Source organism: Helicoverpa zea, chromosome 22, assembly GCF_022581195.2.
Source record: "Helicoverpa zea isolate HzStark_Cry1AcR chromosome 22, ilHelZeax1.1, whole genome shotgun sequence".
In the NCBI taxonomy this organism is placed as follows: domain Eukaryota; kingdom Metazoa; phylum Arthropoda; class Insecta; order Lepidoptera; family Noctuidae; genus Helicoverpa; species Helicoverpa zea.
The window spans coordinates 4,145,755-4,263,209 of record NC_061473.1 but is presented as its reverse complement, the minus strand read 5'-3'; the positions used below and the strand labels follow the sequence as shown (position 1 = coordinate 4,263,209).

The following is a 117,455-nucleotide window of genomic DNA, read 5'->3' as shown; positions in this document are numbered from 1 at the left end:
TGCAAGCTTTTGGAGTCTAGTTACTCGATCGGTATCTACTCGTGCGACAATTAGCATAGTTGAGAGTTAGAGTTGGGTATACGGTTTGCTTCCATTTCTTTAAGCAATAGAAAGCATTTTAAGACATGTAGGTACAGACAGTAGGTATATTAAAGATTTCGTGTTTTTTTTTTCATTTCGTTCATTCACCATTCTTACACTACTTTTTTTGCAAATATACATACTCCATGTTCTTCACATGCAGACGCCACAGCCGCCAGGGATCGCACGCGCCGCTCTAATATCTATAACTGAGGCATTACGAGCACACGATCGATGTACACCGTTACTCGATCGGTATCTACTCGTGCGACAATTAGCATAGTTGAGAGTTAGAGTTGGGTACACGGTTCGCTTCGATTTATTTTCTAAATAGATAAAAAGAACGGAAAGTTTTTTGTGCCCCGCAAACTCTGAAAATATTGGGCCAATTTGAAAAATTATTTCAGTATTTGAAAGATTCGTTTCTCCGGGTGCTTAACTTTTTATCCGGTTAACTAGTAAAAAAAAATACCAGTAACGTTTACAAAAACTTCATTGTCTTACTTAGGTCGCTTAGCTACTACATTCTTTTGCCCAACTGATTCATTGTCAGCCTGCATTACACAAAAATATCTGTCAGTCCGAAAACCTGCATATAAAACAAAGAACACTATATAAAATATGAATTTGGCCCCTATTTTTATAAATTTCTTTTTTAACATTTTACCTGTAACAGAAGCGTTTAATCCGAAGCTATCCGTGGATGCAGGCACTAACAGTGCGTTAAATCTCATAGCTATGTTATTAGGGCTCGCTTATCGCTGCCACTACGGGAAGACATCACTTCCCGATACCATTATGCCATTTTGCGACGTCTTATTTCTATGCTATCTCAGATCAGAACCTAGCTGTGTTCAACGGTTACACCCGTGTCTAGAGGGAACAACTTCTTGCAACTGGATAAAAAGTTACCTTTGTCCTTTCTCAGGCTCTAGAATATCTTGAACGGCAGAAAGGAGTTTCACTTTAAAATATTGGCAAGGACAACGTATTTTTCAAAACAAGTGTTTATTCTAAATAAATAATTTTATATCCAAAATGCTAGCTAACAATTTCATTCAGAAAACGAGTATTTAACTTTCTGATGGTTATTTATGTACCCAAATTAGTGTTGGTCCATGAAGCCTTCTTGACATTTACATAAACTTGTCTTTAGTTAGGTAGCTCTTAATGAGATCTTATTTTCTTAAAGTAGGTACTGTACCTACGACTCCCTTCAATGCCTGACCAACATATGTTATCTCTCATGAATAAACTAAGAAGATAATATACACCACACATAATTACACATTTCACAGAACAAGTACTACCCATAATAACAAACCGTACTAAATTCGCGCCAAAATTACACTTAACCACAGACAACCGCGTCAAACGTCATATTATTTTGATATGCACGTCAAAGGCATTGGCAATTGTCTTTTATTCCTATGCATATTTAATATGTGATTAGATAATTAGATAACTGGCCTTTGATTTGCAATAAATTACTAGTTTATGATCAGGTTGTGTTGCGCGCCATTATAGAAGGACATCATTGCCTTACATTACGTTAAATGCGTCGAGTTATTAAGCCTGTTTTGATGTTAATGCATGAGAATCTGATGTAAGGTGACAAGGAAATTATTAGTTCAGTGTTACGAGTAATTTGAGGATATTAATTTTACATGGTTATTAGGTAAAACCACTTCTTGAAGCTTAATTGGCTCTGTATTAATAGTAAACCCAGTTTACACCGGTAGATAAGTCAGTCGGTTTTACTTAACCCTTTAGAGTTAAAATACACAATATCGAAACACCTGAAAAAGGAGTTTTTCAGGGTTTTTCCCAGAACATTTTTGAAACCCTGTCTCAAACGACCCTAGACCCTTTTAAACAAAATGGAAGAACTAATTATGAGCGTTCTCTTATTGAACTTTACCCTTGTAAGCTTCTTGCAGTCTAATACAAGAAGCTCTGTCGTCACAGGTCGTGGCGTAACATCAACATGCAAGCTACTAAGGTCAATGATTATGACCCCTCATTAGAGCATTACCACGTGGGCGGGGCGGGGGTCAAACGATGACAAATTACCCGCGCAATTTACCCGACACGCACAGATTATACAATTTGCATAGATTATTACAAGCCGCGTCTTGTTATCCAAGGAGGTTGTTTAATGTTAGTCTATGATCATTTGAAGCTGTTTTTCAATTAGAATCAATTATTAGTAAGCTTTAGTTATAGGATAACCGTTATTTTGCAATTTACAAGGGTTATAATTTTTTTACATTACTTATAGGAATTTATTAGTATAGGAATCGCACAGGTGACCATCAGGGCCGCAGTCTTATGTTTAGTTTTGTGAAAAACTTTAAACTACAATGCATTTTGTAGAGTTTGTCCATCTTTTATTATAGAAAATCTTTATGAAACTGGACACAACAGAGCAGCTATACTTCGGCCGTTCAGAGAATGCGTTCCTGACACCTATCAGTTAGTCACGACTAGTGATGGGCACAACATAACACTGAGTTCGTTACCGTTCCTTCAAAATGAACCGCCGCATTATTTTAAGATTATTTTCGTTTTAAATTGGCGGAATCATTTGTTTTATATTTTAGTTATTTAAGTGGAAACCAAAAAAAGGTAATATTCATATAATAAAATTGTTTTATTTATTCTTTGTTACAAGTACATTGAATTGAATGTGCGAACAGAATATTAATCAGACTCCGATTTGCTTGAGGAGGTGGTGTCTTCATCATCATCTTCGCCTACATGTATAATTATATTATTATCAATAACAGAATCAATCCTGATATCTCGGTCTAACAAAAGCCGGGTAATCAAATAAAAACAGATCGAAAACACTTGAAAAACGTGGTCTATGCGCACGAAACGACAACGGACGACTGTTTTAGCGTCACAAAATGGCGGCCCATAACGCCATTTGGGGTTACCATTTTTAATCTAAGTATAAAAATGCGGTTTGGTCATAGTTTTATTTTTATTTTTCATAAAAGTTATAATTAAGTCTTATAGTCCATTATTTTCCAATTCTTAAAAAGAAAATCAAAACGTATTATTTTATATTATAACTGTATAAGAACAGATTACGATACTTGCCTGTTATTTTTAGCACAGCACTACAAAATATAAACCGCTGACATAACCTTGTAATAGCGCAGTATAGATTTAGAAAAATATTGTTTACCAAGTTATTTGACATTCAGTTTGGCACAAAATTATAACATTCATTGATTATTGATATAATAATGTTGTTTTAATGCTCCTCAATTGTTAAAACGGTAAACAACCAGCAAAAATATTTTTATCGTAACTGCAACGCCATTGCAAAGTTACGTCGTCAGTTCAATCGCGACGTGTCAGGAACGCATTCTCTGAATGGCCGAACTATACGATATTTAAATCTATTCGGTTTATTTTATTATCTTTAAAAACAAACGCATATAAAACCTCACGTACACCGCTACGCACAAAGAATCTAGAGTAGAGGTCACATCTATGACTATAATAACACCCTCCTAATGGCTATTACAACGCCCACAAGAGAAAGCAGCCTCATTAAACAATAAAAATATTATTACTCGCTCGTGGCGCCGATTAAATCGATGACTGGCATTATTCCACAACGCAACAACGTTCGCAACTCGACACTAAAAAAAAAACTTTAAAAAATAAAATTTTGGCGCCATGACACTCACGAGTCAAAGAGGCCGCGGTGCCACAACCGTTCTGAAACGCACTCAATAAATTACGACGCCTAATCACCCCTAATTGGGATGTGTCGTGACCCAACTTAACCTCAGGTCGACAAATAAGAATAAAATAATGCAAACATAATAATATACGTGCTGCACCAACGTTAAAACTTTTAATTTCCGAACGTTAAGGCCGACGTTCGTGAACTGTAATTATCGTCGTTTCCGAACTTAAGTATAAGGATAGAGATATTAATAGTCTGTGGTGTTTGCTTTTTTCTTTGATTTATATATTTTTATAGATTCGGTGAAATTAGTGGTTTGTTAAGGTTTTTGTTGTGCCGCTAATGGTTATAAATGTGTGACCGTAATAAAATATTGTTTAAGGACGAGCTTTTAATGTATGATGTCTTAAATGCGTGTGGTCATGTTACTCATGAGTATGGCCCAGCCAGCATATCACGGTATAGTAGACGCAATTGCATAAAAAAGAACCAGAAATTAACAGACCTTTCAATATAACAAAAGCAATCAATAACTCACATCAATTGATGAAAACTAACCAAATAGTCCTTAACCACAGACCCATAGACAAATAAATCACCAAATTATACACCAACCAGAGACAATAAATCATTTAACATATTCCATAGAGAAGATAATGTCGCGATTTGCATGCTCCGTCTCGCTAATTGAGCAATTCCATAGATAAATAGATAAAACACGGGTACACCCTAAATTATGCGTATTATTTGCATATTATAACTGTAGGGCGACATATTAATATGCGCGAGTGTACGAAAGAAGATTCAGTTGTAACCATGAAGAAAAGAAAGCTATTTTCGCATTTATTTATTTTTGTAGTTTAATTTTTAATGTTTGAAAACTACATAATTTAATTACAAGCTTAATCAAAGACTACCCCAATCTAATAGATATAGTGAAATATGGTTCATTAAAAACAATAGAGCTGCCTATATCCACGTACCTAAACCATTGTCTTTTGAATTGCACTTCTGTATTTCAACTGCCCAATAGACTAAAACCACAACTGAAAACCAACCTTGACACTACCACTTAAAGCAGAATTTCCCCTATCTTCCACTTCTCTTGATTCTTCTGGCTCCCTAGAGAGCCAGTCACACGGGGACATTTATGCAGATCTCGTTAATGACGTCATAGTGACGCGATCGCATGCGCAGATAAACCGATAGATATTAGTTATGCATAAAGTTATACAACCTCTTTTTAGGGATTAGAAGGGTACGCCGTGGTTATGGTTATCGTTATGGTAATGCAAGTTAAAGTACTTGCTTGGGTCTTTTGAATGACTATCAATGTTTGAGATAGTACTTTTTATGCAATTTTCCCAGCATAAGAAGAATTAGAAATTGAAGTTATGTATCGTGAATTCTCGAACTGACACATTGAAAACATTTACAAATTCTCCCGAATTTCGCTATACATATTTTATTTAAAAAACAACATAATGTGCTTTCTTTCAGATTTTAATCTGAGAATTTTCAAATAAGTTGGTGTCTAAATATAGAAAACATAACAAACGTAGGAGAAGCATACAGTGTACACTTATATCTTCAGAATTCTTGGATACAAACAGACACTCATCACTAGGGCATGCAATATCGATAAAACAAAAATTACCGGTAAAAATTCGGTAATAAAAATATTTTTACCGGTAAACCGGTAAAACGGTAATTTTTGTATTTTTTTTTAAATGTGATATTATAACAATAAGATTGGGTAGTCTTAAAGCAAAAACTAAATAAATATGCAAAGTATAAGGTGGTAAACGTTTTTTGTGTCGTGGGCCGTAACAAAAAACATGTCAGTACCATCCGTACGCGATGTCGCCGACAAAATGCAAGAGAAACGGCTGCGATGGTACGGACATGTAAAAAGGAGTGACACCTGAGGACATCGGCAGTGTGAATGTGATACTCAATCTCAATATACCCGGTCAAAGGGGCAAAGGCAGGCCGAAACCGTGGTGGTTGAGTGTCGTAATGAATGACATGAAAATCTGCGAACTCGAAGAGGAAGATGTCTATTCAGGAGGATAGAGCGAAGTGGAAGAAGGAAGATACGGAAAGCCGACCCCGTCACAAGACGGGATAAACGCTAAGAATTACCGTAAAATATATATTTTTCATTGAAGGGAAAGCCCTTTTTTATGGTAAATCATCAAATAACAGACTCTTTCTATCTAAAACCCATGTTTTTTAGTAGGCGTTTTATGGACCAGGGTAGCGGTAACTCTTTCGAACAATCCCGCGGCCCCGGCAGGCCTTGGCCCTGCTGGGCCAAGGCTGGGTTTGCTGACATCTCCCTGAGAAGCCCGTGGAACAACGCGCGCCGCTGACACGGGTCTGTTGTCTATGCAGACGGTGGAACGATGAGCCACCCGAACTCACCGCCCACAGACCGACGCCTACGGTGGCCGGGAGTCGTCTCTCGACCCTTGGCGCCCGTGGTGTCTTCCTGGTCCACTACAGCGGCTGGGATGAGAGGTGCTACTCGCAGTCGCTCCGCCGTCTCCTTCTCGAGCATGACTGCTTCGCAGAAGGGGCGACGGCTTCCCATTCCCTCTAGCTCCGGACCATGGCTTGAACCAGGGAAGGACGCGAAAGGTCGCCACTGCCTATTGCCTCGACGACAACACGGCGGTACCCTTCCCAGGCAGTGCACACCTGGACTGTGTGCTCCACCGTGTCCTCAGAGCTGTCCGCATGGTGGTGAAGTAAAAGCCCTTGCTCAGTAAGGTCATAGAGTAGGTAAAATAAGCATTAGCTACATTTGTACCTAGTATGAGCTGGCAGCTATGAGGAAAAACAGAATAACCGAATGAATACAATTTGTTTAGATTTTATAAATTAAGATGAGAAAGAAGATTTGTATCTAACCTAGAGATAGTTAAGGACACACAAGTTTACTTTTCTAAAAAACAGCAACTTTAGCACTCTTACAATACGTAATGTATGCAACATTACATTATATTCAGGCTACATAACAAAGATTTGACGTTAAATGAACAATTGCTATATTTTATCAGAAAAACGTAAAAACCGGTACATTACCGGTTTCATATTATTTTTACCGGTAATTTAAAACTCGCAAAAATGGGCGATTTACCGGTAAAAACGAAACCGGTTAACCGGTATTGCATGCCCTACTCATCACATAGTGGTTTCAAGTTATTATAATCAGTCATTTAGACAATAGAATAGTCAGAATAGAAGTTGTAACTAATTTCCGAATATGCCTGACGCGACACCATCAAAATACATACAAAGTACACTGAAAAGCAAAATCAAATTTTTGCACTTCCACCATCACACACTTAGGTTCAACTCCAAATACCCACTTTTACTCCTAAAACCAATCGTCAACTCCTCACAGTAATTGCATAGAATCTCTCATACGTGTCGGTCCACTAACAGGCTTTATATCAGCAGAATTATGGCGCTCCCAGGAGAAGAAAAGAAGGAGTTGTCACTAAATTCCTCAAAAGTCCAACACCACAAAAATCGACATCTCCATGAAATTCCAAGCATAAAATATTTGCTCTTACACTATCATATCAACCTTCATGAACCTTCATGAGAAGAGTCGAAACCCACGTATACATTTCCACCCAAAAACCCATCGTCAATACTCACAGTACCTAACTTCATACAATCTATCGTACGTGTCAGGATACTAACAGGCTTATATCAGCAGAATTGTCTCGCTCCCAGGAGAGAGTCTTGGGAAGCGGCCGGAATAGCCGATTGGCTGATCGCCCTCTGAGAACTAAAATCAACAAGGGTTTTGTCGCGCGTGTTGTTCATTTTTGGGTGGCTGTGATGTGGGAAAAATGTCTATTGTTTGTGGATGTGGTATCGCTGTTGGCCGTTATTGTCTCTGCGCGAGTCGACTCTTGGACAGTCTGCACTGTCGGTTCACCATGCAGCAGAGTATATTTGCTTAGATGCGGTTTTCATTCTAAGACGTATTCTTCAGCAATGGAAGGCACTAGTCTGATAAAATGTTGGTTATGGTATCTCAGTGCACTTAACAGAAGTATTTAATAAAATCGATGTGATGATAATCGGAGAAAACCTAGGTATAGCATGTGCACAACATGCACAAAATTTTATATACACATATGTATATTGATGATTTAGTGACAAAAGCCATATTATCTCATTTACTTCCTACTACATCAATTTCTACGGAAGCCGTTTGGAAACATGAGCATGTCTATAAAATAATACCCCTGTGAAAGAGTATACTTATACACATTTTGCCTTTTATATTTTCAACTTTCTTTCTCACCCAAGGCACAAAACAGTACCCGTGTTCTCAACTTTAGTCCTTCCCAACTGTGCTCAAATAAACAGCCGTATCCACTACACCCTCGCTCCGCTAATCCGTGTGAGCGGCCGAATGTCAAGCGTCACTCAAGAGCTGTTGACGTACAGGATTATAGCCAAACGCTCTCTATATGAATATTTATATTTGTTATTGCTGGATATTACTGTTTCTGTTACTGTTTGGAGTTCAAAATCGATAGGTTGAAAGCAGATTTGAATTTTGAATTCGTATGTCGATGGAACTTGGCAGATTTTCTATCAATCAGTAGTAGCTGAATGGCTTATTTCGACGAAAATATTTCTGTAGTAAAGGCCCCATAGAGAAAGGCCCTCTAGAATAAACGTCGACAAAGTAAAGATGACTGATTTCGAACAAAATATAGGTACATAGGTGCATTATTGGTTTCCTTGTTTTTTAATTAGTAATTCTAATAGCTATAGTTAGAATTACTTACCTTCAGCCTTCAAACTTTCCTTTACCTACTATTTACTTACCTAACTATACTTTACTACCTAACTATTTACTTTCATGTACCTACCTACACTCTTCCGATACCTACTCGCACTACACTATCAAAAACGGAGAAAACTCCCCCAAACTGTCAAAATTTAATATACAACCGACCTTATTAGGGTTAGTACTTATTAGCTTACCACCCTTCCCTCAAGTGCGGGTTAATAAAGGGCGCATTACTGTGTAAACACGGTCACGTGGCCTCCCGCCGGCGGTCACGTGAACGACCATAGACTACATGCAGATATCATCTGTGGCTTCGCGCGCTTTTTTACGTCAAATTAGAAAGTTCTGTTTTTGATGGATTTTTGTAAGTTTTTAGTAACTTGTGGAGAGCAAACCCCGCTAGTTTAACTATTTGAATACATACATACTATTTGAATTATTTGAATACGTAAATACATGCATACTATTTGAATATACATATCCAATTAATCGAATAACGAAAGCAATTTCATGGCGCAGAGATTGACAACTGTGAAAATAAAATAATATGTTATATCCCAATCTAATATGCAACTATATAGCATGGTTATGAAGACAAATAACTGCTAATTAATTAAGCAATTAAAAAAGAAAATTTATAAGTACTCTTCACAAATTCGCTAATAACCCTCAAATTACACCAATTAATTGTTCAAAATAATGAGAGTAATTACAACAAAAACATTTAGATAAACTCGTTATCGCGTTAGGAACTTGATTGGAGCTTTTGACCGAATTTAAACCACCATTTAGTGTACGGCTTCAGGCGCCATCTTGTCATACGTGATAAAATGTAATCCGTAATGGTTTAGTTAAATGTTTAATTACAGTTGTTACGAACGATTAATCGCTCTATAGATTGAGTTTTCATAGAAAAGGTCAAGTGATTTGAAAGTAAATAATATGCCTATGTGTAGCCAAATATGAAGGCAGTAAATCTTTTTGAAAGTTAAATTTTTGTGTTGGTAGCGTATACGCAAGCCCATCTTCTTTAGCCATAAACTACCTATGTGATTCATTTTGGGAGAATACATTAATGTTAATGTTCAAATTGTAAGATAAATTCTCACCAACGTCGGAGATCATTTTGTGCGTGTAATTTTATCACACGTTTTTAGGATGCTTTTGAGAGTGATTCCTTATGAAAACCTCAATGATAGTACCACGATTACTTGTGGATATGGTAGTTAATTTCTCCAGTCTCGGGTACGTAAGTACCCCAAAGCACTTGTTTTAAGCCAAGTTTACACTATGTGCTAGAGGAAAGATCAGTTGCATTTCTATCCACAAACCTAAACATAACAAAGAACTTTTTGCTAATTAAAAAGTCGACTCTAGATTAAGACATAGGTAATAAGAACAAAATACTCAACAACCTCATTTCCTCATTTAAAAAAATATAATCCACTTTCCCGCCAATCGGCCATGTTGTCAGAGCTGTCAGTGTCAAATGCGCGCGCACTTGACTCGGCACCCGGCCGCCGCGGGCCAGGCATTTGAATAACACGGATAGCTATTAAACTATACTACAGGATTATAATGTGCATCCGTCAATCTGCTACGCTTGGTAGTGTTAAACTTTGCTTTCCTGTGTTATCATTTTAGCAACTAGTTTTGTTGGCTATGGAATTTGTATTCGAACTTCTTTCTGGTTTTGTGACAGATTAAAAATGTTTTTGTTCTATAAGAACTAAAATTCTTTTGACTTAATTCTTATTGATTCAACAACGCCATAGACATAAGTGGATTAAGTATATTTCGATACAAAAAAAAATAGAATGAATCCTATGTTAGATTTCTAAACGAGTTATAGTGCAATGACCATAATTACTATTCGAAATCGGACACCAATTTAATATTGAAGCTAATGCTTAGTTATATTACTGCATATCGTATGATTACCTACTTTATTCAAAGTAGATATTACTAGAGAATGACGATGACTCACATGCAAATTACATCTAATATAGCCCGTTTATCCTTTATCATTAGCATACTATGTGAAATAAAACTGAACTGCAATATTTCCCTAATCACAGTACTTATACGATAAACCCAATCATACAGAACGCGAGCATAAAATTATGGGACATATCTCACAAATAACAATAACGACTTAAAGACACGCACGTCCGTCCATCGCGGCGGGCGAGAGCATAATGCGCAATAATAATTCTAAATTCAAAACTGAAGAAGTTACGATGGCCGGTCGCGCACGGGCCGGTGTTGCCAGTTATATAATTAGAAAATGAAAGGGTGGCGCGCACGCAGCCCGGGGCCCGACCACTACTATCGCTCACCATCGAGCCCGCTCCCGATAGTGTTGTGACAACGATTTATTGTCGATTTTCTATAATCTCTAATCCCGATGAATTTAATGTTTTCCTTATTGTGGGCCGGTAAATGTGGTCATTCGATATAAGAAATTTATATCAGTCGTACTGCCTACTTCTCTAGAATAATAGAACCAGAGTTTTGTAAGGTATGATTTTACATTTCCCAACAAAAACGTACTATAGTTTATTCTGTCATTCATACAAGTGAGGCAGACTCGAGACTGTCATTCATGAAAGAACAAGACAAATCTCAAATTATTTAGAGTTTGAAATAGCGATTTATAAGCTCATACAGCAGATAGCTATAACTAGTGTACCTTTATCTATAATCTTCCATAATTGGAGATAGGTCACGATCCCTACAGTGAGTTATATTATTCTTAAACGCTAATCCAATTTATTAAGAAAACATCGATACTCTACAACAATAGTCATCACTAGCATAAAAATATACTCCCCACCCCGGAGGGCAAATGGCAACATTCTTTATTTTCGAATATTAATAAGGAGCGTGCAACATTACACCGTATTTCACGTTGGGTAACATCATTATATCCTTTCTCTCTTCATCTAACACAAAAACTATATCTCTTAACTCTTCTAATGCTCGAAAATCTTATAATGACGACCTTTTTGGTGCAAGATGGTAGATCAACGGAGATTTATCTAAGTTCTATAACGACTTATATATTATCTGTATACATATTTATAGGCTGTATGTAATTACTACCTTCGCCCGATAACTCATTCAGTGGGGGAAATATGTAATGAGTGTATCGTGGGTGTATCAAGAAATAAAGTTGCTTTAGTACATAAGTATGTAATTATGTACTTTAAGTATTTCGCGTTAAAATTATGGTCGACATTACATTTGATTAAAGATATCATGACTCCGCTTACCCGAAGGGTTCATCAGAAATAGCTCCTAGCTAGAGCATCGATTTTCGCTGGTTGTTTGCTTCTTGCTGAAGAAAATTTTGATCTTAGAAAAACGTGTCGGTATGTCTATCATCGAGAGCAAAGAATCACGAATGCACGGAGCACACATAGTCCAAGTGGTTTAGACGCCTCGATAATTATCTTAAACTAGCCGTTTTGCCGCGGTTTCACCCGCGTCCCGTGGGAGCTACTGCTCGCAACGGGATAAAATATAGCCTATGTTACTCGCAGATAATATAGCTTTCTAATGGTGAAAGAATATTTAAAATCGGTCCAGTAGTTTTTGAGTTTATCCATTACAACCAAACAAACAAAGTTTTCCTCTTTATAATATTAGTATAGATAAGAATGGCAGTTGGCAAAATAGGATAAGAAAATATAGGGAAAAATGCTACTGCTTATTGGCTTACTAATTATAACTAGGTATTTGCTACTAACCGCGATAATCCTCCTTTCTTCTGAACACCTTAAAACCAACACAATCAAGAAAAATAAATAAGTAGGTAATTATAATTAAAAAACAAACTGTTTCTAGCGAAGTGTTAAAGCATGAAGCTGTAAACGCGATTGCGTTTAACGAGGTGCAAAGCATACCAGCCGCCAATTTATATGATGCCTAATGTGCAGGCGCATGCGACTGTTATTGACGCAGTCGGTAATTGATCCAATTGAGTTATTTAACTAAATGTCAGAGAAAGCGATGTGGGATGATTTTACTGGGACAAGCAAATCTTTCTGATGGAAGAATATTCGCCGTGTTTGCCCGACTGCCAATAAGCCTACTTATTATTACTTATTATTCAAACATGTCTATAATTAGTTTGTGGCATAGTAAAAAGTAATCTCTGGATCAGCCAAATCAATTTCGAAAATTCTTTTCCTTAATCGAAAGCTACGCCATCCATGCAAGGAAAGCAGTTCTTTTTAGAAGTGAAGGTGAAACCGAGAGAAACTAAGTACTTACATACAATAAAGCTTTATTTTGTCTTAAAGTTTTATTAAATTCTCGTCGCTAAATAATATTTGGATATCTCCCAGAAGCAAATCTAGTCAAAAGTCCATTCCTCCTAAGCCCCAACTAGCTCCAATAGTTCGCCAATCTACAGTACATTAGTCCGGCATTCCTTGTAAAACGCTATAATTTCACGGGCCACTACAATCATATTGTCAAGTGATACTGATATCATTAAGATGCCTATGAATTTTGTAACATTACTGCTGGCCTCGGGGAGGACTCACAAATACTGGTGTTAGGAGCACTGTCATTTTGTGGGGTTTTGAGACAGACTACCTACCTATATACTTGAGACTTGGGGAATGTTAAATTTGAAATCCATTATAGCATAATAGTTAAAAGAATCGACGTCGAAATCATTAATTACCTACTTAATCATAATCATCTCAACTTAATGAACTCAAAATCTAAAATCGATTAGACGACAGGATTCGAAGACAAAATTAATAACAAACCTCAGATAAAGGTACGAAACTAATAAGTACGATTTTTACTAAGAGCGAAAGAAAATGTAGAAAACATCTACTCATTTCTTTACCACGTAAATCTAAAAGGTAGCTCCTTCTTAAGGTATCGGATCTAATTTATCTACCGCAGATCTCATGGTCACCACCATGGACTACCGAAAACCGTATCGTGTCGCGTGACACACGGCCGAGTCGCCGCCGTTTCCTATGGGAAACAAACTGCTCCTCCCCCCTCCCCCTCTCAGCCGACCTTCTGACGGCCTTAGGCACGAGAACTGACGAATTGCAACCATGCACCGCGGGAATGCGTTAATCAGTCCTAAAATGGGGTGTGTGTTACACCGAAATGTAAGCGGTGTATTTGTTCGCTGAAAACTTTGGCTCGCATCGCAAGAATGGAAGTGAATGACTTGAGTTTGACTATTTTTATTTATGTTAATTTTAGGCCTTAGACTAAGTATGAAGTTAGACACATCCTTACCTTATATGATGAAAGATACGTAGCATCTCAGGAAAAATAATATCAAATAGGTACCTTCCTAAATGAAAAGCTCTTGTCACTAACTTCAAAAGAAGGATCATCTCAGTGGATAAAAGAAAAGGTTTTACGATATACCTACTTGAGATTATCATACTAAGTAAACAGGCAGACTTACTAAACCTAGTAGAAAAACAACGAGCTAACACTTACTTTCAGTTTTTTTACCAAACTGCATCCTAATCGGTGTGCCAGTAATCCTCTAAATCTCACAATTTCAACTTTCGGGGCTATCATTTGTGCGCTAGGTGCGTACCCCAGTCGTGACTCTCCCGCGATACACAACACGATTTCTGAATTTATTTGACGCAAACCTTTTGATGTAGGTGATGTTGGCGCCACAAATTTCGACAAAACACATAATTTTCGGGATTTGAGATAAATGTACGTTTGTAAGATGTATTTTTTCTGTTAACGCCCTTTAAACTTGAAGGTTTAAAGTTCGAAACGTTTTAAATTATAGTCCTGGTCGTCTTTGCAGTTGGGTTAGTAAAGGAATGGTATCGTCGGATTATGAATAAGTTTGCAAACCAAATAAAAGACGGAAAAAACACATTGAACAAATGTATGTACAGATGCTGAATAAAACTAAATACAGATTTAGTTACATAACAAATAAAATTTAAAGGGCGTCGAAATATTGATCCAGATCGTTGGCAGCCGTTAGCGTAGGTATTCAATACACTGCAGGAATTGCCTACCTAATTTATGCGAATTTTACAGAAAACTATAGGTCTGGTCAACATAGAACCCAAACAGGGGATTTTCATTTCAGGAAATTTGCATATCAGTACTTAGGTCTGTATAGGCTATAGGTAAATAACATACAAGAAGCAGGTCATAAAACGCATGATAAACATTCCTCACAGCGCCACAATAACATCTTGATCGCTTTCCAAACTGACCAACAACTGACTAATATATAAATTATACAAACGCTATCTTATATCTTAGATATAATGACAGACTTTAAACTGAGGAGCTTCGAATAATATCGACAAGCTGATCCTATCGCTCTGACTCATAGCGTAATGATAGCTTTGCTAACTTCTACGCTATTTATTAGGCACAGTTCGTATTCGGTGAATTTTATAATGTTTTCGACTGAACGATTCTTTGAATTGGTTTATAACTGATAATTTTTGTGGACGAACTATTCATTAACGAATTATGCCATAGATTCGATTGTTGAGTTTCTTTATTGGTTGAAATTAAAGGTGTTGTTGGTCATTTTATGGTCTAGAAAAGGTTCAGGCTTGAGAAAATAAATAACATCTGAAGCACCATTCTGCTTACAATTATTTATCTACCTAAGTATTGTTTATTCTATTTCGAAACTTTTTTTCAGTTCCATACCTCAATTTCGATGAAGAACATTTTTGAATATTTTTTAAGCTGCTAGTGACATCTATTAGGGAGTAGCATTACTACTCCAATTTTCTAACTACACCTCGGTGACACTAGATGGCATTAAATAGACATGGCTACATACTGTTGCTCAATTTACAGTAAAAAACAAGCTCTACTTTATATAATTTTCTGTTAAACATTTTAGATTTATCTAATCAGAAAAAAAAAAAACAATTTTAGAATATCTTTATTTCATTAATTTCCTCATTTGTAGTGGCAATAGTTGTGGTATTTTTTTATGAATACAACACCAAACATCAAATGTCAAACTTGACAAATCGGCGTTTTTGAAGAAATCGCTTGTCATTCATCCAACACAGAAAAGTTTATTTGAATTCACAAAACAAAAATGGCTTTACTTGATTTCTGCCGTTTAGACGAGAAAATTAATTTGAAACCCGTCGATTCTCTCGCTTCTTTCCAAAATGACGTCGTTGGATACAGCGAAAACTTCTTAAACAGCACACAACTCGCAACGCCGCCGTTTGCAAACGTAAGTAGAAGGTTATGGGGCTCCAGAAACGTATTAATTTCCTTTGTTTTATGTATATTACCGTTGTCTTCTCGTATTTGCAGCCTGTAGAAACCCTTGCGCAGTTCAATCAGAAAGATGAGACTGGGAAAGCTATCAAAATCAACTTCGATCACGGTACCACTACTCTTGGCTTCCGCTACAAGGTAAACCTCTTAATTTCATTATTATTGAAAAGTAGAAAGACTACCCACTGACCGCAGATTGTTCTCAAATGTTCAGTATGTATATCAAAACTATTAACTAACGTGTATCAAAATCGAATATAGTTCTTTGTCAACACAATTATTGGTCTGCCACAAAAGTTGTTTTATGGATTTATCATATCATATTCTATCACTATTAAATCCTGCAGAATTAACATGTTCATATAATACATGACATGGCTAAAATTGCATCATCATCCAAGTCAATTCACAGGCTTTTTGAGTGTGAACTCATATCACTTCAATTTACAAAAGTGGTAGTTAGTATGTGTCATTACTATATGGGCGCAATTCATTGACAAAATCAGCAAATATAGGGCCCACCATTCTATAGGTCTATACATCAAATCAAGCTATATTTTTCCTAAGGGTGGAGTACTATTGGCTGTGGACTCCCGAGCCACTGGTGGCCAGTTCATCGGCTCACAGTCCATGAAAAAGATTGTGGAGATCAATGACTACTTGCTCGGTAAGTTTTTAGTTTCACTACAGATTAGTTAGAAACTTACATATTCAGTTACCACTGCAATTTCATGTGTTGTGATGTTGCATATTACATGAATGTTTGAATCTTTCACAGTTCATCAAATCTTTGCTATTCTATCAAATTATGTACAATTACACAAAAGCCGATTTTGTTTTAGTTGTGCACATAATTCTTATTTAATTATGAGATTTATTAGCATAAACAACAATAAATAATCAATTTAAACAAACTGAACCACCTTTTCAATTAAATCTTTGTCAATTCATTTCAAATTTTCAATTAAAAACTCCACCATTATCCTTATTGAAATAGTGGAAGTTAATTATGCTTTTGCACTAAAAGGGCTGAACTACTAAGAGTCCAAAATCAGCTCCACATTTCTCATCATGATCATCATCATCTCAGCCATAGGACGTCCACTGCTGAACATAGGCCTCTCCCTTAGATCTCCACAGATACCTGTTGGAGGCGACCTGCATCCGACATTTCTCATAATCATTATTAATCCACAGGTACTCTCGCCGGCGGTGCGGCTGACTGTGTCTACTGGGACCGCGTACTCGCAAAGCAATGTCGCCTCTACGAGCTTCGCAATAGGGAGCGCATCTCCGTGGCGGCGGCCAGCAAGCTGATGGCTAACATGGTGTATAACTACAAGGGCATGGGACTTAGCATGGGGATGATGCTCGCTGGTGTTGATAAGAGGGTGAGATTTCTTGTTGTTGTAAAATTTTAATTAAAAAAGATATCAATTAGTCACTATCAAGTAAACTCTTTTGATGTTTCGTCATTGCAATCCAAGGAGTGACTCATGACGCTGTTCGTCGACGCTGCGTATCTCCACCCTGTGTGTGATTGCCAATTTGCCACAAAATTTTCCTGATTTCAAGAGTTGATCTTTTTGAGGATCACCGCCCATGTAAAAAAAGTATATAAAAAAAAAGAATAATCCAACTTTAACTAGTTTTAGATTTTTCATAAGAGCTTACAAAGACCTTTTTGAAATAAAATCTTTTGACTTAGACTTTGAAGAACACAAAAATAATCCTTCAATTGATTTATATCGTATCAAATCCTTTCATATTGATTGATATCTTACCCCACAAAATTGGTATATATGTACTGTTACTAATCAAAACAATGAATTCCAGGGCGCTCAGCTGTACTACGTAGACTCGGAAGGCACCCGCACTCCCGGCAAGGTGTTCTCGGTGGGCTCGGGCTCCGTGTATGCGTTCGGTGTGCTCGACAGCGGATACAGCTGGGACTTGTCTGATAAGGATGCTCAAGGTAACTAGTAAAGCTATCTCCTTTATAAAGATATTTTTCATTGTGTTCAAGGGTCTTACATAATTACAACACATTTATTCAAGCCTAAGACATGAAAAAAACCTATTTTATTAGGGTTCTATTGCTAGGACAAAACAGTCCTTATTTAACTTTGCTGTCTCTCTGTACCCAGGACCTATCTTATGAACCGTGATAGTTAGACAATTGAAAATGTTCACAGATAATGTATTATAATTGCCATTATAACAAATTAACATTTAAACATAAAGTTCTATGCAGACGTTTCGGATTATTCAATACATTAGATGCTCGCACACGATTTGTGCGCCGTTTTATAAGATTTCATGAAAATAATAATGATGATGTCCTCCTAGCCGATTATCGGTTACGGCGGCTGTTCTCGTGTAAGGAGATTAGCCAACTACGCAGGACATATTATAGTGCACGAGCATTTGCGCAAACACAGGTGCACTCACTATTCCTTAACTCTCATAGCCCGATGGGACGGCAATCCGACACGACCGGAGAGAGATCAAGCGCAGGACCGACATTTACGTGCTCTCCGATGCACGGGTGTATCAATCACCAGCTTCCAGGCTCCGGGCTACTTTGTAAAAGTCTTCTAAAACCCACAAAGCGATTTCGGCTCGACTCGGGAATCGAACCCGAGACCTCGTGCTCAGCAGCCGCACTTGCGACAGCTAGACCAACGAGGCAGTGGAGGAATAATATTCATTCATTATAAACCCTATTTTTTTCTTCCAGAGCTCGGCCGCCGCGCTATCTACCACGCGACTCACCGCGACGCGTACTCGGGCGGTATCATCCGCGTCTACCACATCAGCGAGAAGGGATGGGTCAACATCTCCAACGAGGACTGCTCCGAGCTCCATTACAAATATGCCGCCGAAAAGGGCAATGAAGTTTAGGTTGTAATTTAAAATAATAAAAAACTGCTATTTGTAATTGTCTGTTTTATTTCTCCATTGGCAACTCGTGAATGTTTTACCTAACAAGTTGATTCGATATGCGGCTTGTCTGTTTCAGATATAATATACTTCCCGGGTTTTTTGATGTCTTTGTATAATTCCAAAAGTTCTTAGAATTAAAATGGGAAATCATGTATGTAAAATGCAAACATTTATACCTGAATGGGCCTCAGTTATTGTATGCCCAAATGGGCCGAGTTTATGTGCTGTACCCATGTATTTTATAATACCTACCTTTAATTACACAAAGCAATAACGATTAATTACGTGACTTCAACTAATCTTCTAGTCTGCATACTGAATGTGAGAAATGAAAACAAAAAGTCTGTTTTAGAACTTTGTGCTAACAGATTTTAATAAACAAGTGCAGTTAGTACATTTACATACTTAAAATCAACCATTAGAATGACTAGCTTAAAAATACAAATGCCTTTGGCTCAACTTTGGCCAAGCGGTTTACTATTGTCCATTTGTAAACAATCTTACTTATAAATCAAACAGTCTTATATTTACAACAATTGAACTTATTAGGATTTAATATTATCTTCTTTTTCTTTCTGCTTTATTTTGATGGTGACTTCATCTGAAGTTTCTTCGAGTTCCCAGTCTTTTAGCTCGACCTCTGTTAGCTTGTAGAATTTACCGTGTTTGCCTATACCTGGGAAAAATAAAGAATTTACATGAAGTATTTTATATACAACTAGCTGTTTCTACTTGTTTCCGGGCCCGGTCAAAATATGTGTTACTAGGGGTTAGTCTTAGCTGCCAAACAGTTTTTTTTTTATCGGTTCAGTAGTTTCGGAGCCTATACTTTATACGAAATGTTTCTAATATACACTCTCAGTCTCACAGGAGACGAGTTGTGAACGGCACTGCTAACTTTAAATTAGGTTTGTTGCAGTCCAAAGTATTGATACTCCTCTAAATAGCGTTTATTTATGAGAAAGGGATATTTTTTACCGCGTGGGGACAATATCTAAACAATAGAACGCTTCACATAAAAATACCGAAACTCTTAACATTGCCATCAATCATCATTACACACCATTTAAAGCAGGTGAAAATTTTATCAAAGACGCATAGTTCTTAAAGAATGTTTTGATGTAAAAGAAAGGTCCATTAATCATTATTTAAAACTGCATTATCCGTTTTCTGAAAATCACGTCAAAAACTTTTGAAAACGCCCACGAACTTTCTTCCAGGTATTAGTCCAAAGCAAGATTTAACCAGTTTCTTAGAAATTCTACAAAATTCAAATTTAGAATACACGCATGCTTGGCGAACCCTTTTCATGCTAGCAAACACAGGTACTACAGTTATTAAAACCCTTTGAAATACACGTAAAGTCCTTATAACCTAGATTTTGCATAGGTGTCCGCTTTTTTTGCAAAAGAGTTTATTTATTATATTAGTACTATATATACTATACCACCCAAAACAAAAATGTGAAAGGCTGCCAAGTTCGATAATATGGGAATGCTTCGCCTATAAAAGAAGTGAGATCTGAATAAGTACCAAGTTCCATACACATACCTCAGTTAAAAATAGTTACTTTATAATGATGGTTCTTGGCAAGTTTTCACATAACTTGTTATAAACCTACTAAACGCAATGAATCAAGTATTTAATTTTCTATTAAAACTTGCCAAGTAACATCATTAAAAAGTAACTATTTTTAACTGAGGTATGTGTATGGAACTTGGTACTTATTCAGATCTCACTTCTTTTATAGGCGAAGCATTCCCATATTATCGAACTTGGCAGCCTTTCACATTTTTGTTTTGGGTGGGATTTCATTTATTTTTGTAAGGTTGTTTATTTTATTTTTTTCTTATGATTAAGTTAGTTAAGGAAATGAGTCATTTATACTATCTTTCAGATTTTTGATTAGCACTATGCTTCTTACAAAGAAATGAACTAGATTAACTAAATGGACTAGATTTACCAACTGACTAACATGACATGTTATCATATATTATGTTCGTGGATCAAAGTTACACATTCGTTATTTTCGAAAGTGACTCACACTTGGCTGTTTTCACATTTTTACTTTACTTTGACTAAATACAAACCTTTGTATCGAATTTCCGATCGGTACGACCATTCGAAGATATATTATATAAATATAGATAAATTTAGTTCGTTTTAGTTCCTTAGGGGTATAAATTTACACCGGGTATAAATGTACACCTTCATTATTTTGAAACTGACTCACACTTGGCCATTTTCAGATTTTTCCCTTTACCTTGACATAAAGACCTACCTCCATGCCAAATTTCAAGTCAATACGACCATTGGAAGTGGTCTAGGTTTTTGATGAGTGAGTCAGTCAGTGAGTGTATAGTAAAAATAGCGATTTTCTGACGTCAATATCTCAAGACCTACAATAGGTATGATAATGAAATTTTGTATTTTAGATAAGTGAGAGGGTCTCAACAGATACTAGAAATTTGATATGCGTAAATAAAATAGATTTTGAGTTATAGGGGGGTCGAATTTGGCCCGAAATGGTTCGTGTAATATAACCCACGGCCGGTGTGTCGCTTTTTTTTGCTCGAACTTGGCGGACACACTGCCGTGTGTCTAGATATAGTTAACTAGGTACTATATTAAATAAATTTTAAATAGGTACTATATATAGTTTATTATATTAGTAATAACATTTAGATAGATAGTTATTTGTAAAGAGTATTGAAAACATTTCAACTTCAAGACCATAGACTACAGAATAAATACTACAAACCTGCTTGGAACTTCTTGACTCCTTCCTTCATATCTTCAATAGCATTGCCCAGTAAGCTGTTCATGATGGCCTCGTCCCTCATACTCTCCTCACTGTTGGGGTTCAGCTGAGAGTTGATGGCCGCCATCTTGTCCATGACCATCGCGTTTGAAGGGAACTTTACTAACGATTTGGCTAGCTTTATTGCTTCGCCTAGAGCTGAAAAAAATTTATTTAAAATTGGATTATTTTTTTTATGATCACCAGGTGTTTAGGATGTATAAATCAGATCACCTTTAGAGACTCTGACTGACCCTTTTCTAGGCAAAACTGAAAATGCACTATCCAGGCAAGTAGTATAGTCCATCTTTACCTTACCACCATTAGGTGAGTTATTGGTCAAATGTTAGCCTACTGAATAATAAAAGAGAGACCACTCTTTTTGAGACTGTTATGTTCTTTTTACTGTTAGTATTGAATGTGTTGATTTCAGCCTAGTTTTCTCGAAATGTTAATTAGTTTGCAAATTAGTGTTCCTCCATATCAAAAAACATATCACATAATTCTTACCTGTGCCAGTAGAAGTGAGTTTGCAAGCCAGTCCCAGCCGGTGAGCGTCTATTCCTGTGATTAACCTGCCGGTTATGAGCAGGTCCAGAGCCGGGGACAGCCCAATCAGAGACGTCAGCTTACGAGCGCCGAATAACGACTGGGGGACTCCTGGAATTTGTAGTAAATGGGTTAGGATGGAAGTGAAATAACGATACTAATTTCTTTTGCGCATTTCTGGCAATGTTAATAGTCGGGTATTACTTTTACAGTGGATGGCAGGATGATGTTACTTTTTAACACGCTTATATTAGCTTCACTTGTACCTATGTAAAAAAATCTTGGTATCTTAATTTTTTTTTACAGTTATATTTCGTCTTGAGTTATTTTTAGTCTGATTTTCTTGGATATTTATTGGTATGGCAGTTGTATCAACTGGCGATTCAGGCATTTACTAAGTTACTTTCGTTTTCTTATTATTGTAACTGTTCCTCCTCACCTACCTTTTGGCACTCAAAAAGGCAAAGATTTGAATTTATACTGCTTCATGTAGTATAATTTGGATATGTATGTTTTACCATACATCTGATACATCAAAAAACGTATGTAAAAAGACAAACATACATACCAAACCTCCTTCCGAGACATCCAAGTATAGCCGTATCCTCAATGACACGCAGATCACATGACAGGGCGAGCTCAAAGCCTTCAGCCACCGCGTACCCTGAGACCGCAGCTATTGTGATCTTGTCACATAGAGGACGACGTTCTAGGCGCATCTGGTGAACAAAGATTCAATTAAAATGTCTTTTAAGTGGAACATTTTATACCTAGAACTTTTAAGTTTACATGTACATACATATATTTAAAGTTGTTAGACATATGACCGAAGAAAAACAATGTTAAGGAAGTCTGAATTTGCCAGTCTGCTTTGAGCAAGGTTAGTGATTTACGGACATTCCTTCTCTGTGTGAGAAAAGGCCTGTTCCTCGCAGTGGGCAAGTAAAAAGTTGGATAATGAATCATCATCAATAAATATTTATAATATCATCGATTAATGAACTGTAAACATGGTTTGATTATTTGAAATTATTGATCATTAGTAATAAACTATGTAGAAAGGCATGTGTCAAAATTACCCTTGATCTTTGTATTCTTATGATGCACTCATCAAATATTCTTATCATTTATTATGATACATTTTTAAATAATTAATAATTACTAACGCTTTAAAAGAGATAAATAATGTTAATATATTTTTTATTTAAAAACTCCTTTAAACAGCCAAAAATGAATGTAAATCTACATAATTTAGTAATTATTATATTAATCATTATTGTAAGCAGTAGTTTATTTGTTTTATGTGAATTAGTGTTAAAAATTCTATTAAGATTATACACGTAGGAGTATAATTGGTTAACCTAGGAACCGGTAAATCGAATCAACTTTTGTAATGCATTCAGTCAAGAGCTAATAACCGAAACATTACAAAAACTCAGTTTAACACGTAGTAACTATTTAGTAATCTGTGGTTTAACTCTTATTAATTCACTTGCTCTAACAACTAATAGAAACATGGAATACAGTGTAAAATTCTTTGTCTATCCGTTGCTTACTTTATTGCAAAACTTTATCGCAAGCAGTGAAAACCAAATAACCAATATTTGTAAAAGTTTGCCAATTAGTGTTCGTGTTTTTCTATATGTAATTTTTCTAATAAATACCATTTATTATTACTGTGAAGCATTTGTGAGAGTGTTGTGTGGCTTATTTAAAAGGTCATAAAATGTATGGTGCTTTGTTTATGCGTAAAACACTAGTACTCAGCTGCATCCGGTTAGACTGAAAACCGACACCAACATAGTTGAGAAAAGGCTCAGGATGGTGCTTTGGACAGTTTTTTTGTTTACTTACCGCTGCATCTTTAAGGTTATGGTATCCGACTGTGCCAATATCGTTCATATTGAAGCCCGAACAAAAGGATCCACCTTCTCCGTTGAAGACCAAGACTTTTGCTTCCGGATCATTGTCGAAAGCATTAATTGCTTCTGTCATTTCGTGAAGAGTGGCTATATCTAGACTGTTACGTGTTGGCTGACGGTCTATGTTCAGTGTCGTGATCTGCCCAAATTTCTCAACGACAACGTCTGCAAGATATTTTAAATTTTTTATTAATTATAAATGAATGGCGATGTTAATTGTAGTTCAGCTTTAGCGTCTAGTGCCAGCAAGACTAGGGTTATAGCTTTAATGACTGTAAGTAAAATAAATGTGCATAATGTATAAAGTTTTAACATTAGAGAGTTAATCATGTTAATGTATTTTGTATAGAGTATTATGTAGTTAAATTATGAATTGAGATACAATACACAATTTAAATACTACTGTTACGACAATATTTTACGTAAGTTTAATATACTGTTACAAAAATATATAATTTTAACCTCACTTTTTTTTTGTACTTCAATTTTTTCCGATTCTTTTGGTTCATGCTCCTCCGGTTTGTCTTTTACAGCTGCTTTAGCTTGAGAATCACTGGAACATAATCGTACTGCATACCGTTGCATAGGTATGTTAGTTACAGAAATTAATCTTTTCAGAAGAACTCTCATTTTGTCGGTAATCAGCAATTCAATTTCAAAACAAAACAATAAAATTCCTCGCCGTTCGCTCGCAGCCGATTCGCCGATTCGAGCGAAAAGAAGTGCGAACAATTGTCAAATTTGTCAATGTCAAAATACAAAGTTGACACACCTATCGTCTGTTCTGAAACTTAAAAACTTATTTTGTTACGTTATTACAATAGTGTAAAAGTGAAACTATAAAATAATTAACTGCTTATTTATTGACTACTTTGAAAATAATATTCGCAATGTTTTAACATAACAAACAAGCCAGGTACAAAATCTTCAATGCAACCGCAACGTAGCAACACCGAAGCGAATTGTCAAAAACAACAAAATCATCCTCTTGTCTTGTTGGTTGAATTTTCTCGACAAATTCTCTAAGTACACGTGTACCTACAATTTAATGTTAATAATTTCATCATTAGTATCTATTTATGGTCAAAAGATCGCTGAGTGTTGTGGTCTAGAGTGTTGTGGAAACTGTTCGTAACCTTTTTCGTTTGTGACCCAATTGTTTGTGTTTACATACTATATAAAATGTCTGAATTTCGGGACTGGTACCTGAGTGTACCGTTCTTCACTCGTTACTGGCTAACTTTGACCATTGGACTGAGCTTATTGGGCCGCTTTGGACTATTAAACTATTACCACTTGGTACTCGACTTCTATGCCATAGTCAATAACTTCCAGGTAAGGAAAATGTTGAAATAATTAGCTTAATCTATCAAATTTATATACCTAACAATATCTTTAGGGTGTTTGTAAATTACACCATAAAAACAGCAATTACATTGTGACATGATCTCATCAAAATAAAAGAAGTTAAAAGTTTCACCAGTCATCTAGTCAATAAAAGCACAAATACTGTAAGAGAAACACCAAATACTTCAACAGTACTAAAAAGTAGTAGTTAATGTTCAAACAGTATACTAACAGAATTAATGCAATGGAATGTCACAAAAACATTGTAATTCTGACAATAAAATTTGCCTCACTTGCTTTTAAATGTACTGATAACTAGCAACTTTGAGTTTTATATCTTTCTTTAATCATTCCTTATTTGAAGTTATAACTTTCTTATTAACCTATATTTTTTCTATTTGCCTGTAGGCTAGGCTAAAGTGTTTCAAGCATGCTGCCTAGTCTTTCACAGTTTTTATTTCTTTGTTAAGTTTTTTCAAGTTTCCTCATATTTATTTAATTACTATCTTGTATTCATAACGTTTAATTGACTTCTTGAAGCCAAAAGGAATAACTTTAAAAAACTGACTTTCATTAAATTTCAATTATGGAACTTTTTTTCCACAGATATGGCGGCCGCTGACAGCATTGTTCTTCTACCCGATCAGTCCAGGCTCCGGATTCCACTTCCTGATCAACTGCTACTTCCTGTACAACTACTCGCAGAGACTTGAGATGGGAATGTTTGCCGGAAAACCTGCTGACTATTTCTACATGCTGCTGTTTAACTGGGCCTGCTGTGTGTTTGTCGGACTGCTTGTTGGCTTGCCGGTGAGTAATACAATATTCTAATTATGGTAAAATACTAATTTGTTTTGTTTCATTTTTTTTATTCATTGAAAGAACTACAATAAAAATGATGTACTATAATATTATAAAGCTGTAGAGTAAGTGTGTTTGCTTTATAATCATGTGCATTTCTAAATAATTGTAATATTCTCTACAAGTTAACATAAATAACATTAATTAAGTGAAAATTGAATTACTCATTAGCATTAAAGCTAGATACTCATAATAGAGCCTCATAGATCAAAGGTAATCTTTTATCTATGAGGTCACATCATATAAACAAAAAAAAGTTAACATAGTAACAAGCATATTCCATTAAGTATTTATTAGGAGGTCAAAGACAACACTCATATCTACAAAAAAAGCCTCAATTCGTTGACTATACATTAATCATCTTTTTCTTATTTTCAGATTCTCATGGACCCCATGGTCCTGTCCGTACTGTACGTCTGGTGCCAACTCAACAAAGATGTCATCGTCTCATTCTGGTTCGGTACCCGGTTCAAGGCAATGTACCTGCCATGGGTACTTCTTGCTTTCAACCTTATCATCAGCGGCGGGTGAGTTCAACCTCTTTAGCTGATCATGACAGTGAGGAAGGTTTTCGAAGAGTAAATAGCACTAACGTTTATGCAAGCAAAAAAAACTTTAACAAACTGATCCTAACCGCTTAATTCTGACAAATACTATGTTGAAAAACGCAACACAATCTGTGCAGCCCATCGCGCACATACAGGTCACGCTGAGAACCTCCTCTTTTTAAGTCAGTTAAAATAGATGTACTTTGCATATTGTTTGCAGTTTCGATACCAAATATCATTCAAATTGGTACAGCCATTGGTTGATGACTTGGATTTATGTAGGTATTAGTAAAGATGAGTTAACATAGAAGTTTGGAACAATGACTAGTGTAAAATATCGAGGTTATCGTGAACTATATCGTGGGCGATATTGTCGCTCACGATGACTGATTGTTACAGTAACACAGATACAAATACAATAATAAAATGAATAAGTTTAGTTTTAGTTTTTTTTTGACAAACTTCTTAACAGTAATAAATGATGCATCATCATTAAACAAAGGTCACACTTTCAAAAGACTTAACCAATTTTCATCATACATGTATGGACATGTATGATGAAACTTACTAAACTTATAACACCCCTCTTTTTTGCAACTCGGATTTATTAACCAACTAGCTTCTGCCAGCGATTTCACCCGCATCCCGTGGGAACCTCTGCACGAACCCGCATAAAAAGTAAATAAAAGCCTATAGCCTTCCTCGATAAATGGGCTATCTAACACGGGAAGAATAGGGTATTTTAGTCTAGATGAGAAAAAAATTAAAAGTGTATTACAATGATTGTTTAGAGGAAAAGCAATCGGGAAATGTTAGTTTCACTTCGTAATGTACATAAATATATTTTTTATTGCAGTTTAAAGTTTTTAGGTTTTTTTATCTGTCTTTGAACACTACGAAATGTCGCCGCCATGCTAATGACGTCATTACGGTAGGTACTCATTATTAAAATTTTCAATACATATCAAAAAATGTATTACTGACAGCTGTAGTACTAACGTAATGACGTCATGACCAAAAAACAATCATGGCGTCCGTTGTGTGCCGCGTTTTCGCGAAATACGCGGGAAATTTGAAATTATGATAAAACAATTAATTTATATTCGTACATAACGTGAGAAAAAAAAATATTTTTAATTTTTTAGAGATATATTAAGACTAAAGAATTTATTTAAGAAATATTTCAAAAATGCATGTAATACCCTATTGTTCAAATCGGACCAGTAGCTCCTGAGATTAGCGCGTTCAAACAAACAAACAAACTCTTCAGCTTTATAATATTAGTACATATAGATAGGTACTGAAACTGTGTTCTAAATCTTTGTATTGTTCCAGTGGTGTTATGGAACTGCTGGGTATCCTGATTGGTCACCTGTCATTCTTCCTGCTCTTCAAGTACCCCCAAGAGTTTGGCGGCCCAGCCCTCCTGACACCTCCTGCTTTCTTGTAAGTATTACATACTTGCATTTATTAATGGAAGAAAGAGGTTGTCATCATCTGCCTAGCCTTTTCCCTAAATTGGGGTTTGGCTTATAGTGTCACTAGATGAAGCAGAGTACCAGTGTTTTACATTGAGCGACTGCCTGTCTGATCTCTTTGAACCAGTAACTTTGGCAACCTTTGGATACTACTTGGTAAAACTGGTTGCCAGACATTGAAAATAGTGAAAAACCTTCTTTTGAAGAGTTTTTTGTCATTCTGAATAAACTATTTTTATATTTCGAAGATAGTATCAAGATTTATAATTATTTTATTAAGCTTTTTTTACTATGTAAAAAATAAGTAAGAAAATTAACGAGTCATTATTTCTCCAGAAAACAGATATTCCCCGATACAAGGTACGTGGGTGGTTTCGGCACCGCGCCCCAGGCTAGGGTGCCCGCGCGGCCGGGCGGGACTGTGTTCGGCGGACACAACTGGGGCAGAGGCCAGGCCCTCGGCGGGAACTGATTGAACAACGTCTAAGTCATATAGTGAGAGACATTCTTAGAGAATACCAAGTGTCCCGGTTTCAAGATGTGATTATGGTCGTACTACTGTCATTTTTAAAAGCTTGTATATGTATAATATAAATTAATTATTAATATGTTGCGTTTTTCGTTCTCTTTATTTTGTTAAGTAATGTTCATGATCACAACTTGAAAATTAGAGATACGAATATTTACTATAAAGTTAAAAATATCGATGTTTGGAAAACATATTGTTTTCTGAAAGCTTTATTTGATGGTGTTTTTTATTAACTTTATAGTGGAGTTCATTTTGTGGAATAGGGTTTGTGCTCATTGAAATGTGTTTGTATAAGTAGGTAAAGACTCAATGCTGTTTCTTCATGTCGATATTCTAATAAGAAATATATTAAAATGTGGATACAGACAGACCCGAGACCGTTATTTTATTCCCTATCACTTACCTATGTAATATATGGACTTCATACACCGCTTAAAGACATTTTTCTTTAATTATATTTAGTGCAATCTGGGTGAAGATTTTTTTATTAATTAAACTTTGTTAAAAAAATAATCGCATCGACTCAGTGCTGTCTGTCTGAATACACACAAATAAGATAAGGAAAATGCTATGTTTTGAGTCTGCTCAACGGTTTCTATGTTATTCAAAATCGAATTATTGTTCACTTTAATTGCATAATTTTTTGTTACTGATGCATAAGGCTATATTTAAATGAATTATTTACACGTGGCTCCAAAATGAAGCACACATTACTTTGTAATGAAAAACCTATTTAAAAAATATAAGTTGTATCTAAAGATAGCATTTTCAGTATACCTATGTATTACCAAATACCAACTATGTATTGTAAATATGCAATAATATAACACTTGTCATTTGAAAATATTGTGTGTGAAAAGTTTATTTTACTGAAATGTAATTATTTTTTTTTAATAAGGTAACGTACACACATCTGTGTATATATAAGTGTATAAAATCAACGAATGGGTTGAAAATGGGAATTTATAAAAGCTCCAGGTATTTGCGTGCGAATCTCGGGAACTCCTGAACCGATTTCGTAACAAAATTGCTATCTTATAGATTGTGTTTGGAAATTGAATAAATAATGTTAAATGTAAAAAATACCTTTTGCTTGTGTAAGACCTGTTTCCCATTTTCATAGTTTACGTTAGAATTAGATATTGTAATGATTTCATTTAGAGTAACATATTATCTCCACTGAGCCTTGCATTTATTTTTCAATCATCATCATCTCAGCCATAGGACGTCCACTGCTGAACATAGGCCTCCCCCTTAGATCTCCACAGATACCGGTATCTATTTTTCAATAAGTCTAATAAAATTGAAGAATTTGATACCTTTATTTGCTGTCGCACAGATTAACAACTCACCTAGTTTCATTGGAACTATACTGTTCCATAATTTCATGAATTGACTTTCAGCTCCTATTCTATTGACGAAGATTTGAAAATATTATTATCATAGATTAGATATATTTCTGTAACAAAATTGTCAACATTGTTTTAACAATAAAACACAAGAATTAAAGACTGGTTTTAATTATTTTTACTTCTGTACTAAAGATTTGATTAGGCTCAAGAACTGCTGAACAGTTAAACTACTTTTACGGATTTCATCCGTAAAAGTAGTTTTATTTAAATGTCTAATATTCGCGTAAGTGTCAGAAATCAATAAACTGCTGAACAGATTTGAATTTTTATTTTTCTGTTAGAAAGCTACATTCTCTGTGCTAAACCAGGGCTATGTTGTATGTATCCAAGTGCGAGAGAAATTGCGTGGCACATCTAGCAGTCCATAGGAAGAACACTTGAATTTAATATTAAGAATTTTAGCAGGCTGGTGAAGAAAGCAATAAAACTAAGCTTATAAATAAACGAAATTCACTATATTACACAACTATACAACATCGCATCAGTGCTTCTCATCCTTCTTGTCGGCGGGGCCATGTTCCTTCTCCCACATGGCAATGAATTCTTTCTTGCGTTCCTCACGGCGCTTGAAGTATTCCGGGTAGTGAGCCTTCTCGAGGGGGTGCCAGTAGTCAATGACCCAGTCGGGGGGAGTTACTACACGCTCGTGGGCGACACCACCGACGCTGGTGGCGACTGGGGATGATAGAAGCAGGATTAATATAATATAGAGGTGTGTTATGAAATGTGCATATGTTAATTGGCACGGAATATTTTAAAATCTATGGATGTATTCTGCACAAAATGTAATATTTTTTTAGAAACTCTTGTCCTCTTGATTTTGTAAAAAGTATGATGCATGAATGCTTTGCATTGCTTTGAATATTAACATTTAAGAGCAATATTTTTCTATACTCTATCCACGGAAGCAAGAGCTAAAAATCAGACAAAATCACAGATACTGCGAACATTTTACACAAAAATGTGACGTTTTGTTATCGGTCGGGTTATACCGCCATCTTGAAAAAGTGTCATTCTTTGTTTACCTTTTAGCTCTTGCTTCCGTGGATAGAGTATAGTCTATTCTATTCCAGTGTTGGGCAAAGGCAACCACATGCAGAATATTCAGTTATGAGCTAGGTTTAATTTTACAAATATACTTTTGTTAAATACATTACTATTACTTTTGTATTATTACTTTTGTTGCACATTTTCAATTGGTACACAATAACTGACATCAATTTTGAATTAAAAATAATGAGATGCTGTAGAATATTTTACACAAAAATACTGTCTGCCATCCCATGTTCCTGAAAGCAGTACTTCAGAATAAATATCAGTATTGTAGAAACACAAAAAAAAACTTTTCTTTATGGCAATCTGCCCCAATTAACGGCAATTTCTACCAGAGACATGACTGCAAAAAATAATCTTTAAAAACAAGCTTTTATTTAAATGCACTAAAAAGAAAAAAAAGACTTACTATACTTAACTTTTACTGTCAACTTATAATGACATTTTTTGTCAAATTTAACATAGGCATTTGACACAATTTATATGTTTTAAAAGCTTGTCGCGAGATTTAAGTACCTACTCGTAATTTAAAACTAAGAAAGTATTACAATTAAATAAAAGCTTGTAAAAAGGAGAATATCTTACAGTTTCTGGGAATAGGATGCTGCAACATGAACAATTCATTCTCGCCCTCCTTCAGCAGCTCAACGGCTTTCCTCATGTCGGTGACCTTGGCATTCTTGTTGAACCTGTCGCGGAGGAGCACCGCTTGGTAACGGTACACATTGCTGGAATAGCACAGACAATTTGTTATTATTTGGCAAATATTAGTAATACTCGTTAACCAGTGTTGCGACATCTTCTAGAGTTAAATCATTCCTGTGCCCAGATTAAAGTTATTAATCTATGTATCTACTGCTGTGTAAGTTATTTTCATTGGCTTCAGCCATTTTTGAGGATAAAAGAACAAAAATGTCAATGAAAACAGAAAAATTGAGTCGTGGCAGCTGGATTTATGTATCCAAATAGAAATTGAAGTTTTCAGAATAATAATTGCTACTATGTGATGTTCACACTACAATTTTAACAGTACATAATTGATTTCTTAATTCAGTTTGGATAATTTGGGTATGTTTGGTTTTGGAGGTAAATACCAAACGCATTACTGGCACAATAGTTACTGGTAAAGAATACGTAAACACATTTCATATGTTTAATACTTTAACCAACAACATTCTAAGAATTTACTGGTTAGTGTGTAGCAAAGGGTGTGCAAGGCTTTTGGGACTTAGAAAATTTTTCATAAAAAATGAAAATTTCTGAAAATGTCTAGTTTTTCATTTCTATCGTATAGAATACTTAAAAATAAGACGAAAACCATCTGGGCACCTTTTGCCTAGGACCAACGGTTCACCTGAAAATGAGCACTGAAGGTCATTGTAAACAAAGGCAAAGTCGACGGAGCCCCGCTACGCGGGGCTCCTACTTCTGGGTGGTTTAAAAAAAAATAACCACGAAGGGGATGGCGGGGTCTTGCAGACCCCGCCATCCCCTTCGAACCTAACCTGTCCGAGTCGGGGTTGCCCTAAGTCGGGGTGTCCATAGTCGACGGAGCCCCGTTACGCGGGGCTCCTTGGTCCTAGACAAAAAGTGCCCAGATGGTTTTCGTCTTATTTTTAGGTATTCTATACGATGGAAATGAAAAACTAGACATTTTCAGAAATTTTCATTTTTTATGAAAAATTTTCTAAGTCCCAAAAGCCTTGCACACCCTTTGCTACACTCCAACCAATTTACTTACTACTATTTACTACCTGCCTTTACAGTGAATTAAATAGATGATTAGAAACTGTTAAGCTACATTCTAACGACTTTAATGCAATTAAAAGTAAGGCAGTACACTGTTTTATTTTATCTAAACACTACTAGGGCTGTGTATTGAAAACAAGACTTTAGCAACCTTGCAGGTATTGGAACTTGAATAAGACTTCAGGCGGGCATGCTATTTGCCAATAAAATCTTTAAAAATTAAAAAGGTATCTGAAAAATAAAAGTTAAATTGGTTATGTTTGTAAGAATTACGTAACGGGGAAAACAAAGGAAAGAAAAGCACGTAGTTGAAAAAAGTATGTAGTAAACTTTACCGTCTATCATAGTACGCCTCCAAATTACGTAAAGCTCTTTTGTAAAGCGAACAAACTTTTTGAGAATGAGTTTTAACACCGAGCAGAGGTAGATGCGCCATCTTTGTTGTTTTACTGCAATGACAATTGAGTTGTCAAATCAATCAATGTCGCGGCACAGATCTTTTGTGATGACCATAGACCCTCAGAAACCAGAAAACCTAGTTTATGCTACTTACTTTCCTATTTGCTAGATAAAGATTTTTATACGTTTACATTTTTATGGAAAGAAATGCTTGCAAATCTCAAACTCAAGCCCGCCATGTCTAGGCATGCAAAGCGAGCACCGCACGCATGCTGTATTTGAACAGCTTTTATGTTGATTAAACTATCCATCTCTAACAAAACATGCTTCTTATTTCTAGGTGCAATATAAAAATTACATTCTCAGTTCGACGTTTCCATCTTCTCCTTTAGAATAATTAGCTTTTCCCAGCCCATCCTTCCGTAGATGGACACTGTATTTCATTTATTTATCATAATTACACAACAGTTAATATTCACGGACTCGTTGAGTTTACCTATTACTATTGGGTACTCGTACAGTTTGATTGCTCGCACTAATTTAATACATTATTTAGTGAACAATATCCGAAGAGCCTTGAACCGCGGGCGTCAAAGATTTGTTCACATCTGTTACAAGGTCGTCACGCACGCCACAATACATGCAACAACTATCTGCAGTAAAATAACGCATCCGTTCAATAATCTGTCATTTAAAAATTGCATGGTTATGCTCTGAAGCTACCAAAACACAATTTACGTTGAAGGTTTTTGCAATTTATGGGCTAGTATTACAACATCTCTCGTATTGTATGCATAGCCGTCGTCGTTGTGTCATTAGTCAAATTCGTATACCTACCTTAACCTAGTGCCTCTACCTATGCAATAGCGCATCCTCTGCACGTAATATGTAGTCACTGTAGATATTAATTGAGCATCATCAGCTGGCCATCTGGCCAGCTGGTCATCATATTTTCTGTTGACCCATCTCGCTACAGATAGCAATCCTGAGGAAACTATAACTCGCACCCGGATAATGGTACCTATAGTAGCTTACAGCTTAACTAAACCTAACGATTTCTTAAATTAGTCCAATAGTTACCGAGATAAGCGCTTACAATGGCTTGTGGTGGGCTATTTCATTTACTTACCCATAAACCTTAAGGAAAAATTGACAGAAGAAGTCGGAAATGTTTTTAATCCGACATTTTACGAACATTAATTTGGAGTTTTGTAAAATGCATAGTGCAATGTTTCCTAGCCCTGGCAATACAAAGGTAAGGAGGAAGAAGGCTCATTTGACCCCAAAGACATGCCTTACAACACTCTCTTAAATAGGTACTAAACCTACTCTATCATAATACATACGCAATAGTCAAAGTGAATTTATATTCAAAACGCTAAGTGCTTACCTACTTAGGTATTATAAGGTCGGGTCTAAAGAGGGGTGAGCATAGTGAATTAAGATTGGGGTTTTGATAGTCTGATTAACCAGGGGCCCGATTCTCCTAAGTTAATAATGTCAAAATCGAATAGAAACATGATCGCAATAGCAGTTTTAACCCAGAAAGGCTTAATGAAATTGAAATTGTTACTTTTAGAACTTTTGAGCGACTTTTGCTGTGATCAAAGTATGCTGCTGCAACATGATTGTTTTCCAAAGCATCTGATGATTTCAAGCCACATAAAAAAAAGTATCCTTAATAATCTTCCGATAGGTATCAGAGGTCTGTGCCCAGCAATGGGACAATAAAAAGTATTTCAAGTTAAACACGGAAAAAAGTTACGAATTTTGAGCGTTTTGAAATGTTCTTGTGAGGAAGTATCTGCATAATAAAATAAATGTTGGCCATTAAGTAAAGAGTTCTTACTACTGGATGGCCTCTGTTGACGTAGCCATTACAGTGGCCTTGAAGAAGATTTATACTGTGATAAATATGCAGGTCCAACCTCCAGACAGAGAAGTTTTCGAAAATTAAGTCTTCTTACGTATTCTCGCTACGTTTTTACATATTATTTCATTTGCCTAAGGCCTAAGGAATTTGTTTTATGGCAATAGGTCATAGCCACCTACTTGGTAGTTACGATACTCTATCATTAATATTAATCATCAAGTATGCCATAGGCTGCGTCGTCAAAACGAAAAATTATGAATGCTAATGAAACAACCAATCATTAACACAACCTTTTATTGCGACGTACCCTGCAATCACAAAAGCAACGCTTGAATTATATTGCATTAAAATTCTATCAAAATGCAATCACGAAAAAAAATTACCGACACGATATTATCGGGGTCAAAGAAAGTTAGGGAAACCGCGCGGTGAGATGACCAATCGATGAGAACCGGTCGCGACGCTCGACCAATCAGAGAAATCGCGCCATCTTTTTGAAAATAGGCCACTGATCCTAGATAGATTCCAAAAAGTTTTTAATGCATCAGCAGTTGCATATTTTTAGGAATTTTTATTATGATAGGTGTTGCGTTCATTTGGCGCAGCTGGATGTTTGGTCCGCACAAACACAGCGTACATTGTTGCTACCTATCTCAGTGTTGAAGCGACACTCGGTGCGGTGGGTACGGCCATCGCACGAATTTTAAATTTAGAATTTTATTTTTCAATATAAATACTTTTTTTGTGTTAACTTCAGTGATTAAATTACATAGATTTGTTAGTGTTAAATCCAGAGTGGGATATTAGAAAAGTTGCAGTTGGAATTTGCGTCGCTCTACAAACTTTCAGATAGGTAAGTAAGTCATTTTCTTCTTTGTCTTAAGATTTTCCAGGAGCAAGATATTTTTTTTATACTTACTACATACTTTTATATACTCTATCTTGTACAGTACAAGAGATCCGTAGACTGGAAGATGACCCCAACATGCTTAGTTAGGAAAAGGCTAGGCAGATGATGATGGCCGTGTTTCATTTTAATGGCTTAGATTTGGGTATCATTAAATCTAGGTATAGTTGTTTAGTTAATAACATGAAAAATATTTCCTTCAAGAAAATACGTAATATTTCCTCCGTCAAGGGTCCATTTCGATTGCTAATGTAACGTTTAAACAAAAACATGCCGTCGAGCTAATGTTAAAACATACTTACTGGTTGCTGTTTACCAAATATAATTTTTAACCGACTTTCCAAAAAGGAGGAGGTTTTTAATTCGTTGAAATTTTTTTAAAATCAAAATATCGTCAACAAAGCTCAAAAATTATGTAAATAAATAGTACCTAGGTACCTACTCGTGATTGCGATGATATTGAAGACAATAATGATACGTGTTGAAAAAAGATGTAGGTACCAGGCTCCATGCCTTCTGAAAATATTAGGTACCTTTACCTGATCCTAAAGGCTGTTGCGCCCATTTCCATCTAGGGCCCATTGTAAATCATAATATGGTTTCATGTCGTAACTGATTGCGCAGACCTTCGGAATAAAAGTAAGGCGACTTGTAAACTTGATGTAAAAGTGAACGATCAAGGTATTCAAGTTATCTCAAGTTAAGTTATTGAACACAAGCACAGAGCTGACCCTATAAAAGCTAGGGTTGGAACTTTTTGATTTTACTTCCTCTACCTACCATGATTGTTTTTAATTGGTGACCTTTTTAGGGTTCCGTATCCAAAGGGTAAACCTATTGTTTTCGCTCCTCTGTCCGTCCGTCCGTGCGTCCAGCTGTCCGTCCGTCCGTCTATCACCAGGCTGTATCTCATGAACCGTGATAGTTACCTATCTATTAGAGAGCTGAAATTTTCACAGATGATGTATTTTTGTTGCCGCTATGAGAACAAATAAACTCATAACTAGAATTAAATAAATATTTTGGGGGCTCCCATACAAGAAACGTGATGTTTTGTCCGTTTTATAAATAATGGTACGGGACCCTTCGTGCGCGAGTCCGACTCGCACTTGCCGTTTTTTTGGTAAAATGGTAGGTTCCCTTTAAATTTTATGACGATGGAAAGCTATCAAGGTAGTCCTGCGCATTGCACGCTACAGTGCCGGAATAATATGTAGCTCTGTGAGCTGCTTCACGTGCAGACCTTACTTCCTTAATCAAAAACTTCTTTTTTAACTTGTCTTTATTACTAGGTACCTACTTACTTTAATTGGTTGGAAAACGCATCTGATTGCATCCACCAATCATTCTTAAGTCGCCAAATACCTTAGTTATAACTTATACATCGGGAAATAAAAACCAGCAGCCAGGAAAGTATGAAACGTGACAAAAGACATAAAAGACTTTCGAACATCTCAATCTAGAACACGCTAAAAATATAATATATTTTCTCATAAACTATGCCTAAAACTTCTACAAAAATCTAAGCTAAGACCTAGATTTCAACAACAGCAAATTCAAAATGTGCGCCGAAGCATGTCTTCATCAAAAAAAGTGTTAAATAAAAATGACGTTTAACCGTTTCCGATATCTTATCTATCTACTCATTTGCTAACTAGAGATATAATTTTGACAATAGCCCGATACAATAAACGTGAAATTCTTATCTCTAGTTACCAAAACAACAGATAGATAGAGAATTGGAATGGCAGTAAGTATATCAGATGCAAACTCGGTCCAGATTCGTCTTATTGTTCAGAACTTGAGAGTGAAACCTCTTTCACTAGCTTACTTTCATTCGTGGGAGCAACTTAGATATCATTTTATTGTTTTTGGTTAACTGCGTTTGTAATTGTTGCCAGAGAAAAAAAAGATAAAGCTTCGTTCATGGTATCGTGGGGTGGCGGTCCTTATTATCGTCCGTCCTCTCGAATAAGTTTTTACGAAATTATTGTACCTAACTTTTTATAGAGGAATATAGCCTACTGCTATCACGCTGGCCAGACGGGTTGATAGAGGGTTTTTTTCCGAGTTTTCCTTCTCTCGCACTGGTGTTCGGTGCAATTTTCTCCATTAGTCGACTTCTACGACACCCACTGGAAGAAGGGGGTAGCGACATGTGTATTCTTAAGCCGTCGCTACACGGCTAGAAAATCCGAAAATCGATCTCAGTGGCGTGCACTTGGAGAGGCCTATGTCCAGCAGTGGACTGCGATAGGCTGATGATGATGATGAACTTTTTATATAGTTTTTATTTACAAAGAAAATATACCTAAACACATTTACTCGATTATAAAAAATATATACATTATATACTTATAAGAGGAATTTAGGTAAGTTATATAGCGGTATGAATTACTATCTGTTTTATATCTAAAACAATAACTGTTTACGACTTATAAATACTAGTGTATGAACAATACCAAGAAATAATGAAACTTTCATGAAAGAGGTAGTAAATAGTTATGAGTATTACCAATACTAACGTATTGATATATCTGCGTTTTTATTTATTTATTTAACCATTTATGTATACAGTAAACACATGAAAGAAGTAGAGGTAACAGTAGAGGTAAAATAGAACAAAGGTACTGCTCTTTTGCTTTTAAGTTTTTTTTTTCTGAACACTGCCTTTGTAAATATTCTGAAAAATGGTTCCATTGTGTCCAATACTCAATTCAATCTAATTTCGTGGTATTTCGAAATAAAGTAAAGAAGCTAATTAATAAGTACCGGCAATGACTAATCAGATTGAAAAACTACCTAAATAATTTAAAAGATTGCACAAAACAATACAAATCTAATTAACACCAATAAACCATTAAAATATAAATTAAACCAATTTGAACTATGTACCAATACAATTTGCCATTGGATGTTGCTTCATGTCGTTCGCATGCGCCTAAAGAGTAGAACTCAAGGTTCTGATGGAGACTCTTACTCAATGATTAGCGTAATACTGTTGATAGTTTGTGTCAATATGGCGTGGACGTACCATGACTTGAATATCTTGACACAAGGAGACTGAAGCGTTTTCTATTTGTTGTTTGTATTGTTTTCACTGGTTTCTCAAGCATCCTGGAAGAAATAGGTTTCTTCTTCATGTCGTCTAGCGTGACAGAGGAAACTAGCAGGACACCTAGCGACAATTAGCGTGGGTTTCTATACCCACGTTGTGTCCTGTAGCAGCATAGCAGAGTAGATGGTAGACTGGTGGTTTCCTTATGGTTCTATACCTAATTTCATCCAAACCGATTTGTTTGTACATATAACGGTAGTTTTGTTACCGACTTATTTAATAATACATATTATGTAAGGGTATTATTTTATAGTAATAAATTAAAAAAAAATAAGTAATAATACATTTGCATTTTCAAAGTGTTACCTAAACCTAAGTGACATTTCGGGCGTGGTGCATAAAAATCAAGTTTTATTGGAAATGTGAAGGACATTATAATAGAGTGCACTATAACACTTAAGTGTGTCCGTATGTCTGTGTGTTCGTTTGCATCATATCTCTTAACTCTTTTGTTCTACATGATTGGGAAACAGCGTTTTCATAAATCTATGTTTATCTACATAAGCTCTGTATCTAGGTTGGCATGTGGGTGAATGATTTATACTTAAACGTCAATCGGTAATTTAGTATTTCATTTAAATATAAAGCGTAATTAAGACTAAGAACTTAAGAACAAATTAAGCCCCAAGTGCTACTGGAATCGCATGGATGGTCGTTATACTTAAATTTATTACCAACTAGCTTTTGCCCGCGGCTTCGCTCCCGTCAACTGACTTCTACTTTACCCTATTTTTTTTTCATAAGTACCTTCTCCTGACAATAACAAACACAACAAAAAAGGAATTAGCCAAATTGGTCCAGGCATTCATTTTTATATTATAGATAAATAATTAAAACCAAAGGGCATGCATGATATTATACCAAACTTATTAAATAAAAAAAATATTTAATAAAATAGTTGTTTTAATTATTCATTTAAATTTTTGTAGTTTGGTGACTGTCAATTTTACAGTAGGGTAAAGTCGACTTATACCGTCCGTGTCAAATCTATTTCTGTTATACTTATGTAGTAAGTAAATGAATATTTAGAAAACTTTGATTGCTGTCGCATGTCCGAGTTTTACTTAAATAACATAAGCTTATCTAACATCTATTACAGCAATATCAAATTCATGCTACAATTTTCACCAGAACAAACAAAGCATTGCGTCAACACAACTTTTTTTAGAAAAAAATCTATAGAAAGTCCGCCATTAGCACTGGAGACTGCAGTTGTCGGGAAAAACGATAAAATCGACCTAAGTCGGTTAGTCGGTGAATATTTACGTAACCGCTTGCTCAGTAAGGGTGTTTCGCAAAACATTCGGTGTTCGCTACCTGTTAGCTTCCAGTACCTTCGATTATATTGCGTGACATAATAAAAGATAACTGAACAAACATGTAGTTAGTTAACTGGGAAAAGTGGTTACTGTTAATTTGTGCAGTTATAGTTCATCTAAACGGCTTGTTAGGCAGGTTAATAACATAATTTCGGAGATTTCTGTTCGGAGCTGCATGATAATAATGAAGATATTTAATGTTTGTGTCTAATGATTATTTTTTGTGAACTTGGTTGGTGTTTAGACCAATTTCTACTAAAATATTCAAACACCAGCCTAAGCAGCACAACAAAATTATAAAAACCAGTTCTCAAAACTGTATCACAGTCAATCTTTCTTGAATTTGTTTCATTTATCGTTCGTAGCGTTTTCTTCGTCTAATCAGTTTAAAGACGTCGATAAAAGGTACTTTATGGATGAAAGCCAGTATTTACCGTGTGAACTTCGATGTAGCAATATATTGCTTTAACCCAACACATTGGTATCTAGACAGCGGTGTAGACGCACTGATGTTAGATACTTGGCGTAAATTACTGACAAAGTTGAGGCTGTGCGGATAAATCCAAGAATTAACAGCCTTCCGGGGCTCCAAATGGAGATAACACGTGTTTCAAGAATAGACACTATTGTCTTAAAAGCTTCTCCGAAGTTTCACACAGTCAGGCGTTGATAAATTTATTCTTCTACGCTTTAATTTGCTTTGAGAATGCAATGTCAATCAACATGCTTCACACAATTGTTTCAATTCAACAAAACAAGATTCAGCCATTACTTTTTAAAATACTTAACTTTAGCTTAACCTTAACAACGAACAAAGATGTTTAACCCAGTTTCTCACGCTCTGTGCCAAAATTTGAGGTATCATTGTTTTGTGGTATATTGCTCTACATTAATTTTTTTCGTTGCTATCTGCTAGCGGATACCAGCTTCGTCTGACGTCCTCCATGCTCATACGTGTGCAGTTCGGTTAAAATGTCTGACTGAGTCACTTGTCCCCATTCTGCTCTACTGGCCAAGACTTTCACTGCGTGCTTGTATAAGATGTTGCTTTAAGACGAATCTCTTATTGAGTTTTTATTGATTATTGTTGCTAAAGTAAGTTGTGGTATCTTTAAACGACTCGTGGTTTACTTATAATAAGACAAGTATGAGGCTTTTTAAGTACGTGGTCAACATTTGAGATCGCCTTTAAAAAAAGTGTAGGGTTTTTTGTAAAAATTTTTAATAGACCACAGTATGTGTAATCGAATATGAAAATTGATTGTGTTTTTTTTTCAAAAGCCTATAAACAGCCTTCAAATGCAGGAATATGTGTGTGTATAGTATGCGCTTTGTATTGAACCTTTTGAGGTGCAGCAATACATAATGAGTTCTATGCAGTCTAAATAAGCGTTCACAATAAGTCAAGAACACGGTGCATTATATAGCTGTTGTCCTATTAATGATAGAACCTGATAGTGCAGCGCCATTATTACCGGGCAGAGTTCCAATTCCTAGCGATGAACCCGGAATCTGTAGTAATTTACTAATTAAACTCAAACTATGCTAACACTATTTAACATAAGTTGCACTTGTGTAAAGTAAATGGTTCTAGGCTTTCCGAGGATTTTTGGTAGCTTAAAATTAGCGTTCAATTTGACATTTGGCAAAACATACATAAGTAGTAGACCCCATCATCTAGATGGGGTCTACTACTACTTATGTATGGAATGACATGCGAAGGATGTCTAATGATGAGGTCTACAATTACAAGCATACCTTTAGTTACAATTCCTATGTCAAATTCAGGCAGTCAAAACAATAATCACAAACCTTCAATCTATCGGTGTCTCCTCAAAGTCAATGCCAGCAGGAACTGATCCCAAAATAATAACAGACGCAAACAAATCATGTTTACGACAGTTTTCCTATCAGAACTGTTAACTACACATTGTTTTTATATAATTGGTTCCCTATATGGTACATAATAGGCTAACTACGGTGTGACAAAAGGGCGGACGTGTGAGTAAATGGATGAGTTCAATATGTTTTCGATTAACATGTGAATCACGTAGGCTAAAAAATGTTAGATCTATTTGACAGTGAGACCGCGTTGTACGTGAACGATTGGATGTAAGTTTTTTTTCGGTGATAGGCAAATGTTAATGGAATTCTTTGTAGTGGTAATACATTGTGGCCATGGAAAATTAAAGGAATTGTTCTCCATTGAAAAATGTTTAATAATACTTTCGTAATAGGAAAATAATAATGAAAGTTATCCTATCTACAATCCACTTACCTATATGGTGTCTTTATAAGGTATGAAAACTGCATCAATTTCATACTTGAAGCGCTCGTTTCTTCAAAAACTCCATAAACTTTTTATAAGCACATACAATCAACTTGGCCGTGCAAAAACCTCCATATTGGTAACGCGTACATCTGCCGTAAGGGTTTCCATACGGGTGATAATGCTAAGGAACCCAAAACAGGTATAATGTCCCACGGGACGTCGCGATTCGGCACTAACGGGACCCAAGTGCATCGACCGCGAGCTCCACTTTCCAAACATAGGTTACTTTTTTCACGAACAATTTTGTAACTTTTTTCTTTCGCGTTATTGATGGTGAGGAAATGTCATAAATAAACGGTATGGTAAGTTTCCATGCATATTCAAAGATGCGTCAGTAATGAGCCATGCGTTGTAGTGAACAAATGATAATCAAATCGTAATTGGTGGACGGTAATTGGTGTCTTAGCCTTAAAAGTTGGGGTATTTTACTATCAAACATCATTTGGCTTTTGAGTTTGAATCACGCAGTTTATTCCATGATGCAGATTAATATCTTATCAGGAAAAACAATAACATTAAATTAAACCATAACAACGCATTTTAAGAAGTTAAAAATTGTTAAGTTTATAAAATTGAGTTCATCGATTATAATCAGAATTTTAAAACAACTTAAAAACCGTTGTATGGAGTAATTGATAGGTGTTGCAGTAGGCTTAATGGAATAATTATGCAAAGTGCGATCATAATTTATTTTTTGTTTTTAAATTCTTATAGTTATTAGGTACTTTCTACTTAAACACAATGTGCATGTAAATCCCTGTTGTTAAGAACACTTAAGTTAAATTAAAAAAAAATAGTAAATGGGGACAAACTCAAAGTACTTTATTATACTGAAGGTCCTTTTTGACGACCATGAGTAATTTTTCGATATATTTATATTTAAATCTTATAATAGTCGTTGTCATAGATTGCTGATAACATACGATATTCCAACTTGAAAGACGCTGTTTACCTATTAATTGCTTATTTATTTTCATATTTATGACGGAGTTCGTTATGAGAAAATGGGAAGAAAATGCATATAGAACAAATAATTTGTACACTTTATTAGTTTCATAGGCTTTATATCTTTTTCTAAAAACATGTCAACATTATAATATGGTGTTCCAAACATGAGCTACAGTAAATTGAAAAAAAAAATGAAACTTTTCAAGGTGCAAGGTAAAAGTTTGCCCAGATCGGTACATACTCATGCCTAATACACCAAACTGTTCTAAAAATACCCGTAATTCTCCGCGTGAGAAGTAGATAACTCTACTTTTATAGCTGACGGCTGGTCTGATGTTTCTGTGTATGTACATTATAACAGTGGGCGAATGTTACAAAAACCATACCCCACTGGAAAGCAAATGTTTACATCATACTGTTATGTACGCTTTATGTAATATTATTAGCTAGATTTAATGTTGTGCATTAACCCATTTTTATTATTAAACTTTTACTATTCTATTTATTATTTGCTAGCGTGTCTGCAATGTGGCTAAAGAAGACGGATCACAATCCATACAAAATTGCCCCACGTCCTATAATAATGAGACGTATCTCAAAAAAAAGATAAAAATGTTTAAAAAAATATGGCATACTCTTCAATTCATTTTTTTTACACCTTCATACGAAAAAAATGCTCTAAAAATTGCTCAGGCGCTGTTAGGAAAACATCGTTCATGGGACTATTTATGGACTATTTTATTAAATTATTTTTTTGTTTGATAGGGTATACCTCACAGGTGGTCCCATAATCATCAGGTCGGGATCTGATGATGGAAACCCTGAGAAATCCAGGGCAACTTTTGAAAGTTGTAGGCATGCGCAGGATAAAAACTTGACTATAAGGTGTATGTCTTATAACAATATGCAACAGTGAAGGTTTGGAGCTGACCCGACGATGGAGACCAGAGAAGGTCGAGGGAAATCGACAGCAAAATATTTAAACTACCTCAGAAGTCGGTGTCTAATGGATGTACCTAAGTTTATTTCCCCAACGACTTCTAGGCCGATGCTCCTAAGACTAGATTTTTTTGCTTTTCAGTGTTTTTGGAAGTTTTTTTATCGTAAAAAGTTTTTTTTTATTATTTTTGGCTTTTCAGTGACAAGCACAGTTGTCACTATCCGCATAAGTGGAAAGTTCTTATCAATACGAATAATATAAGCCCAAACACGAGGCAGTTCACATATTCAGTTGTCCAGTTCCCTCGCCCTTCTCTGGTCTCCATCATCAAGTCAGCTTCAAACCTTCACTGTTGCATATTGTTATAAGACGTACACCTTATAGTCAAGTTTTTATCCTGCGCATGCCTACAACTTTCAAAAGTTGCCCTGGATTTCTCAGGGTTTCCATCATCAGATCCTGACCTGATGATTATGGGACCATCTGTGAGGTATACCCTATCAAAACAAAAAATAATTTAATAAAATAGTCCATAAATAGTCCCATGAACGATGTTTTCATAACAGCGCCTGAACAATTTTTAAAGCATTTTTTTCGTATGAAGGTGTAAAAAAATGAATTGGAGAGTATGCCATATTTTTTTAAACATTTTTATCTTTTTTTTGAGATACGTCACATTGTTATAGGACGTGGGGCAATTTTGATCCGTCTTCTTTGGCTATGCATTTTTATTGATAGACTTTAATTTATTTAATTTACGATGGTTAAATAAAATCTTCAAGACTTATCTTTAGAAATCTGTCTTATCTCTAAATACTGACATTTTTATTGATGGCCAATGGATTAGAATCAATCCCTATTTATATTGCTACCCTGATAGTGATCATAGATATTGTCAGCAGTGTAGTTAGAAATAGAGTGAGGGAATAGATTGAGCTGAGTTGCTCATGTCATCTGCAAGTTCTTCAACAGACATATAACTGGGTTCACAAATCTGGGCCTGCTATTGGCCCTGCCATGCCAATATTATTTGGGACCTGAAAACTTGGAAAACTCTGGTTGGAAAAAACATCGGAGGCAAAATGTCGCGCAGTTGTTCTCCAACGAGATGGGCCGATCAAGTAAAAGATTCATTTCGCCCTCCAAGTTCTACAACCCCGAAATAAACAGGTGAAGGAAGGAGGAAGATCATACGCTTCAGGTGCAAACCCTAATGTTGAGCTCGATACTTAGATGCAATCTAAGAGCAACTTGAAAATAAGTAAAACTCCAAAATAGTGATTAATGATCATTAAACCACTAAATAGTGTTCCAATTAGATAGTCTGAAGGTGGTTTTAATAAGACAATTTTTAACCACCATGTTTACCATAATCCCAGGGCAATACCCTGCATATAAAAATACCATTTCAAGACTCAAGTTCACCGACAACATAAACGTCCGTTTTTCTTGAAACAACAGTTTAGTTCGACAATTGAATGTAAAAATTCGTACATGTCAGCCAGCCTTTTGGGCACGATCCCCGCTGACAGCGATGCGGATGAATTTTTTGATACATTGTTTAGTCATTTTTCCTGTTTTTGTTAATATGTGTATTTAATAAATTGAATAGGTATGTATAAATAGGAATTAATTTGATTCTTGAAATAAATTAACAGGTGTTTGACGAGAACTGAGGTTTACGTTGTGAGTGCAGTTGGGCTTTAAGGTAGTTTGTTCCGTGAATCACGGAGGGCTGGCCGTATGTCGCAATATTTCGGGAGCTAACGGTGAGGCCCGGGTGCATCGACCGAGCGCCAGTGCGACTTGGCCTACGTTTATCGTGTGACGTGCCGACAACAGTGAAACCCTCGGGTTTATTGAAAATGTGACGTTGGACTCATGGTTGGTGCGTTTGCCTATTCGTTGTTCTGTGTACGGTGGAGTCTAATTGTGTTTTGGCGCGCTTTCTTTGCAGTTGTTGCACCTAATTAGTATTTTTTATTGTGAGATCTAGACTTAAATTACTAATTATGATGAAAGGAGATAAAAATCTTTAATGAGAATATGAAAAAGTGCGAAGCTTTAAGAATTCTTTTGTGTAGCCAGACAATTTAATTAGGATATTTTATATGCAGAAAGCAACATGTTCATGAGTGATTATGTGTGGTGGTGGAACAGCTACCGTACCAGTAAATCTTCACAAATGCCGCGTTGTTATTGTTTTGTTTTTAATACTTGCTGCATAACGTTTCTTTTAGTAATGCCACTTACGTCGCCGAAGCGTGCGTTCCAACATTGAGATTCAACTGTGATAATTTCGTATGTCTACAAGATTTTGGGATAAGATCCAAAAAAAGGGATTTTAATTAAAATGAAATAAAATAATTATGTTCAAACATGCATGGAATGCCAATCATGATCTTCACAATAATAAATAATTCATGTTGCGTTGACCTAAATATCGAGCTAACATGCAAAATAATTAAAAAACTATGTAATGATCGCGTTCAATGCGTACTTAAACGTGAAAATAATTAGTAATTATACGTACTGGTATAATTGCTGTTTAATTACCTCCAAAGAATGTTGTTTGATGTTTACTTATTATTTAATACCTTTGCTGATGTAATGTTTACTAACGATATCTGCTTTACACGTACATAATAATTTGAGCGAGTATTACAAATAAGTTGGTACCTACCTGCTGTAAAATTTGCATAATTACATAATCCATGTCGTACAGTATTCACAAAATTAAAATAATTGATCATTATAATATATATTAATGTTTTAGCAACGAAAAAGTACCAACATATATACCTAGTATCTTGATTTGTACCTCCCAATCTTGGTAAATAAATAAAAAAATTGGATTATAATCTGAAAGGAAAGTAAATAAACAAGAGACACTGATTTAAAATTTTAAATGTAGGTAGGTGCATTTAAAATATAAAATAAAATACAATAAGCTTTAAACAAACGGCAGGAAACCCTTATCCTGTGATCACGGCTAAGTACATTGCCATGTCTTTTATAAGTCTACTTCGGACACTATAAAACGAGAACAAAAGAAAATAAACCCTAAAGAAAATAACTTACGGTCTAAAACAGCTTATAGGAACTAAAACAATGACGTTAGACATGAGTAGGTACGCGATACGTTTGTCGACTCCAAATGGGTTTATTGATAATAACGATACAACAGTCAGTGGCATATCAAACAGTGCTTTGTATCTCGATAAATACAAGAAATTGTACTCTAACGTACAGGACGACAACTGCGGCTTTCACCCTACTTTCCATATTTGAAATTTGACAAATGGCAGGCAGTGTTACAAATAGGAAAAATATTTCGCGCCTTTTTATCTATGGAGTGATTTTAAAAAAAGGATGGTTATAATAACAAAAAAGATTCTTTATTTATAAATGATGAAACTAAACGGCTGTCTTAACAGTTTACGCTGGTTGTTCTTAAGAAATCGGCAGTATTGCAACAATGCCGGTGTGACATCGCATAATGTTAAATTAAGCAACTGCAGCTTGTACGACTGATCCTTTTTAAGTCCATTACTGTGTAAAACTGGTCGTGAAGATAATTTTGAAGTACTAGTGGAGCAATGAACGTCACTCTCAAGTAGGCTACAAATTGTCGGTCCAAATGTAGGGGCAATCGCGTTTAAATCTACCGTATTTTCGAAATTTGGTCCAAGATGCCACGAAGGACACGATTAGCTATCAGTAACGTGCACTTTTATACATCAAAGGGGGTACATCTCAGAAAAGGGCAGATATTATTAGTATGAAGTATTTTTTATTATGTTGTTACTAGTCAGTCAATACTCTAAGCCCTAAGCATACTCAATAGGTACTTCTGAATATTCACTTCTCGTAAACTAGTAACTCGCTGTCACTTACGGCCGTTTAAAGAGTCACTTTAACTAGGGCAATGTAGTTGCTGCTGTGGGGTCGACAGTTCAATCCAGTAGTTGACCTTGTGAGTCTGCTAAGGACTTTTTATCTAGGTTCCTATTAACGACCTTGAGTAATTTGAATATTACATCGTACCTACGTTATTTAGACCCAAGTTCACAGACAACATAAATATCTGTTCTCTTAAAAACAACTGTTTTCTAAGAATTTTTACGTTCAATTTTTAAAGTAATAGAAAAATATACATTTATGTTGTAGATTTATCTACTTTCTTTAGAAGTATGATATAAAAACCGATGTCTTTTCGCAATGACTTCTCAATTTTTCTTTTTTTTCTGTTCTTTTCGCAACATCATCAACCATAAAATTGCGAAAGTAGCTTTGTCCTTAACTGTAACAAAAATGGCAGTGAAAAAATTGCCTAAAAGTCGTCTTTAGCCACAAGATGGCGTCCTCATTCTATCATAAACAGTAATAATATCAAGTCATAATAATCTAAAGGGGAAAGTGGCGAGTGAAAGTTTACTTTTAGCGAACCAGTCTGAAGGTCACGATGACGTACGAATAGAAATTAGAATACTTACTTACTTAGATATTTTTAGCACATCGCTTTTTTACGTAATTTGGTTATAGGCTGTTTTTGGTAATAAAAAAAATTGGAGTCTTATTATATTTACTAGCTTCCGCCTCCGTTCACCCGCGTCCGAGATAACTGCTTCCCGTAGCCGGATAGTGACAAAAATCTGTGTCCTTCTCTTGAGCTGAGGCTACCTCATCTCTAATTTTCAGCTGAAACGGTTCAGCCATTCACGCGGCAAGGCCAGACCTAGGGATATAGGGTTTCATTTTTATATATTTTTATACTTACTTAGATTCTACATACAATTTTAAAGAAAAGCTTCAAACTTTCACCTCTCAAGAACCGCCAAATATTATAACTAAGTATCTCTGGGAACATATCATCGAAACCACCAGTTAGTGGTATTTTCCAAAAGGTATAAATCCTTTTTTGGGCACACCTTCATTTTGCTCTACATGGAACCCACGTTACAATGTAACATCGCTTCGTCATCTACTCTACTGCATTTGTAATGCAGCTCACGTAGAGTTCTCTTTACACTCTGAACAAATTGTATTCTTTCCGAACAGGCTTGTAGAATTATTAAATTCGTTGTATTGAAGTCAAGTGCACGACTAATTTGTAGTTACGTAATGAACAAAAGCCAGTTTTAAAACTAAGTCAATGTTTGTCTATGGCACGTTGTGTTCGGGTTTCGCGCGTTTTTGTTTGGCTTTTCCGATAAAAGCTAACATGGGCTTTAAACGTCTTGATCTTTTACTGAGAGGTAGGTAAATGCTTGTACTGTACGGAGTATTTTCGATTTCCGCTTTCACGATTGACGTACTAAATTATAAACAAAGAACTATAATAATTTACAAAAATCGTGGAGCCTTAAAAGGAGAGGAGAAAAATGTTGAATCTCAGCCTGATCTCAGATTTTTTTCAATAAATAAAATAAAAAATAAAATTAAATAAAATTAAAAACACATAGTTCAACATGTACAAAAACAATGCGCAAAGACTGTCAATACTTAATGAAACAAGAGCAAAATAAATATAACTCATAGTCACAAAGACTCACTAATGTATCTACAACTGTACATAGGATTTCCTAGGAAGGAAATATCAAGCCTGACGCATACACATGTATATTTTTCTCGAAGTTTATTTCCCGCACCTGTCGCGTGACTGTCTGGAGCTGGCTTAATGTTTTGTCTCCATTGTAGTTGAGACAATAGCTTCCTTCTGATTCTTTTCGTTTTCGTAGTACATTACATACCTACTTATGTAAACCAAGTGTACACCCTAAATCTAGCTATTTCATAGGATATGAGGTCATGATCGTCATTTATTCCTATTTTTTTAATCGTTCGTGTTTTCTTTCCAAGGAATTGAGGACTTTAATATGCTAGCCCTTACCTATATTCCTCAGTGTAGAATCCAATAGCTTTGGTTGTTCTTTGAAGGGTAAAGAATTAGATAATAAGTTATTATACACATGTATATGTAGATATTAATACTCTTCTTTTAATAAGTTATTACAGGTATTATTAGACTGCTTCTGGGTGCGTCCACATCTGGCGAATGCGCCGCGAATGCGCAGCACGCGAGCCGATCGCGAGCTGTCCGCGAGCTGCGCGCGTGCAGTCACTGCAATAGTTCGGTGCGCCTCTTTAGCGCAACTCACGCAAGGCTCGTATAGAGCGCGCGAGCGGCGCGCGAGCGGCGCGCGATCTGCGCGCAATCAGTTCTCGCCCTTACAGTTCCGTATATTGGCTCAGTACTATCGAAGATGGCAGACGTCGCGCGCCGCCTGCGCGCCGCTCGCGTGCGGCGCTTAGGTCGCGCGCGAGCTGCGCGCGGGCGGCGCAGAAGCGGCGCACGAACAAAAATGCACGCGCGCAGCTCGCGAACAGCTCGCGATCGGCTCGCGTGCTGCGCATTCGCGGCGCATTCGCCAGATGTGGACGCACCCTTAGAGCTAATTAAAACCTACTTACACGCAGTACCCATTTAGCAAATCTTTATATTTGCGTGTTTGCACACATCGCGGTATATTGTGAAACTTCGAAGGTTGCTCTATGTTTATTTTAAATAAATTATTAAGTACCTTGTTAGGGATTTCTTCGATATGTTAGATTTTAACTTAAGTCTATATGAATATGAAAATTAAGTGGTTCTATCGTCCATATCCTGTGTAAATGTTAGCTTTACCGTAGTTGTAGTATGGTATACCTAGGTACGTATTGCGTAAAGGGCCTCACCCATATATCTCATCACCTACTTGACATATTTCCTACTAAGATAATGTAACGCAAAGTATTGAGACTGGTCTATCAAAAATTCCCAAAAAATGTCTTCCTAGTCGACCCCAATATAGTTAAGGAAAGAATAAACAGAGTGTTTTTCGTCCTTCTGTCCCGATTATATTGCTTAATTTTCCTCACCAATTTATAAAATCTTTTCCTTGATCCAGATCAAGATGGCGACTTCAGTCCTCCAACCCGAAGACTGCCGAAGGGAGCACGAGCCCAAGCCGGACATCATCGAAGCGCCGAGGCTAACCGATGATGACCGAATGCATATCCTCGAAGCTAAAGAGCGGGAAACTGGTGAACTGCCTCCGGAATTGAGAGAAAAGGCCAGAACTGAATTGAGAGAGGAACCAGCGCTTAGGGAACAGGCTTTAGCACAAATGAGACATTTTATTGAGAAGCATCCTGCGATTAAGAAATGTAGAACTGGTAAGACAGTATCCTCGTAACTAAGGCTTATTTAACTAAAGTAACTTATTATTAAAGGACTTACGTTATGTTTGAATAGCGTCATCAAAGCAGATGACTTCTTAAAACAATTTTAGCAGTGAATTCATGCCAAGAAAATATGATAAAGTCGTAAAATATTCCACAGTTTAAAGGGCTCTTTTATGTGGGTATTGAAGTCACAATGTACCTAACCGACATCTTTAAAAATATGGTACCGATACAAATAAAACTTTATTTTATCCCTTTCGATGTCAAGCCAGTTGCCATCCAAGGTTTTTGACCTCCATTTCTCCAGGTAAAAGAAGTTTTATAGCCAGGGTTTAAGGTAAATTGTAATAAAAAACTGATACAGAACAGCACACTTGCGATTCACATCACGTGGTGTATGTAAATTGTGTATCCGTTACTTCATCGCGAAGCCCTTTGGGTTGATCTCTCGAATACAAAATGTCTAAAGGACCTATTATGTTCTAGGACGTGGGTCTGGAATTACCAGATGGCCCCAATTATGTCCTACATACCAATAACTTTTACCTTTGAATCCGCCTTGAATCCGCCGTTTTCGAAAAGACACAAAGAGAAGGGTCTTGTATGTCAAAGTAAACACGTCTAAGTGTTCCATTGAGAATATTTAATAATTATAATATATCTGCTGTTAATTGATTTATCGACATACTTCGAGTTATTCCTGTAGATCTTCGGGAATGTCCTGGATTAGATCAATCAGAACCGCAATCCTTAATTATGACTAATAGGCAATTATTGGATTGCAAATATAAGTAATAAGTACCGATTTCCCATTAACCTGAGGTATTTCTTCACAGACTCACCATTCCTTCTCCGCTTCCTCCGGACCAAGAAGTACTCGATCCCTCAAGCATGTTCCATGTTGGAGCGCTACCTGACCATCCGGCAGATGTACCCGCAGTGGTTCCAGAAGCTGGACCCATTGGACCCCAAGATCGCGGCGGTCATTGACGCGGGGTATCTGGTGCCTTTGCCTAAGAGGGATGCTGAAGGACGACGGGTGGTGCTGTCTTGTATGGGTAAGTTTCAGAAGTGGTTTTAGGGGTTTTTTAACTTTTTCTCGGGATTTCCCGTGTTTTCGGGAGCTAAAGCAAAGATGAAGTTTAACAGCCTTAAACTAAATATCTAAGATGTATCTCAAAACCTCAATTCTTTCGAAATTGTGGACCTTTCCAACTTTATATACATATTCATATTTATTTGCATACCATAATGTTATAGATGTTACAAGGGGCTTAAAGCTAGCTTTACAAAGTGTTCTTCTACAAAAATAGAAATGGACCCTTACCACCTTGAATTTTTTATTTTATGTAGATACCTAAAGACCGCGACCTAAAGACTCTTTTTCTTTTTCTAAATCACCTTTACCACTTCGGTTGTTGGCCACGTGTCATTATCAAACTTTATTCCTACAGGTCGTTTTGACCCCCACCAGTTCGACAATTGCGTGATGGCGCGCGTGCACTCCATGATAGTGGAACTGCTGTTGGATGAGCCTCGTTCACAACTGCTGGGCTACACACATGTGAATGACGAGGCTGGTATGCAGATGCCTCATGTATCTCTGTGGTCTCTGACAGATGTGCGGATCATGCTTAATTGTATACAGGTGAGGAATAACAATAATTTAATTTATGTTTCTGAGATATGCTGCCCATGCATGAAGGTTCTCGTGGAGTACAGGGGGTACAGTGGAACTCCAGCCAGTTTGTCGTCTTAGATTTGATGATTGAAAGAAAACGCTTTCTAAGTTCAAAGACTAAAAAGATGATAGGTACCTCAACAGGTTTCATATTTTCAAATTGCTTTGACGACGTTTTCTTTGGTGAAATTATGTGCGTAAACAAAATTCCATCATATAGGACTGATGGAATTCGTAAAAACGTCGTATACGTGGCAGAATGTGAAAAAATGAAAATGTAAATAGCATCGTTTATGTAGTTTCGTATAGAATTTTTATTTAAGTGATATTTAATTATTCTTAACCTATTCGTTTTATTTTTCAGAACTCCACCCCGATGCGGCACAAGCGCACCCACTTCGTGAACATTCCAACCTACGGCATCAAGTTCTTTGAGTTCGCAGTCTCTCTGCTCAGTGATAAGCTGAAGGATCGTGTGATGGTAAAACATTAATCTTTAACCTTTATTAATAAAACCTATTTGATAAATTACCTCTTTTGCGTGTAAAAAGGCCCGTTAACTAAAAGCAAGGGAATTTTTAAACTATAGTGCACTTTTTGAACGCTGGTACGGTTACAAAGAAAAGTAAAAATGTAAGTCGTCTAGACAATTGAACTTTAATTTTTTCGCAGACAGAAATGAATTATTAAAAATGTATGCATTAATTTAAATATTTAAGTAATAATTCTATTTCTATGATTAATTATACCTTAAAATAAGTATATATTTTCAAATTGATGTCTAAAAGTTAAATTATTTATAATGAAATGCAAATGCGTTTACAAAATTCACGCAAGCTCATGGACCTTCTTCGTTTAATTTATCAAAACATGTTGGAGAAAAAACCATACATAATGTTACATTTCAAAATTTTCAAATTGCCCTTTCAACTGTTACCTGAATACATTACAATCCCCAATGTTGGGTTTTATCTAATTCTTTCAATACTATTCACAGTTCCACCGGACCAGCGAGGATTTGATGAAGCACGTGGACCCAGCAATTCTGCCCAAAGAGTACGGAGGCACCGTCCCTCTCAGAGACATGATTGAAGAATTAAAACGCAACCTTTTGAAACGGAGGGATGACTTGCTCTCTCTAGATGACATGTGTGTTGACTTACACGCCTTGGAGAAAAACGACTTAACTCAAGATATACACTCGACAGCTGGCTCCTTCAGAAAACTTGAATTAGATTAAGAACTAATATTATAGTTTGCTCTAAAATGCAGCCTTAACGAAATGTCTTTAAAGTAAATATTTTTTGAACGAAACTTTTACAACCCTTTCGAAGTTTGCTGGGCAATTGTTGGTATAATTATTAGCTTAGATTTTAGTATGATTATAAATTAACTTTTACGTTTCCAAACCTTGCTTTGCTTTCACAATATTTTAATTAGGGTTTACATTTAATTTCACTAGCTAATTAATCATTTTGTGATGGCTATTGTTAATTAAACAATATCAAATGTAAGTACTCAGTAATATAACTGTATGCAAATAGATCTCATTCACTGTTATTAGGTAAGCATTTTTGAAAAATGGGTATGAACTACATTAAAATGCTTTTGAAGTTATATAATCTTGCTGAAACAACATTAATGTTAATTCTATAAGCCTACATTTATTCGTTTATTTTAGTAACTATTATAGAGAGCTTGTGGCAGCCGTCGGTGGTGTCACGTTACCATTCTTAACGGAAGGTTCTGAAAAATATTGTCATTACCATCTGTTGCGATGTGTGTTTATCAATTAGATTTCTCGTATATTTAAGATAACTGCCAACATGACAAACTGACTGCTGCATTAAATTGATCACTTTTTGTAATGAAAAAGGGCTTTTGTAACAGCGCTTCTTAGTAACGATTTTTGTATTAATTCATCATTGGTTTATAAGTCATTCGAAAAATGGGTAGAGTACCTATGTTGTAAGCTGTAAAAAATAAATAAAGTATGTTGAATTCCTGTCTATTTATTTCCCTGCTAAATATTCAATGAACAAAATAAATCATAATGATGAGGTGTACCTTATTCACGAAATTGGTTGACAGATCATATAAAAATCAATCAGAATCCTTCACTGTATTTTAATAAGGTATTATTTTTAGTTTATTATGAAATAATAATTTTGTATTCGAATGTACTTTTATTATTAAAAAAATATTTTTTACCATAAAGTTATTACCATAAACAAAAATCTGGCATAGAGAACCGATACCAAGACCATAGATTATAGACGGTCTTGAATTGCGAGCAATATGATGCCAACTTCGCTGTAGTTTTTCCCGCAGTTTGGCGTCCACATAGATTGATAAAAAAATTATTAGCACGATTTTTCTATGTATTTAGATCAATAGGACATTATTCAACCCCTATGATTTGTTTTCCAGTGACGTGTTCATGAAACTATTATGCTATAACTGTGAACAGTTTGTTTGAGTTGTTATATTGTGGTGGATTTTGTAAACATCGGGACGTGAACGCAGGCCCACGTCTATGAATTCTTGTACGTATTCTAGCCATTATAGTTTTTAGTTGTCTGTTTATGCGCAATCAAGATGCATATTCGATATATTTTGTTATAATTTGGTGCAGTTATGATGGATTAACCTCTTAAGTTTGTGTTGTTTGCTTGGTCGTAAAAACTGGGTCTGCCATAATCTAACATAATTTTGATTGTTGTATAAACCACGAGCACAGCAACAGGGTAGGGTAAATATCACGTTTGCGATATTATTTGTGGCAGAAAAGCAAAAGTTATGACTTAATTTGATCGACACGTCATGTTTTATGTTTCTAAACATTGTAATGATGTTGTTTTGAGGACGATGTCTTTTTATTTTTCACGATCGCACTCAATCAATAAAGATTTTTGTGATAAGCGGCCAGAATCATGTTAGGTCAAGAACAGATAATGCAATGTACACAAAAACTGTTTGCTTGTAGTTCCCTGTGTTGTGGATGCACATTTTGAATGACCATCTCCTTGCATTATTATGTGACAGTATGGCACCCAGCAAGTAAACATTGTACCATCATGTTCTGATTCAAATCTGGCACTACCTGATCACCAGGTTTGTCTTTGGTTGTCCTAAATGCCCTGCTCATTAATCATATAGGGACTCCATAGTCCATAACTCACATTCTAGATTTTTCTACACAAACCTACTTACTGTTTTTCTGAAAATCTGTAAAGCATTATCCCTATTTAAATGCCTTGACCTACTTTTTAAGTAAAACTTATGCTTGTAAAATCATGAATGCTTTATTTTTGTATTTGAGAAGAGAGAAAAATGCATGATTTCTTGCATTTTAAACTATTTTATCCTGCTTTGCATGATGTTTATAATATTAGGAAGGGCACCGTAATGTACATGGGTTGTTTACTTGATTTTTTTTAAAAACATTCTGCTTTGTAAACTGGGAGCAGGTAAACTAAAGTAATGTTATGAGCGGAAGAGTTTATTTGTTTGACAAACACTAATCTGAGGAACTACTGATCGAATTAAAAACAATCTTTGGTGTTTTTATCTGGATGTGCGAGTTAGTTTCCTTCGCGAGGTGACGGTATTTACCAATCTAATGGTTTGGGAAAGGAACTAGTGCAGCACTTACCCATTATATGCAACTTTCATTGATAGGTTTAGAGCTAAATGCACTTTCAAAAAGTAGTGTCTCAATGTTATGCCAACATTGTAGGTCTGAAAATCCACTCTATTTCTTAGTATTATGAAAAATCACTCATCATTTCTTATTATTTGAACAAGGAAAAGTCTTTGGATGACATATTGTAATGTTTGGTGGGTAGTCAAATTGCTTAGTGTTATGTGTACCATACTAATATTATACCCTACATGCGAAAGTAAGTCTGTCTGTTACTATTCAATCTTCAATTTAAAGATAGTCTTGAGCCTGAGATTTGCTACACTTAGGTTGAGTCAAGTAAGTCAGTACAACCAAAGGGTATTGGGCTGGCTAAGTAACTGGGTTGAGGAGGGCAGGCAGAGCAGTTGCTTCTTGTAAAGCACTGGTACTCAGCTACATCCGGTTAGACTGAAAGCCGACCCCAACATAGTTGGGAAAAAGGCTCGGAGGATGATGATGAGGTTGAAGTAAGCGATTCTCCCAGGACATAGGGTAACCAGGGTAACCATAGAGGAAACTGCGGGGACAGCAAGTAAGGAACAATAATTAACCAGACTCTTAAATATTGGGCTTGAGAAATCCACACCAACAAAGGTGATTCAAGACTTCAAACAAACAGTATAGAGTTTATAGAGTATTATACATAGTATAGTAATTAGCTATACAGTTTTACAGTAATTATGAACAATTAGTAAATTCGAAAATTACCATATAATTATTCTACATTAGACATGTATGTAAGTTGTTAAGATGCTACAATAATTTGTAAAAAAAAAATACAATTGGTTCTTCAAAACTATGCAGACAGAATTATGTTGCTTCTTTTCATCAAAACCATCAATTCTCACCGACATTAGGGCTTGTTAGGTGATTAAACATGCAGCTTTCTGAAGATGAAGAGAGAGTTAAAAGACACATAGAAAATGGCAAAGAGTAGGCATTTTAGCTGGACTGTCTTTTGTAAACATTCAAAAAGGCTGATGTATTCGCCTAATTTGAATAAACAATTACTTAATTATGCTCTAGAACATAAAATGTTTGTCTCCAGATTGGCAGCATGGCGGAAATAGTGTACCCGCAAGGCTGCCGTCCAATCACCGATGACCTCGGTCCAGATGAGCTTGTGAGGAGACTTAAGGTATGTGCAGCAAATTTTTAGTACTCATTGATAGGTTTTTTAGTGTAAAGAAAGATTTAAATATGTAATTTCACTTTGGGTGATGCTTACTGAGAAACTTATTCATAAAAAAACCGGCCAAGTGCGAGTCGGACTCGTGCACGAAGGGTTCCGTAAATTACAGTTAAATCAACCTATCTCAAAAACTATAAGAGATACTTTGATCAAACCAAAAATCGTTGAAAGAGTTAATTAGCATGCATCACCTCTATTTTTTTTAGAATTTTATACCCCGTAGTTATAAAAATAGAGGGGGGGGGACATACTTTTTACGACTTTGAGAGCTGATATCTCAAAAACCGTTCACTTTAAGAAAAATGTTTTTTAGAAAACTTTATATCATTTTAAAAGACCTTTCCATTGATACCCCACACGGGTATGTACATCGAAAAAAAAATTTCATCCCTCAGTTACATGTATGGGGGGCCCCACCCCCAATTCTTTTTTTTACTATTTAGTGTCATATTTTTGTAGCGGTTCATACAACACATATTCCCATCAAATTTCATCACTGTAGTACTTATAGTTTCCGAGTAAATCGGCTGTGACAGACGGACAGACGGACAGACGGACAGACGGACATGACGAAACTATAAGGGTTCCGTTTTTGCCATTTTGGCTACGGAACCCTAAAAAACAGTACAAATAGTGTAATATCAAACTGGATATTAATTCAAGTGTAACAACGAATTGCACCATTTAACTCCAATGATACCCAAACCATAGCTGCTATTTGACACCTTAAGATTGTTTGGTTATTGCTATAGTTATATAATGGTGCAATTCACCATATGACTGATAAAATTAAGAACAAATTCTTGTTTCTATCATAGATTTGGCATTAGTGCAGGTTTTTTAATACATCTGAAGGTACCTGTTACAGGAAAGTTAGACATTAATTTTCAAGCATGCCCCCACATAACAATTAAACACCGTTTACCAAAGCCTATTATGTTTTATTATCTTTATATTGCACGTCTTATATAATAATATTAAGTTATTATCTGAAAACTTCTTGTACTCCAAAGGAGACCTACATGTACAAATACGAAAGGGCTACAAATTTTTCTTTCTTTTGAATTTAATTAATTAATTAATAAGCATTAATAATTAATTACAAATAACCAAAATAAAATATTTTTAAATTAATTTTAATTTATTTTGGTTAACTAAATATACCTTATTTTTTCAATGATTTGTTGATTTAATTAAAATAGTATGAAACTCGTTAGATAGCGTAAATCCACTCGACAGTCGGCTATCCCCGGATTGAAGGGCGAGATAAGAGTGGGGTAGTGTTGTCAGATAAAACCATCAAGTGGTCTCTGGGTCTATTGTTGCTAAGTCTGGTTGGAGCACTGCCCATACCTTTTTTAGGGGTCTTCGTTAAGGGGGCTAAAACATTTTCGTCACTTCAAATGAAGCATATTCCTAGGAATAGTGTATCGAGGCTAAATTGGTGTTGCTTGTTCTTAAATATGCATCGGAAAGGAGTATCAAAGTCAAAGGTTTTTATTTCATATAGACCTATTACAGGTGCTTACGAAACGTCAAGCTAGTTGGGCGGTTCCAAAAAGTGGGTCTTATGGAGAAGAATCAGCAAGAAACTCCATAGACACTTTTTTTACGGCCTTAACATATGGCCAGGAAATGAATTAAAGCGAGTCTACAACGATTGTGATCAAAATTAAAATAAAACATGTGTTTATTGTTATTTTTTCAATTTTGCAAATGTTTCTTTCATGAAGGGGGAAAGTGGGAAGATGGAACATAATTATGGCAACACTATGTATAATTGGGTACCTATGCGATTGCTCCGTACCATAACACGTGGCTTCATTGGTTAATTTTATTTTAACTCGCGTGACTAATTTATTTTGAATTTTACCATGCGTTATTAATAACCTGGCCCTTATGACTTTTCGTTAAAAAAAACAAACATTTATGTTCATAATGAGGTATCGTGCACTTATCGAATGAGATCTTAGAACTACTACATTATTCAATTGCCCTATTAACTTTTAAATTGTATGTAACTTAACTTTAACTCATATTTTAATTGATAGATTTGTGTAATGGAATACATATATTATATTTATTATCTATATATTTATTTATACTGGGTATTATACTGGGTATATACATTTTTAATACGACTTTTGTAAAAACATTTTCGCGTGCGGGAATCGAACACGTTATGGACAGAACAACAGTCAATCGTTCAGCTACTGACCCAAGAGACATTTTCCATTATTTTTCTCTGCTATCTTGATACGATTCTGAAACTGGTTTTAATCAATACTAATGCAGGGGATTATTTATTTATAATACGTACTTACAAGTGTCACTTTTAATTTATTATTCGATATCTCGCGCAGGCTTTCCCTTAGTGCTTATCTAGAAAATGATATGTGTATCACATATGACTTTTGTAATTTAGAAATGTACAGGTAGCATATTTTAATATAGATAAATAATGGTTTACGATGTGAAAACTTAGCTACTAACACCTTTATTGAGTTTTTTTGCCAAGAAAATCTGATGGGGTTGTCTTACCGACATTTTACGTGGGTTTGTCCTTTCCCTCCTGATAGTTGTCCACATAAATAATAGACATTTATCTGACTTCTAAATACGGAGGAGGTAAGATCATATCTACATACAACAGAACAGAAAAAGGGTTTATTGTATCTGCTTTGCCGAATGTTATAAATCCTTTCGACAATGGGTCTCTCGCCTCTTAGCGATCATTTTTTTTTATGAACATAAATACTTATACAGGTATGTAGGTTATTAAAAATAAATAAATTAAGAAAAATGTGAGAGGAGGCCTGAGTCCAACAGTGGGACGATAAAAAGGCTGTAACAGTAAGACAAATGAGAAAATAAAATATACTTCAATGTTCAGTATTTACTAAAAGTATACATACAAGTTATTTAACTCAAAAAATAATCTCGAAGCCAACGCTCAATCTCGTAATTGGGCTCTTTAAGATCAAAGCCTGATATCGGAAGCCTGAGTTATTCGCCTCAGGACGCGATGCATACAGGGTGTCCAGTGATGCAACCCATGCAACTGCGTTTCGCAATTCATACACAAACGAACCTCGTTGACGGTACATTGGATCGATATATTGTTGTTGTTTTTCTTGCAATCTGTCTCTCTTTACTCTGCTCGTCAAACAGATCGTCGCAATATGAGTCTTGTTTTTTGCGTTTTAAATATCAAGCTTTTTTGATTTTTTGATGCTAAAAGAGGCAAGTCTGCATACATAGAAAGTGACTGAGTTCATAATGGCGAGGGTTAGGATGTCCGCTCACGTCAAACTTTATGTAGGACTAATCGGGCCGATTTTTTGTAGGATGTTCTGAGTAGGATTTTCTGAACGACTTGTAGGATGTGTGCGTTGCACTATTGCTATCAGTGTGTTCTATTTTTTCGCTCACAAAAATCGGTCTCCGATTATCGGACGTGGGCAATCTTAGACAAATGGGAATAGCAGAGGTTGGGTTAAAATTGTTTCAATTATATACCATAACAATATACTTAAGTTTTTTTTTTCAGTAAATTACTCGTATCGGTTAGTCTTATACGTCATGCGTGGTCTTTTTCACAATGCATAATTGGTTTTACTCACAATTATGATATTAATTTCTGATAGAGAACGCTCTATTCTATTCTATTATTATATCATTATTATCTGATAGAGATTAAAATCGATTAATTAGATTAATATCATTTTTGGTCCTGGTATAAGAGAAAAGTCCTCGTTATTATCATCGATGGTGGATGAGATAAAAGAACGACTCATGTTTATTAAAATGTAAGTATTTGGCATACAACTTCCGCGTTGGGTTGGGCTGTATCGATTGTCATCCGCACACGATCAAATGTTATATTATTTCACTGTTTAAGTTAACATTATTTTTTTGTTAAATAAAACTAGGTACTATCGCCCAGCAGTTTGTTACGTAATAAAGCTTCTGGTAAATAAATCGTTTGTGAGCGAGCTCTTCAACTCCCACCTTCAACCCCCTCCTGTAACCAGAATATTCGTTACCAGGAATTTATTTCACGCTCAAACCATAAAATATTTTGTATAACAAACAGATCTGCACACATAAACGAGCTGTGTTGTTTACTCTTTGATGACCAAATAAGACGGTCGATCGCCTGATTCATTGTTTGGGATTCACAAGATAATATAATATACGGGGCGTGACATAGGAAACCGCAAGTTCGAGTTACTCGTATTCCGGAAACTTTGAGACTGTTAATCTTCATGAACTTCCGAGCTACGGTTATGGACAGATATGTGCTCAATATTGGCCTTATTATACGTACTATCTTGGTTCACTGCTCCTAAAAGTTTCTTGTCTTTGATGATTCTATCTTCGCATTATGGCCATTAAAGACATTCTTATTCATTAATTAAGAGCTACTAAATTACCTTCATTTCTTTAATATGGTTCCGTATAACTGTACTCTATTTTTGGTCCTGGTATATCGCAAGCGTGCTTGTAAGATGTGCTTATGACGTAATTTTACTGACATGACGTTTTTGCAACGCTGCCGAAGATAAACAATGTTGGCGCTGCAGTTTACTACCATGTGTGGTGTTTTATTAATACTGATTAAAGTATACACAGTAATGTACTATTATTGTTTTTTTTGTTGACTCGTAAATCTCAATCTTAGTTTCTTACGTACGTTTGTTTTGCCAAATCCTTCAAAAGACAATGTTTGGAAGGTTCTCGATTGAGGCGGAGTATGCCTCAATCTTCGAATCTATAGGTTTTTGTTAGTCGTTCCTAAACACGTATATTCCTAAATACGTTACGTATACCTAATTTGTGTGCGTTTAGCACGCTACCTTAGTCCGCCCGGAATAATTGGAAGCTGGCTCTTTTTTCTTTTATTTGGCTTGCATCCTCCGTAGTTTGTCGTCTCTTATATCGACTTTCACAACATCCTCTCGGCGTCCGCTTTCGAGTTAGGGAGACGTTTAAGGTGGTATTCTTATCTGCCATTTCATCGTTTTACTACCTTATGTCTTCGGCGTGGTCCCCTCTTTATTTCTGAGTTCTTTAACAAATGTAAGCTAGTTATTGCTTTTCATTTGTGTCTTTAGCAAGTTCTGTCAAATTAGGGTCCAGCCTTTTTGGAGTTTATCCAAAACAGCAGCTATCGTGTAAACTTAATGCATTTCGTAAAAAGCTGTGAGGTTGATATTAAAAACAAACACTAAAGATGTATTTACTTGCATCAGTCCCATAGATAGAGAGATGAAACTATGTAGGTATGTGGTATCGCTAAGAGGTGGCACGTGTTACTAAGCTCTTGTTTTCTGCACTTAGTTTGCTTTACTTTATTATGAGAATAATAATGCAAAGAAGCCTAAGCGGTTCACTTGCAAGGCTTATTGTATCGATAATGGTCTAATCTCCATACCGATTATAGTGCATAAATAGAATTTATCTAACGATAGCCTATTATGTTGGGATCGTTTCTCATTGATTGAGAGTATAAGTTACGATACACTCGAGGCAGTAGGTATACAGAAAGATGGCAATTAGCAAAGAAGATTAGCCATTGCCGTTAGATGTATGATCCATGTAGCTTCATATAGAAATAAAATATTGAGGACAATATATGGTATGGGTCTCCTACAGGTATATTTCTGCCTAAGCCTTCGCGCAAAGGCGTGATGTTATGCTAGAAACAATTACAAACATGAAGAGAGAAACATTTAGTTCTGACCCAGTTATCGCTCACAGTTAACAAGCACTCCTGAACCTCGCAGTATATTGATTTTACGTGGAAACCTGATATTTGTTTATTACGTCCGTATATAGTTTATTTGTAGAACATCCAGGGTGCAATATTGATCCTGTTTCCCGCAATCACGGCCGTCAGTCTTCTGAATAACGTGAAATATAAAACTTTCAGGCATACTGCGCAGCTCTATTCGTCGAACCGGGCACGTAAATTATAGCGAACATTTTTATTATTAAATATTTTATGCTTTCCTCTTTTAAATGATTGAGACGCAATTTTGTTTGATGTGCTTTGATAGTAATTTGTTTAGCTCGTTCGAAGCTTGTTAGTTCGCAATAGCAGATGATCAATGTGATTGAACTTCAGCAAATGACCTCTCGATCCCTTGTCGAAGTCTCGCTTATTTACTACGAATACAAAATGAAACCACTATCTATAGGATGTTTTTATCTATTTCTCAATGCGGATGGTAAAAGGAAGGAGATTGTTTTGATTATGTAGGTAACATCAGAATCACGTATGTAATTTAAGCTTAACTTACTCTGACCAAGTGACGGGAATATTGCCATTGCTTAAAAGTATGACCTTTGGATAGGTACCGTCTTCCTTATGTTTCATCTATATACTTATATTATGAAGCTGAAGAATTTGTCTGTTTATAACATTCGTTCGGTGATAGATAGACCATTAATCGAGAGATACTTTTATCCTTTTGCGTGAATCGCTTTTCAAGAGACGCGGGAGTAATAGAACACTAGATCTCACACACAGAATTGCAAGCAATACCCAGAACTTACACATCATGAAAATACTCCTCATTACTCACTACAGTATCATGAATTAATCAAAGCAATTAATAAACTAAATACCATATTCATCAAGGTTACACATAAGTATTGCAATAACACCCTTCTTCGTACAAGAAACATCTGCTTCTCCCGCAAGGTGTTCCAAAGGAAACGGGTTCCGTCAAATGGCTCGCCAGGCTACCGGGGCACAGACTTGTCAGCTTCAGAGGTTAATCGGCATAGGATCTGTATACTATGTGTTTAATTGGTGTTTGCGTGTTGTTATGTGGTTTGGTTCTTTCATGTACTGGTAGTGTTTCGGTCCTAAGGTTCCATGGGTTGATGGTGTGTTACCGTTGCTTTTAATCAATAATTGTTATGGAAAGTGAAGTTCGGGGTAAATTTTGGCTACATAATGGCGTAAGCTTATTAATGTGGAAGCGGTCAATAAAAAAAATATCATCTACTTAGTCTTTCCCCAACTATGTTGATGTCGGCTTCGAGTCTAATCAGATGCAGCTGAGTACTGAGTAGATAGGTCCCAGTGCTTTTCATGGAGCAACTGCATATCTGACCTCTTCAACCCATACAAAGTAGAATACAAATAAACTATGTATCTTTATTCTTAATATCTGATTTTGGTAATAATTTATGATTAAGCTTAAAATACGCCGACATGACACATCACAGACAAGACCGTGGGCAGTAGTTAAAGACATTAATAAATTCAGACGACAGTTGTATAGCGAAAAGATAATATCGCTGAACAACTGTTCTCTGGTTTTCGGAAATGTCTGTCGCAATTCGCAACTTATTTCGCGTAAGTATTTGGGTTAGTGACCAATTCCAAATTGTTTTGTATTCTTGACCATTCACTATGCCCAAATGAAGCAAGGAAAACAAAATAAAAATGCGAAAAAGTACTACATTTTCCGTTTGATAAAATACTGAACATTTTTCACGTGAAACGCTTCTAATATAATTGAAACTCAATAAATTTTGCCAAGAGAAGTGGAAAATAAATTCACATTTCGTCCACAAACGCCAATAACACGCTGGCTCATGACAAAAGATTGATAAATGTACAGAAAAATTACAGAAAGCACTTCCAGCTAGTTCGAACTAATGTGACTGCAATCACTTTGCGAAACGCACTGAAATAGCGTAAAAAGTCAAACCGTATATATTTTTAGTTACACGGTAAAGTGCCAAAATAAACACGTTGTATTTTTAAACGGCGTTGAAAGAGTAAAGCTAGCGTAACATGGACATGCACACGTATTAATAAATTGTTGCTGACCTAATTTTTATTTTTATTGTGTAATGTCGCATTGGCTGGCAAGTTAAAATTAGTTGTATCGGTTTCAAGATCGATTGGATATTCAAATTAAGGGATTTTAGTTTTACATATAATATCTGCGCAATTAACGGTGAGTTGCACCATTTAACTATAACCGAACCATTTTCAGGTGTCAAATGACCGATTTGACCAATGTGCGACCAACAATGGTGCAACTGGGTCCAAGAAATCCATATCGAACTTGTGGAAAGTACTTATTTCATAGGCTAATTAATCACACAAACATCTCACATTACAAATACTTGTTTCTATTAAAATTTTGTAAAAACAAGCACTCACTTTGTCTGTGGTTTTTGAAATGCAACATGCAAAATATTTCAACTGCCATTTATGTTAATTTACTGAATCTCTGAAAACACACCCATTTTTATTACACACTGCTGCACTCTGTAAACATGAATACAGTGTCCTAACAAACTACAGTAATAAAATCTGGTTTGTTTTTGCTTCCCCGTTTTGCAGCGCTTTTAATTTACTTTAGAGCAAAATACAAACATGAAACTACAGGATATTGCTCGCAAAAGGTCATAAGGCTGCAAATAGATAGAACCTTTGGCATTTAACTATTCTGTAGTAGAAAATAGACTCTTTGAAATATGTAGTACCTTCTCTAGTCTCATATAAAGAGTAAGCTCCTCAGGTAAATATAGAAGTCCTTCAGTCATAGTCGCAGTTAAAGATTTGTACTGTATATGAGCACCAGCTTTGATGTATTTGCTAACAATTTAACACACAGAAGTCTTCCTCTGCCCCTTAATACTGCTATGTTTGTGTTTTTTGTTCTATGGAAAGAATCAAAGGGAATATTTACAATTCCCTGTAATCTTGCCTGTCACGTTCAAATAACTTCCAGGAAAATGCGCACACAAATACCGGTTAATTTATGCGATTGTAATTCTAAACTGAAGCCATTGAGGCGCTGTAAGCTACCCAGCGTGTATAAGTTCCCAGATGTGCACAGTATAAACCTTTCAAATCATCATCTGCCTAGCCTTTTGCCAACTAAGTTGGGGCGCCTTCCAGCTAAGTAAGTAACTGGATGCAGCTAAGAACTAGCGTTTTGCATGGAGCGACTGCCTATCTGACCTTCTCAATCCAGTTACCCGAAAAACGTGATACTCACGGTAAGACTGGTTGTCAGACTTTCTAGCTTTAGGACTGTTAGAGATGTTTAAGTGACAGCCTGGACCCATCAATTTATCGTGCCTTCCGTAATACGGAGAATCTCGTCGTGACAAGACCCATCCACGGCCCTACCGCGTCAAACGTTGCTTAACCTCACTAACGTTGGTCAGTCAGTGGCCGTGCAGCTTTTATTCAGGTCCTCGAAAACTTTTATTACATAAAGCTGAAATATGAACATAAATGTTTTAAACACAAAATGCACAGCTAACTACATGTCAAACATGGTAACTACCTGCATATTGTGTACTACTATTAATAGTTCCAACTTGTAATCAATGCGAGCGGTTGCTACGAGTGTTGTGATTTCCACATACGACATTATTACAACATGGAGTTGTGTGCAGAAGTTTCGTCCTTCAGGTACGGGTCTATTGGGTAGGTCCTTATGTCTTTTTCGTATGTGATGTTAGAAAGTATTCAAAATATATCCAGAAATTCCTAGATTTTACTTTGGTGTACAATACATTGTCTAAGTAATCTAAAAAAAGTAGAAAAGTTAACTGTCCCAAAGTGTGTTCATGCAACTTTACAAACAAGAGTTTGTATGAAGTGGTTCTTCTGTACCTCATAGTTTTGTAACAAAGTTTACCCTATTTTACGTGTATGCAAGGAAGTTCAGCCACCGTTATTATGCAATGTCTATTTTTTCTCTACAGTAAATGACTGTCGCATTTTTTGCTAACATGCGCAAATACGTGTAAGTAAGGAGACTTGGTAACAGTAAACGCCCGGAGTAATTACATACTTTATGCGAACTTACGGGTTTTATTTTAAAAGCTTCTATTGTAGAAAATTAATATACTCAAGTATAGGTTTTAAAGTTTCCGAGTTTTGATCACTAATCCGGGAATACTTCAGAATTCTACATATACTCTATGCTATTACTTGTAAGTCGACTGACCCTGTGTTTTACGAGCCTACCCTCGGGGATTGAGAAATGCCTCGTTATGATAGAAAGATATCATATTTCTTAGATTGCTTTTATTTACAACTCGAGGTTTCAGAGGTCGTTATTTCTTATTAACTACGGCTTTATAAAGATGTTTTTCTAAAAGAATTTAGCAGCGACCGCAAATTCCTGTCGTCGAAACAGTGCCTTGGCATAGCTGCCATTTTACCAACCGCAGTAACGCATTGGCATATGGTATATTACATAGCTTTAATTATTTGGGTGTTTTGCATTTTTTGCCTTGACTTATATCCTGGCACTTCCTTATATCGTTGTAAGCTCATTGGGATTTGTCATCAGTGTGCCAAGTGAAAACATAATTTATGCCTACATAAATAAACACGTATGTAGGTATACAGAGTGATATAGGCTCCTTATCACCTTGAAATAAAGGTCGGATTTGTAATTCAATTGTGATCGGCTCTTAGCCTTTCGCATATTAATATGTGTAAACAGTTTCCCTTATTTTTTTTTTCGCAAAAGCAATCATCGGTTTGCACAATACAACTGCTGAACCCTAATTTATCGTAGTAACAAAATAAAATAACCATTCTGGGTTCTCTCAAGAAAATGTTAAAATGTCACTCAAATAACTTTCTTTTATCTCTGGCCCTCTTACTTTGAGGCGAACATAAGCTACGAAATTGCTCAAGCGTTAGTCAAAATTGACATTTCAATATAAGGGTCGTTCTAATAAAATGTCGAATAGTGATTATGTTTGGTGCCTATCTCAGGTAGAATAAAACCCAAGGCAGGCTGTGTACGCCTTTGTGCCCGTGTCGTGCCTCGAGGCAATAGGATGGCCTCTCCAATTTCATGACGTCACCGGAAAGCTATGAATGTTACGATAAGATACGATACTATGCATCTGGTTTGAGGAATTGACAGGCCCCGAACTTAGATAGGCATTACGCCCAAATTGTGGTAGGAATAGGAACAGAACACAACTAAGTACACATAAATATAAAACCAAGTAAAAAAGGAAATAGAAACGATAAATGGTTGAATAAAGCTCTCAAAGGCTTGATATGTTTGAGGTATAAAACTCATTAAACTCACAATGAATCAATGCAGTTATCACTTGATATAAAATTGATATTTAACTGCTTCCTAAGAGCCATCAATTATCACATAATATAATTATATCGAATGTAATTTAATTGCTGCGAACTAAATATAGAGCCAGATAAATTGGTTCCGCTGTGGCTGATAGATAGAAATATTTTAAGTCGTATGTGCAGTGTTTCAATGTGTTATTTATAAAGGGACGTGCATATTACGCGAGTGATCGCGGAGGAGTGGTGCGGGTAACTCGCAATCGTAATCAATCGATATGATATCGAATGAAGTTGAACAAGGTACATGCCTAACCGTGCTCTCGCTGTACCTAAAGTGGGGAGCTTTTACCTAGACGCCTGTCTACGCACTTTACACAATTTATTTTTAACCCTCGACTTTGAAATGTTTGGGGTGTTTTAAGTTTGCAACCTTCATTTTGTTTGTGTTCAACATACACTGATATTATGAATGGCTGTACCTACTTTATGGTGGGTTATTTAAGTTTTTCTATTATATGAGTATTTTATACGAGACAGCTTATGTTGTTACCATAGCTTTCAGTGCTACCTAGATTCCTAGAACCTAAATACGAAACAGATTGCGAAATCAAATGCGATTTCCAGGTTCCGAACCTTTCCGAAGCAAATTAAAGTCCTTCGAGTATAAATATGCGTGATACATCCATTTATGTAACGATATTAATGAGAGAGCTCGAGGCTCGTGTTAAATTGCATTATGGATCAATGGATTTGACATGTTAATCCGTGCTTATCGCTTGTGCCTGCCCGAGTCTCTGTAATACTTTTAACATAAAGACTGAAATATTTTTGTGTACCTAAGATATTGGTATAATTGGGCTCCGGGATTGTTCGAAAGAGTTACCGCGGCCCTGGTACATAAAAGGCCTACGATGGAACATGATGGATTTTTCATCAGTTTCATCAGTTTGACACTCCCTCACCGCTGCTAACCCACAGCGGGAGGGGTCATTTGATGATTTTTGCCATCAGTTATTGGTATATTGTTCCAAGTTATAGTGTGCTTAAATAAATCCAACATTTACATGGTTTAAATCGTATCTGGTTTGTGCGGGATGACCCCAATATAGCCGGGACATAGCTCGGGTAATGACAATGTCAGTGGTGCGAGAGAGCTGACTTTGCGGTCACGAATTCCCTCCCGTTGTGACTGTTAATAGGTATCTCTATTATGCGATATAGCACTAGATGAGCATAAAGCTCTCGATAAACTACATTGAATTCATTGTTGGCAAAAATTGGACACGAAACACCCAAAAATTTTGAAAAATCGTTATGGTCTTTTTTGTAGACGTGTTTAATGGTTAACTTTTGATAGGGGCAGACTTCGTCTTATTAAAATAAAAAAAATTAAATGTGTTTATTGACAATAAATTGTATATTAAGTTGCCGGGGCTTCCCAAAAAGTAATCCAAAGATACTTGTGTTGGGATGATATTAACATTTTCTTTAATTTCCCGTATTCCACGGCTCACCAACATTCATACATTGTTTGGTCACGTTAGACTGACTAGAATCTAGATCTAATCACACAACAAATTGTTCTATTGTCTACATGACACCTGGCCTAGATTGGTTCACGTGATGGGACAATGCAGTAAATGGAGTTAAGCCTATTTAATCTAGTTGCTTATTTGATTGGATTTACGTCATCGTTATTATAGTATTCATGTATCATAAAGAAAATTCGAGGACACGGAATCTTTGAGGTTATGGCTTTAACACGTTTAGGGTATCAATGGTTTAAATGGTATACTTATTGTGTAGCAACGGAGTTTTCGATGTAAAACCCAATTCTGCTGTAAGGTACATCAGCTTCTTCAGCTGTCCAAGAAACTAATCGTCAATTTTCTTTCCCAGGTCCTAGCGCACACATTACAAGGTCTCGGCCAAGATGAGGGCATGTACCAGCAGTACATACCCCTGGCCCTCCACCTCGCGGACGAGTTCTTCCTCACGCACCCCTCCAGAGATGTCCAGCTGCTCATTGCGTGCTGCATCGCTGATGTCCTCCGGGTGTATGCCCCGGAGGCGCCTTATAAGGATCAGGAACAGGTGAGCTTTTAAATCTTCCAAAAATAAAGGAGTTATTTTGAAGTCATCCTCATGTAGTAACTTAACTCCTTTTTGAATATTTTTTACATATGTGTAGTACCTATAGGTGTTTTTGTATCTCAACTCTCATATTAGGATAGATTTAAGTGAAAGCAGGTGAAAAGCAACATCAATTGTTTTAGGTCCATGCCTTTAGTTTTATTCCATAGCTCAATTATGACTTAGCACTTTTGTGTCCACTGCATAACTCCTTACGTAGTGGTTATCTTTTGGCGAACTTTTCGGACACGTATCAGACCTGACCCCTAGTTCAAAAGTTTATTTTTAACTGAACTTTGCAGATTTATGTTTATCTTATCGACGTGTCTTATCGCAGCACGCAGATAGTTCATAAAAGTAGCCAATAGAGTTTTTTACACTTGAAGTTTGAATGGCATTGACCTCGTTTGCAGTCTTTAAGGTTGAAACTTAGGACATCAAAAGATCCTCGATTAAGGACTAATATTGTTCGTAATGTAGTCGAGGCGTCCCTTTGACGCGACATAAACAATTACTGAATGCGTAGGCACCCTTTAAGTGATCGATGATCATTAATTTTTAATCCTAGGTTTCGGAAACGATTGGGGTAATTCCATGGGGTCGTATCAATTTGAAGTGTTAATTACCAGAATAGTGTTATCTACAAAGTTTTTAATTTCATTTCATAACATGCAGTACGTTTTTTCTTTGCAAAAGAAATCCACATAGGTCCATGGCGGTTTAGAATATGTACCTTGATATTTATTCATGTTCATGAATATGGACGCGAAACTCGGCGAACCTTTTAACACAACTGAAGGAAAAAGTTACTAAGTTTAATTGGATATAGCGAGTTAGTGCTTAAACTTTGTGTACTTAACGTGTTTTTACTTAGACGAGGAGAAAAACTGGGGATCTATTCTGATCAGCGAAAAAAATATATCAATATTTCGCAAGTTTTTCACCGTTCGGTCTTCGGCTGTATGACAATTGTTTGTCATTTAAATTCTACGGACATCTACCCGAAAATTATTTAGAGGACGCACTTCGTTTAATTTCCGATCGTTCCCGAATTTTCGTTTAGGTAGTTGAATTGAGGGTCCTTGAATTTTTCTCAAAGTAAATTAGAGCTGCGTCTAGACGATTTTTTCTTAGGCGAATGAGAACGCTAAGAGGAATCGTAGATTGCATTTCATGGGCGTAGTCTTTGTGCTCGATACGAGCGTATCAATTTTGTGCAGTCAGTCAAGTGGCTAATTTGTTAATACGGGATGTCTGTTGGTAGGCGATATGCATACCACGTGTGGAGAATTTACTCATACAATTTATGTAGATAGTTTAGTATAGGACGGATATAAAAAATTGACTCATCATATATTAAATGGACTCATCAGTGACTACGAAAACCCTATTATTTACACAATAATTGTATACCTAAGACTTTAAACTTAGGCTTGCTGTTTCAAATGTAATATAGGTATAGATAGGTATTCCCCAACCACCTTTTTAAGGTCGTTGATCTTTCTAGAATAGGGCGACGCGTCGCTTGCCTATTAAATTCGTAGTATCTCAGTCTGTAAAAGAAAGATGCTGTTAATAAGAAAAAATGTTCCGAATAAATTATATTAAAACTTTTGTGTCTTAACTTTAAACTTATACAAATATGAAAAGGCCGTAGGCCTCTCTACGTCCAGCAGTGGACTGCGGTAGGCTGATGATGATGATGATGAAAAATGAAAGGTCCTAGTAGATTTGATTTAAAGTGATAAGTTAATGTTTCTTCTTCTCAACAGGTAAAAACGATATTCCTGTTCCTGATCAACCAATTGAGAGGTCTGCGGGACCCCAAGGACCCGGCGTTCAAGCGCTACTTCTACCTGCTGGAAAACCTGGCCTACGTCAAGTCTTTCAACATGTGCTTCGAGCTGGAAGACTGTCAGGAGATCTTCTGCGCACTCTTCGCGCTTATGTTCAAGATTGTCAAGTAAGTAGAATATTCTGCGTGACGCGTGGATCCTTCTATTCTTTTCAGGAAGTATCGAGGCAGTCTTATTGTTCCTTTCTGAACACTTAAATACGTTCTGCGCAGGCGGATGATCTCCTTAGAAAGAATAGCTGCCGTGGCCGCCAGACAGACTGGATGTCATTTTTGGTCCTTTAGAATTCTATGTTGCTAATTAAATCAATCAATGAGAGAACATCTGTAATAAATAATGTAGTAATGGATTGAGGATGTTTTGAATAACGATTGTTAAACACCTATTGTCTTTTATCATAATTTTTGGAAGATTTTCCATATGGACGATTTGATTGATCGTTGTATTAAAAGAAAATCTTGTACGATATCAATCGAGAAAGGTAATCTTATCACATTATCACCTTGTAGCTCTTCAATCAATAAATGAAATGATGTAATACCGATGTTTTCCAGATGATCTAATTAGGGAATGATTGACGTTTTCAAAATTAATACCGTCAGTGATATTTGCGGTTGACCTCAAAAATACAGAATTAATTGATGGATCATTCACATAATTTAGTTTAAAATCACGAATTATAATTATGTACACGCTATTTAGATTTATTCCTTTCGAATAATGTGGATTCTGAATCTAAAACGAATAAATTTAATCCAGAGAACTTTACGCAGAATTTTTATTAGCCCGACTCTAATAAAAAGTCTAGATTTATTTAATTACTGAAAGTTTAATTTTATTACGTTTTACTCTGTACTTATCTACATACTGTTGAAGCCAGTTAGAAGCGACTCTTCTTGGAACCTTAACAGCCACCTAGTTCATTCATGAAGGAATTCTGCGAAAATTCCACATTTCAATTTTGTAAGGATTTTGAGTGATATGTAGGGTTTGAAGTTTTCTGCGAACATTTTGTATGTTAGAAGAAAAAAGCAGGAATGTGTGCTTTATTAGACTTTAAAAAAAACAAACATCCGAATTGAGAACCTCCTTTTTGGGATTTCGGTTAAGCAAAGATCTTTTCTACCTAATTAATTAGTGTGAACAATATGAAGGTGCTAACTGCTTAGTTGTTTAGTATGAGTTTCTCAGACATTAGTGACAAATAATTTTGATTCTTAACACTTATACTAATCTCATCAAATACCTTTGCTATTCCGAAGTTAGTTATTGAATTCACGATAGTCTACACGTACGAACAAAAGACTACAGCGCAAAATCAGTTTGCCGCTGTGAAGTGAGCTATGCGATGACAGGCTAAATTATTTGCCTTGAGCAGTAAGGATGGAAAACATACGGTCCAATAGATTTAATTAATAGTTTACATAGTTTTACGAACTCGTGCGGAATGCTAACTTAACCTCATGATATAACTTTTACATAAAGAGCAACAAACAATCAAAAGTTTAACAGCGAGTTCAAACTGCTATTTGAAGTGTTTGAAAGACCCGTCTTTTCGATACGAATTTTCAATTGAGACTGTTCAATTATCGACTTTAATACCTCTGTAATAGAGTCCATTATTATAATTTAATACAGTTTCACCTGCATCTCATGGGAACTACTTGCCTTGCTCGGATAAAATATAGACTGTTATTAGGGGATTGTGTAGCTTCCAAACAGTGGAAGATTTTTTAAAAACCGTTCAGTATTTTCAGAACCTTTAAGAAAAACATTGGTATCCAAAAAATGTTTCATTTTCATCATCATCAGGCATTTATCATCCCATTGCCGAGGGCACAGGTCTCTTCTCACACAAAGAAGGATTGAGCATTACCCATGACGCTTACTCAATGCCGGCTCTTCTTATCTATAGGTACTAATATTATAAAGCTGAAGAGTTTGTTTGTTTGTTTGAACGCGCTAATCTCAGGAACTACTGGTCCGATTTGAAAATTTCTTTCAGTGTTAGATAGCCCATTTATCGAGGAAGGCTATAGGCTACTTTTTATCCCGGCACAGTAAGTAGTTCCCACGGGATGCGGGTGAAACCGCTGGCAGAAGCTAGTAGATTAATATATTTCCTTTGTCCACAGTACGGAACACTCAACAAAAGTGAAGTCCTTCATGCTGGACGTGCTGTGCCCCCTCATCACGGAGTCGGACGTGGTCTCCAACGAGCTGCTGAACGTCATACTCCTGAACTTAGTGGAGCCCAACAAGAGGGATCATAAGCACGCCTACTCGCTTGCTAAGGAACTCATTATCAAGACTAGTGAGACGCTTGAACCTACTATACAGGCGGTAAGTAAAATTTTATACAGTATGCGGCAGTGTATATTTTAAAAAAACACTCCAAAGTCCTTAAATAAAAAAATCTCCTGTTCTCACAGTTTTTTTTGATTTTTTGGAAGGTATTGTGATATTATAAAATAGTTTTCTAATCGGATGCCTGTATTTTAGGGATAGGAAAGTATTAAACATTTTGAACTTTTTTCAATTCGTAAAAACATAGCGCACTGATTTATAAGATATATTTTTTTATGTTTGTATGTTTTACAAATAATACTTTGACTTCACATTATAGTATGTTAGATTTTTTCGGTCTAGTATTTTGTATTTCTAGGATTATAATCACTGAACCCTCCCTATTTATTAGTTTTAAAAGGCTAATCAGGAAAATGTTACTACTTCCAATTAATGCCTTAATAAACTTCGATTAATTCTGATGTTAATTATTTATGTACATAAATGTTCAAGAGATAGAAATTGATACTCGAAGCAGTCTGGTTCGCTAGAATCTTTCAAAGCAAATCTTTATTGACGTTATTGTTCGCGACGGACGCGCCGTCTAGAATGTTCCTACCTACATTTATAGGGCTGCTCTGCAAACGACTTAGTTTTGATTAAAAATGTATTTACTGGAGCGAGCAACACTCTATTATTTATTTTAATATTAGTTTGCACGTGGGAGTTGCTTTATATGAAAAATGTTTCGCAGTTTCTTGTGACTCCTGCGTAGCGTACGTATATGAGGTGTAGTTTCTTTCTTACGTACTTATGTTAGGAAAAATGTATTTTGACTAATAGTCTCGTTGTTTGAAATCGCATTATGTAATGGGTACAACAATTTTTGCGTGCATTAGGAGTAATATTGCTAATGGCCTAAAATCGCTTATACAAACTGTTTTTCTGATATATAATGTTTTATTTATTGATAGAATATTATATCTGAAAAATAATTGTGTTTTATGTAGGTATACCAATTTTGTTGTCTTGTCCACAGTTCTTCAACCACGTGCTAATCCTGGGCAAAGAGGAGAAGAATCTCCTCATATACTCGAAAGTGTACGAGCTTATCTACGAGCTGTATCAATGTTGTCCCTCCTTACTTCTGTCAGTACTCCCGCAGTTGGAGTGCAAGCTCAAGTCCGCACAGTTCCCCGAACGACTCAGCGGGGTCGCACTCCTTGCTAGAATGTTCTCCGAACCGGGGTCCGAACTAGCTAAACAGTACCCAGCATTATGGCGGGCCTTCCTAGGAAGATTCAACGACATCTCAGTACCAATCAGAATCAAATGCGTGCAATACTGCATGCACTTCCTAGTACATCATCCAGACCTCAGAAAAGATATAACAGAAACATTAAAACTAAGGCAACACGATGCCCATGAACAAGTGCGTTATGAAGTCGTAATGGCTATCATTGCGACGGCACAGAGAGACTTCCAAGCCGTCGCCGAGTCTGAAGATCTCCTACACTTCGTACGAGAAAGAACGCTCGACAAGAAATTCAAAATTAGAAAAGAGGCTATGTCCGGCCTAGCACTCATCTACAAAAAGTTTTTAACCGAAGAGAGTGTACCACCGGCCACAGAGAAAGCGGTACAATGGATCAAAGATAAAATCCTTCATGGTTACTACATGACGGCTTTAGAAGACAGATTGCTGGTCGAACGGCTTCTAAACACGTCGCTGGTTCCGTACACATTACCAGCCCCCATCCGTATGAAGAAACTGTTCTATCTAATGTCTAACGTTGATGACAACGCAACAAAGGCGTTTATAGAACTACAGAAGCATCAATTAGTGGTCCGTCGCACAGTAGGCGAATGGATCGAGTTGCACAGAAAACCTCCAACCCCAGCCGTACAGAAAGAAATGATAGCTAAAGTCTTACACATAAGCTCTAAATTCCTGCCCGAATCGGTTAAATCTCAGGAGTTTTTGAACAAGTTCTCTCAACATATGAAACAGGCACCTGAGTTGTTACAAGGAATGGAGACCATATTGAATCCTAACGTGAGCTGTGAAGTGTGTGTGCGTACGACAGTGAGTATGAATGTTATAAGCATTGTTTTGTAATGTAATTAGTTAAGCTGGGTTTACTTCAGTGACCTAGGGTTGCTCTAGTGACCCACTAACCTGTAACGGAAGCTAAGTTTCTCAGGCTATTATTTCTGTGATTCGATTTTAATGAAAATATGTTTATTGGAGTTCATACAACGTCATTTCATAATGATAAGTTATTTCGCTATCATGTTGACCCTGATCAATTTATCAATCTCTGTGTCATCAATTATAGAAGTCGTTATGATAATACGGGGTTCTTTAAATTCTTATTACCTCATGCTGATAACTTATTTGATAATGCCTCGAGTATTTTTCGTTTTTTTATGGGTCTACCCCAAAAATGCCTGTGGTCTCAACCTTTTTATTATTGAAATTAGGTACTGATTCCATCATTTTCTTTTCAGTCAAGCGTCCTCAAGAAACTGGGCCAGCCAGTGATGACGAACTTATACTACAACACAGTGAAGATGTTACTGGAGCGAGTGAGCTCCGTGATGATCGACCACGACTCGCTGCTGATCCTGGTCGGTTACGTCGAGGCCACGGTTAAGGGCACCGACGCCTCGCTGGCTGACGAGTGTGGTATGTAGCTCAGTTATACACAGGAGGGTCTATCATCATCATCATTTGGCTAGCCTTTTTCCAACTATGCTAGGATTATATAAAACCAAAACGCATGAGAGTTAAGATCCCAGGTAAAAACTTAAAGCTTAGCCTAAAGATATCAATTTAACTGATTCACCTCGAAATACTCGAACGCTTCTTAACTTTATGTTCTACTTAAAAGTATAAATGTGACAGAGACAGACTGACGTTTGAGGCAAACGTCCTGCTCAAAGTTTGAGCAGCCCTTAAAATTTGGTAGCATTCTAGTATTTGGCCGTAAATATTATTCTTTTATATTGTTATTCTTTTATCTTTATTCTTCTATCTTTACTTTCCGTTTATTGACTATTATTTATTTTTATTTTTTTTATTCTTTCTTTTTTTTATAAAAGATAAAAAAAAAGATAAAAGATATTTTATTTGTAAAACATGAGTATACAAGGTGTTAAAGGTATAATAAATAAGAATCATCATGTTTTGCCGTTATTAAACAGCGTACAAATATGATTGTAATGATGCAATTATAATCGATAAAGAAAAAATGTCATAATATTAGGTGTTTAGGAAGTCTGTCAAGCTATAGTAGCACCTCTCAATTAGATATTTTTTCAAATGTATTTTAAATAGTTTTAAATTCAAAGTTTTTATTTCTTTTGGTATTTTATGTCTTTTATTTTTATATCTTTGGTATTTGTCAATTATATATAATCTATATGTATGTACACCCCAAACTGCCCGTTTTTCACTGTGTTCTACAGATAAACTCCATCCAAAGGTTGTCTGGAAGAAATTGCTATTTAGCAATAAGACCGCCGATTGTACTGTGTTTTTGTATGTTGTGATGTCCTGTGTTGTGTCTTGGTGTACAATAAAGAATAATCTATCTATTATCACCCTGTGTGTTTTTGAGAACTGTGTCCCAACGGGCAATTTATACATATAAAATAATGACGGTGAACACCATATATTAAACCTACCCCTATTTCCGCAGGTATCGACGAGAAGAAAGCGGCAGAACGTGGTCTGAAACTCCTCGTGATGCTGTCCTTCGTGTTCCCCTCCCACTTCTTACACGAAGACATACTGAACCGGCTGACGTCACTACTGGAGTTAGATGACGAGACGGTGGCGCCGCATATACTCGCCGCGCTCACCTTCCTCGGGAAATATAGGCCGCTCAGTGAGTATCTACTTACGATTACCCCATACTCCATTTGAGTAAGCACTTAACTAAACGCGAAAAATCTTTATAGTTTTTTTTATGGAGAACAAAATCACTAGCAGAGATGTCACGACGCAAAATCTCCTAAGATAGTAGCGCCAAAATGCGAATCGGGGGACGAGGAACGTGACTAGCTCCGCCCTCATAAACCTTCTTAGGAACTCGCCCAATTAAAAAAAAAAAGAAATCACCAATCATTGAAGTCTATTCTTTGACAGATTAGTCTGCATAGGCTAACTTTGTTTTCAATAAATAGCCTTTAATCCTTCAGTAATAGGGGTCATCATGGATCACATTATTAGTAGTACCTACTACAGAGTCCCAAATATAGAAGTCTGTTTATTTACAGGTGAAGCGTGTCCGGCTCTGTTCCCGCGGCTGATCACTCTGTGTAAAGCTTACGCAGAGGTCGGCACACCCAAACAGGCCAAGAATGCAGTCAGGTAACTAAAAATCCCTCTTCGTCTACATGCCTATGTAATGTCAAATTAAAGGAATTTTGAATTACTATAAATATGTCAGTTCGTTCAATACTGTATTTAATTAAACTTATCATTACAAGCAATGTTGCGTGTTGGAGGAACAAGGTTATTTGACGGACACTACACTGCAAGTTGTTTTCCTGGGTTTTAGTATATAAAATGTATTGTTCACAGATGTCTATTCGTGAACGTACCAGAACAGCGTACGCAGATCTTCACAGAAATCCTGGAGACGCTGAAGGCGACGCTGTCCCCGCACTCGGAGCACTACCGCACCGCCATCGTGACGCTCGGCCACGTGGCGCACAACCTGCCCGACAACTTCCCCGTGCACATCAAGAACATCGTCTCCAGGAAGGTATGTAGTGCACACACCCTCACGGACGGTACTGGAGACGCTGAAGGCGACGCTGTCGTCAAGACATCAAGAACATCGTCTCCAGGAAGGTAATATAGCTGTAAAATTCTAGCTGCCGCCACGAAGTTGACTACATACGACGTACTATGCACAGCCGCTCTATCTGCTGAGATGTCTGAGAGAAACCTGTGACTCTAAGGACTTGGTAGATTAGTGAAGTTGTAGCCTACACGATAATAAATGTAGAAGAAGATCACGATCATCATGTGCTTTTATAACATTTTTCCACATACGAAGTAACCTGAATTCTTCAGCCCAGTAACACAAGCACTATAAAAAAGCAGCATTGCCATAGTCAGTTTTTTTTACGTTTCTCAACTGTCCATTCTGCATACCTATAATTCCCACTTACCTTTTGTGTCATCCATTACATGAAAATTTATACGTAACAATTTGTTCCAGATCGTAAAAGAACTCTTAGTCCGCGAAGGTGGAGGCAGTTCCTCAGTGCCCGACGAGCCCTGGTGCCCGGAAGACCAGCTGCCGGAAGAGACGCGCTGCAAGCTAGAAGGCCTCAAGTGCATGGCTCGCTGGCTGTTAGGACTGAAGAAGGATGAACTGTCCGCGCAGAAGACTTTCAGGATGTTGAATGCTTTTATCGTGCATAAAGGAGATTTGTTACAGGTGCGTTTGCAGTTAAAAATGAGCTGATGATGTGAATGATAACAGAATAATTAAATTACGGAATAAACATATTGTGATCCGGTATGAATATATTTAGTTTTACTGGGTGTAGATTTAAATGGGAAAAATGACGCCTTATACACATTTAGAACGCAAATTGTACGCATAATCATTTTTCCCATGTCTAGGAATGTAAATGTTCGTAGGCGATTGAAATAACTGCCAATGACTCGGAACTGTCTTAGTTTGACCCTCTCTCACTTGGTTCCAATTTTATAGATATAGATTTCTGAAAAGTTGCAATTTCTGTAAACTATTATCTTATTACATAGCAAGAATGTTTTTTTTTTTTTTTTTTTTTAATAGACGAATTCATTTTCGTGATCATCTTTACTACCAAAACTAATTTGTATTCCTATCTTGCAGCAAAACCGTCTATCGAAAGCTGAGATGGCGCATCTCCGGCTGGCTGCCGGCGCCGCGATGCTGAAGATCTGCGAACAGAAGGGCGTCGGCGACCAGTTCACTGCTGAGCAGTTCTATAACCTGTCGCATTTGATGATTGTACGTAATTAATTACACTTTTGCAAAAAAAGCGGGCACCTATGCGAAATCTTAGTTTTAAGGACTTTACATGTGTGGGTTTTGCAAAAGAGTTTATATCTCATTAATATTCTTGGAAACTAATTTCGTCTGGACAATTGAAACATTAATTTAATAAAGTTATAAAGGAAAAGGATATATTAAAAGACTTAAATACATTAATTTGATAAGATGTTATTCAGGGTCTAGCCATTATTTCAAGGTGCAGAAGGCATGTTATAATACTTGTATTTTTTAATTCCAGGATGACGTACCTCAAGTCAGAGAAGCTTTCGCTACAAAACTACACAAGGGATTGTCAAAGGTATGGTATCTATTTTCTTTTCTTTTTTTTTTTTGTTAAATTGTAATGTAAACCACAGAGTAGTCGCATACATTTGTACGGCATTCAGACATTTAGGGCGAGACGATTCGTTTATGTACGTCATGTCACACCATGTTTACCGCGCCTTCACTCGCCTCGTGTCGTCGGTACGAGTAGGAGAGTACAGCGTTGTAAGGCAAAGCCGCATCGTATGCCTAACTGCTCCTACGACGCGCAAAGTCCCGGCGTTCCGACATATGTAGATATAATTGAAGCGCGACGCCATAGTATTTCAAATTATATAGTGACACCCCCCATGGTCTGCAAATGGCGGGGCCGTTACAACTCTCCCAAATGAACTCAAACGGATGGTATGACGTTTAGCGAACTTTTTAAAATACAAGCTGTTGATTTGCATCCGTGCCATATTCAAGGAGGTAATTACGCTAATGATTCTCGACCCAAATCAATAAAAAAATTGGTACGTAATTTTTTTTCTTTAATTTTTTTTCGGAATTCCGTAAATGTCATCTAGCCTTATTTAAACTTGGCACGTATGTTACTGGCGTTAAAACCGTGCTGCACCCTCACACAAACGCAAACACAAAGCATACGCAACGATCACTCATAAATTTCATTCATAAAATTGGATTACTTCGGAAATACCACGACATTACAATGACAAAAAAAGCAGTGCATATTAGTTATTTCCCATCTACTGTAATTCCAATCGATTATTTACGTATTGTATGTCCTCCTCCTGAGCTATGGCACAAATGCAAATCAACACCTTGTATTTACCATTATTTCCAGGGCATCCCCAACAAGTGCCTGCCTCTAGACTTCATGGGCATGTATGCGCTGGCAGGGCGGGAGCCGGACCGCCGCATCCGCAGCGTGGTGCGGCAGTACATGCTGGCCGACGTCGTGCGGCGCCGCGAGTACGTGCGGAACATCACCGTCGGCACTAAAGGTAACTATTCCTTCTTCTTCCGAGCCTTTTCCCAAATATGTTGGGCTCGGCTTCCAGTCTTACTGGATTAGGGCCCTACCAAGTGGTATTGAGTTGCCCAGGCAACCCAATACCACTTGGTTAGACTGGTGTCAGATTTGCTGACTTCTGACTATTCATAATGACTGCCAAGGATGTTCAATGACAGCCGGGAGCTACAGTTTAACATGCCATTCGAAACACGGTCATTGGTGTCCAAGATATATTTAGAAAGTACATAAAAACTTATGAAAGTTGCATATAAGTAGCGTGATAAACTATCTTCTGTCTTATTTCTGTTATATTACCCTTATCATTAATCTGATGATAACTGTCTGTGTATTAACATGATCTATGTATTTCTACAGTGGAGCGAGCAGTGAGCCAGCTGCCGCACATCCTGCCGGACTACATGCTGGTGTTCGCCGTGCCCATCCTCACGCACGACCCCGCCTTCACCGCCTACGACAGCGTCGCGCAGCTCAAGGTATACATACACTTACTGCCTTCCCAATATTGCAGCTTGCAAGAAATAAGAAATCAATTTTTTCCGATGGAAAATCATCAAATGAGTCCCTCCGCTGTGGGTTAGCAGCTCAGACTCAGACTCTGACTAAAACCCATCATGTTTCTCCGTGGGCATTTTTTGTGCGTGTGGCCGCGGTAACTCTTTCGAACAAGCCCGCAGCCCCGGCAGGCCTCCTTAGGCCTAGTGCAAGATAATGAAAATAATGACGTTTACAGGAATCTTTTTTCAATGATGACGTATGCTATATACTGATTTTTGAACAATTATTTATAATACTATTAATAATACCATTTCTCCATTCGCAGATCGTAAAGAACTGCCTGTGGTTCATCCTGGAGCCGCTGATCACGCGCAACGACTTCTACTGCTACGGCTTCTACAAGAGCCTCGTGGAACGCATGAAGACGCACAAGGACGCGCTCAACGAGGACGATGACACTGTCAATTATGTACGTATAGCGATATTACTTTTGTAGTCATTGTAGGATTTTGTCTCGTTTTTCTTAGTAGAAAAATGCTATGCTGCTCTCACGCATATGCACAAAAGACCATTCTGTACAACCGAACCATACGCTCGAAACGTTACATGGCATTCTATGCCATGTCAACTTTTATGCATATTCACGAGGTTTAGATGATGTCATCTTTTCTGTATGTGCATAATGTGCATATGTTCAACTGTTGGTTGAATTGCATTTTGCATTCAAGTCTCATGATGATGATGACGAAAATAAATGAGTTATCTTTTCTTTCTTACAATTTGTTGTCTCGCGGAATAAAAACGAAAGTGATTCTCTAAAAGTTAATGTTATGTGTACTTTGAAATTTAAAATTACTTTGTATGTTTTTCTCTGTTGTTTATTTAATAATCTTTTAATATTTTTTCTCTTCGTACAGAAACTGTGGGCCGTATGCGATCTAGCGATGTCAGTGATCTGGGCGCGGTCGTCGTCGTTCGAGCTGCGCGAGTTCCCGTCGGACGCGCGCATCCCGCGCATGTACTTCGCGCCGCAGTCCGACTACTTCGTCAACACGCGCGTCTTTCTGCCGCCTGAGCTGCAGGTACGTGTGGGGGCGCCTTTATGTTAAGACACTACAATGCTGGGGCCAATAATAATCATTTATTTATTTACTCAAACACATGTGTACTTACATACAATAAAAAAAAATCGTATGCAAGATATCGCGCTTAGATCGAGTCCCTACTATGTTCAGACGGTTTCTAGTATAAACGGATACAGTAAATTCGACCTTTTCTATCAATATGGTGGTTTTGGACAGGTCATAGTCTTATTTCTTACTCTTACTATGCATTTATATTCTTCTTACACTCCGCCCGCAGTAGAAGGAGTCATTTGTCGAAAAAAATACTTACGATCTAAACTAAAGCATTCTACAATATTGGTAAAACCGTAGATTTAGTTAGTTATCTTAGTAGTAAATCATCATTCGCTAAACCGACTCTGTATTTAGTTATGCCGTGTTATTTTATTTTAAACACCATAATTTTCTAGGTGACCCTTGAATTTGACTCGACTAAATCGACTTGAATCTCGGGGCGTTGTGAATTTCCCCAAGAAATACTAAATAATACTTCTATTTCTCCGTAGTTCCAACCGAAACGCCAGGCGGCGACGGAAGGCAACAACACGCGGTTGAAGAAACGACCGCGTCCGCTGCCCGAGCGAGAGAACGCTAACGATGTTGAGGTGAGCACTCATACAGTATAATATGTATTTACTTACTATAAGGATATGTACTGAGCTTGTATGTGTTGGTAAACAGCTGTCTGTGTGTGTATTTGAACCTTATAAAAAAGTGTAACATGTAACGTGTGTCGATAAAAAATGTTGGTTTTAAAAAAAGAGATTTTAACTGAATAAGGAGGAGGTTCTAAATCCGGATGATTGTATTTCTTTCTACCTTAAAAAGGAGAGCATATGTCTCTGATAATGGCTCCATTTAGCGTTGTAATCTGTCATGTACTAATTGGAGCCCTTTCCTAACTATTATAGAAATAATAAAGAGCACAGGTATAAACTCCAATATATTTTTCTCAGTTCAATAAAACGTCATTCGGGTTCAAGTATACACCATTGATAAATAACTATTACAATATATTTCATGTGCACATACACCATCGAAATGTACCTAAAATAGCAGGTTTTACTTACATTGCTTTATCTCCGTTTGTCTCTATCTCGCTTCATAATGTATATTTACTAAGCTACATAGTATATGTATTTACTTGTCCGATGTTTTCCAAGCATACCGTTGGACGATCGGGGAGTATTGATGCTAAGGTAAACACAGTAGAAAATAGTATATTAGATATCACATATATGATAACTGATGTAAGTATTTATATATTTGGATCTTTATTTTGACAAACACACAAACAGACCCATTCCTTTGTTTTTTATGGCTTTGAATCATTTTGAAAAACAGTCAAATAATAAATGTCACTCCGGTTCGTTCATAGAATGAATTGTTGCGTGAACTAAGCGTAATTGCCAGTCACGCGTAGTTTTTATAATATAGCTTAAGTTGTGTAATGGAGTCATGTAGTTTTCTTGAAGAAGCGCACTGACATATAAAGTGCACTATACACGATGCTTTTACATCACTGATATTTATTTCAAGTGTGTACGCGAATAAATTTATCGACTAATTTATAATTTGATACCTTTTCATTTGCAAAAACTTGCTGGGGCTTTTTAGTCATTCAACCTCATACCACAATACAGAATTCCCAGCGTATTTCCACAAACTAAACCTAAATTTCTCCTCCAGCCTTCAGAAGCGTCAGACACACAGATCCAGCTACCAGGCCTAGAGAACCCCCCTGAAACGGAGCTAGAAGAGCCTCAAGCGAAACGCGCGGTCACCGACTGAGACCCGCCGTCCGCTGGAACTTCCAGCGAGTAAGTACTAGCATAGCGATAGATAACCACACCTACGACGAAAGAAACTTCTAGAAAAGACTACAGACCAATAAAAGAAAGATTTAGATAACAAATCTTGGCTGAATGTCCACAAATGTGGTCTTTACGTAGGTCTCCAGTCATTTCAATAAGCTTCTTGACGTCATACTGGCTGGTCAGAACCAGCTCTAAGATGTACGAAATTTAAAAAGTAAACTCACATTTGTATGAATAAGAAAAAGGAAACTGTCAATCGATTTTGACGTTTGTATTCAGCTGTCAGTTGAATTTGACAGTTGATTAAGCTGATGTTAGGTTAGTCTTTTTGGTTATATTGTTTGTTTTTAAGTAAAATGTGTGTCTTACGATGTCTGCAGCAAAATGTATATTGAACTGCTGTTTGTATTTTTATGGTGAATAGAACTATGAGGTCTATAAGCCTAATATAAATATAATAAATTAATTAAACCATGTAGCTCCCTTGAATTAATGAATTACATTTGTATAAAGTTCAATAGTTGATTTGTAACATTTGTACTGTCACGGTTATCTATCGTCAATGTTGGCACTTGAATCTTTGTACACAACTCATCAATATACAAATCTCATTTAAAGTGTTAAATGGACGTTTTATTATATCGACAATTCTCAAAGAGGTAGTAGTTGCGTTGGTATACCTATTACTCAGTAAGTTGTATTTCAAGAGCCATAGACACAAATAAACATACTTGACATTTTGTGAAGTCAAATAAAAATAAAATCTTTATGGTGAATCTGCCGAAAAAATTGTATTTACAACTCTATTCTTATGAAGATAACGTTCATAATAGATTGACAGCTTATATTACTAACTTCAGTTTTGTACACAAACCTTGCCATTTTCTAGAAGTGTTGCCAATTACCAAGATTTGGTATCGGCATAAACCAAACTAACATACTTGTAAATCAAGTTCATTAATTATTAACACAATTTATAGGTATTCAACATTCAACTGCTACCTTAGTTCTTTACACTCAGATATTACACCGATTCAGTTTCTTCAGTCATAGACATATATAGCGTCTATCTTAATGACCGAAGATGATGAAGCTAAATCGTTATAATTATGGCGTTGTCTTGTAAGGAGATCAGCCAGCTGCGCATAAATGATAGTGCACAAGCATTTGCGCAGACACAGGTGCACTCACTATTCCTTCACTCTCATAGATCCGACACCACCAGAGAGAGATGAAAAGAGATTGACATTGTCATAATATCTGAGTGTTAAGACAAAAATCTAGGACAAAACTCAAGTCATGTATGTTATAAGCTAACCTTATGAAGACTGGCTACTCGTATTTACATCTAACCATTGAACGAGTGAATGGAAACGAATCGTTTGTTACTCATTCGATATTAATACTTCACTTGGCGTTATTGTAGGAATATGTCAGCCATTTCACTACTGTAAAATAGACTTTATTTCTTAAGGAATAAGGTGTATTTTGTAGTGGTAAATTGGTGTGAATATCGTTGAAGGAAAGTGCCATTAAATCGGGTATAATATTGTGGCCTTGGCGTGGGATTAATTTAATTTTGGGTGTCTGTTCCTTTCATGCAATCTAGCTTTTACGCTTCATTGTTTTTCAAGTCTTCGACATAATTTTTTCATCTGAATCAGTCGTAGATTCAAAAAGAAGTCAAAAGTACTAATAAATGTTGATGTTCAACTAGTTGCCAATTTATTCTAAGTTATCAATTATTTAGTTCCAGACAATGTTTTGAAATTCCTCAATATCTCATGCCACGACCATTTGCATAAAACAAGTTATCATGGAAATGTAAATATTCATTATAACGAGCGAATTCAAAATCATTTTCTATAAATCATTGCCTAAATCAAGTTCTCAGGTCGTTATTTTTCTAATGAAATACATGCCAAATATAATCTGCAAATTACTGAAAAGCTGGATAGGTTTATGCCGATTTCCATTACAGAAATTACATTCTATAAAAAGCTGTTTTCAGGCTTGTAAAGTCCAGGTAAATAACGTTATAAACACTAAAGATTAGAAAGTCAGTATCCTTCTAATCATAAAAGGCTTTTTCAATTATAAGTAGAAAGGGGCTTTCAAATAAATGCACAAATTATAAATCGAGGCATAATTAGTGCAATAAAAAAAATCATGACGTTTACTTGCAATTACTGGAAATATGTGATCAAATTAATTGAACATATAAATAAAAGCTGACAGCTCATTTGCAATATACCTAAGTGTTTATGCATATAATTGTCATAATAAATTGCTCAATAAAATTTTCTAATGGCCTTCGCATAATATTTATCACGTCACGCATAAAAAACTAATATTTTACATTGATAATGAATTCTATTTATCGCCATGGTATTTATTTATAGTCCTTTTAGAGTTCCTAATTTGCTTTTCTCTTTTCTTTCCCAATATACATAAATATTTGGGTAGTATTGGCAAAATGAAAGGAACAAAAATAGGCAGTCAATTCTATGTTATGTGACTGATAATAAAATCTGAAACTAAGAATAAATAGCTATTAAAAGACCTATTTACACTTGATACATTTGGTAATTAATTAAGTTTAAAATAATGTAACCAGGTCTTATAATATGCTCCTAAAATCGTATCATCGAAAACACAGCGGGTAAGCTGTAGTGTTTAAAACAAAAAGCTGATCGGACTTATCCAGGATTGAAAAACTAAAACGATCTAAGAATAGAGATAATGAGTCTGTATTATAGATTTTAATCGATAAGTTTAATATCTTAATGTTTGTTTTTTCGTTGTTTTTAGTTATAATTTTCATTTCGGCTGGTCGATGAGCGTCTCTTATTTTTTCATTATTATGAGTAATGTATAGTTTGGACCTCGAAAGAGGACGAATGTTGACTGCAGTATCTTGTAATGACAGTTGGACATATTCGGTTAGTCTGTGGTCATCGTAGCGGCTAATTTTAAGGTTATAATTATGTGTGTTGTTGATTTTGTCCTGTCTCTGAGATACGACTGTTTATAACACGTCTTTTATCTACAAAATTCTAGACTATGTTTTAAATTACGTTGACACAAAACTCAATCAAATATTGAACGATTATATGCCTTTTGTATTTTTATTTACGTGTGACGTATCTCAGATACCGGCCTATTAATTTAGGTATTCGTCAACTAAAATAATTTAATTTTTCGTGATATTATTCTAAATATCAATTGTAGGTTTTTATCGGAGATTGAACCCTGTAGCTCCTCCCTGTACCTCGATAACTCGAGGTCAATAAGGTCACAGATTTTTGAAATACATTTACACTGTATGATCTGATGATAAGGACATATTGAATAGCTTATTTATTCTAAGTAAAGACATGTACCATTTGATTGATTAGTTACTATAGGGTTCGCTCACCCCGCTCCGATGTCCAGAACATTCGTGCAAGACCGGCATTAATTCATAACTTTTTTATTCATAAAATTTAATTTAAGGTGTACCAAAAACGGAAAATATTAGCGACACAGCGCTCGCTCCACTGTCGCAGTGATTCTCTGTAGTTATGTATCAAAAATAAATAATAAACACATTTCTTGGTGGTTTTCCATTTGAAAAGCTCCATTTGGTTTACCTGTCACAACCTTTATACTAAGAGGTTTAGTTCGTATTCACTGATAACAATAAATAGACATACATTTATTATACGCAAGTTTTTCATTTTATTAGTCCTAGTTAACCTATAACATACAATATACAAAGTTCATCTTCTCATCCCGAACACCATAAAATATTCACAAAACGATCATTATACATATACAAAAAGTACTAGGAATCGATATATTCATTCTTATCTATAAGAACTACATTTTTACAAATAAATAAATTTATATTATAGTAACTTCATAACTAAATCAGTTTAATGAGATTGCAGTATATAATCCCTTAATTGAATAATTATCTTTTTGTTCTTATCCGATTAAAGTTCCTTTGTACCCCAAAATACTGGTAAGTGTAGTTGACCTAATTTCGAGAATAAATAAACTTCTATTACCTGATTCTTTAATACTTTTAGAATTAATAATTAATACCTATATTAAAATGGACCAACATATTCATACTAAAAAAAAAAACAAAACTATTGAACGAGCTTATAAAAAATAACGAAAAAGAATGAGGTACGAGAGAGTGAGGTACAAGGATATAATTAATTGCATACCTACATGATATTTTCTCAACCAAATTTTTGCACACATCACCTACATTTTTTATACAAAACTAAAAAAAATCCATAATACAACACATTTGTGCCAACCAAGGACTTTCAAATAAGGAATGTATTTTACACCTTTCAACAAAGTCTCTACAAGAAAAAGATAAGGCAATCACACAAACACAGGTTCAGTCTTTTTCCAATACTTTTGTATCTCGTCCAAGCTTTTTCCTTTAGTCTCTGGTACCCATAGTACAGTGTAGACCACCCCGAATAGAGTGACAGCCGCGAAAGTATAGAACACGACGTAAGCACCGAATTGGTTGGCTATGGGCGTGTAGAAGAGAACTGTCATTGAACTGCAGAAGAAAGAGAACGCCATTGATGCCCCTGCCATGCGTGCGCGCACCTGGAATTAGGGTGAGTGTTTTTTTTTTAATACTTTCTGAAATAAGGCTCCTTGAATTATGCAGTAGTTTAATAAATACCAAACTTTTTTGTATGTTTGTAACCTAAAGGCTTCAGAATCTTATAGTTATCGGCACGAATCTTGAGCTCTGACCTACATCTGCGCATAAGCGATTTAATAGCAAAGAACCAATCCCGACTGACGGCTATGACGCGATGCACTGCGGGCCAATCACCGCTTTACCCCGCCCACGCGCCTCACTTCATACCACAAAAGGGACCCAATAAATTACTTCTGCGGAGGTGAAGGTCAGAGCTCAAGATTCGTGCCGATAACTATACCTAACTACTGAAAAGTTTTTAAAAATAATTTCACTATCCCGGGTGACACAGGCTATATTTTGTACGGGAAAAAGTTCCCTCGGATCAGGTGAAACAGCTAGTGTTTTATATTTTCAGAAATCAATCATTTCGGATAATTTGCGGAAGGCTCTGTCAGTAAAAAAGCAGGTTATTGGAATGACATGAAATATAATTCCCCAAACATAACTTCCTCACAGCTCAATGTTATACGTACGTACAATTATATGCTACAATGGCTACATTCTAATCATGCAATGTTGCGTTAGGTCAGGGATGGCGAACCAATGGCACGCGTGCCCGTGGTGGCACGCAGCTAAATAATTTGGGCACGCCATTATTTTGCAAGTTTTCAATTGTAATTATGACCATAACGACGTACTATTAAATATTTCTCGTGGATTCAATCGGACCACATAGGAACTACTTCCCATATTCAGAATAGAGCCTATTTTATTTGGAGATCTGAGCATTAGGTACTGTTAAAATATTCTATGAAAATAAGCCCATCTAAACAAATTACTTTTTGATAATCTTTTACTTATTCTGATAACTGAGTATTTGCCATAAAGGCACGCCTCTATAATTATCATTGTGTTTTTTATTTAATTTGGCACGTAAGTCAATAAAGGTTTACCATCCCTGCGTTAGGTACTGTTTTAGTATGTCCAATTAATAATAGAAGCACACCTATTCATTTATCCGATTGTTCTTTAAATACTATAAAATGTTTCTTGATTTTCTTGTATCATTTCAATAAAGACTATTCTTCAGTTTTATGATATCTTCGAAAAGTTTGTTAAAAGTCTCAAACTTACTTGAAAAGTAAAAACCTCGGCCATTATAACCATAGGCACGGGAGCCAGTCCAGCCCCATAGGCCAGTATGCAGACACACACAGCCACGACCGGCAGCCAGCTAGCCACGCCGCTACCCAGTAGGAAGCAAGTGGCTAAGGTTGTCATACATATTGACACCACTAGGGAACTGCAGGCTAGGGGTATCTGAAAGGGCATAACGTTTTTTAGGACATTACGAAGTTTTTAGGGTTCCGTACCCACAGGGTAAAACGGGATTGCTTTCGCTCCTCTGTCCGTCGTCCGTCTGTCACCAGGCTGTATCTTATGAACCGTGATAGTTAGAGAGTTGAAATTTTCACTGATAATGTATTATTGTTGCTATAACAACAAATACTGAAAACTAGAATTAAATAAATATTTTCCCATACAACAAACGTAATTATTTGTCTGTTTTATAAATCGGTGCGGAACCCGTGGTGCGCGAGTCCGACTCGCACTTGGCTGGTTTTATTCTTGAATTTCAATAGAAAAGTTGCTTTGTTTGTGGTTAGTTCAATTTCAAATCTATATACCTAATGAATAATTATTAATATTTATAATTATGTTGTAACTAATAAGACAATGAAACGGTAGTAGGAATACTCCATTCTCCATTTGAATAGGCTCTAAACTAAAGGTAAACAATATTACAGTATTTTTTACTCTAATAGGTACCTACATATTAAACTATAAAGTAATGCTTCAATTGATTAAGTGTTATTACTGTATTTACATTGATTTTTTGTCGCATTTTATTTTTAGACTGAGTTTTTACATATCAAATATCAAGATCAATATCAAGATTGTTTATCTTAAGTTAAGTGCTTACTCAAATGTAGTGTAGAATGGTTTTATAGTTCACAGGGACGGAAATCTATCTATTAACCTTGACGATAGGAGTAATTTCGTTCTAGTATTTTATTGTGTACATTCTTCGTGAAAAGCACCTAATTCACTCGAAGAAGATAATGCATAGCGTGGATGGAATTAAAACTATGTACTGTTGAATTGCCGGCAAATCATTGAACAATAGTGTAACGTATTTTAGGCGGTAACCAGTTTCATTAGTCACCAATCAATATCATCTTACTCTAACGGTCCGGTCCAACTGGCTTCCCAATAATTATAATACATAATACCTAAGATCTAAAGTCACGCTATTGAACAACAAGTTCGCCTACCGTGCCAAATTCATATTAAAGATAAACTAGTCTTGTTTAACCTCCAGACATGTGAACTACCTACTACAGAAATTAAGAATAAAAATATTACGAACCAAGTATTCGAACTATAAACAAAAGTTGATAAAAATGGTGCCGAAGTTACAATTTATAGTTTTATTGTTTATTTTATGTGAAGGTTTAGATGTGACGAAGTTGAAATTGAAGCAAGTTTTGATATTCGGTCGGCATAATGTGCGGTATCCTTTGGGTGAATTCCTTCCGCGATTTACGGCAAAAACTTGGCCAGTGTGGAGGGGTCAGAGGGGAGATTTGACCCCTAAAGGAGCCCATTTAGAAGGGTACATTGGGGAATATTTCCGACAGTGGTTTGACCAGGAACAGTTTCTTCCTGAAGGCTGTCCTGGTGAAGACACAGTGTATGCGTTCACGAACTCAATCAACAGGACCAAGGCAACCGCGAGGGCATTCCTCGACTCCATGTTCAAAGGCTGCAACGTGCCGGTTCACCATAGAAACATATCAGGCTCCGACCCTATGTTCACACCTATAATACGTAACACCACTGAAGAGTATAGAGAAAAAGTTCTTGAAGAAGTGAACAGGAAACTTCAGGAACGCATCCATAAACTGATACCAGCTTTTAGAGAAATGAACAAGATTTTGGAGATTGAAAGTTCAGACATTTGCAAGAAAGATGGGATATGCGACTTGAGCACAACTAATAACACAATAAGTTATGTAGTTGGTAAAGAAATGTGGGTTGAAGGACCACTGTTTATTACCAACTCTGTTTTAGATTCTTTCACAATGAGTTACTACGATGGTCTGCCTTTACAAAACATTGCGTGGGGACAAGTTACGACACCGGAAAAATGGCAGTTATTGACTGAAATCACTCGACAGGACCACTACATACGATATACAACGGTGGCGAAAGATATCGGAGGGCCTCTCATGAAGTATTTGGGTGATAAGTTTAAGAACTTTGACAAAATGGCAAAGCTGGTGCTGATGATCGGCCATGATTATAATATGAACTCCATTGCAAACAACTTAGGGTTTGAAGAAGTAGTTTTACCAAATCAGTTTGAAAAGTACCCGATTGGCGGGAGTTTCGTGTTCCAAAGGTGGACGGATGGTAAAAAAGATTATTTGAAAGTGGAACATGTATATCCAAGCTGGTCACAGCTAAGGCTTGGGACTAAATTGTCTTTGGAGTATCCTCCGGAAATAGTTTTAATAACATTGAAGTGGTGCAAAACTGATGAAAACGGCTTTTGTCCTTGGACCGACTTTATAAATAAACTAGCTAGTTGATTGTTTCCCTGTATTAAAGTTTTTTTTAGTAATCACGTTTTTATTACTTTAATTTGATCTTTATTGAACCAAATTTCGATATCATATATCCTTAACAATCATTTATTTACTTTTTTGAGAGTACCTACGTTAATTTAAAAAGGTGGGGTCATTGTTTTAGATAGGTACAATTACCACCATCAGCTAGCCATTACCGGAATTTCGTCATGTGCGTTTAGAACACATACATATGTGCGAACGTGCTACAAAAGGGTAGGTAACTGTTCAAAGAATCGATTTCACAATGAAAAATGCATCTTACCTTCCTCCCAAATTTCTCAATAGACACTGTAGTAAAGAAAGACCCAGCCAACTGCAGTGAGCCCACCGCCAGCGCGAGCGTGTTAGGGCTCCACTGAGTGCCAGCACGGTGAAACACATCAGCTGCATAGTTCATGAGGGCGAAGCACCCGGAGAGCGTCTGCATCGCCATGAGGACCAGCGTCATCCGAAGCGCCGAGAAGGTCGTGCGGTCTCGAACTTTTGGGAGGTAATAGGTGCTTTGAGTATTACGTAGAGTAAAAGTTCTGATGTTCGTTGATTTGTTAAGTAGATAAAGTACAGAACCCTAGCACGTCAAGCTACTACAATCTGTCAAATGTCTTAAAAGATTTTTAACTTTATTTCGTAAAGTGTAAGGTTCAATGTTGGTTGGGAATATTTTACAGATTGAATTAGCTCGACGTGCTGGCTTCCGTACTTCATTGTGACATCGTCATCATGTCCCGAACCTTTTTCGAACTATGTAGGGGTCGGCTTCTGTACTTGATGGAAATAATACTTATACTATTGTTCTGTTTCTACACCAAAATATTTCGAATTTTCTGCCATGTTGTATGGTCAAATACATCAACACAGATTAGAAAGAGTTAATCTTAACGACGAGATTATATTACTAGTTTAATCAGATGTGCGAAGAACAATTAAGCCATAGACTAATTTAGATATTGGTTTAGAAGCGGAATTACAGCATAACGATCTCACAGATCTCACAGACATGTATTATGTAAATCCTGTTATCTCAGAATGGCTTTATTTAGACTTTACTGGTTATGTAGATAACGTACCAGCATACATAACATACATTATATTTAACTAGCTTCTGCCAGCGGTTTCACCCACATCCCGTGGGAACTCCTGCTAGGGGTCAGCTATTTAAAAAATAGCCTATATCCCTTCTCGATAAATAGGTTGGCTATCTAACACTGACTGTTTTTCTCAAATCAGACCAGTAGTTCCTGAGATTAGTGAGTTCAAGCAAACAAACAAACTTCATCATTCAGCTTTATAATATTAATAGATGATTATATGCCTTGATTTAATTGTAAGGAACTATAGGTAAATGCTGTCTTACTAAATTACTGCGACTCAAGAAATCTAGACAAAGCTAATACCTAATAATGTGAGGCTTATACAAATCAGACGGGCTGCCTTGTACCATATTTTATAGGTATTTATTCAGTGTTGCGGAAGAGCGGCATTATAGTGCATTTCTTACTTTATGTTCGTGCGTGTTTGATCGGCAAAAGCAATTATTTGTGGTATTGGGTACTTTGCAAATATTCTAGTAATTAGAGAATCCACTGTCGGTTATAATAAGTAGAGGATATGGTATATAATGATCGGGGGTGTTTGCCGTTCCTTGGCTGATATGATGATGATGATGCATTTATCCAAGAGGGTGTAAAATGAGGTTTTTATCCCTTAATTTGAAAATGTATCTTTAAAGATACAACAACTTGAAAAAAATCTGTAACATTAAATAATTGTATTTTTTTGAATTGATCGATTTAATTATAAAGTTTGACTCATGACATCACTAGGAAAAGTAAGTCTATTGCATTTTCAACAACTGGACATCCCTATTTACGTCTACCTGAAAAAATGACAGACACGAAAAGCAACAAAGCTGTAAGTTTTATTGATTTTTATTATTTTTTATATGTGATGATGTCAGGTTCTTACTATTTTATGTGTGTAACGTAATGTACTAACGATTTAGCTGAAATTATGGCATAGAAATGTATTTATCGAGCCATGACATGTTGTCAAACCTCAATGTATCTTTAAAGATACTTTGCTCAAATGTCGACTATACGACATTGTATCTTTAAAGACACATTGCCAAAAGTTAACCTATTATCGCACGTTTAATTTCTCGTAATGTTTACATAAAAAAAATATTAACTACACGCATGTGAGACCCTACAGCATGTAAGGTTCCGTAGGATAAAATTAATTTTTATTTAGATTTTTTTTGAATAATTTTTGACATAATTTCATATAAACAGTTCAGTGTTCAGTTTGCTTGGGTTTGGTTTGGTTGCATGTGCAATTTTTTTTGTTCGTATGTATTACAACGAGCAAGATCAAAGCGCATTCTAGCGTTGATTCCTGCAGGAAATGCACGATCGGACAACAGTGACACAACAGACAATGAGGAAGATAACACATCTTTGCCAGTTTATGGAATACAACATGATTCTTATAGTAGTGCCTCAACACCTTCACTGGATTCGGATAAAATGTAATGTGAGATTATGTCTAACTAAACAACGGAACTGTTTTTACGATTTCCATGTAAAAAAATAAATTTTCTTACCAATTAACTATTTTATTTTATAACCCCGATTTGGTAATGTATCCTTTTGGATACATTATCGAAAAACTATACCTTCCTCCGTATTTGGCAATGTGTAAAATAAGATACATATTATTTCAGCGCAATTACTGAAAAAAAAAATTTTTGAATATTTTTCTCTATTTCCTTATACCTCAAATAATTAGACTACAGTATTTTTTAAATAAAATTTGATAAAGATTATGCTTGCCAAATTAAGGGTTATTGTAATTTCAATAATTCCTACACTTTTCCTCGTGAACATCTAAAATGAAGATAAGCAAACTTTGTGTTTATTACCTATCTCAACATGCAAATTATCTTCCTAAACATTTCCAGGTAAACGTAAGCTTAAGGAGAATAATCTGCGTAGGTATGTGTTAATAGCCAGTATGTTTGTTCATTTTATTGCAAGACTCTTGAATACTAAGTTTTATTGCGTAGTTAGGAAAACAATAGTACTTTAACTGGAGATAATTATGTGCCGTTAGACAATAAGAAGATATTTGACGAAGATCTTATGAGTTCTTTGGTTTCTCTTCCTGGTGATAAACATACTATCAAAACGCGATGCCATACCATGCTGAGCTAGCTCGACTGGCATGGTGTCTATGTCTCTGAACTTACATTAAGGAAGGAAGAGAAATCTAATATCTTTACCTATCTCTTATCTTCTTATTATTTTTCTCCCTCTCTCTGTGTAGTGGAGTCAGCTTTCCTAATTTTCTATTTATGTACCCACATTTCGTGGGAATTTTATCCGGGCAAGGACAATAGTCCTTGCCCGGATAAAATATAACCCATGTTACTCCAGAAGAGCGTATATTTCCAGCAGTGAAAAAAATTTTCAAATTAATGATGTAGTTTCGAAGCCTTTTTGGTAGAAACAAAAATTTTTTTTCTCTTTATTATATTAGTGTAGAATGTACCTTTGGATTTCATTCAGCTATATCTTCCTATTGTCTAATGTCACATTATTATCTTCAGCTACAGTACAGTACTATTGAATAATTTGTTTTTGTTCGTACTTTACCCACACTGAGCAGTGACACCCTGGATGTTTCCTCAAACTGGCGCTGTTCCTCCTTCAGCTTGAGGATCTCTTCCACCACTACCTTGTGGTTCTTGTTCAGGCTGCGCAGCCAGGATATTGTGTTGGCGGCTTTCTGGAACAATGCGGGGATATTTTGAGGGTTGAAATAGAGGGTGCATTTTTTAGTATGATGATTACCTACATATTGTGTAAAATTTCGCTCTTGTTATCTTATCTACATATAGCTATCATTATGTTCTCTTAATACTATGAACCGCTAGTGTTATCTAAATTTTCTCATGAAGGGATAACAAAATTTTCTCATAAAACAAATACGAGCAAATCTTAAGATACTTTTATAATTTAGGACTTGAAAGACCTCTAAAATAAATCATAAACCCAGTCTATACCTTTTCCTGCCCAAGCTTCAGCAAATAATTCGGCGATTCCGGCATAAAACAAAACACGACTACATGCGCGCACGCCACCGCCAAATACACAGCTTGATTCACTCTATACGAGACGGCCATTCCAACAGCATACACGAATATGACCCCTAGTTTACACACAGTCATGTTCAGGGACCCCAAGGCCCCTCGCAGGGTGTCTTCAGAGATCTCCTTGACGTAGACTGGCACGACTACGAAGCAGCCCCCTGCCGCGAGGCCGGCTATTGCTCTCGCTGCGATGAGCGCTGATGGCATGATCGCTGTTAGTTTTATTGTCCAAGATATCTGGAATAGGAGAACAGATTGGTTTTAGTATAGGAGTTCAAACAAATTACCATATTTATTTTACTTTTTTTTATTTATTGCGATTTTATAAACGTCAATTTATTGCTTTCCCTCTCGTTAAAATATGGCACCATTTGAAGCATCACCGCCCAATTCCCTATACTTAATACCCATACGTGTTTAAAGTTTCAAGATTTTGAAAATCTTGGGCAATGATAGCTCATGTTCAAGACAAGTCCCATTCGAAATTATAGTAAAGTAAATGTACTATTTGAAGGGCACAATAAAATGCACTTAAGCATCACAAATGACCCTTTAATTACCCAATTTCCTTAACGATGCTAATTGTTAGAAACACCTACAATATTCAAGAACACGGCCTTCCAACTATCTTTTGCGAAAACAAGTTTGTCGTACATTTATTATGTAAAACAAATATTTATCTACGTAGTATGTATGTATGCATATAAGATCTACGTAAGGCTTAGTTCTTCGTATTTACTTAGACAACATTCGATGCAGCAGATTCCGTTTTATCGGTTACGTCATATTAGTTTTTCCATTTATCTTCATTCAGAATTCTCAAGCTGGATTATTTGAGCGTTTTTTTTAAGTGCAAAAACATGGTGAAGGAATTCTTCCCTTACAACTGGTCCCATTTGTTTTAGGCTTTTTATCGTCCCACCGCTGGGCACAGGCTTCTTCTCACACGGGGAGGGTCCCGCTGGTCCCATAACCACAGTAAAAGCGCTTTCATAATAGTGGATTTTTCGCGTTCATTACGCGCCACATACTCCAAATAACAACATACATCGCGCGGTTTCACGTGTCGTCGCCTCTCGGAAATCGAACGGAAAATCCACTAGTGTGAAATCGCTGTAAGAGTGCAGATTTTCAAATGTTTTCTTGTATAAAGTGTCTAATACACTTTCGACACAAATTAATACTTACACAAGACAACAAAGACACTAATATCACACAGATCTTCCTCCCAATATGATCAGACGCGTAACTAAAGAACGGTATCCCAGTAATGGCGGCGAGCGGTAGTGCGGCGGCCATCCACGAGATGTCGCTGTCAGTGAGCGGCGCTTGAGCAGGCGTTGATGCAGACTTAAGGAGCGGGCCCATGGGAGACAGCCAGCCGATCTGGATGCCGTATGTGAACGTTGGGATGGTTGCTGGAAGAATATTAAAGAGGGTTTTTTTGAATGCTTTTACTAAAGAGTGGATGAAAATTGTTGACTGAAAAAAAATTGTGGCTTTAGTTTGTTATTAAAGGTGTGTTTTGGAAGAGATTTGTTGACTGCAACTGCATTAACTGAGACTGCAAGTGCTGCTGCCGCGTTGATGGAAAGCCATTCATATGAATACGTACAAATCAGCAATGCAGCTAGGGTTGCCAACTATACTGTTTTTCACTAAATTATACTTTTTACTGTTTAACAAAAAAAAAGTATACAAAATACTGTTTTCAGCATCAAAATGCAGACACATTATTATGTGTTACATTTAGACGCTCACAAATATATTTTTACAAAAATAATAAATAAATACTGTTTGTTTTGCTAAAATACTGTTTAATCATCTTCATAGACCTGAATATACTTTATTTCTTGTAAAAAAAGTTGGCAACCCTAAATGCAGCTGCTGCCGATTTTGGCAAAGAGCAGGTTAGCGCGAAAACAGAAAAATAAATTGTAATTGATTCTTTCATTAAAGGGGTAACATGTTAAATATTGCAGTTTAATTACTGTGCAGTCATTATCGTTTTCATTATAAATTACGCGGAACTATGCTGTAACTACTGAAACGTTTGCTTATGATTCAATGGCGTGACTTGCCATTTTTCAGTTTTCATGAAATAAAATATACTGTTGATAATTAATAGTGACATGTATGCCTTCTACAATAAATTGTTTATTTATTCTAGTAATTGCTGTGTTGTTTAACGTTACATTCAATTTTAATGAATATTTATGTACTAAGGTTCTTAATAGTAAATTTCAATCCTTCAGCAAGGTCGTAAGATTTTACTGAAAAAAAAGAAAATTTGCTTGTTGGAGATGCTTCTTTTTTTACCAACCTTTTTCTTTATTTTCATACTTATTTGTTTTTTGTGTGTTTTTGGTTTTATGTAGGTAAGTACTTTTGTGGATAGCTCCGATACTGGTTTAAATTAAATACTGTTGCAATGTCAATTCATAGTTATTTAAGATGATTTCAGCAAGGTTTAGCAGTTAAGAGATTTTTAAACCATTGTTTCGAATTACTTTTTAAGCATACCATATGTAATATAGGTCGGCATTTTCGTCAAAACGCCCACCTATATTACGCAAATATTGTCAGATATGTTCAAATTGCAATACATTGTTTTCAGTATAGAATAGAAAAGACTAATAGGAAGGTGTTAATTTTTGAAAGTTTATTGCTTACACAGTGATTGGACATAAATTGTAACGTAGGTATGTAACGGCTACATGGTGACCACATATTAATACCCTCCTGATTTCGCAGACTAGGCAGGAATGTAGGTACCTTTTTAGCATGGTAAAAATGTTTTTAAAATGGTAGCATCTACCTACATAGTTAATTATTTCCTGGTAGAACGTTATGTTATATTAACGTTAGGCTTTCATGATTTGAACATTAGGTACTTCTGTAATTATTTTATATTGTAATTTTCCTGTCCTAGACTATCTGTACCTATAACTTGATATTACCTATATAGTACCTACCTAAATAAATGTGTTAGTTGTACTCTACGAATGTTGTTTATATGTAAAGCTCAGCTAATTTGAAGTTTCTAAATAAATTATTGTTTACATTCCATTTGCAACGGTGTTATGTTGCACAGTGCATCTAAAGTGCAATTTGAATTATAATTAAAATATTCTGACTGCATTGCTCTGTCATTGATCGGTTTACTTTTGACATTGTAGGTAAGCAATTGCAGCCTATGGCATCGGTAGAATGCGTCAGTCGAACGTGACACCCATTAAAATAAGACATCCTTCAAACAATGCAATAATAGTAATATTTTAATTAATATACCCTTGAAATAAACTCACCAACTAAAGCAGTCAATATCTGCTTTTTAGAACTACTTTCGTTTTTCCGCCGGTCCATGGCTGAATATATTCCGGGCGCCGTGTCAGATATTACGAAAAAAAAAACAAAGTCGCTTGTAGGTTATTTTTTAGACACTATCACTAAAAATAGATGCATGACAGAATTCGATGTTCTGTTATCACTTTTCGTATTTCGCGGTTCACGTTTTCATTGAAAATGTCAAAATTTCGCGATTATTCTTGGTGCGCTTGCGTTTCAATTGACGTCTGTCAAGCGACTACTTTTTATAACCTATAATCATGAGCATGTGTACGCTAACAGTTATGCGGACACAACGTTATGTCATACCCATCAGTTTTCCTCAAATGATCCTTATGAACCAGGATTAGAGTTGAAAATCACGTGCCATGCATTTTATCATGCGCTCTGAAGTTTTGGCGTCGTACCGGCTGACCGATTTCGTTGACCGTTCTTAGATAATGATTTAAGCGATTATAGACCTTGAAAGGTTGAACATAAAGGTTGTTTGTGTTTGTTTAGGGGAGGACCTAATATTGGTGGTAATGCATTCGATCAGTGGGTTTCCCTTTGATTTCACAGAAGACATGAATGATTCCGTACATGATATGTGGTGCCATATTAGATGTCTTCATGATATCAATGGCTAGTTTTCCTGTTTGTATTGGCAGTTATTGGAATTAATTCGATTGTTCCTGGAATTGGCGCCTGCTTGACTACGATTGATGAAGACAATAGATAGTAGGTATGTATAAAGGTATATAGATCTACGGATTTTCAGATGGGAGTTTCTTATAGCGTGGGCTCTCGGGAGTCAGATTGAATTCATTTTGAATCCAGATTAGAGGTTAACTCAGCTCTTAAGCTATGGGTTCCGTTGTCAATATTTCAAATATTTACCTATTCATGTAATTCAGGTAACCACAAGCGGGAAAACCTGAAATCCTTTTCACAGCTTCTTTATAATTTTGGTCGACTGATTTGGTAAATATTAGCAAATACCGATACTCGGATTTTTGGCTGCTCACTTTTCGAAGATGGAGTTATAATTATGTACATGTCGAAGAAATAAACATCTGCAATGGTACAAGTACGAGAGCACAAAAAATTATTAGACTTTGTACCATGACGTAGATGTGGCATTCACCGGCATTTTTTGCAGCTTATGAGCTTACGATTTTCAGTACGTAAAAAGTTACTGAGCCTCAGAAAGCACGCTGTTCTCAACTCTCGTTAGTACATCTTTGAACTTTTTACAAGACACGATCTTTGACTGTAACATATAGTCTTGAAGCCAAACAACTACCAATAACAAGCACTATGAAGTCCGCTATGAAGTCGGTTAAAGATAAATACTGTAAAAAAAAGTTAAATTCTCAACTGTAACCTAACCGGTACAAAGACTGGGAGCACATTTTAACATACCTAGGCAGATGAAGAAAAGAACGATCACCAACAAAGGTCTATTAAAATTACAAAATACCTGACTAGACTCTACATTATATAGTAGGTATGCAAAATCTGTGTTCGCTGATGCATACTTTAATGTCTAGGTTATTTTGCTATATAGTATTTTTTATTTGTATTTTGCAATTTTGATAGTGCCAATGGACTTTGGATGTTGACTGTACCAGAACGACACATTGGCGTCTAAATATCAGATCTTATCTCCTCTGCAAACGGATGGTACTACAACATTACTAACTTTGATCAGAGTTACGTAACTATCTTCTATATTGTTTATGTTTATGTGATAAATGATGGAGTTAATATTGACAAGAGAAGTTAGGCGTCATGGTGAGTTGGTGATGCTGTTAGTGCATCAAATATGTATGTCTCGTATATATGGTACGGCACTGTGAGGCAAACAGATGTTTCTTCTGGTTACTTGCTCTACCAATCAATTTTAATGTTCAACGAAAAAACGAACAGACAGATTAAGTGTAAAATTCTTAATTACAGTAGAAAATCTATAAGAATTAAATACCCTTCCACAAAATTGCTGGGAAGTTGGTTCATAACCGTCTCTTCTTTCCAGCCAGAATGCTATGCTACGTAGTGGTGAAAGGGGGACGTTTTTTGGGTGGATGCCGAAAGGACGTGAAAAAGTGCTAATTGAGTAAGGCTTATTTCAAAAAAACTTCTATTGCTTTGAAAGAATCCTTTATGAAAGCAAAAATGGACCACAGGACCGAACAGACAATTTTAGAGACTTTTTTGTTCCAGATTCATAAAATTGAAATACAGAAACTTCCAGAAACAACTCTTTATTAAAACACCATCTCTCAGTCGTGCCTAGAGTCCGGCTTGGTGACGGTGTCCATGGCGTGCATGTCATCCAGCATCTTCTGTGGCAAGTCCACGTGCAGACCCTCGTGAGGCATCTGCGGTACTATCTCAGGGTGGATCTCCTGGATGGCGTCCACCAGCTCAGCTGTCGTCTTGTAGGATGCTATCGTTGCTTTTACGAAGTCCCTGTGTGATTAACAAAAACTTATATCATCATCATCATCTCAGGACGGAGGACTCCCATAGGACGTCCACTGCTGAACTTAGGCCGCCTTAGGCGACCTGCATCCAGCGTCTTCCGGCGACCTTTATAAGGTCGTCTGTCCACTTAAATATTGTTCATTATTTCAGTATCAGTTAGGAATATTATGGTAATTCAGCCTTTTTATCGTCCCACTGCTGGGCATAGGCCTCCTCTCACACGGAGAAGCATTGAGCATTAATCATCATGACATCACAATAAAAAATAAAGTTTTTAAAAAGGGTAGGTACTAAGTTATATTTTTGATAATAGTAGGTACTAGGAGGTATCAAAATACACAGTGTTTCGAATTCGAAAGCTAATGATGTCTCTACAATTTTGTACTAGATCAATGTAAAGTGAAAGTTTAATTTACTGTCATTTCTACGAATTAGGTAGGTAAGTACCGAATTTATGCTAATAATAGCCATAATATAATTATGCTGTCACAATAATTCTTATCTGTTATCGCTCAAACTTGTTAAGTTAGGTCTTAGACTTTGTAAGTATAAAGAGATCAAAGTAAATTTTCTTATGTTTAAAAAATTATATATGTATATTATTATATATTTTTTGTATGTAATACTTTGAAATAAATAATTCTAACTAATCCATTTAGTTTATAATATAATTAATTAAATACTTGACATTTATTTGAATAAGAAAATAACATATGCAACAGTGGCGTAGCGTGGAGGGGTGCAGGGGGGGGGGGGGGGGGCAAATTCCCCAGGCGGCAGCTTTTAGGGGGCGGCAAAATTTACCCAATGAAAAAAAAATGTTCGCAACTAGTATCTGCGCCGCTACATAAAACTGTCTAACAATAACAAAACATTAAACAAGAAAGTTGAAACTTTTTAAACTTAAAATTAATAGGCATGATGACAGTAATCAAAAATCATTAAAATAATATATTTATTAAATTAAACTTGAAGCTTAGAATATAAAACGTGCATTGTTTTCTTTATTAATAATGTGATTAATATGTATTTTTATAAAATAAAATTACGAAATAAGGCAATCCGCCATGATATCTTGAACACCAATCAGAGCTCGTGACGTCATCTCTCAAAACAACTCGCGCGAAAGCGCGCGAACGTCATATTTCGTTATTGTGAACTTCCACTGCGATCTTTGTTTTTAATTCATTAATTGTTTATAACACGAGTTATGGAGCCCGGATTTATCAAGGCAAACAGCGCTAATTTGCCTAGAATTTATATCATAATGCTGGGAGAGTTTTTGGCATCAAATAAAGATTTTTGTTCAGCTGAATTTAGAAATGTTAAAACTTCCATGTAAGTATACTAGTTTAATTAAAAAAACTTCCATGTAAGTGTATTAGTTTAATTTAAAAAAAACTTCTATGTTAGAATCCAGAGAACTATGTAATAACTTACATCAAAGTGATCTTCACAAAAATAAAGTTGTATTGCCCAGGGCAATATTGCTTTTGAATCTCGCCTTGCAAGTTTAAGCCACTTGTTTCGTATTTTTTTATTGTGAGGAACGTACACAAATAACTTATCAGGAGTTGTTTTGGATGTGTTCTTACACTGGGGGACCCCACAACACCGAAATGCCCGTATGTATGCCCTTTCGAATTCATATTTAATAACACAAAAAACTTAATTATTGCACGAGCGTTGTTTACTTGCGTCTTGTAATTTCAGTCGTGACGTCACAAGTGACGACATGACACTGACAAGCGTTTTCGCGCCGGATTCAAAATGGACAGAGAAAAATGCAATTATTTGATAAAAAAAAACTTCGCATTTTCTTAAAATTAACAATTTTTCATATAAAATAGACGTATACCTACATCATACAAAGGAATTTAAAAATTTGTCATCATGCCTATTACTGTTAAAATTTGGTATTTAAAACACACGTGTAATTTTGGTTTTAAGTCTTAAATAAAAAAAATAAAAAAATTTCGCGCTTGCTTCGCTCGCGTATTCAGAAACTGTATGCCCTTATTTTTACATTTGTCAACAAACAAAACGTTAAGTACGTGTGGGCTAAATTTTACGTAATATTTGGTTTAAGTACGATAAAAATTTCGCGCTCGCTTCGCTCGCGCATTTGTTAAACAGTCTAAAGTAGCCCCGCTTTTTAAATTATTTCAATTTCATATATACTTATAGGTACCTACTTCGCTAGCCTGCGTACCTAAAAGAATTTTAAAACCTTCAAGAAATCAAGTAACAAAGATATAAAAGTCTACTTGAGAACCTCCCCCTTCTGCCGGGGCTGCGGGTTGTTCGAAAGAGTTACCGCGGCTCTGGAACATAAAAGGCCTTCGACGGAACACGACGGTTTTTAGTCAGTAAGAGTCTGACACTCCCTCGCCGCTGCTAACCCACAGCGGGAAGGGTCATTTGATGATTTTTAATGTCGATACAAAAAAAAAACCTTTTTTTTGAAGTCGGTTAAACTTATTAAACACTTGTTATAAAAAAATACACGGGAAGGGGCGGCAAAATCGACAACTGCCCCGGGCGGCAGATACCCACGCTACGCCAATGATATGCAACCAATACCTACACCTTTTGATCAACTGATTCCGGAACCTGAAAAAACTTACTCCAAATATTCGTAAAATCTATTCACCTGAAGTAGAAAGCCTTGACAAAGACCGCTGGCTGGTACTCATGGCCGCATCGCTCAGGACCGAAGCTCATTATACCCATTAGCCTGTTCTGTTGTACGGCCGGTGCGCCTGCATCGAACTGATAGCAACGTGGGGTGAGTAACATGTTTATATTGTTTCTTGTTAGGTGTGCTTTGTTGTGTGAATTGCTGTTGCTTTTAAAATAGGGTGATTTTTTGTTTTTGTACTTAATTATAACGTTACTTTTACATGAAAGGATTAATTGTGCCAGTGTGTGTCATTTCAAGAGCGGTGAGCAGTTTCCGAAGATTAATTCCACTACAAGAAAGGTAGTTGCACATGTGAGCTGTAGCTGTAATGCGCCTGATCAGTAAGTGTAACCAGCTACTGTTGTGACCTGGTGGACTTTGCTGAGTACTACTAAATAGACCTATGCATCATCATGATCATACAAAGTAGGGAGGTCTCATTTCAGCAGTCGCCAAAATCGGCCAGCCGTTTCACGTGGTTACTACAATTTATTTCGCTTCCCTTCTCCACCATTTCGTATTTCAGAATTTATAATATTATGTTTGCGAGATCAACAGTCTTACCAAGCAAGCATCCCTAGTCCCGTTCCTGAGAGAAGCGCAGAAGAAGTCGGGTGTGAACTGGAAGCCGTTGACGAGCTGGTATGCGTCCACGCAGTAGTGGTGGGAGCGCACCTTTAGACGCGCCGTCATCAGGTCCGGGGTGTACTCCCTGAATGCTGTGTCTGTGCCCTGGGATGATGAATAGTGAGTTCCAAGTGATTATTTAAATTGTGTAGCAGACAATTGTCATGATCATTGTTTTAATCACGCCGAAAATCCCATTGTCCAGCATAGGTACGATGACGGAATTCGGCTATTGGCTATACGTACCTAGGCTCCAACATACACTGCGTACAAACTGTTTGTGGACGATACAAAAGACACTTAAAAGTTCTTTCATAAGTGTATACCTTTCATAAGTGATAGGCATGACATGACTGCCGTATTGTATAATTACTAAGAACTTTATACGAAGCCAGTAATGTTGGCGACATTCGTGCAGACAAACGAGCGTTGGTCAATGACTAGAAAAATAGACGAGAGCTCTATTGTCACCAGAGTTTTTGGCCAGCGCTGGCTAAGGGTCCGTTCAAACAGACCGGCTCGGAGAGCATCGGCGTGCATTTTTCTTTTCACACCTACCGGAGCCGATCGGCTGCGCGAGCATTAAAGAGCATGCAATCGGAGCCAAACGTCAAGAAAATGTACGCGATCTCTCTTATTATTTCACACCGAGCGCCTTCGAGCATTCTTAATGACAAAAGCAGTGCGCATCCAAAAATAAACCTTACTACAAATACTAAGTACTCCATTTTCAACGTGTTAAAAATTTGCTCTTCTCTCCGAGCCGGTCTGTCTGAACGGACCTAAGCTTGAAAAACTGTTTACACTAGGTAAATACCAAGTCAACGCTGGCTGCCAGTCTTAGTGGCAGCCAGTGATGGCTTCGTGTAAACTATGCTAAGTATTACCCTGGTAGCTCCCCAGCCCGTGACGACGATGAAGCTCTGAGCAAACGGCTCCTTGATGCCCTCGTAGATCTTCAGCAAATTCACTTGTCTGTGGAACTCTACAACAAACATACTCCAACTTATTATGAAAACTGCCGCGAGTAGTGGCTTAAACCAGACTTAAAACATCTTGGTTTGTTACGCTAATTAGGATAGTTCTGTCATCCGTATTACAGAATGTAGACGAAGAGAGGACTGTTTAGTACTTTAGACGATTCGCCTGTGGTTAGAAAAATATCCACAGATAATCAGGAACAAATATTTACAACATTCGTCAATCGTTCCGCGTTTTATGCGCCGTTGCTTTTTGCAATATGTTGATAGGTACGTGTTTTTGATGAAAAAATAAAACAGCATGAATCAAATCTCTGTGCTCATTTATTTTGATCTGAAGCTGCTGCTGACCAATCATTTCTAGGTAGTTATGTGTAGGTAACAGGCATTCATCGTTGAGAACTACTCCGCGCACCTATATAAAAAGCTTAAGCCTTTCTCCATAAAGGTTCTATCTTACATTGAAATCATGTTTCGTCCTAAGAGCGCGTTCAAACATATACAATGCTCAGCTTTATAATATGACTATATCCATGTATACTATTCAAAGTTTGTTCTAAAATGTCCTTACCGAGATTCTCAGAAAGTTTCAACAGTGCCACATCAGCGTGGGGGACGGGTTCCTCCTCAAACTTGGGGTGTCTCACTGCCCCCACGACGTCCACCAGCGTGCCGCCCTCGTGGGGGCGAGCGCTGCCCACGCGCACCTTCACGTACTGACCCAGGGTTTTGAGAGGAGACACGTGGAGAACGCTAGGGTGATACAAGTTGGTACATAACATTAAGAAGTAGGATGTCCACCGTTGAACGTAGGACTTCCATATGGATTTCCAAATGTTTCAGTTGGAATTTGCGACAAATACCTCTGTACGCCTTTTTTTAGATCAAACCAACTCGTCGATGGAGTACTGCGTTTACCAATCCGAAGAGAGGAATTCGGGGTAAGTCCGATCATGTTTTATTATTAGTCTATCAGAAATCTTAATGATTGTTTGTGATTGCCTAAGGTGTAATTATTAGTAATTATTGTAATTATTGTAGTGTAATTATTAGTTTTTATCTTATTTATTTTCATGAATTCAAAAAAAACATTTTCTTCCAATCATGAGTGAGTCCATCTATCTGTAAGTCTACATAAGTAGATCGATCGTAGTAGATCTTATATTATTTGAGGTTTAAAGCTGTAGGAAGGTTATATGTATGTACTTATACGTATCTACTGGTAATATAAATTATAAGGTAATATAAATAAAAAGTCGTGGTGGCCTAGTGGGTAAAGGACCAATCTCTCAAGTATGAGGGCGCGGGTTCGATCCCAGGTCAGGCAAGTACCAATGCAACTTTTCTAAGTCTGTATGTACTTTCTAAGTATATCTTAGACACCATTGGCTGTGTTTCGGATGGCACGTTAAACTGTAGGTCCCGGCTGTCATTGAACATCCTTGGCAGTCGTTACGGGTAGTCAGAAGCCAGTAAGTCTGACACCAGTCTAACCAAGGGGTATCGGGTTGCCCGGGTAACTGGGTTGAGGAGGTCAGATAGGCAGTCGCTTCTTGTAAAGCACTGGTACTCAGCTGAATCCGGTTAGACTGGAAGCCGACCCCAACATGATTGGGAAAAAGGCTCGGAGGATGACTGGTAATATAAATTCTAGTTAATCTGCCAAACCTCTATGCTCTTTTACTTACAACTCATGCGAATAACAATATACTTACTAATTCAAGCAATGTGCAGCAGTCACAACCCAGTTCACATCGACAATAGTACCCGCACACCACAATCTCCCATTTATAATAACAGCAGCCATGTAAGGAAAGTTCTTGGTATCCGTGGCGTTACCCCCCCTTATTCTAAGGTTCGTCTTCGGCTGCGTGATGAAGGTCTGATGTTCGTTCCGTATGCGGAGAGCCCCTCCCGCTGGTTTCCGATGATGCTTGCGGTGGTGGTGACGACGACCATCCTCGTTGAGTAGTTGAGGCATGTCATCGTCTGTGCCGAGGCGAAGATCTTTGGAGGAAGAATAGTCAAAAGGTTTTTTAAAGAATTTTTGTGCATCACTACATAGTATAAAACAAAGTCGCTTTCTCTGTTCCTACATCCCTATGTATGCTTAAATCTTTAAAACTACGCAACGGATTTTGATGCGGTTTTTTTAGCAGATTGAGTGATTGAAGCGAAAGGTTTATATGGACCTATGTAGGTAGTCTCAGCATTGTACCCGTGCGAAGCCGGGGCGGGTCGCTAGTACACAATAAAGAAAGACAACAGGAAATCATTAATTTACAAAGTTATTGCTGATTTCGAAAGAAATTTCTTCCAACATAACATATATGTATGTAGGTTATGTTGAGGCTAACGAAAGGATGGAGGATCGCCAGGGTCAAGTGGGTTGAGTTGAGAAGGTCAGATGGGTTGGTTTATGTACAACACTAGTACTAAGCTGGAACTGGTTAGAATTGACCCGTGCATAGTTGATGTGATTAATTTGGACGGCTCTTATAAGGAACCAGAAGTCGAGGTTGCTTTTTATTTGGTTGGTTGTGGCTAGGGAATGCAATCCGGACTATCCGTAATCCGAAAAATCCGGATATCCGCACATTTTTACTCGACTTGTAAATCCGGATTCGAAAATCAAATCCGCGGATTTTCTGAATAATAAGAAACCTAAAAAAAAAACGGACAGAAATAGAAGAAGTAATTTCCAGAACTGTAGAAACCCGTATTAATCCTATAGAAGTGTTTCTTGAATCACATAAAACTATTTCCAGAGAACAAGAGTGTTTAGATCAAGAAATGAGTTTTCGAGAGAGATTAGCATTTGAGATATACAAAATCAACTAGCTCGTGCCAGCGGTTTCACCCGCATCCCGTGAGAACCTCTGCACGAACCCGGATAAAAAGTAAAACCTATAGCCTTCCTCGATAAATGGGCTATCTAATACTGAAAGAATTTTTCAAATCGGGCCAGTAGTTCCTGAGATTAGCGCGTTCAAACAAACAAACAAACAAACTCTTCAGCTTTATAATATTAGTATAGATAGTATAGGTAAGGCTGGAGAAGAAAATGTCCTCATCAGCCGAAAGCCTGAAACTGATATTCCCAGTTTAGTGCGAGTGGAGATGGCGCTATTCGAGGATAGTGGTTCACGAGGATGATACTTGGAGGCCGCTTACAAGCATCTTCAATGCATTCCCCCTACAAGCGTCGAATCAGACCGTGCTTTTTCTGCAGCAGGAATTATGTGTAACCGAATTCGCAGCAGGTTAAATGATAGCACTTTACTTAAATGCTTTATTATTTTTGAGGTCACATTTTATGTTTTTATCTGTATCCACCTGCGCAACAGAAGCGAGTCGAACCCTTAACATCTAGTGGCGAGGTGTACCTATCAGCCATGAGCCATTGCAAGCTTCCAAAATATCTGGGTGTAACTCTCGACAGGTCGCTCACTTTTAGGAAACACTGCGAGAATACCAAGCAGAAAGTTGCCTCCCGCAACAACCTGTTGCGAAGGCTAACGAGCACGACCTGGGGAGCCTCACCATCGGTGTTGCGAATAGGGCTGCCATCCGTCCGGGTTTCCCCGGATTTGTCCTCGTTTGGAGGCCGTCCGGGGGCCGTCCGGGCGGGGTTTCAAGAAGTGTCCGGGGAAAACCCGGACATTTTTCACAGGGTCGTCTTAACCTATCTATGGTGCAGGGTATACGAATAACCCGGGCGCCGCAGAGCGCCCACGCCAACGCCATACAGGCCTAGAGCTAGCAGATTTCAGAGGACGATCACTCGATTTGAGAGAATAAGAAGTCATAGGTACAGGTTTTTCAATAACAATCGTTAAATCCACCAACCAAGTCAATTCCTAGCCTGCCCCGCCTTCATTAACTACGAGTGGAAAACATAATATACATGAGATTGCTTGCCTTGTATGGAAGTTTAACCTTGTAAAATTACAAATAGACAAGCATTTGCTGCAGAAGTCGAAGTGTCCCAAAACTCAAAAATTTTCGCTCGCGGCTTCTTTTCTTAGCACGATTTTTTTTTTAAGATTCAAAAAATTTTGCGCTCGCTTCGCTTGCGGCTTCTTCACTTTGCGGATTTTTTTTTTTATATTTAGTGACCCAAAACTCAAAAATTTTCGCGCTCGCTACGCTCGCGGCAACTTCACTTTGCAGTTATTTCTATTTTTCAACATTTTTTTGTCTAGCCTATCAAAAATGTAGCGCCGTTTTAAAGTCCTATTACTAACAAGAAGGTAACTCCCAGTTTCCATATGAGCTTTCTTATTTATGACCTTCGAAATACATTAAGTCACAATCTTTTAATACTAGGTACTACATGAGCTAGAGACGGCCCTGACTTTTCATGTAAGGAAGCACCTCATTGAATTTAAATATATGGTAATATTGAAAATTAGGTCTTGTTTTGTTTAAAAAAAATCGGACTCGTCCGGGGAAAAAATGCGATTTACGGCAAATGTCCGGGTTTTTTTTAATGTTTGTCCGGGTTTTTCGAAATTCGAAATGGCAGCCCTAGTTGCGAACCACTGGCCTGGCACTGTGCTACTCCGCGGGCGAATATGCTTGTCCTGTGTGGAGTCGTTCCGCTCACGCCGGGCAGGTGGATGTAGCACTGAACGAAACGTGCCGCATTATAACTGGCTGCCTCAAGCCGACCCCGGTACAGATGCTGTACCCACTGGCCGGCATTGCCCCACCAGATGTTCGCAGAAGCGTGGCTTCTGGCATCGAAAGAGGAGAGAGCCAAATTCGACACAGACCAACGACACCGCATGCACAATTACACCCCAGTGCCACAGCGGCTCAAAAGTCGCAGGGGTTTTTTTTACAAGATCGTTGCTCCTGTCGATGGTGAGGCCTCTCTAGCCAGACGGGAACTTTGGCGGTCGAGGAGTTCCACTGCCCACTCCGTTTGTCCCGCTCTTGGAAAACTCCCTCCTGGACACGATCTCCCGAGAAGAGTTTGGGAGTCCTTAAACAGACTCCAATTGCAGGTCGGCCAAAGCAAAGACAATCGGTCCAGGTGGGGTTTCACGGGCAGGGTGGACCTTAGGTGCGAGTGTAGGGCTGCTATGTAGACCATGTCCCACCTCATCGCATGTCCACTGTGCCCTGAAACTTGCTCGCGGTAGGACCTCATAAGTGCATCCGGCCGTGCTCTCGCTGTGGCGGCATATTGGGCTGACAAAGTGTAGTCTCACTGTAAAACATGTCATCGACACGAAAGAAGAAGAAGAATTTGTACTTATTATTTTACTAACATTACTCAGCACGCGAGTTACAAACTGATTACACTGGTCAACAAATTATTATTATTTTTTGGTGCAAAGGTGAAATATACAATTTCTTGTAGAATATTTGATACGTAATCGAAGTCCAGAACATAAAGTTGCACTAGCACGTAGGGATTTAGAGATATACCCCTGCTAAAGTACCAAAAACGCGTTTTTTCATGAAATTTGATGTATTTTTTTGGGGACAGCAGAATTTTCTAGTAATTTCTAACTAAAGCATTATATAGTACTACTTTCCCCGCATTAACCCCATTTTAATTTATATTTTTGTAAGCTTTCATTCTCAATATATACCATTTTATATCTAAAGTGGAGTTTTTTCATACTAACAGGCCAAATGAAATATAGGGAAGATCGAACTATCGTAGCTGTATACATATTTCATGAAAATTTAAACTCTTAGCGTTCGAAATAAAAATGAATTTAAATCGGGAAGAGTAGTACTATATAATGCTATAGATAGATACTAAAAAACAATTTTGCTGTCCTTCAAAAAAATTGTCAAATATCGTTAAAAAACGCGTTTTTGGTACTTTAGGAGGGGTATATCTCTAAATCCCTACGTGCTAGAGCAACTTTATGTTCCGGACTTCGATTACGTATCAAATAATCTATAAGAAATAATATATTTCACCTTTGCACCAAAAATGCTGTTGACCAGTTTTATTTAATGAGAATATTATAGCTATAACACCAAAATATTAGTATTAAAATTGATTAGTATTGAAATTGAATAATTCTAAAAAACAAAAATAAAATAAATCATATGATTTGATTTTCCAGTGTTTTTATTTTAATCCATTTACACAAATATGAGAAACTTTATATTAATAAACTGATATAAGTAGGTTTGTTTATTTTCATGAAAAATCCGTAATATCCGGATAATCCGGATTGGACCAAAAATCCGTTCTTAAAAATCCGGATTTTAAAACAGAACGGATTTGCATTCTCTAGTTGTGGTTAAACAACGGTAGGTACATACTTGAGGTTGCAATTTGTAGGAGCAACTGTAGTCGAGTTTACTCTGTACAAATGTAGTTAATGTTGTCTAAACATTTTATTAGGTACTTCTAACTTACCAACAGAAACATCGCTTCCAAGTCCTGGTTTTGCATAAGCTATAGTTAAAACTAATAAAGATAAATATATATTATTCCACATTTTACAATTAATACTAATCCTACGTCCTACATACATACATCTATGTGTATATGCTATATGAATTTTATGGCTTTTTAACCATTATTGTGGAATTGTTATTTTATGATTTATTTAAAATTGTGAAATGTTAGTACCGGATGTAGAAATAAGTTACAATCTTGGTAATATCTTTAGTTATTATTTTCTGCCGTGTAACAAACTTCGTACTTTGGCAGGGCTGCCATATCGAATTTCGCCAAACCCGGACAAATATTTAAAAAATCCGGACATTTCGCGTGAAATGCATTTTTTCCTCGGACGAGTCCGAAAATAATATGTAAAAAAAACAAGACCTAACTTTTATATTATTTTTTTATTTCGCACAATGGTTCGTTTTTTCCCTGGACACTTCTTCAAGCCTCGCCCGGACGGACAGCCCGGCCCGGCCCGGCCCGGAGCATGGACGGGCTCCAAACTGGGACCCGGGGAAATCCGGACGGACGGCAGCCCTATGCTTTGGTAACTTACCTGTAAGAGAGCTTTGTAGGTATTTGTAGGGTATGTATTATACAGGTGACCCTCGTATTGATCAAATGGAATAAGGCTATGCTTTTTGACTTCAGAACATGGTTAATTTTTTCGGGTCATTACAGTAAGTGGACGAACATTTGTATAGGAGTAAATTGTAAGATACCTATATATATCATATCACCTCGATGTAAATAAAGTAATTAGGAAATAGGCATATCGCATTCCTTCGTACTTTAGCAGATTCTCTAAGAGTTGGACGGCTTTTTCTAATACGTGGTTAATTTTACTAAGAATTAATTTAAAATCAGTTTGTCTTTTGCTTAGATTATATGTTACTATTTCCAAAGTATGTCTTGTTATTCTAGCTAGTATAGGTTATAGTACCTTTTGTTTTGGCAGAGGGAAAATCCTCATGGACTTCTCTCCACCGGGGGTCCGTGGAGGGTGCGCCGGACTCTTACCGGCTAAAAACCCACCCAGTGTTGCCTCCAATTACCTTTTGTCGAGGGCACGGGTATCGCCAAAGCATTCTTCCGCACCCCCGACAGGTGTCACACCCCTGAAAGGTCTACAGGCTACTTATTTGTCTATACTTATCAGGTGGGATTCTTAAATAAAACACAAGGCCCATTTGATATAAATTATTTTTTTAACGTCATTCAGACATCTTATTCTAATAATACCAAAACATTAAACATTATTAATTCGTCATAATATCACAATCGGTAGTCGTGAGGCACGTATTACGACCGTCCTGCAATCGATAATGCACCTTCTTCAGTTGAGTTTAAAGTACAAAATCGTTTGCAGAAAGATTGGTTCTTACTGAAAGAACGTTCAGAAAATCCATTGTTATGATTATGTTATTGTCTTTTGTTTATAACAATGTATTTTCTGTACATTTTTGTTGTAAATACGCTTGTCGAATTGAAGTCACGCCGCTTCACTAGT

General features: G+C 36.6%; 8 protein-coding genes across 12 annotated transcripts; 4 read left to right on the top strand and 4 right to left on the bottom strand.

Annotated features, from left to right (window-relative positions):
- Positions 1–15,628: 15,628 nt before the first annotated feature.
- Positions 15,629–18,843, top strand: LOC124641160 (proteasome subunit beta type-5). Its single transcript, XM_047179153.1, has 6 exons — positions 15,629–15,855; positions 15,939–16,040; positions 16,470–16,569; positions 17,100–17,293; positions 17,739–17,877; positions 18,643–18,843. Exons 1-6 carry the CDS (start codon positions 15,712–15,714, stop codon positions 18,804–18,806), a joined length of 843 nt encoding a protein of 280 aa, XP_047035109.1. The 5' UTR covers positions 15,629–15,711; the 3' UTR covers positions 18,807–18,843.
- A 347-nt stretch (positions 18,844–19,190) lies between these two features.
- LOC124641159 (probable enoyl-CoA hydratase) lies at positions 19,191–24,845 on the bottom strand. The gene is made up of 6 exons (XM_047179152.1): positions 24,587–24,845; positions 24,052–24,284; positions 22,766–22,916; positions 22,159–22,308; positions 21,610–21,807; positions 19,191–19,524 (listed from the first exon to the last, which is right to left on the bottom strand). Exons 1-6 carry the CDS (start codon positions 24,747–24,749, stop codon positions 19,394–19,396), a joined length of 1,026 nt encoding a protein of 341 aa, XP_047035108.1. The 5' UTR covers positions 24,750–24,845; the 3' UTR covers positions 19,191–19,393.
- Positions 24,846–25,079: 234 nt separating this feature from the next.
- On the top strand, positions 25,080–30,391 carry LOC124641161 (derlin-1). Its single transcript, XM_047179154.1, has 5 exons — positions 25,080–25,454; positions 26,073–26,276; positions 26,706–26,854; positions 28,211–28,321; positions 28,690–30,391. Exons 1-5 carry the CDS (start codon positions 25,302–25,304, stop codon positions 28,823–28,825), a joined length of 753 nt encoding a protein of 250 aa, XP_047035110.1. The 5' UTR covers positions 25,080–25,301; the 3' UTR covers positions 28,826–30,391.
- Positions 30,392–30,730: 339 nt separating this feature from the next.
- Positions 30,731–33,589, bottom strand: LOC124641162 (NADH dehydrogenase [ubiquinone] 1 beta subcomplex subunit 9). Its single transcript, XM_047179155.1, has 3 exons — positions 33,432–33,589; positions 31,933–32,075; positions 30,731–30,969 (listed from the first exon to the last, which is right to left on the bottom strand). The coding sequence occupies exons 1-3, from the start codon at positions 33,530–33,532 to the stop codon at positions 30,776–30,778; spliced, it is 438 nt and encodes a 145-aa protein (XP_047035111.1). The 5' UTR covers positions 33,533–33,589; the 3' UTR covers positions 30,731–30,775.
- A 2,421-nt stretch (positions 33,590–36,010) lies between these two features.
- LOC124641530 (retinaldehyde-binding protein 1-like) lies at positions 36,011–55,841 on the top strand. 4 transcript variants are annotated; one of them, XM_047179627.1, is made up of 6 exons: positions 36,011–36,221; positions 51,883–52,150; positions 52,996–53,217; positions 53,614–53,807; positions 54,205–54,321; positions 54,838–55,841. In XM_047179627.1, the coding sequence occupies exons 2-6, from the start codon at positions 51,889–51,891 to the stop codon at positions 55,078–55,080; spliced, it is 1,038 nt and encodes a 345-aa protein (XP_047035583.1). In that variant the 5' UTR covers positions 36,011–36,221; positions 51,883–51,888; the 3' UTR covers positions 55,081–55,841. The 4 variants fall into 4 exon arrangements, with proteins under 4 accessions (XP_047035583.1, XP_047035581.1, XP_047035582.1 ...); XM_047179625.1 differs by lacking the exon at positions 36,011–36,221 and adding an exon at positions 46,671–46,816; XM_047179626.1 differs by lacking the exon at positions 36,011–36,221 and adding an exon at positions 46,803–46,820.
- Positions 55,842–56,140: 299 nt separating this feature from the next.
- Positions 56,141–90,496, top strand: LOC124641148 (sister chromatid cohesion protein PDS5 homolog B-B). The gene is made up of 19 exons (XM_047179140.1): positions 56,141–56,386; positions 58,574–58,663; positions 71,721–71,915; positions 73,727–73,917; positions 75,946–76,153; positions 77,136–78,182; positions 78,608–78,785; positions 79,801–79,989; positions 80,381–80,474; positions 80,688–80,871; positions 81,334–81,555; positions 81,982–82,119; positions 82,403–82,462; positions 83,276–83,435; positions 83,822–83,940; positions 84,288–84,431; positions 84,880–85,044; positions 85,593–85,691; positions 86,776–90,496. The coding sequence occupies exons 2-19, from the start codon at positions 58,583–58,585 to the stop codon at positions 86,875–86,877; spliced, it is 3,576 nt and encodes a 1,191-aa protein (XP_047035096.1). The 5' UTR covers positions 56,141–56,386; positions 58,574–58,582; the 3' UTR covers positions 86,878–90,496.
- Positions 90,497–90,599: 103 nt separating this feature from the next.
- Positions 90,600–102,999, bottom strand: LOC124641149 (facilitated trehalose transporter Tret1-like). 2 transcript variants are annotated; one of them, XM_047179141.1, is made up of 7 exons: positions 102,720–102,999; positions 100,600–100,829; positions 99,325–99,648; positions 98,915–99,047; positions 95,524–95,741; positions 92,701–92,886; positions 90,600–91,523 (listed from the first exon to the last, which is right to left on the bottom strand). In XM_047179141.1, exons 1-7 carry the CDS (start codon positions 102,775–102,777, stop codon positions 91,287–91,289), a joined length of 1,386 nt encoding a protein of 461 aa, XP_047035097.1. In that variant the 5' UTR covers positions 102,778–102,999; the 3' UTR covers positions 90,600–91,286. The 2 variants fall into 2 exon arrangements, with proteins under 2 accessions (XP_047035097.1, XP_047035099.1); XM_047179143.1 differs by lacking the exon at positions 92,701–92,886.
- Positions 103,000–105,023: 2,024 nt separating this feature from the next.
- LOC124641428 (trypsin 3A1-like) lies at positions 105,024–111,499 on the bottom strand. The gene is made up of 6 exons (XM_047179499.1): positions 111,234–111,499; positions 110,090–110,271; positions 109,426–109,523; positions 108,476–108,643; positions 107,882–108,000; positions 105,024–105,213 (listed from the first exon to the last, which is right to left on the bottom strand). Exons 1-6 carry the CDS (start codon positions 111,497–111,499, stop codon positions 105,024–105,026), a joined length of 1,023 nt encoding a protein of 340 aa, XP_047035455.1.
- Positions 111,500–117,455: the final 5,956 nt, after the last annotated feature.

Excerpts from the sequence above, each read along its gene's own strand:
- LOC124641162 (XM_047179155.1), bottom strand. The coding sequence starts at position 33,532 with ATGGCGCATCTACCTCTGCTCGGTGTTAAAACTCATTCTCAAAAAGTT. Across the intron at positions 32,076-33,431 it reads GAGGCGTACTATGATAGACG|CAATGTGTACCGTTACCAAG; the intron begins GTAAAGTTTACT and ends GTGCTATTCCAG. Across the intron at positions 30,970-31,932 it reads GCATCCTATTCCCAGAAACT|TCGCCACCAGCGTCGGTGGT; the intron begins GTAAGATATTCT and ends TATCATCCCCAG.
- LOC124641160 (XM_047179153.1), top strand. The coding sequence starts at position 15,712 with ATGGCTTTACTTGATTTCTGCCGTTTAGACGAGAAAATTAATTTGAAA. Across the intron at positions 16,041-16,469 it reads CTCTTGGCTTCCGCTACAAG|GGTGGAGTACTATTGGCTGT; the intron begins GTAAACCTCTTA and ends ATTTTTCCTAAG. Across the intron at positions 17,294-17,738 it reads TCGCTGGTGTTGATAAGAGG|GGCGCTCAGCTGTACTACGT; the intron begins GTGAGATTTCTT and ends AATGAATTCCAG.
- LOC124641530 (XM_047179625.1), top strand. Across the intron at positions 53,218-53,613 it reads GGTGGTGCTGTCTTGTATGG|GTCGTTTTGACCCCCACCAG; the intron begins GTAAGTTTCAGA and ends TTATTCCTACAG. Across the intron at positions 54,322-54,837 it reads AGCTGAAGGATCGTGTGATG|TTCCACCGGACCAGCGAGGA; the intron begins GTAAAACATTAA and ends TACTATTCACAG.
- LOC124641148 (XM_047179140.1), top strand. The coding sequence starts at position 58,583 with ATGGCGGAAATAGTGTACCCGCAAGGCTGCCGTCCAATCACCGATGAC. Across the intron at positions 58,664-71,720 it reads AGCTTGTGAGGAGACTTAAG|GTCCTAGCGCACACATTACA; the intron begins GTATGTGCAGCA and ends TTTCTTTCCCAG. Across the intron at positions 85,045-85,592 it reads TTCTGCCGCCTGAGCTGCAG|TTCCAACCGAAACGCCAGGC; the intron begins GTACGTGTGGGG and ends ATTTCTCCGTAG.
- LOC124641161 (XM_047179154.1), top strand. The coding sequence starts at position 25,302 with ATGTCTGAATTTCGGGACTGGTACCTGAGTGTACCGTTCTTCACTCGT. Across the intron at positions 26,855-28,210 it reads AACCTTATCATCAGCGGCGG|TGGTGTTATGGAACTGCTGG; the intron begins GTGAGTTCAACC and ends GTATTGTTCCAG. Across the intron at positions 28,322-28,689 it reads CTGACACCTCCTGCTTTCTT|AAAACAGATATTCCCCGATA; the intron begins GTAAGTATTACA and ends TTATTTCTCCAG.
- LOC124641428 (XM_047179499.1), bottom strand. The coding sequence starts at position 111,499 with ATGCCTCAACTACTCAACGAGGATGGTCGTCGTCACCACCACCGCAAG. Across the intron at positions 108,001-108,475 it reads GGACTAGGGATGCTTGCTTG|TTCGATGCAGGCGCACCGGC; the intron begins GTAAGACTGTTG and ends CGTTGCTATCAG. Across the intron at positions 105,214-107,881 it reads GTCAAGGCTTTCTACTTCAG|GGACTTCGTAAAAGCAACGA; the intron begins GTGAATAGATTT and ends TTAATCACACAG.
- LOC124641159 (XM_047179152.1), bottom strand. The coding sequence starts at position 24,749 with ATGAGAGTTCTTCTGAAAAGATTAATTTCTGTAACTAACATACCTATG. Across the intron at positions 24,285-24,586 it reads AATTGAAGTACAAAAAAAAA|ACGTTGTCGTTGAGAAATTT; the intron begins GTGAGGTTAAAA and ends AATATCTTGCAG. Across the intron at positions 19,525-21,609 it reads AGTCAAGAAGTTCCAAGCAG|GTATAGGCAAACACGGTAAA; the intron begins GTTTGTAGTATT and ends TATTTTTCCCAG.
- LOC124641149 (XM_047179141.1), bottom strand. The coding sequence starts at position 102,777 with ATGGACCGGCGGAAAAACGAAAGTAGTTCTAAAAAGCAGATATTGACT. Across the intron at positions 99,048-99,324 it reads TGAAGCTTGGGCAGGAAAAG|AAAGCCGCCAACACAATATC; the intron begins GTATAGACTGGG and ends GCATTGTTCCAG. Across the intron at positions 91,524-92,700 it reads CCGAGGTTTTTACTTTTCAA|GTGCGCGCACGCATGGCAGG; the intron begins GTAAGTTTGAGA and ends CCCTAATTCCAG.